The following is a 144179-nucleotide window of genomic DNA, read 5'->3' as shown; positions in this document are numbered from 1 at the left end:
CCTCACACATCTTTTGTTTTGGGTATTTTAGATATTATTGCATGCTGTCTGGTGCCGGGCCTGCTGTCGCCTGGTAGGGGAGTGGGCACGAGACAGACAGACAGACAGACAGGCAGGCAGGCAGGCAGACAGATACTGTAGATTGATAGACTGACTGATTCATAGACAGCAGCAGAAATCACCAACATGTGTTGTAATTAAAAATTAGGAAAAACCAACCAGGTGCTCACAGGAGATAAAAGCAGTAGAACTACAAAGTACTGTCAGTGCTTCTAGGATCAGCTGGAACAAGCACTGAAGAAACAGAGAGGAGATCCGAGCACTCAAAAATCAGGAGGAAGGAAAGTAAAACTAAAAAGCCTTTATTATAGCATAAGTTAAAACGCCAACATACCAGTTGGTCAAAATATGTGGCTGTTAATATGCTACAATAAAGGCTTTTTAGTTTTACTTTCTCTCCTCCTGTTTTTCGAGTGCTTGGATCTCCTCTCCGTTTCTTCATGTGTAGTAATTAGTCAGACCTGGACTGGGAATGGATCGGGTGAAATGTAAAAATCTTAACATGCGTATCTTGTTAAATACTGCTTCTTTGTCATTCATTCACAGATGTATTCACTCATTTCCCTCCTCGTCTCATTCACACAATGCTCTTTTCAGCACAGAAGATGACAATGTAATCTCGGTGGGCTGGATTCTAAATGCCTTATCCCTGCACAACAAAACCTCTGGGCGCTACTGTGTGTCTCCAGTGGCTTTAGTGGAGCTGTAATGCATATGGTAAGCCAATAGAAAACAATGGCGAACACAAGCCAGGCTGTAACAGCTTTTCATCTCCACATTATTGGTGTGAGACTGCTAATGAGAGCTGTGTTATGTGTGCTTGTAACCCCATCCATTTCATCCTTTATGAGCCCGTCAGGCACTCTGCCAGCACTCAGCTGTTTCAGGGGTCGTGAAGAGTTGTGGGGGGTGAGCTGAAGGAGTGGGGAGTCGGATGGAGTCTAAACTATAGGGAACTAGGGCATCAGGGAGAAAAGAGAAGAGATTCTCTTTCTGCACATGGTGATGGATTTCTTTTTCTTTTACTTTACTCTTTTCTTTTGTATTTCATCACCCATTTAGCTGTGTAGAGATGAGAGGGAGGGAAAGGCCCCTGTGTTGGGACGTAGGGAATCTAATCTTAAGGTTGAGGGGGTGGAATTAATATACATTAGAAACAAGGGAATGGAAGTGGAAAACAAAGAAAGTTAATTGTCTGATGACCTTGTTTGCCTTTATTTCACTTGTGTGGGGAAAGTGTTTAAAGACAGAGTGGGTGCCGCTTACTTTTTTAGACCTTAGTGGGGCCTCAAAATGTTGCTGTGTCAGTGTCTGTGTGTGTGTGCGCGTGCGTGCGTGCGCAGAATTCAGTTCTGCATTTGATGTGTTTTTTAATGACCCAGTCATAAAAACAATTATTTTGGAGGAATGATGACAGATACAGTTAGAGTGAAAAAATAAATGAATATATGTAATAAATATGTGAACAAGTGTGTGATGAAAGACTATACATCCGGTCCCCCCCCCATACACACACACACACCCAAACACACAAACAAGTTGGCTCTAAGATCGTACTGATGGTAAATACACTATAGTGCCTTTCTCCAAAGTGCTTTAGAGTGTGCATTACATTCACACACAGACATTAGAGGAACCATTCAAGACACCAACCTGCTCACCAGGAGCAGTTAGGGGTTCAGTGCTTTGCTCAAGGACACTTCGACTCGCAGCCAGTAGGAGTTTGTACCTTTGGATTCCAAGACGGCTGCTCCACTGCCTGAGCCACTGCTGTCCCTCAATAAATTGGTGTATAATGGGGTGTATGTCGTCAATAATTATGGAATACTGTATCATAATAATCACAATATGATTAATATACAGTATATTCAATATATCACTATATATAAAAAACAATATCCATTAGAATATCAAGTAGAATTTTAGAACAGTCCTATGTGAAATTAAATTGAGAAGATCATTGAAGAAGATATAACAACGTGGCATTATGTCAAGGAAGATTGGTCATTATTAGGGCTGAATTTCTGATTCCATCTTATACATTCATTTCTCATAAATTCATTTATGAGATGATATTTATCGTGACATGAGACCTAGGACCAATATTTGTTTCTGGCAATTATCTTCAATCAATCTGACAAAGCCTTGAAGTACCATCCTCTTTGAATGTGTACATTCCTTGAGGAACGTACACTACTTAAAATTAAAATTTTCTAATAGGACTAGATGTGATCAGGTGAAATCAAGCCTGGTTCCATAATCCAAAACTCTATAGTGAGAGACAGCGAGAGAGAGAGAGACAGGGAGAGAGAGCGGGGGAAGAGAGAGAGAGGGATAGAGCGAGAGAGAGAAAGAGTGAGACACAGAGAGAGAGAGAGAGAGAGAGTGCACACGACGCACGTGTGTGTGTGTGTGTGTGTGTGTGTGTGTGTGTGTGTGTGTGTGTGTGTGTGTGTGTGTGTGTGTGTGTGTGTGTGAGAGAGAAAGCGTGCGTGTGTGTGTGTGTGTGTGTGTGTGAGATGTACTTAAGGTAAGTACAGTACATCATTGAGTTTAGAGGCCGAGTAGAGTTTTAGGGTTATGTTTATAGGTGATCGGAGTCCTCATGGTTCATTATTGAAGGAGGCCCATTTTAGCAGCATATCCAAGAAGTACCTCATGTTCTATATCTATTTTCAGTTCCTGACTATGAGAACAAATTCTAAGATTTTAAACACTTAAACCCATGGTTGACCGGAGGAGTCCCTTAGGGCTCTGTACTACTGACTTTTCTGTTTTCGCTCTACATTAAATATCTTCGGAGAAAAATCGACAAGCTCACAATGCATCACAACGTGACGCAGTGTGAGCTTATAGATCTGCTACTGTATATTCCCCACAACACGGATACTGGGGTAAGTGGTTAAGGGAGGGTTGAAATTCTCAGAGACTTCACGGTGATTTCTAGAACCATGTTGGTTCATTTTTACCCAAAAAATGAATAGTTGGTTAAATACATAATAATTATCAATTATTGATCAGCACATCGGCAAGGACTCGAGGGAGTGCGGTGCCCGCCGGCGAGTCGTTCGGATATGGGGTTGTCCAGAATGGCTGCTCCAACCGATATGCACATATATGGGCACTATGACTCAGACATATCGGTCGGATCGGCGGTGCGACGTAGGTGTGAGTGCAGCGTAGGGTCCCGAACCTCTAGTTTAAAGTAAATAAAAAAATTAAAAAAATAAAAAACATTTCCCCCCCCAAAAATTGACAAAATAGTGCTTAAGTGGTGAACTGCAACATTCTATTAGAATGAAATATGACTTCACGTTAAGATGTGACAGCTAACAGCATTCATTTTTTAAACACTGTACAGTACATCGACTCTCATAAGACTGCTGTTCTGTTCATCTTTTTTTTAGCAAAGCCGTGGTTTGCAAACTAGAGATGGTATCAAACACACAGAAGAAGATGCAGAAAGAGTCATTCATATTTCATAAGCAGAGCCCTATGCGTATCCCCCCCTCCTCCTACCTTTAACGTTCACTTATTAAATTCGCAGCTGTCAAAGCATAGCTCAAAGCCATACGCAGGCACGCACACGCACGAATGTACGCACACACACACACACACGAATGTATGCGCGCGCACGCTAACACCCTGTTTCTATTCCCTGCCTGAGACAGGTACTCTGAGCTTAAACTCATTACTTTAGACAAGGTTTTTAATGGAGGCTGGAGCCAAGCTCACCAAGACAACAGAAATGACCATGAGAGAGAGAGAGAGAGAGTAAGAGAGAGCGTAAGAGAGAGAGAGAGAGAGAGAGAGAGAGAGAGAGAGAGAGAGAGAGAGAGAGAGAGAGAGAGAGAGAGAGAGAGAGAGAGAGAGAGAGAGAGAGAGAGAGAGAGAGACAAAGAGTGAGAGATATAGAAAGTCAGGGAGGGACAGAAAGAAGAAATGAAAGAGAGAAGGGAAAGACAGACAGACAGAGCTGACTACTGTACAGAGAGAGAGAGAGAGAGAGAGAGAGAGAGAGAGAGAGAGAGAGAGAGAGAGAGAGAGAGAGAGAGAGAGAGAGAGAGAGAGAGTGCAATACAGAGTAAGGCTAAAAAGCATCTTTATTATTAATTCACACCACGCCCTACCCTTACCTGACCATAAAGCGGGTTCAAGTGAGGTAGACAAGCAGTGAGACATTGGAACACGATGGCGAGCTGGGGGAGAAAAGAACCCACACAGTGCAAGTGCTCCCATCAGATACCTTCTCCTCCAGCTCCGTCTCCATTTTGTAAACTCCGTCCCTGTAAATCAGACGTTTGGCTGAGTGGGCATCGGTGTTAAATCCTGCAGCTGCTTCCCCACTGGGACTCATTGACTTGGCTCCGACGCCTTGGGGTGTCATAATGACAATATTGCACCAGCAAAGCGCTAAATGACAGTGAGTTCAGAGACACAGCGATCATGGTGGCAAAGATGCGTCAATCAATGAGCGATCGATATGACCCTGCCAGGTAATCACAAAGTGCGGTGATTAACAACAACCGATCGATTGCCATTAACCCCTGCCTAGACGAGTTAAGCAGACAGTCACGGTCAGTCTGTGAGATAAACGTCTGATATTGTGAGACACACTTTAATATGCCCCATTTTCTCTATGTCTATAGGCAGAACGCTTTAGAGACCTATGAGTCAGCATGAGTGTGTTTAAGCCACTCAATCCGGGAACGCATCTCTGTCATTTTAGATTTATTTGGCTATTCAAAAATAGCAGATATACAAGCTCATAAAACGGCACCGAGTGCCATGCTACGAGCTTGTAGATCTGCTATTTATTTATTTTTAAATCGATGTGCAAATCTATGAATACATATTCTACAAATGTCTTCTAAATCCTAACCGTTTTTTGAAAAAACTTATTTTGCTTTTGTCAAGGACCCCCAAAATGATATGTATTTCACCGTGGACCCCCATCTCAAAATGTGTTGTTCCAGGGACCCCCAGAAGCACAAATCGGAGCTAAAATGCCTTAAAACATATATATTCAAAGATTTGCACACATTTTAAACATTTTTCAAGAATTGCAGATCTACAAGCTCACTCGTGCCGAGCTTGTATATGTACTATTTTTGAATAGCCAAAGACATCTAAAATGACACAGATGCGCTCCCGGTCTTAAAGGGTTAAGCCGTTGTCTGCTGTGTACAGTATAGGCACTTCAGATGCATCATTTGCATGACTGAACTAGAAATGCACTCAGATGATGCGACACCTGCCCATGCTGTGTATAAAACATATGGCAAGACTTTTAACTTACGCTTAACCGTATGCTCAAACATTTAAAAAAAAGTATAAAATCATGTGGGATCCCAGGATCCACAGGGGAACGGTGTGGCTCCAACATGGCCAGCCTGTCAGTCATCTATGACATTGGTTCTCAAAGTGGGGTCCGGGTCCTTGGGGCGGTTCCAGGGGGTCCCAAGCAAAAATAGATAATAAAAGCGTCAAAATCATGTTAACCCCTTTATCCATATTTTATACTTTGGCTATTCAAAAATAGCAGATCTACAAGCTCATAGCACGGCACAGAGTGCTGCGCTACAAGCTTATAGATCTGCTATTTTTTTTTAATTTTGAAAAAGTGTGCAAATCTTTAAATATTTTTTTAAAAGGCAAACATTTTTAACACAAATCTTTGCTCCTGGGGTTCCCTGGCACAACATATTTTCAGGTGGGGGTCCGCAGCCACATACTGTACATATCAATTTGGGGGTCCTTGGCACGAAAAGGTTTGAGAACCACTGATCTATGACATTCACGTTCTCAAAAAATGTCAAGGACCCCAAATAGTTTGAAAATATTTTGTGCCAGGGATCCCAAATGAGTTGATTTGTTATTTTATTTGTATTTCCAAATTATTCCAAATTGTTTCACAATTTTACAAGATTTTCCCATGGGGTTCCCAGACACCATTTTGAGAACCACTGATCTATGACATTATATATGATGTATGACTCCAAATTTGGGCAAGCTGCAGTCTGAACAGATCACTTTAATTCCTACTGTATCTAGCCTACAGTACTTATATAGACAGACAGATATATAGCTTATATAGATCTGCTATTCTCCCCATAATACGGGTGCTGGGGTTTAAGTGATTAAGGGAGGGTTGAGATTCTCAGAGACTTTACGGTGATTTCTAGCACCAGTTGGTTAATTTTTACCTAAAAAACTAAACAAATAGTTGGTTAAATACATAATTGATGCTTGCTTTTCCAAACTATTCTCTGGCCGGGGCAGAATGTCCATGTACATTTAACAATCACTTTAATGTTTGAATCTATTGAATTCTTACAGCATATATTTAGAGTTGTAAAAACCATGGCGTCTTAATGCCAACATTTTGACTGTTGCCTGTGTGGTCCCTACACCAAATCTCTTCACCAAAATAGCACATCTATAAGCCCACAGCGTGTCGCATAGGGATACTAGAGTAACATCTGGTTACATATTTTCCCAAAAATATATATATATGTGAAAAGAAATAGTTGAGGTAATTATGTGGCATACTGGCAGTGTGGACAAGAAATGTGTCACTGATCAGTCCAGCGGTTTGAGAGATAGTTCTGGAAACACACACACACACACACACACACACACACACACACACACACACACACACACGCACACGCACACATGCACGCACACACACACACACACACACACAGCCACATCATAAAGACTAAATAGTGCAGGTCCTGACTCTTAACACCAACTCATCTTTCAAGTTTGAAAATTGCATTAAAACTGTCAAGAGTTCTTCCTCAGACATACAAACAAACAGCTGCGTGTGGGTGTACAGTAACAGAACACACGTAACACGTCGGGTGTACATCTGTGAAAGAATATGTTCTGTGAATTTCATTTGTTATCCTCCCGGAAACGCAGTTGTTCTATACATCTTATTTAGTTATTCACTTACAGTATATTGTTTGAGTCATATTGCAAGATCATTTTACTGTTACTCATATTGCATCACATTACACAATTCATATTAAAGGGGGTGTCATTTTGTTTTTGTTAAAATAAGTCCAATCTGGGGGAGAGAACTCACACAGGATACAGGATAAACAACTGAAATAAAAAAGATATTGAGCAGATACAATTGGAACTGGAACACTATAAAAATGTAAGCTGATATAAATGTGTTCTCTCTACTGACTGGATGAAATTGGTGTCTCACCTGAAAGGAAAGAGTAGGCCCTACAGTTTGTAATGGACTGATCTGAAAAAAACCTTGATTGATACTTTGCCGTATGACAGAGCATAAATTCAGCATTACATTTCACTACTCTGTGTCGCTGATTGAAAATAACAGATGAAATCTGCTATTTTAGATGAGCGCCACTGTTGTGAAACGGAATATAAATTAGGCTTATCGCGAGGAACAACAGGATACAGTGATGAATGTTTTCCTAAGTCCATGTCCAAGAACGTACTGTTTATCCCTGGGAAACGTTAGTCAAACCTCTCCCTCAGTGGGAGAGTTGGTGTGTAGTTTCTCTCTATAACCCCCGAACATGCCGAATGAAAATCGTTTTTTGACAGATAATTAGACGCGCGCGCGCGCACACACACACGCACACACACGCGCGCACACACACACACACACACACACACACACACACACACACACACACACACACACACACACACACACACACACACACACACACACACACACACACACACACACACACACACACACACACACACACACAGCATTTATCTTATAATGCATGCCATGAGGTCTTCCAACAACTGTCAGTGTGCTAGATGTGACACAAGCAGATGCAGAACAGTCCTGTCAAATGATTTGAGTGTAGTCCTCTACCGTTGACAAACAGCCAGTGGTATATGCTGCTTTGGGGTCAGATAAGTTTTACACAGATCCCCTGAAGCGAGAAGATTCGCCTATCTTTTCAAACGAAAACTTTGCCAATCAGTGGTTTATACTTGACAATGTTGGCACCAGTGCCTGCCGAAGAGCAGTGTGAATTGTTAGCATTAATCAGACACCATGTGCACAATATCATCAGCATTTGCTGTATTTAATTACATGTGTTTCACCACTTAATGTAAGCCTTATTACAAAATGTCTTAAAATAGCCGATTTACAAGCTCACAATGTTTCACATCATGAGCATTGTGAGCTTTTTGAAAAGCTTGTTTTTTTAATAGATCACATCATGATGCTTTGAGAGGTTAGAAATGTGTGGAAAATATAGTATTCCTTAAAATGACTAAATGCCTAAAACAGACACCACCAAGGTTAGTGTGGTTCAGTAATCTCACGTCCCCTACTTTTGAAAGCAGTACTACATTGTTCCAGCAGAGGGTGTTAGTGTAAGTGACTGTGTTTGGGGCCTCAGTAAAATAGGTCAGAGAAGTCCCAGGCTCTCTCTCTCTTTCTCTCTCTCTCTCTCTCTCTCTCTCACACACACCTGGATGCACCCTGTGCCTGTTTCCTATTTGCTTACTTTAAACCCAGTAGCACAATAACACTCCTTCCTCTCTGTATCCTCCTCTTCCTCACCCCTTCCTTTCCTTCCCCTTCATAACCTCTAAACCACACACACACACACACACACACACACACACACACACACACACACACACACACACACCCGCACACCCTATCCCCCTGGACAACTCCCCTCTCTCGCTTACACTCCATTTTCCTCCTCGTTCTCCTCGACGTCCTCCTCCTCCTCCTCCTCTAGTCTAGTCTCCTCTCCTCTCTCCCGGCCCCTCCTGCTTTTATTGCTCAGCTCAGCACAACTCCCAAACTTCAGCCATCACAGAACTCTGACAAATATTCTACACGACGAAGCACTCTAACTCACTGCTTACTTTGCTAGCACGCTAACCTTGAGTTTGTGAAGGATGCATAAGGTAGGGCGAGCAATAGAGGTGTGTGTGTGTGTGTGTGTGTGTGTGTGTGTGTGTGTTTCTGCTTACCTGTGTGTGTGTGTGTGTGTGTGTGTGTGTGTGTGTGTGTGTGTGTGTGTGTGTGTGTGTGTGTGTGTGTGTGTGTGTGTGTGTGTGTGTGTGTGTGTGTGTGTGTGTGTGTGTGTGTTTTCATTGAATGCAGATCAATATCACTGCAAGGTCACTTTAAAATTCAATTAATAAGAAAGTGGACAAGAGAACATCCCAAACCCCCCCCCCCCCCGACACCACCTCATCACCCCTGGAGGGGGAAGCCCCCTCCATGACCTCATACCAGGACACACACACAGCTGAGGAAACATATACTGTAGGAGAATGGCGGGGAATTCATTAAAAAATACCTTTATTATCCATCACAAAATGAAAATTAATGAAATTAATGTCTGCCAAACGGCATGTTTTATTAACGGGCAAAGAGCAAGCCAGCATAAGCATATTGTGTCTTACGACACCATCTGTGTGTATTTTTCTTTGTATGTGCGTGCGTGTGTGTGCACACGTGTGCTTGTCTCTCTGTGTGTGTGTGTGTGTGCGCACTAGGCGAGCCTGTGTGTGTGTGTGTATGTGACTCCATTCAGTATGCACCACAGAGTGACACCTTAAGGTCAGGTTAAGAACAGAGAAGATGAATGGAGTGTTATATTATGTCTTCATAGTTACTGAACGCCTCGTTAAGTTTTACCGCTGTTGAAAGACCTGTATGTTTACGTTCTACTGTACTTCTCCGAGCACACAAAGGCTGCATTCAAATATGCATGTCGAGTCTTAATATTTAAACCAGCCTGGAGGTGAAGGCAGCTCACTCCAACACAACAAACGACACACTTGGCTGCCTCCCATCGAAAGTCACACTGCACACAGACACATACACACACACACAGGCACGCACGCACACTCGCACGCACGCAAGCACACAAACACAAACTTGACCCACAACCAAACTGACCCGCAACACTCTTTATAAATTATATTACCGTGTACAATTAGTAACAAGTAATTAGAAACAAGAATAATTTGCACGCTCTGGCTTACTCTGAACCAGAGTGAAATCCTCAGTGTTCATTTATCCATTTAACTCTGAGATTGTACAAGTGGAACGTTAAATGGACACTGAGGATTTCACTGTGCAGATGAATGCATAAAATGCGTGTCACATATGGAAGCAGTGCTTTTCTTAGCTGCGCGGGGGGGGCTACGGGGGGCAGCGCCAGGCTGCTATGTAAAGGCTACAGGGGCAGTGCCAGGCTAGTGGACGACAGGGATGTGTGACGCTGGCTTGTTTGTAGCGGAGCGTGGACGTGGTGGAGTGGCAGAGAGAGGGAATGTGACCCACAGAGACCTGGGCGATCCAAGCGTTAATTACCGTCTGCTAATTACGAGAGAGACGCATCATTAAGCAGTGTGAGCCGCCGGAGGGCTTGAGGACTCCCTGTCTCTCCCTCTCCTTCTTTTCTCTGCCTCCTTCTCTCTTCCTGACCCCGATCCTCTGTCCCAATTAGCAGTGCCCTGCTCTTTCTATCCGTCTCTCTCTCTCTCTCCCTCCATCCTTCTCTCTCGGTCTCTGTCTCTTTCTCCATCTCTCGGTCTCTTTCTCTCTCTGTCTCCATCCCTCTCTTTCTCTCTCAGTCTCCCTCTCATTTAACACAAATCTAAACTAATTTAACACAAATCTAAAACTGCTCGCTCTCTCTCTCTCTCTCTCTCTCTCTCTCTCTCTCTCTCTCTCTCTCTCTCTCTCTCTCTCTCTCTCTCTCTCTCTCTCTCTCTCTCTCTCTCTCTCTCTCTCTCTCTCTCCAGTGAGTTTCCATCAGCACTGGCTGCAGCCGCTGTCTAAACAGACATTAAGCACACAGAAGCTGTGTTGGTTGGACGCGCTGTGGGCCGTGGAGCCCACACCTCCTCAAACACACATGACCATTAGAGGAGACAGCGCTAAAGAGGCCATGTGGCCACCTCTTTCCTCTTTACACAATGACTAATGCAGCGTCACAAGCTGTCAGCCATGCCTCGCTGAATCTCTCCCTCTCTCTCTCTCTCGCACGCACGCACGCACGCACGCACGCACACACACACACACACACACACACACACACACACACACACACACACACACACACACACACACACACACACACACACACACACACACACACACACTCCCTCTCTCAATCACTCTCTCTGTATCTCATAGTCTTGCTCTCCCGTCTCTCTCTCCGTCTTTCTGATTCTCATACTATTCTGTTTCTTCGTCCCTCTGCTGTCTGTCTATATATTCCACTCTGTCTCTCTTTTACACCAACTCATTCCTTCTTTCAGTCCAAGTTGATTTTCCGTCACGACTTTTGAGCAATAGCGCGCGCACACACACACACACACACACACACACACACACACACACAGACACAGACACACACACACACACACACACACACACACACACACACACACACACACACACACACACATACACACACACACACACACACACACACACACACACACACACAGTGTTTTAAACCAACTTACTGTACACAGTACACACACAGACACTTTAGAAGAAACTGTCTTTTTAAGGAAGAGATGCAGTAAATGACAGGTTTGACTGTTATGAAATACTTTCCACTAGTCATTCTCTCCTCTCCTCTCCCCTCCCCTCCCCTCTCCTCTCCTCTCCTCCTTCTTAGATCTTAAGATGTGTGTTTCCTCTTAGACCCATGGGGTTTGAGGTGGGCCAGGATCAGCTGTTATGGGGTCAGTTCTGAACCTTCTGCCAGCCAGACCATCTGGAGGTCCATGGCCAGCGGGGTCTTGGGACATGGCACCACCATGAGGCAGGGAAGGGAGGGAGTGAACGAGAGAAGGAGGAATAGAGGAGGGAAGGAGATACGAGGGAGTGAAGGATGAAGAGCGTCAAAGACAGCATGAAGTTGCAGCTCTCGGAGAGTGAAGCCTGATCTATTTTCTTGCCAGCACTGGTTTAATTTTTGAAAGAAAACTATTTTGGCGATTGAGTGCATGCAGGTGCATGGGAAGACATCTTTAAGGAGCGGAGCTACTTGCTCTTTTCGTTTTCTCTCTGCCTCTCATTCATGCATGCATGCATGCACGCACGCACAGCCACACGCACACACACGGTGTAGCCTTGCATCAGCTGATGCCCTTGGTGCTGGGGGTATAAGCAGAGTGTCTCAGGGGGTACTGTACATGACTGTTAGAAGTTTGGGAACCACTGCTATAGAGTGTTTGTTCAGTAACAGGGGTCTCCCTGTCTCTACAGCTCTTTAGTAAGTATTTAGTAGTATGGAAAATACAATTTTTATTTGATCCAAAAAGGATAAAAATGTTTTTAATTTTTAATTAAACTCATACAGGATACTGGATAAGCAAGTGAAATTGGTGATGAAACAAAAAAGTGGTGATGAAAAAAAAATTGCAGACAAACAAACGTAACTGGAACATTATAAAATTAAAACTGATCAACGATCTTTGTGTTTTTTCTCTCTCCTTATCGGATAAAGTTTGTATCCTGGATTCCTGACCTGAAAATGTATTTTCTGTTTCACAAATAAGAAGCAATTTAAAATCTGGTTTAAATCATGTAACCTAACCCCAGGCTGGGTATGTGTAACCTGTGACATATCATCTTCATCATAGACATGGCAGAGGAAGTAATGTGGTTGTACAATTGAATGGCATAGCAATATGTGTTAAATACATTTTCCTTGTAGCTGCTATCATAGACATAAATACAGTATGCCACTTTGGCCACTGAAGAAATATGCCTGAGTCGTACGTGCGTGCCAAAAGTTGTATGCTTGCTGCCAGTAGGCCACAGAAGTACCTCCACTAATATAGTTCACACATGGTTTATACTTTTTGAAATATTTAACTAAAATGTTATAATGGCAGTCAATGGGGCTCTGATTGGGCTGAAACCTAAATTTGGAGTCATAAATACGGCAGGCACTCGGGTGGGGGGCAAGTCCCTGCTCACCACGGTTGTGCGTCGAGCATCTACACAAACACAATAGGCCCATGGTGTTCAGGGGAGGGAAGCCGCGCAGGGAGGGTGATATTAGTCATTGCACAAACTATGGGGGTAAAAAGGTGTAATTTTTTTTGGCTACTCTAAATTTAGAAAAAAAAAATTAAGAAAAAATTGCTTTGTCATAGATGACGGTTTCTATGTGGATGCTGAGATCCACATAATTTCCTAGTTAATTCATTCTTCACGTGGTTTTCAACTGACATTTATGGCAAGCATAGGTTTGTGCTAACGTGACTGTAAACACTGCAGACTCACTCCAGCACCGGTCAGACAAGGCTGAATTATTGTTTTATGAAGATCATGAATATAATGCCTATCCGCATCCAACTCTTAATTACAACAGGAAATCATATCAGACTTCTAGAAAAGGAAACCAGACACCCATTCATTACTCCAGCAGAGTTAAGCCTGATTTATTCTTCGGCATGTGCCCGTCGGAAATACCCGATCTTCAAGCTCACAACACAAGTTGAGAGCTTGTAGATAAGGTCTTTTTGGCATGCGACGCCGTCGTACAACGGAGTATAAATCGATCATTAGGAATGCGTGTCATGGAAATGCATTAAGTTAATGTAGATGTGACTGAGACTGACCTGTCACTCAGTGGCAGTCCTTGACCCTGGTTGGCTGACGAAGGCCCTCTGGGGCTGGACTCCCACAGTTGTCCCAGGCTGGTCAGACAGCTGGCTGTCACCGTTCCTCTCATCAACGTCTCAGAACCATTACAACAGGACGGCAGCTAGAAGATCAAGAGAATGACATTCAGAGATGAAGTGTTCAGCTAAACAGCAATCATAAACTCTCAAGAGAGGAGAGGCAACTTTTTTGGGCAGACATGAGTCTGTGTGTGCACCCCTGTGTGTGCACCCCTGTGTGTGTGTGTGTGTGTGTGTGTGTGTGAATACAAGGGCATGATCAGATTGCTCATTACCTAACTAGCATATGCTGATACAGATTGCTTTTTTAATGGGGTTGTTGTTTTTTGGTCTTTGTGTATGTCAAAATGTGTGTACCTGTGTTTATGTGTAATTACAGCATGTGTGTGTGAGAGAGAGAGAGAGAGAGAGACACACACACACACACACACACACACACACACAAAGTGTAGTAAAGCTGCAATCCATAACTTTTTGGGGGTGAATAAAACATTATGGGATAATGTCGATGAGCAGGTCATTGTTGCGAAATAAACCCCGACAGGGGGATTGGAGGGTAGTGGAGGTGCTAAGCAACATTTGACTTCAAGTCATGATGCAAAGGTCCCCTTTGGTATGGAAGTACCTTAGGGCCATAGGAAAAGAATTATCCAAAGAGACGAGTTAGATCACCCTTCTTTTTTTTTTTATAGGCGTTTTTAAAAATGGCCGCCGACAATTAACCACTATTACACCAGACCCCATATCTTTGCTTCTGTTAGAGCTATAATAATAATATTGGTGTCAAAGTGTACATTTTTGGGGTCAAGGAATTCAATTAAATAGGTTTCAATGCAAAAAAACGAATACTTCATTAATTGCCATGACAGCGGGGGGTAAAATATGCAAACTTCATTAAAAAAATACGTTTTAACAGGGTAACTTAACCCCACCCCCTCTAAAACTTGTATTTACTTTTCCCTTTGTCATGGAAGTACCATAGGGCCATAGGAAAAAAAATATCCAAAGAGACAAGTTTGATCACCCTTCATTTTCTTTATATAGGCGTTTAAAAAAAAAGGCTGACGACAATTAACCACTATTATATCAGACCCCATATCTTTGCTTCTGTTAGAGCTATAGTAATAATATTGGTGTCTAATTGTACATTTTGGGGGTTGAGGAATTCAATTAAATAGGTTTCAATGTAAAATACCCAATGCTTTACTAATTGCCATGACAGCGGGGGGTAAAATATGTAAATTTCATTTGAAGAATACGTTTTAACAGGGTAACTTACCCCCCCTCCTCTAAAACTTTGATTTACTTTTCCCTTTGGTATAGAAGTACCTTAGAGCACTAAGAAAGAAATGATCCAGAGAGACAAATAAGATCACTCTTCATTTCTGAAATATATGGGTTTTTAAAAATGGCCACCACCATTTGAAGTGATACAGCAGAACCCATATTTACTTCTGTTAAAGCTATAATGGTAAACATTTTTAGGGTCAAGGAATCCAATGAATTAGGTTTCAAGGCAAAACAAATGCCCAATCATTTTCTTACTACCATGACAATGGGGTTGTTGTGGTAATTTGAGTCTTGCACTTGCAAATAACCAGTTCTGGCAAGTCCCTTGAAATAATTGAAATTGAAGCCATTCATCAAAGGGCAAAAGGAAGAGGGGGCTTGACTCATCATTTACAGCCTTTTCCAAATATCGCTCATAAGCCTTCATCACAAGTACAGAACAGCTACAGACACCTGATGCATGTACCAGGTTCTGCAGATGTGGTCAACACCAATGAAAGACTGAGCTTTGCCACTAGTTGAATTACCACTATTGGTGAGAGCTGTAGTCCATCCACTGCCATTCATCCAGCCTGTCTCCAGACACACTCCAGAGCATCTTTTTTGGCAAGTGTGAATAGGGGTTGATCAGCTAACATGACTGGTGTCTGACCTGGATTTAGGTAGTTGATTGCTTGAAGGAGGACATTCATTGCATGCCAAGCCAAGCCATAGTGGGACTGGTAGGAGACTCTGTGAACAGTGACAGTATGTATGATCTGGATGGGGGGGCTGAACAAGGCTCTGCAATGCTTGCATAATATGCACCCCATGAGATCTATTCTTCATCCTCAAGGTTGTCTTTCCCCACAAGGTGTCGGTGACTCTCTCCAACCACTGGCAGCCTTCTTCAAGTATGTTGCTGAGAGGACAAGAGGCTGGCTGGGGACGACTGTTTGTATTAAGGGCAGGAACATCAGTTTGGAGTGAAACATCCAGATCCATTGTTGTGTAGAAAGCTGGAAAGGATTGTACATGCTTCTTCCCCATCTTAGCTGGAACTAGGATGTTAGTGAGATTGGCTGTTTGTTGGTCATCTGACGGGAAGTGCTGCTGAATGCTTATGCATGTCCCGTGGAGGGCTGATTTTGCTGTTGTTGACGATGGGTTGAGGTCAATGTTGTCAAAACCACCATTAGTGAAGACACCCTTAACTGCCTGAGGTGGGACCACCACACCAATCTGCTCCCACTGATTGATCACTGTACTCAATGTTTTCAAGCAATCACATGATACACCATACCTCGCTTATGCATGGTATCCACCTGGTGTTTACTGCCAGTATGCAGGTGCAGATTCATTGCCAGATACAGTGAAGCTGTGGTTCCCTTTCTCTTATGTGACAACTAACACTACGGACATTTCTTGGATCTGCATTTCACAGAGTTGTAAATGATTTGCTGCCCAATTGATGTAGCAACCTGGCACTTCTCTGGTTCAGGGGCTGGCTGGTCAATACCTTATCCATCCAGAAGCATCTTTAGGAACAATTGCAGCAGGGGAGGGATTGAATCAGGAGGCTGTGAAGGAACCTGTAAATTATTGTTTCATCGGAAGATATTCTTCCCGGAGGATTTTAGCTGCTCTGAAGATGATGGAGACATCAGTAAATGTGTTGCTTTTCATGCCAACAACAGCTTTCAGGTCATCATCAAACAACATAACAGGGACCAGCCACGATCTAGTCGCACAGATCTGATGTCAATATCCTCTCGAAGGCGTGTGGTGTTACATTTAATTATAATTGATTGACTCAAACAATTCATTGAGGACATGTGCTCTGATGACCTGTGTTGCCTTATTTTCTGTTGTGTCACAACGGCGGTTTCTGCTTTTCTATAGAGCCTAGTCAGGCATGCACGATGATGCACTGCCTCCATAGCTACCATGTCACCAGCAGCTTGTTTAGCTAACAGACACTTGTCACCCAGCACCTGAGCACATTATTTCACTTTTCGATCCAATCCCAGGGTGGAAGCCGTCCTTAGTTCCTTTCTGTTGCCAACTTCACCACAGAAGAAACACGGTGTGGTTTATTCACATGAGGATGATGATGAGCATGAGAGTATAGCCTGTGCAGTGAACTTGCCACCACCATTCATGCACTGTGTTTTTACTGGGCTCACAGACTCTTCATGTCTTCTTCTTGCTCTGTCGACTCTGTCCAATAATGGCACAGTTAACATAAAAAACATTCTGTATTCAATGAGAAAGTAATACAAACCTCAAATTGAACCTCAAAGTGTCTCAGATTTTCTGTCACCTCTGATTTAATCAAATTGTCGCAGTCCCTTGTGCAGAATTTATGTTTTGTGGCAGCAACAGGTGTAACTCTCAGGTGATAGCAGTCAGACATATACACTTACAGTCAGACAGACGCTAATCTCTCAAGACAGATTCAGAGCTCTGCAGCTGAATCTGTCGGGAGCTCCTGATACAACGTGTATAGTTAGGAATGTTAGGAATGTAAACAAAGACACGTAGACCGGAAGTGGAGGGCTGAGGGCGGACCTAATGGCCACCATCCTGTTATCCACATTCTATTGGGCGGTCCCCCCCAGAGTCAAATCTTAAGGAAAAGAATAGCAGAGGGTGCTGTTTTTTCCTTTTTTTGACTGGGTTCCTAGATTGGACAGACTCACATAAAGCATATGGCATGTGCATAAGAGGTTGTACTTCTTAAAGTTTTTTTAATAGGGGGAACATTTTAATGTCACTTATTTTGTTGATGAAATGTGCATATTTTACCCCCATTGTGAGGGTAATGAGAAAACTATTGGGTTTTTTAGTCTTGGAACCTATGTAATTGTATTCCTTGGCTCCAGAAATGTACACTTTGACACCAATATTATCATCATAGCCCTAACAGAAGCAAAGATATGGGCTATGCTGTATTGCTGTAAATGGTGGCGGCCATTTTTTAAAACACAAATACTTTAGAAATTACGTCTTATCTAGTTTGTGTCTTTGGATAATTTATTTCCTATTCCCCTAAGGTACTTCCATGCCAAAGGGAAAACTAAATTAAAGTTTTAGAGGGGAAATAAATGGAAAGTTACCCGTTATTTACGTATTTTTCTAATAAAATGTGCATATTTTACCCCTGTTTTCAATGGCAATAAGAAAATTATTGGTTTTTTTGCCTGGAAACCTATTGAATTGGATTATTTGACCCCAAAAATGTACACTTTGACACCAATAATATTATTATAGCTTTAACAGAAGCAAAGATATTGGTTCTGCTGTATTGCTGTAAATGGTGGCGGCCATTTTTTAAAACGTGTATATTTCAGAAATGAAGGGTGATCTAACTCGTCTCTTTGCATAAATGGTTTCCTATTGCCCTAAGGTACTTCCATGCCAAAGGGGAAACTAAATTAAGGTTTTAGAGTGGGGAAAAATGGAAAGTTACCCTGTTAAAACAACATTTTCCAATTAAATTAGCATATTTTAGCCCCGTTTTCATGGCATTGAGAAAATGATTTATTTATTTTTGCCTTGAAACCTATTGAATTGGATTACTTGACCCCAAAAATGTACACTTTGACACCAATAGTATTGTTATAGCTTTAACAGAAGCAAAGATATTGTTTTTGCTGTATTGCTGTAAATGGTGGCGGCCATTTTTAAAAACATGTATATTTCAGAAATGAAGGGTGATCTAACTCGTCTCTTTGGATAAATGTTTTCCTATGGCCCTAAGGTACTTCCATACCAAAGGGGACCTTTGCATCATGACTTGAAGTCAACGGCATATTTTTGGGTCCTAACACCTCCACTAGGGGTCTGTATCACTTTATTGCGATCTAATGACCGCCGGCACGGCGGCACCATTCATTATCCCTATAATTACACGACGGCTATTTAATAAAGCAATTCATAAATTGACACAAAATGTAATGAAACTATTTCATTGATTTGAAAAATGATTGCTTACGGTAAATAACTATAATAGTCCATTAGATTATGCCAAGTGCATCCAGCGCTACAGGTCGGCTCACCAAAGTCCAGTGGTTTATCAAATAGGCCTATCAATATTCTGGTACACCATGCCTATTTGTCGCTTCGAATGTTTTCAAAACATTCTTTAGAGTAGCTTCTCTGTAAAATGACATCGTGTGTTTGTTTACATGGCTGCCTGCCTGTCTTGTTGAATACGGCAAATTACGGCAAACACTCGGATTGATTGATTAATTTCATTCAGCTGCATTGACTATGCAGCGGTCTGAGAGTGAGACTGTAATTGATAGCAGCAGTGGTGGAAAGTAACTAAGTACATTTACTCAAGTTAAGTACTGTGCTTACTGTGATATCGTAACTGTGCTGATATCTAGAATAATCACTCCAGTATTTCAGGTCACTGTGTGTTTATTTACTTAAAGAAATAGGCCACATGAACCGGCTCAGGTAAAACAACATCCTGGGTAAAATAGACTCAACTGCGCATGTCATAATAACTTCTGACCAGAGTCAACATCTGATGCCCTCCTCCGGACTGGAGTGATACAACAGCTTATCAATTATTCCCAAGATATCACACTTACAATACAATAGTAAAATGTTTAGGTACTTTTACTTTACTGGAGTATTTCCAATTTTCAATACTTAACTTTTCCACATACTGTACATCTCAGAGGCAAATATTATACTCCACTACAATTGTTTGACAACTTTAGTTACAGTTATTTTGTAGATTTTGATTATAATTACAAAACATATATTAACCACTTCAGCCCTATTTCGGCCATTTGAAAATAGATCTACAAGCTCACAATGCCTTGTATTGTGAGCTTGTAGATCGGCTATTTTCAAACGATTTTTATACATTTTATATTGAAAAGTTGTGAAATGGGACATTCTGCATTATGAGTACTTTTGGTACTTTAAGTACATTTTGTTACCAATACTTTTGTACTTTTACTCAAGTCAATTTTGAATTCCGGACTTTTACTTGTAACAGGGTATTTCTACATTGCAGTATTGATACTTTTACTTAAGTAAAAAATAAAAATGTGAGTACTTTTTCCACCACTGCTGAGACTTTTATTGACTGCGGGGACATTATTGAAAAATTACAGACTGCTGAATGCAGTGAGCCTGATTATGTAGGCTAATAATGCAATAGGCAAATATAACTATTAACTAACACAACTTATTTTATTTTTATTTTTTTCAGGTGTGTTAGATGGACACAGACACACACACCTGCCCTCTGCAGTGCTCTAAACTGAAAGTGACTGGAGTCTTTCTCATTTCTCTCCAAAAGCCCTTGAATATGATTAAGGATTACTGTGATTATGGTAAGCTCACATTTTATATAACACACACCATAAGAAATAATATAAATAAAAATGTCGTGATACAGAATGCACAACGATACATATCGTCACGTTTTATTATCGCGATATATCGCGAGCGATATTTCGGCACACCCCTATGCTCTTCTGTTGAAAAATGTATATCCTACTACTACTACTACTACTACTGGTTGACAAGTGGTATTGCATGAAGCTCAAAATGCAATTTATCAAAATGCTATTTGTCCATGCCCATACAGGCTTTCTGTAGGCTATCAGCAAGCAGTAGAAATGTTGATGCTTGCGCAAGGGAACAGGGTTTGAATCCCGGGTAGGACAGAACAACATTACGGATTGCAGCTTTAAGCTGTAAGAAACAGAACTTTATTTATTTATTCATTTTTAAAGATATTCATCCATCCATCCATCCTCCGTCTTTTGCTCATGTAAACAAATGCACAGATGTACAATACATTGTATGAATTAATTGAACGTATATTACCCACATCTTCAGGTAGGCCTACACTTTGCAGGCTTTTGATTGATTGATTGATTGAATACTTTATTTAGAAATTTGCAGAGAAAAAAGCACATGGAAGTACAGTTCACAATACAAGGTCAACTAAATAGGATTGAAAAAGCCCAGAAAAGCCGCAATGGCTTGTTTCAAATGGGGTCCTCACATACTCAATTCATGGGCTTTGGCTGCATTAACTATACTACAGTATGTGATTGATTTTAAAATTGCAAAATGTAGGCTAAAACGGGTCAAGTCATGATAAAAAAAGTGTGCTCACCAACCATCTCTGCAGCATTAATGCCAAAATGATTACACCAGAAAGCAATCATTAAATCATTATGTCACATCTATCCCCTCCATTTGTCCTCCGCATTGGATTCATCCTCTCAATAGCCATCTCTGCCTCTCTGTGATGTCCTGTGTGTGTGTGTGTGTGTGTGTGTGTGTGTGTGTGTGTGTGTGTGTGTGTGTGTGTGTGTGTGTGTGTGTGTGTGTGTGTGTGTGTGTGTGTGTGTGTGTGTGTGTGTGTGTGGGTGGGTGGGTGTGGGTGTGTGTGTGTGTGTGGTGTCAGCATTTTATCAGGAATCATTCGGACGTGAGGAGGAAGGGCAAGGCTCACCTTTGCCATGGCTGACATTTTAATTTGTCAGCCATGTTGTGTGTAAGGGCACCGTTGGCCTTCCTGTTTCCGTCAATAGCACGTCAATGCATCAGAACAATCGCCACGGGGCAGCGGCGGCTTTCTGGGCTCAATACCATTGATATGTCTCGATTAAGGCTTCACCGCTGCAACTGTAGAGCTGGCCTGCCTGGAACTGGACGTGACAGAGGAGAGGAGAGGAGAGGAGAGGAGAGGAGATGAGAGGAGAGGAGAGGAGAGGAGAGGAGAGGATTCTAGTCATCTAAATCTACAGTTGATTTTGTCGACCAAAAAAATATTTTGGTAGGCCTTGATAGCCTCGCAATGGCTGATTTTGCACTTGGTTGCATGCTGAAAATAGCTAATCTAGATCTGCTATTTTCAGAGCGTAACACCTGAGCGCAACCAAACATAAAATGACTTGTATTTTAGTTCTACTGGATCTCTCTGAATTGTTTATATATTTAGTCTTAGTTTTAGTCATCATGACGAAATTAACACTGGGACACAGGACACAGCACACAGGACAGGTCAGGATCTGTGATGAGATGACATGAGATAATATGAAATGAGATGCTAATAATGAAGCCATCCAGAGAATTTGAATAGTTTACCAAAGAAAAGGTTCAGGGATGTTTTCATTTTTCCAGAACGTTTGAATCCCATTTGACTAACAGCGTTTCACCCAGATGAACCATTCTGAAAACACTGTTCAGAAAGGTAAGGGGGGGAAGGGTTTTTTTTTGATATAGGCCCTAGATTAGGATATTATTAGAACACATAATTGATCACTAGATCTGCAATAAAAAAGATAAATTAGTGGAAGCAACTGTTTTACAGATGTGCACATCTCCTACATGATCAAAACAGGTAACATAATTAATCACTATTTGATAATTAATGAATTAATTAATAGTACTAATTCTAGGCCTACTTAATTTCTTTGAAAATGATTTCCTATAATGACATGCCCAAAATAAGAAAGTTTGAAAGTGGCTGTCGCCAAGCAAGCTCTCATTCACAATGCTGTCCCCAGTCGAACCGTGTGTCTCGGTTCTCAACTTGATGCATCTTCTGATGCTTTTAACAAACCTAAAGATCACACATTAAGCACTGCTATGTGTCACAGACACACTTTCATGTGAGAGAGCGATACGCAGCATTATTAATGAAAACAACGTGAAATGTAAGCTTCCACTCGTCTCAGTTAGTTGTGTTGACAAGCATGCACCTATAAAACCATGGTGCTACTGCATAACAGCTCTATGACTATGAGGCGACTGGATCGCCACAAAAGTTCTCTCTCTCTCTATATATATATATATATATCTCCGTTATATCTCCGTTATACATATATAGTGTATTATCCCATGCTGGGAGAGTCATTAAGCTTTGACAGCGGCGTCCGTCAGCGTTGCAGAGACACCTCTCCCAGACGTCAATACAGGTTTGGCACACCTTGCCCTGCAGTGCCCTCTGAGACCCAGCCACTGTCCTGCATGTCAGCAGAAACAGAAGCCGCTGTCCCTGAAACTCTCCCTCTCTCTCTCTCCAAAGCCCTCCATCCATCCTTCCCTCTTTCCAGCCCTTCCATCTATCCCTCCATCCTTCTCTTGCTCAGTCCAGAAGTCCCAGGGGCGGCAGGTCAATCCTAATTGTATGCTAATCAGGGCATCGCACACATCTCTCTAAGTGCTGACAATCGATGGGTGACATCAAGGTATCGTAGCCAATGCAAAAGAGAGCCTCTGGAGTAAACAGGCAGGACAGCAAGGGGATGTAACAGAAGTGCACATCAAGCAGTCTGACCTTCTCTTTCTTTATGCTTTCATTTAAACGCCATCGTACGACGGTGTCGCATGAGAAAATAGATGGTCTATAAGCTCATACAGTACAGCATGCTGAATCTATGGAAGAAGGATGCTGCAAGGTACAGTACAGTCAATGCAGTGTGAGCTTATACCGTAGATCGGCTGTTTTCTCACGCGATAGCCTCCTCAAGTTAAACCGGTTTTAAGTAGTCAATTTCTGATTTCAGCATTCACAGTTTCTTTGCCAGTATACAACTTTAATTCTATGGCAATAAGTCGATTATGCATTTACAGTATTTTTATTGCTGTTAACTGCTCCTCAGAGGGATATTTCACCACAGCAGAGAGGAATGGAGTTGAACTTGGCCTCGGCCCGAGACTATCTATCCTGCCTACCACACCGACAACAGATGCCCTTTTAAAGCCACTCTTATCAATATGCTATTTCTCATTGTCCATATAATGGCTATATGCTATGATATGACAGCACCGAGAATGAATGATATGACACAGCCAAGGTCTAACAGCCAATCCACTATCTCTCCATTTAGCACCCACTTTGTGCTCTCCCATACACTATAGGCTTATTACAATAACTCCCATACATACAGCTACATTCAATTTAAAACGCAACAGAGGTGAACATGACAGTCCTAAACGAATGAAACATGGATAAGCAGAGATGACAAGCAAATTAATAAATCCTTCAATGTGAGATGTCAATTTGTAATTCTTTTATGTGTGTCTGAGCATATGTGTATGTTCGCTTGTAACTGTGCATGCATTCCTGCCTAAGCTGAGAATGTGCATATACTCCATGTTCAGTGTGTGTGTGTATGTGTGTGTGTGTGTGTGTGTGTGTGTGTGTGTGTGTGTGTGTGTGTGTGTGTGTGTGTGTGTGTGTGTGTGTGTGTGTGTGTGTGTGTGTGTGTGTGTGTGTGTGTGTGTGTGTGTGTGTGTGTGAGAGAGAGAGAGAGAGAGAGAGAGAGAGTGCGTGCATGTGTGCGCTATGCAGTGTGACTATTGGTAAAATGGTTGTATGGAGCTAATGTGAAAGTGGTCTTGTTGGTGTAAACAATCTACACGCTCCTGTTTCCAGGGTCCTATGTATCCAGAATCCTTTGTGGGAACATGAAAAAGGGTCCTATGTTCCCCGGGTCTTATGTTCCCCAATTCTTACAAAAGCTCAGACTATGTTTCTATGGTTAAATGTTATTTCCAGGGTCGTATGCTCCCAGTTCTACATAACCACGGCCCCATCACAGTAATTTGTATTTATATATTTTTATATTTTTACATTACTTGACAACCAGGTAGGTATGCTGACAGTAAGGCCTTGAGGCTCATGAGGCGTGCTTGAGCTTATTAACCCATCAATGCATCCATGTCACGCTGCCTCCAAACTTAAGGAACTCCTCAAACCACAAACCTCCACTTGCAACCTCCACTCTGCTACACCAACCTTCTCCGCATCCCCATGACCAAGCTCTGTACCATGGGCTATCGCCCGGACCTTCTGCTCGGCCGCTCCTTGACTCTGGAATGGCCTCTTTGAACACCTGAGAGCACCGCAATCTATTGATGCTTTTAAAAGAGGTCTAAAGACCTACCTTTTTAATATAGCGTTTACTTTAGCTACACTTGTTTTTCTAAGGCGCTTTATGCCCTAACCTAACGTGATTCTTATGTTTTTTTGCTAAAAAAATTTTTTTAGTTTGTCAAGTTTTATACAAAGATTTTACCCTGATTAGTACTTTGAGATTTGTTTCAAATGTAAAGTGCATTATAAATAAAATTCATTATTAGTGTTATTATTATTATTGAGTGAGCTGTTAGATGAGTGATTGCCCGCTCCGAACAGCCGACGACGGCCTCACACATCGATAATCGCAGCGTCTGAGTTGGCAAGCTGTGGTGGATGGAATGGAATAGCTTCTATTATCACCCGTTTCTAAATTGTACTAAACAATGACATACAAGTTAGGCAGCAGCTAATGTTAGTGGCGCTAGCTAGCCAACTACATAATGTAAATACTGTAGGCTGGCTACAGCACAATAGGAGGGATAATATTGTGAGCTTACAGAATATTGAAATTGGACACTGGAAACATAATAACATATAGGTCTGAAACATGGCTCACCCACACTGGGCCTTCTCTCTGGTGTACACCATAACAATGATGTGATTTATTTTGTGGCGGTTTGGAAGTCATTGTATTCCCCCCAAAAACAACAACATAATACATAATGGTTATAATACAATAGGTAAAGATTTGGTGACAGAATGAAATCTGATTAAATTCTGATTAAAGGAGGTAACCTTAGAGCAAAGACAAAATAGATGAATACAAGTATACTGAATCCACATGAGCTCAACTCAACTCAATGTATTTGTACTGTATAACCTTTCTTCACTGATCCGGTCTCAAAGGGCTGTACAAGTCCACAAATAACAAAGCATACTTCATATGCTTGTAGAACACAAGAGGTGTCAACCATTTTCAACAAACATGTGAGGAAAATCCTGTGCATACATTTTTAATTACAAGTGTTGTTTTGAAAGTGAAATCTATTGTAGATGTACATACATATTAAGTGAATCACTATGATCCATCCAGCCATCCAGCCATCCATCCATCCACTCACTTGCTCGCTCGCACGCACGCACGCGCGCAGGCACACACAGTACACCAAGTATATCATGTATTGTACATATCCTACATACATACAAACAAACATACACACACACTGTACGTATAGCCCATAAGCATACTGTATATACAGTATACATACTGTACATACATACATACATACATACATACATACATACATACATACATACATACATACATACATACATACATACATACATACATACATACAGTACACATACATACATACATACATACATACTGTACATATTGTACACATGTGTATTTAAACCGATATCTTCTGCATGACTGTGTGTGAACACATTAAGCTCTCAGGAGGTAAGGAGGTCACAACAACATCAAACATTGACCTTGAGGAGCAGACTGCCTCTGCTCCACCAGATGACCTCTGTTCTCCTCTCTCCTCAGATAGCCTCTCTCCCCCTCTTCATCGACGTCTCCAAGGCACTCTCTCACACCCCCGCTCCTCCCGTCCACTTTCCCATTCCTCACACATCTCTTACCTCACACAATTATCTCCCAAATCCCTCCCCAGCTCCCCGGCCCGCCCCTTCTCCACCACCACCACCCTCTCTCTCAACACTCACCCCCTCCTTCTCCCACAGGTCACACCGCTCGGCCCCGCTCCCACCCCCCCTTTACACTGCTGATATCGGGGTCAGCGTAATGCTTAATTTATGCTCCGTCCTACGACAGTGTCGCACGGGTAAAAATAGCCAATCGACAAGCTCACTCCGCGTCGCGTCCGTGATGCGGTGTGAGCTTGTAGATCGGCTATTTTCGCCGCGTGACCCTGTCGTACGGTAAAGTATAAATGGGCCTTAATCCCACCACACATAATCTCTGCCTTAATCCTCTCAATCTCCTACGATTAAACACAAAAAGATGTCCGAACAAGAGCTGGAAAAATTACAGACATTGTGCAACAGATTTCAGACTATTCTGTTTAGGGAGAGGTGAGGATAAGAAGGCTGTTCATAGGTCACAAGACGGTAGATGATATTATCTAGAACTATAGGATAAATTCAAAGCTCCACTGACCTGAGCTGCTCTAGTGTAAACACTTTGCTTATATAATTATATAATACACGCCTGTATTAATCTCTTTAGGACTGTGCTAAAGGAGCCCATGTACCACAAGGGGAAACAAAGGGTTTGTTATTCTGATGTAATGGGATTGAATCTGTGGGTGCATGTCTGTATTCTGGCTGAGATGAATAAGGTTCTGCTGCAAGGTTAACAGTAAAGAGATCTTCACTGTCACTCACTGCCACTCTTTCAAATCTCAATCCCTGGAAACCCCACTCTGCTGGAAGGCAGGGCAGATCAACGCACTCTCTGTTCAATGCCTTTATCCATCTTCACATGAAAGACCTCCCTGGTTAAAAAAAAAAGAAAGCAACTCTGGGTGCAGGTGCACATATAAAACTAGAAAAGATCTCCGCCAGGCCCGGTTACCTACCCAGGTCTGCGTCAGTTGTGGGATGCAGCGGTCAAGAAAGCTGCAGGGGGAAATAGAGTTTTGTACGACAGATGGTGCAAACTTTGGAAGCCAAAACGTGAAGAGGTCTGTTATAGAGCCAACTTGAGGCCAATTTGAAAAATTGGGTTGGAGGTTGGCCTACTGAGGGTGTGCATGCAAAGTTTCATGCCGATCAGTCCAACAGTACCAGATATTCACTGTACACACATAGACAGACAGACAGACAGACAGACAGACAGACAGACAGACAGACAGACAGACAGACAGACAGACAGACAGACAGACAGACAAACTCATGGACGGACAGGGGCGAAAACATAATCTCCCGCCCACGTAATGATTTAAAAACAAAACAAAAAGCCACACTAGCAGCTCCTAGAGGCCATGCTGTTCCTTACACCCAACCAGACCAAAGTGGTTTGAACTGACCCACATTGCTATCCTTAAAGCCCCATGCTGTCACTAGTGGCACAACAAACTATTGGACTACACAGGGAATTGTGTTAATGCCTTACAGTGATCTTTTATCAGCCGAAACCAAATTATGCCATTCACAGCTGTACCATTTGTAGCTGTGCCGATAGGGCTGTCACGCCATGCCGAAAGGGATGTCACTCAACTCCAGCCAGTTGTCAAAGTGAGTGGCAGTTGTGATGTTCACCGTGGTTCCTCTTGCAAATACACTATAAAAAATATTATCCTTAAGTGTTTTGTGATTATTTAAATTAAGTACTGATTACATCTTGATATTATTGAACACAACATCCTACGCATTAAAGGATATGGTCTATAATATTAAATATATTAAAAAATCGAAATCTATATAACACTGAGCTTAACAGTACAGTAAACAAGGGCTGCACTCTGATATTCATCATTGAAATAATAAGCACAGGTTCTCACGACTCACGGCACCATTCTTTTTTTATAATAAACATGGCCTTTCGGTATTCAGATCTGATACGAGGCATTTGTCCAATAGCCTACATATAAAAAAATATATAAAACTTTCATGAAACTTTCAGAAAAATCTAAATATGTTGAAAGGTTTATAATGATGCCAAAAAAAATCATACCAGCCTGTATACCCAAGACGATTCTGTTCTGAAGAAATGTCGGACAAATTGGCAAGTTCAAAGTAAGCTCAAACTGGTAAGGATTAATGTCAAGCATGCTCTTTGATTTGCTCTTTGTCCTAATGGAGGAGAATAACAAGAAAGCTCTAAATAAGTCTGTCACTCTGAGTCTGACTCCAACTCTCTTGAATTAATGTATTTGCCATTGTTGCTTCAATGCTTTGTAAACATCATCCATGGAGTGACAGTCAGGTGGCTGGGTGTTTGGCTGTAGGGAACATGTAGTGACAGGAACCTGTGACGACCTCATGAGGAACAGGTGTAAATACTTTGATTGGGTTTTCAACATATTTATCAGAAGAAGGGTCTGCTATCACTATAATTAGTCAGAATATCATTCAGTCTGTACTTTAAAGTGGACGAAAATAAAGTATCATAATTAAAAGGCTAAGAAAGCACCTCTGGGTGGCTAGAGAAATTGCCATAAGATAACCAAAATCAGTAGGGGTCATCCTGCAATCTCTGTATTAGATTATGACTTCCTTGTGTGCAAAATTTACATTTCAGCCTGAGGATGGCAGCCTAAAAGAATAATACTCTGATTGTATTGAAGATATTGGTGACTGTCATGTGAGAATCATGCAGTAAACTTGCAGTAGTACTGCTCAATGGAAGATGTGTTCAAATGATGGGGGATCAACCGAAACAACCAAACAGACTGGTCAGATGTCTGATCGAGGACATCTAATGCTGGAAGGGACATCTGATCAGACATCAGGTCAGTGAAGTAATCTGGGAGTTTCCAAAACATTTGAGGAGGGTTCTCAAAAAAAGACACAAGAGTATAAATTTGGATGATGTGAGGAAAGTTCAGGGCCTTTTTTGTCTTGCACTGACTAATGGATTTCGCAACCTGTTCTTCCTTCTGGATATCGCAAGAAAAGGATATCACTTTTCTGTGTACTGAGTCTTCTCAGACCCGCTTCCTTTTACCATCCAGCCAAGGGATAGAAAGAAGTAGCAACTTCACCTTCCTGCCAGGAGCATGAATGCACACTGGTGTGGCTAGAGAAAAGGCCATGGTGTCACCAAGATAAGTGGGATCATCCTCTAGGTAGCATGAAGGTGCACCATGAATTCCATGGCAATCCAGCCAGTAGCTAATGTCTAATTTGGGAGTAAAGTATTGTATTGACAGACAGACAGAATGATAGACCAATCGGTCGACATTCCCATCCCAATAATAGAATAGAATAAAATGAAATAAAATGAATAAATAAATAAAATAAAATCCAATTCCAGTGAGGGAAAAAGAGAGGGGATATGAGAATTTGGGCCCTATTTTCGCCGGTGCCTTACCCATCATCCCCAAACTTCTTTGCCATTTTTTACTATTTCTAAAAACATTTTCAAATAGTTCAAATAGCCAGTCTAGATCGGCTAGTTGAACTATTTGAAAATGTTTTTAAAAATAGTAAAAAAAAAAGTCAAAGAAGTTTAGGGAAAATGGGTAAGGCACCTGCGAAAATAGGGCCCTTAGAGTAGTAAACTTTTTTGTTCCTAACGGTAATCACAGGGCCCCCCTCATGTGAGGGCCTTCTGTTGTCCCCCAGGTACAACCAAGGTCACACATGCGCCACTCACCTCTCTCACTCACTCTCACACAGAGCAGAGGGTGTCATCATGGTCACATCATCGGTGTGAAGGCGGGCTAATGGCAGAGGAGTGGCAGTGGGCCAGACCACATGGATCTGGACCTGCATGACGGGCTTCCCAGGCCATGTGATGTGCCCCTGTTAGCCACGCTAGGCTTCCTCCCTGACAGGGACAGGGCAGAACCGACCCGACAACGCCACTCCGGATCGATCCCACAAGGACAAAGCAAACTGCTTCTGTGTTGGAGTGGGGGTGGGGGGTGGTATAGAGGGAAATAACCCCAGTGATTGGCCCACTGGTGGCTTCCCAGACTACTGGAGAGGGAGGTGACCTTGTTTGTGTTGGTGGGATTCCAGAAACACAATAACACACACGTGCATGCGCACGCACGGCACGCACACACGCACTCAAACAAACTACACAATATGTTGACCGGCACAGTTGGTGGCCGATCACAGTGGACATTTGTCACGTCCCCTTTTATAAGGAAACATGAGCCAAAGGGGCCGATAATAAAACCATAAGACTTCCGCTTCTCTTATTTCACACACTTATGAGAATGTGATACCTCTGGAGTAGAACCTTCCTATAGGCTCAGCATTCTATGCACAGAGAGAGAGAGAGAGAGAGAGAGAGAGAGAGAGAGAGAGAGAGAGAGAGAGAATAAAGCCTCATTTATACTTGGTTTGCGCGCCGGTGTCGGGCATCTACAAGCTCACAACGCGGTGTACTGTGACGCCTTGTGAGCTTGTAGATCTGCTATTTTCAATGCGCGACACGATGCGCAACCAAGCATAAATCAGGCATTGTGGAGGGCGTAGTAGGAGCAGGGTGCATCTAAGTGCAGCGAAGAAGGAGTGTAGAGGAGGAGGAGGGGGAGGGGAGGGAGTGGAAGGGCGTAAACTGGAGGGAAGAACTCGAAAAGTGAGGAGGCATAGAGACTGGCGAGATGAGAGGAGAGGTTAAAAGAGTGGAAGAGAAGTCAGAGCAGAAGTAGGAAAGTCAGGAGAGTGAGAGAGAGAGAGAGAGAGAGAGAGAGAGAGAGAGAGAGAGAGAGAGAGAGAGAGAGAGAGGGAGGGAGGGAGGAAGAGAGAGAGAAAACAGCTGGCTTAGAGGAACGCAGTGAAGGAGCAGAGAAAAAAAACCTCTCATGTGAAGTCTGAGCTGCATAATTCATGCTCTGCTCTCTTTAGAAATGGCAGCTTCATCAAGACAGCACCGTTTGACTGGAGCGATGCAGTTGTATGTGTGTGAATGAGAGGAAGCTTGTAATTTTGCTGTACCTAAAGGTTGTTGTGGCACGATTGGTAGTGTGTGTGTGTGTGTGTGTGTGTGTGTGTGTGTGTGTGTGTGTGTGTGTGTGTGTGTGTGTGTGTGTGTGTGTGTGTGCGCGCCCGCACGTGCATGCACGTGTTTGTGTACTTTTGGGCCAGGGCTTTTGTGTGTGTGTACAGTATGTGTGTGTGTGTGTGTGTGTGTGTGTGTGTGTGTGTGTGTGTGTGTGTGTGGGTGTGGGTGTGTGTGTGTGTGTGTGTGTGTGTGTGTGTGTGTGTGTGTGTGTGTGTGTGTGTGTGTGGGTGTGTGTGTGTGTGTGTGTGTGTGTGTGTGTGTGTGTGTGTGTGTGTGTGTGTGTGTTTGTATGTGTGTGTGTGTGTGTGTATATCTCTACGTGTGGCTATATGTGTGTCTATGTGTGTGTCTATGTGCGTGCGTGCGTGCGTGCGTGCGTGCGTGCGTGCGTGCGTGCGTGCGTGCGTGCGTGCGTGCGTGCGTGCGTGCGTGCGTGCGTGCGTGCGCGTGTGTGTGTGTGTGCATATACATGCGTGTGTGTGTGTGTGTGTGTGTGTGTGTGTGTGTGTGTGTGTGTGTGTGTGTGTTCAACGGGAAGTGGAGCTGCATGCTTCACCTTGCTCTGCTCTTCACCCTCAGTCTCCCTGACTGCACTGTACAAGACCATTAGAGCTCCCAGAGGCCTAGGAGGAGGCTTGTCTCTGTGTGCCGCCTTTCATGTGTCAGTGAGTGGACTCAAAAGTATATCGTTGCCGTCGGGGGGAAATCTCATATGTTACTTTTCAGGATTCAAATAAAACAAATAGAAAAAATAGCAGATCTACAAGCTCAGAACCCATTGCACCTTGTAGATCGGCATTTGCTACTTTTGTGTGCCATTGTAGTATGACGAAGAAGCTTTAATTTACGAAAAAATATAAAAAGTAAAAAATATGGAGATAAGAGGTTCCTATCCGACAGCAACAATATGTGACGATGTGTGTGTGTGCATGAATGTGTGTGTGTGTGTGTGTGTGTGTGTGTGTGTGTGTGTGTGTGTGTGTGTGTGTGTGTGTGTGTGTGTGTGTGTGTGTGTGTGTGTGTTTACGTGCGCGTGCGCGTGTGTGTGTGTGTGTGTGTGTGTGTGTGTGTGTGTGTGTGTGTGTGTGTGTGTTTGAACAACAAAGACATTGAGCGCGTTCCTACAGTACATGTTACAGTTCTACCGCATGTCGTTGATGTCGGGCAGAAACCTTGTATCTCTGTTTTTACAACTTGTGTTGTTATTTTTGGGTAAATTAAAGCAGCACTATGTAACTTTTTAACAACTATATAGCATATTATGTCGCATAATGATAAAGTAAAATCTTTAAGCAATAGCAAACACCTTTCCATAAATGTATCAGGGGGTCCCTGCTGGGGCTTTACAGTGCTTTAGGGGGGGCAATGAGTTTCATCCGGGCATTCGAGCTCAGGTGTCGCACAGGTAGAAACGTCAAACGAGAAGATTTATCGACTGTTTGACCTGGGGCCGCCCGCCTCTTACATACAGTAAACAGTTTGAGGGGGATGGGGCTAGGTTTTTACTTTTACAGGGGCCCGTTTCAAATTGCAGTCTGCTTGCGATTGGCTGAATTCAGGAAGGGGACCGGCCCTACATTAACAATCTTCAATGGTAAGACGACTGACACATTATTGCAGTGGCAGTTTGTGTGTATAATGGGTAAGAATCTACAGTATAAAACGATACCTTTCATGGTCAATTTCAAGCCCACACAAATGTAATCAGGGAGGGTAAACAGCCATGCTAAAACATTGTAAGATGTTTTCGTGTCAGTGTAACAAGTGTCTTGCGTGGGGCGTAAGACATGGGTCCTATTTGTTACATGTGTACACTCTCAGAGTTAAAGGGGGTGTACAACAAGTGATGTTTTTTGTTTGTATCAGCTGAGAAGGTGCGGGGGGGGGGGGGCAGTGGTCGTAGGTGGTCGTTAGTCTGAGTTTGTCCCCCCCCACGTCTGTCTGTGTAAAACTCATGATCTTGCACTGTGTAGTGCACAAGCAGACAGGCACGGTCATGGAGCTTTTTACCAAAGCGTCAATCACTGCTAGTTCCTGCAAAGCCACGCCCATTCAGACTAAAGTCAAAGGTCACGTCACTTGCGCGACAGAGCAGGGACGCAGAGAATCTTGGGTAATGAAGGCAAAGACGTTGGCTGCCATGTTAGACTCCAAAGTGGCCACTGATATCCGAAACTACATAGTGCTACTTTGATACCCGACTTCCTCATACAAGAGTGTCACGCAAAAGAATTGCAGCTACATTTTAAAATGTGTGAAAGTGAGAGTGGTTATGTGTCTGTGGGTTTTATAAATATTGAACCAATGAAAAAGTAGTAACAACAGCTTGTGACTAAACAACTACATTGGATACAGGTTATTTTTTCCGTTTCTTCAAAAGTTACAGTTTTGGACATACAAGGTTATATAATCTGCAAACTCATGAAGCGTCATGATGCGATGTGTTGTGACGTGTTGCGAGTCGCAACACGTCACAACACATCGCATCATGACGCTTCATGAGTTTGTCGCAAGTTGCGACAAACAACACGTCGCAACTTGCGCCGTGCTGTGACTTGTTGCGACGTGTTGTGACTTTGTAGATCTGCTATTTTCCCTCTATATATATATATTTTACATTTCTTTAACATTTTTGGAAATCTTTGCCATGCCCAAAATAGGGAGGCCAGGTTCAAAGTGTATAAATTAACACCTAAGCCCAGCTTCAGTGGAGCTCATACAGGCTTATACTGTAGCATGCAGCACTGGCCTGATCAAAAGATCTGTGGCTCCCAGGAACACACATTTCATATTGTTTGACTTCTGGAACAGCATGCAGAGAACAAAGACCACCCGACAAACACAGAGATAACAAAACACCTGTCAGGGGGTCCCACCCACTCACCTCACATGCAAAATATGACAACATTGGTAAAGTTCTGAAAAACACCACTGACTCTAAAAGGGAGGGGATAACATTTAAACCCAGTTCAATGTATTTATTCATTCATTAAATCATTAAAGAATTGCATCAAAAGTGATCAAGTAAGTCAATCAAAGAACAAGATTTTTGGGCAGGAATTCCTCTTTTGTCAACAAAAGTGCTCTCAAGACTCTTGCTGGAGCCCTCATTCAATGCCATTTTGATTGTGCTTGCTTGCACCCCTTGGTTCTCCAACATCTCAATGTCACTATAATAATCTAAGCTTCAGACCTTCCAAAACAAGCTAATACGACTACTTCTCGGCCTTAAGCCCATGACCCCCTAATACCAACACACTTTGCTAATTTGGGATGGCTCAGCGTAGAAGACAGGGTTAAGCAAATATCACTGGGATTGGTATTTAAGATATATAGTCAAAGAGACATTGCCCTCAGTGCCCTCAATACCCTCATACATGTCAAACTACTTCTCCAAAGTGAGTGACACCCACAGCCACAACACTAGAGGGAGCAACCATGATCTGGTACCACCCAAATTCAGAACAAACATGGGAAAGTTCTCATTCTACTGCTCTGCCACTGTATTTATGTGTTCATTTTGTATTCTTTGTTGATAAATTTGATACATACGACCACAATGGAAACAAGTCCCCAGGACTTTTCTGTGTTATCCTTTTACTGTAGCTTTAATGTCTTACTGTACCTCGCACTGTTTACATTTCTGACTAATAAAGTATTCAATCAATCAATCAATTAATCAATCAATCAATCAATCAATACATTCATTAATTCATTAATTCTGTAGCCTACCTGTCTCTGTCAACAGGAATAATTAACAGGGAAAAAAGGCTGCTATCATCAGCATCAACATTTCTGTCATTTTACAGTACTTTCCACATTTCACACAAACAAGATATGACCCAGTCATATTATAACAGGTTGCTTATTTCTCTCACTAAACATGGCAACGTGTTTAGATCCCATATGGTTGCTTATTTCTCTCACTAAACATGGCAACGTTTTTATACCCCATATTCTGAGAGGACATTGAGCAACAGCGCCACTTACCATAGAGTTACATACAGTGGCCGAACACAGTATTGTGGGTCGTCTTTAGATCCCATATTCTGAGAGGACATTGAGCCCTGGACCAGCCAATGAGGAAAAAGTCAGGCAAAAGTCAGGACTAGCAAAGAAAGTCAGACTAGCGAGTGTAGATGTAGACCTAGAGGTTGAGGTGCTACAGTATAATATGGCATTGGTGCAGAACAAAGAACCAGTCAGTAATGGATCTTATAGTTTCTCTACTAGTTCTAATAGCACCTCTAACAGTATAGTACTTTTAAATTCGGGCCTCTAGAGTTCGACACCTACGTGTCACTGCCGATGTGACAGATATGGCCATATATGGAGATCTGTGTGTCTGTCAGTCCTTGTCCCTTTTATGGACATATATGGAGATCTCTGTATTTGTCAGTACTTGTCCCTTTTATTGCCATGTATGGAGATCCCTGATGTCATGAGTATATAGTTAAAGTGTTAACAGACTTTGGGTTTTGGACCGCCGCTGTGGGTCCGGGGACCTCCACGAATGGACCCCCAGTGAATGCTTCGTGGGGGTCCCCGGACCCCCATTTGGTCTTGTTTTCATAGACGTGACTACATTTCCCATGAACGCGGCTGCTGTAGGGACAGTGACTTCAGACCCGGAAGTGTAGCTCTTAAGACTTTTAAGTCAGAATTAATTCCATTTCCGCCAGAAACAGGCTGTATCAAATATGGATGAATATCATAAACGATGCAGAGCCACCCCCCTGACAAAAATGCCGGGGTGGTGTGTATATGTTTCGAACACAATTCTTATATGACGTGATCTAAGATTCTCCAATGGGGATATCATTTCAACACAAAAAAAAGCCACAAACCAGCGAGCGGAACAGCGCCCTCTAGCGGCAGTGACGTCAGACTTCGGTGCTCTATTAGAAATGCCTAATTCTAACCGTGAACCTGACTGCTAAAAGCCTTATCCCAATCCTTTACCTAACCCAACTTGAATCTTTAATAGTATCCCCCCCATGGGAACCAGAAAGATTTCCCCACGAGGTCCATTAAATTTCTCTTGGTTTTACATGTTCTCGTGGGGACTTCAACTTGTACCCCCCCCCCACACACACACACACACACACCCCCACACACACACACACACACACACACACACACAGGAAGGAAGGAAACAAAAGAAAGAAGAAAATAAAATACAGTGTCACTTACTGTAGGCTACTGAGAGGATGTTGGTTCAGTTATTCCCCTGGATTAGGGACTGTGAAAAGGTTTTTATTAGACTGGCCCTTTGAGGTTTGAACTCAACGTGGATTATTTATTTAGACCCTTGCCACTTCACTAGTCCCTACTGTACCTGCTTTCAAGCTGAACCACGGGTGCAATAAAGGTCACGGTATAACATAGGGCAGCAGTCCACTGGGTGAGCAAGGCTATGCAACACCCATAAAAATCAACTGAAGTCCACCACTAAACAAGCAGCTTTTTGATTCTCACTAATTATGAAATGGTTAAACATTCCACGCGTGTTTCGAGCTGAACTGCTGTACAAACGCAGAGCTTCCACCGAGCCTCAGATGGGGCTCGTCAATTAGTGCATCGGCCGTAGCGCGGCATGTTAATTCTCGGTAAAATATTCCTCCTCCAGCGCTAATTAGGTGCGATCCGTAGCGGAGCAGTGCCGTTCGCCAGGCGAGAGCAGCCTGTGCTGCACAGCACTCCCCCGGTATCGTTTGGCTGACCAAAGCAGCAGCGATAACAGGGAATTATTTTAATTAACCGGTGCCGCCTTCTGCGGCTAATGAGCCTAGTTAAAAAGATCCCGACATCTTGCTGCAGCGTGCGTGTTCTCGGCTCCAGATACCATGGATCATGCGCTCAAAAAACAAAACGTGTAGATAAATAAATTAATAGGTGAATAAATAACAAGAATACATGCATAAATAAACAAATATTTGTAATAAGCCACGCTTAATAGAACAGCCGGCCTCCCCAAAACTGATGCTGGCTCAGAATGGAAGGCCTCTACATTGACTGTGTGTGGTGTGTGTGTGTGTGTGTGTGTGTGTGTGTGTGTGTGTGTGTGTGTGTGTCAGACAGACAGACAGACAGACAGACAGACAGACAGACAGACAGACAGACAGACAGACAGAGACACAGAGACAGAGAGACAGAGACAGAGAGAGACAGAGATCCATAACTTTCAGGCAGTGAAAGCGTGTTGTATTGTTAAAGTGTACAACTGTTAGGCGTTGCCACCCTACCAGGAATCTTTTTGTCCTGATCAAAGAACAGGATGACAAATTTACAGTGTGACTGTAGGAGAGAGACGCTCTTCTCGCTCCTTCCCGTTGAGTCAGAGCGAGAAAAGAGGAGGCTTTGAAACCATGCCCAGTTTTCTGCACAGAGCAGCAGCAGAGCAGGAAAAAAGGAGTTGGCCCTCACTGTGGTTATTACTCTTCAGTTGTGTAACAGTGACATTTGCCCTAGTCTGAAACACATTCATCTCTACCACCAAGCCACCTGCATCCTCACCGCAGAAAGAACTGCTGGCTATGGATATCTCATCTTTACCTATACAAAAATATCACAGTCACATACAGGTGACATCCTCTTTAATACCAGAAAATCTACTGCAAATCAGGTGGCGAGGAAGGGACACTGTGCTTGCAAAGTCTCACTAACAACACAGATTTATAGTATGACCCTATAACTGTGTGTCTGCACGCCTCAGTGTCTATATAGTATGTGCACATTCAGAGCTGACAGCGTATGATCTAATGGTGTGACTTTGTAATCCAGTATAACAAGGGCTGGGGCCATGGCGCTCTAAAAGCTGACACAGTAACCAGGGCACCAGAATCGCACTGACATTGTAATCACCATAAGAAAACAAGCTTAGAGAAGCTGACATAGAGCAAACACAGGTTAGCTAACACAGTGTGAGCTACCCATTATCTAACCCCAAAGAGAGAGGCCCTGGCTTACAGCTGTAACCAACACGGGCTCTTATTACCATTAGCTACATGGGAGCTGAACTTTGAAATAGTCACATTCATCATTAGAGCTCACTTCTCCAGTCTTATGCTAATACACAATAGGCTGCACAGTAAAATACAATGTGTGAGAGTTAAATTAGTTCTCAGTAGAGCTCTCAGATTTAATATATATATATATATATATATATATATATATATATAGAGAGAGAGAGAGAGAGAGAGAGAGAGAGAGAGAGAGAGAGAGAGAGAGAGAGAGAGAGAGAGAGAGAGAGAGAGAGATCTTTTTTTTCTTTTTACAGTGATCTACGCTTTTCTGTACATTGCATACTATAGCCGGATTTATTCTTAGTTTCTCTAGCAGATCTACAAGCGCACAACACATCGCACGGCAACGCGCTGTGAGTTTGTAGATCGGCTCTTTTCAGTGCGTGCCACAATATGCAACCAAAGTATGAATCAGGCACATCACTCTTCAGCCTCTCATCTAAAAGCAGGGTAGGCTGGCGGTAGCAGTAGTCAAGGTCATTTGATGAGAGCTGGAGGTGTATGTGATGTGAATTCACTCACAGGATTGATTCCTCCTGTACGTCCTAATGATCAAACCCGGGTGGATTTAGAGGATAGTCAAGCCCCCTTAATGAGAGTGAGAAGGATACCGGTGCACAGGGAAATGAGATACAGTAGGTACACACAGATACAGTAAAGAGACCACTTCTCTGTTTGAACTTCAGCTCATCTTCAGAGATGGGCAGAGCGCTTACTTTCTTTCTTTCTCTAACTGGTAGGCTACACTTTTTGGGAAGCTTGCTCTCTCTAAGGAATTTTCTCTTTTTAAAAAGGTTTTGGTAAACGGTATCTATGGCTGTAAACTGTAAGATGAAGAGCAAGCTTTATTGGCATCAGATGAGAAACCTACAGTATATTGCCTAGGCAGTGCAGAAGACACACTCTTTAGCAAATATTTAGCAATACATTATGCAATAATATGCAAATATCAACTTCAAAATCAGTTTAATAAAAATCAAATCACGTGGATCTCGGGATCCACATGGGAACAGCATGGCTCCAACATGGATCTCAGACTTCATGTGACCACCCTTTGAGCATCTATGACATCAGTCGTCTATATATGACTGTACAGTATGAGTCCAATTTGGGCAGGTTTCAGCCCAATCAGAGCCCTGTTGACTTGTTCCATTATGAGTTAAAGTCTGAAAAAAGTATAAACCATTATTTGGGGAAAAATACTGGAGGTACTTCTGTGGCCTACTGGCAGTGTGCGTATACAAAGTCCTCTCTCTTAGTCAGCTAGTCTCTCGCAGAGCCATGCCGTATAAAACAATTTTGGAAGACGGTTGGATAGCACTATTACTTAGCCTGGCAAAGTAAAGAGGAATAGATGCCCTGGTTGCTCGGCTGTTACCAACAATAAGCCACTGTGGCCTACTTTACTTACTTCCTTAGCCTCTGGCAAAATCTGCCGTACCTCTTAATTCACTATTATTAGTCTGGCTAAATCAGTGTCACCTCTTAATTTACCTTTTCAATCACCATTACTTATCCTGGCAAAATCTGTGTCACCTATTAATTCAGGCCATAAAATATATATTTTACAGACCATAATATGCTGTTGTTATTTCACCTGTATACCCATTTAGTCTTTAAGAGTATTTAGCTTGTTTTCTTTAATGAATCTAACATATACATTTATGAAACAACGCAAAGTTGATTGCTTATTAGAATGAATAAAGACCTAAGCAAGAGGCTAAAGATGAGGAGTAATTTGAATATTTGGATGGAGGGTGAACAGAAAAAGAAAGTGGAATGAAAGTCCAGAGTAAAAGAGTAACAGAAATCAATCTTCAAACTTGAAAAGAAAAAAAAGAAGGAGGGCAACAAGATTGAGGTCTGTGGTATTTCCTGGGTCGGCACCCCCATAAATCAGGCTTCTCTGGACCAGGGGCCGCGAGGGGACAGGTTCCAAGCACGAAACTCATTTTAGATTTAAACACATCTTTCATTGTAATGATTGAGCAAGTGGACGTGTGTGTGTGACAGTACAACACTGCACTAATGAGATCCCAAACGAGCATCAAGCAACACTGGAATTAGCGCCCTAAACCCCAGACCCTCGGCCGTATACCCACCCACCATCTCCCCTGCCCCTCCTCCACCTGTTCCCTAATTCTCCTAACCCTTCCGGTGGCTTTATTAAAAACTGGACGTGAGGCAGAGTTGAAAAATGAGCTGAACTCAAGCTTGGCTTTGATGGACGCGGTACGGCTTGGTAGTGTGGAGGAATGAATGACCTATGAAATGCAGCCTGGTCTTTAAACACAATAGAACTGTGTTGCTGTTGTTCACATGTTGACTCAGTTGGTGGGTCTAAATACACACAAACAGTGTGTGCCTGATTTATTCATAGTTGTGCAAGGGTGTTGCACGGCAGCCGGGCGCAAGTAAGGATAAACCAGGCATAATGTACACATGCACAGACATACACATACAGTACTCACACCTGCACATTGACATTTACATAACAGACAAAGGTTGAATCCGTTTTTTGTTTTGTTTTTCTTGAATTTCAGCCTAGTTTTCATTGGTTTTTAAAGTGGTAGTTTTAGTTTATGTTTAGTTTTTGTTTTTGTTTTTTTAAGCTTAGTTTTACATTAGCTTTTATTAGTTTTAGTGTTTTTTTTATTGTAATATTGGGTATTTGTCAGGGGCAAGATTTAAAAAGGTCAGAAAAAGTACTGTGTATAAAAATAAAACAAAGTAAAATTGAAGATTTCATATCCACCCAAAACTACTGTATGAAATAGATTGACAGAGATGAAAACAAAGGACATTTTCTTTATGAATTTAGTTTTGTAAACACAGTGCCATTTATGTTAGTTATCGTTCCTTTGTAAAGATTTCTAATTCTAGTTTTTGTTATTTTAGCTTTAGTTAACTATAATAACCTTCCAACAGACACGTTTGAATGAACACATTTTTATTTGCATACTACAAAAAAGGCCTGAGTCGCAACGACGGGTAACCACACACACACACACACACACACACAAAATAATTCTTGGTATTATGAAAAAGATACATGTTAAATTAGGCAAATCAACACGATCTCCTAGTGGCTGCAGCCAACTCACACAGTGGGCCTACCAGATGACAGCACTGGGGAGGAGTAAAGCAAACACACTGCCGACTTCTATCAAAGGGCCCCTGCTGCCTCGGACTGGTTTTAATGAGGAATTAGCACTAAGAGATAAACAAACAAACTGTGAGTTTTTTTTTACCATTCAGTCTCGTCTCATCGCGCTGCCATCGCCCCCCTGCCCATCAAAGACCCAAACACAACTGAGCAATGGGGGTTTTCTTCAGTCACATAAAGCCACAGTAATGCGTTCTCATTGGCTCGCTGCAAGCCTGTGTTTTTGGTCTTTTTCCTATTGATGTTTTCTTTAAAGGTGTACAATGCTTTGTGTGTTTGACTGACTATTAGTCGTGGCCCACGGAACAGCAGGGAGGAGGATGTGTGTCTTGTCATTAAGGTGCTTTGCTGGGTCATTAGCTGCAGAGCAGAACTGCAGCTCTGAGGGGAATGGAGCACATGAAGACGACACACACACACACACACACACACACACACACACACACACACACACACACACACACACACACACACACACACACACACACACACACACACACACACACACACACACACACACACACACACAATATACAGTAAGCGTGGGCGGGTCAGCACTAAGTTCTGCCATGGCCTTAACAAATGATTAAAGCTAGTGGTGACAGAAAGAATCTCACACGAACACACACACACACACACACACACGCTGGTGCCAAAATACACAGAGGACGCGTCAACAGCTTTTGATCATGTTTTCAGGACACAGTGTGTTCACAGAAACAGCATCAGTCATGGTGTCAGAACAGATACAGCACAACACATTAACATACTGTATTTAACTTAAAACATACATACATCTGGACTCCTCTCTCTCTCACACGTGCTCTCTCTCTCCCATTTTCTCTCTCTCTCTCTCTCTCTCTCTCTCTCTCTCTCTCTCTCTCTCTCTCTCTCTCTCTCTCTCTCTCTCTCTCTCTCTCTCTCTCTCTCTCTCTCTCTCTCTCTCTCTCTCTCTCTCTCTCTCTCTCTCTTCTTGTCTCTTCCTCTCTCATTAGTGTCCCTGCACCCCTTGGAGCGTAGGAACGGCAGAGAGGGCCTGCGGCAAAGTGACCTTCTGGGGATGGAAAAAGGCCGGGGGAATTCTCCGACTACACTGATCTCCACTAACTTAAGTCTAAAGCTCAGACAAAACTCTGATCTGATGCAGCCGTCGGTGATTGACAGGGGAGATGGAGTGAATTCTAAGTACCGACCTATGCGATGGCGCTCATTCCACTGTAGAGTGATGTCTGTTGATGGCTGTCGGAAAATGCATCACAGCGAGAGAGATCTGACAGAGGTGAAAACAGACCTTAAGTTTGATTAAAGAGGGTCAAAGTGGATACTCCCGGTCAAATATTTCACAACTAGCCTAGTCAAATTTGTACTCGAGTACTTTCTTTTAAAAATACTTAAGTATTCAAAAGTACATTATTTTAGGAATACAAAAAGGTAGTTTTCTTGTCAATGCATTGCTGTATTAAATGTTTATATTTTCCAGAAATACTTTTTTTCTTTTAAATAGGAAGGAAAATAGCAGCGTTGTGAGCTTGTAGATCTGCTGTTTTCACTATAGGGCTTAACTGGTTAGTTCATATGTATGTACTAGATCTATCCTTCCTTGAAATGTAGTGGAATCAAAAGTACAAGATTTGCCTTTGAAATGTGGTGGAGTTGAGTCATAAAGATCCAGAAATACTTAATACTCAAGTAAAGTACAGATACTCAGAAAATATACCTAAGGAGTACTCAATATAAAGTACTTTGTTACTTTCTACCTCTGTACATTGGGAACAAAAAAATGCTTCAAATTCCTAGTTAAAGTTAACCTAAAAAAATGAACTCTTGAAAATAAACAAATTCACTGAAGCCTTGACTCTGCACATTGTTTTTTTCCTTCATTCTCACCACTGCAGCTATATCAGATTGCGTGGCTGTAGCTCTGGGCGACACTTGAGAGACCTCAGTGGCCCGGAATTAACGGCAGATCCTATGACTTGTCAGCTCCACTGCGCACCTCTCTACTCAGCATGTCCAATAACATCCTGTTCACTCATTTTAACAGACTCTGCCACATCCACTTTGAGCTATTGGCAGGGCATTTGTTTGTAATGTCTGTAGACAGACAGACAGACAGACAGACAGACAGATCTTGTCAAATCCTTGTGTTGGTCAGGCGCGGAAATCCCAGGGGGGACGGGGGGGGTTTGTCCCCACCTTGCTTCAGATTGGACACCCCAAAGTCATTTGGAATAATAAAAATAAATGTTAAAATAATTAATTTTCCATCAAGCTAAAGACCCCTTAACAGACGACGTCACACTGATAAGAACCAGTATGCGCGCGCAGGCCGGCACCAAATTCCGGCACCATTCTGTCAGGTTTCTCTAGGACGCGCCTCAATAGCCAACACACAAGAGGAGGTTGAATGAACTGAAACCAGCGCACCCCGAAACAATATGTTGGGAATTGAGTGCATGAAACAATCACCTGTGCGTCCAGTCTCAATGTTGGTAAACAAGTAATTGGTCTATGTTATCTTCCGTTTGCATCAGTTCGACAAATGCTTTTATTTTGACATAGCCAGCCACGAGGAGTTGTGGATCGTGGAAGGTCAAACCATTAATAGCATTTTCATGAGCGCTTATAGGCTACTGTATTGACACAATATAACGTGCACCTGTAATAGAAAGAAAGAAAAAGTGTAAACAAACAAAACACATTTTTAACACAATACTGATCATAGTGCTGTCAAAAAAAGTCTATGAAGCTATCTATAAAATCTATGAAAACGTTTAATCTGCAACACAATGTTTATTACAATTATGTAGTGGGGGGGGTCCCTGATTTATCTAAACTAAGGGGTCCTTGGCTTGAAAAACATTGAAGACCCCTGATTTAAGATGTTCCACTGGTTCGACCGGTCCTGTAGACCAGTGGTTCTCAACCTGTGGGTCGGGACCCCCAGGGGGGTCCCCAGATGACAGTAAAGTGACAATGTAAGGACTTTTAAGACAAACACAATGAAGAAATTAAATGAAAGAAATACTTGCATCAAGTAATCAACAAACTATACAATAAAAACTGGTCAAACAAGTGCTTATTGGGGTGGGGTGGTCCCCAGTTCAAACATGATTATTTTGGGGGGGTCGCAGCCTGTAAAGGTTGAGAACCACTGTTGTAAACCCGGGTGGAAATGCAGTACAGAAACATCCAGCATGGACCTTTACTTGGCATAGCGCCATGCAAAGCCTAAAGGACTAATGATGCTCACACCAAGAAGTGTCCTGTGACAAACTGCCTGACAGAAATGATGGATATTAATCTGAATAACAGTGTGGTCTATCTCACTGGTTCTCAACGTGGGGTCCGGGGGCCCCCTGGGTGTCCTTGAGGGCGTTCCACGGGTCCCCCAGCTAAAAGATTGATAGTTAGGAAGGAAGCGAAAATGGACCCTTGGTGGGTGTGTGTAACCAAATGAATTGGTTCCACTTCCATGTTGTACAATTTCCCTTGAGTTAAAGATACTGAAGATCAGTATAGATTGGGGGTCCCAGAGACAAAAATAATTTCAAACTGGATATTAAAAAGGTAAAGAATGACTGCTAGGGGTCCTTGATGGGGTTCCTGGGAGTCCCCAGCAAATTATTTTATAGCATCAGTTTAACCACTTTAACCCTATTTTATACTTTGGCTATTAAAAAATAGCTGTTAAAAAAAGGGGGGGGGAAATTAGAACATTCTAAATCTAAAATTTGGAATCATTTTAATGTTCACACAAATCTTCTCTTATGGGGGTCACTGGCACAAAAATATGTTTCCAGTCCATGGCAAAATGAAATTGTAGGGGTCCTTGACATGAAAAGGCTTGAGAACCGCTGTATACAGTATAGCTTTGTGAGTGTGCGTCTGCATAGCAAGATCCTTAGTGTTCATTTAAATTTAAATGAACACTGAGAATTTTATGGTATGTTAAGGGGGGGGGGGGGGGGGGGTCCGCTTGATGTCTTCATCCTGTTCTCTGGCAGGGTGGGAGTGGGGGGTGGGAAGGGTAAGCACTAAGCAGGTGTTTACACGTCTCAGTGCTCCCCTAGGAGGGTGCCAGCACACTGTAAAAGTGAGTGTGAATTGAACTCCGAGAGTGTACAAATGGAAGTAAATTGAACCAAATGGACCCTGACCGACCTTATGGTCCATTTGGTTCCATTTTGTTACACTCTCCGAGTTACAAATGTCACTGAGGATTCGACGGTGTACTCACTATACAGTCTTAATCACTGTGTCCCATGTCATTACACACTGGATTGTGCACACGCCTCATGCACGTGGTCACAACCTCATGAATACGCACGCACGCACGCACGCACGCACACACAGAGTATGTCCATTCATTCCTTTTTACCACCTCTCTCTCTCTCTCACTCTCTCAAACACACGCATGAACCCACTCACAAACACGCACATAACACATGCACGCACGTACACAAATAAGCACACACACACACACACACACACACACACACACACACACACACACACAGAGCATGTTCATCTCTCTCTCTCTCTCTCTCTCACAAGCGTATAGGAGCACCCCTAACTTCCCATAGGGAAGGAGGGCTAATCCGACAGTGATCTAGAGGCTCTGCACAGAAACCCCCAACACACACAAATGTCATCCGTCTAGACTCCAGTGTGTGTGTGTGTGTGTGTGTGTGTGTGTGTGTGTGTGTGTGTGTGTGTGTGTGTGTGTGTGTGTGTGTGTGTGTGTTTGTTTGTGTGTGTGCTCGCGCAAATGGTAAATGGTGCCTTTATATACGCCTTTGGCTTTACCGAAAGTGCTTTACAATATGCATTACATTCACCCACACCCACACACACACACCGATGGCAGAGGAAAACCTGCAAGGCACCAACCTTGCCCATTGGGAGCAGTTAGGGGCGTAAGTGTCTTGCTCAAGGACAATTCGGCACTAACCCAGGGGGAGCTAGGGGATCGAACCAGGAACCTTTCATTCCCAAGCGACCACCGAGCCACTGCCACCCCTGTGTGTGTGTGTGTGTGTGTGTGTGTGTGTGTGTGTGTGTGTGTGTGCACACGTGTTTGTGAATGAAATATTTCCCACCGCAGAGTGATTATCTCCAGTATATCATAGACGTCGGGTGGAAACCTTGTAGGTCCAAAACCATTACTTTTCAGGAAACGGAATGACAGAAAAACAAATCACACACTCATTTGTCCTCTTGCTCAACAGCAAAACATCTGGAAAAACTAAACAGACACTGTTTTGCCCTCTTGCTCAACATGCATAATTGTGTAAACATTCTAAAGGTCATTACTGCAATCTTACATCAGGCATGCTTCTCGAAAAGCTCTCAAAATCAACAAAAAAAACATGTTCCTCACAGGGAAGTCCTAGGCACAATTAATATAACATGATAATGTTATGATGAACTGTGCACAATATACGTGAATGATTGTGATTAACTGTAATTCATAGAGATTAATAGAAATTTTGAGATACAAGGTTTCCGGATTCAATATCATAGGTGTCATTCATTTCTAATGCCTCCACGCACCTTCTCATGTCACCCAGTTATGTAGAATGACAGACATGTAATAACATGTTTCTAACACATCAGGGAAAAGACACCCGCAACTGATGAGTATGTGTGTGTGTCGCGCGTGCGTGTCTCTGTGGCTCATTATTTTTCACTCTCTCCCTGTGTGTGTATGCATATGAGTGTGTGTGTGTGTGTGTGTGTGTGTGTGTGTGTGTGTGTGTGTGTGTGTGTGTGTGTGTGTATGCATATGAGTGTGTGTGTGTGTGTGTGTGTGTGTGTGTGTGTGTGTGTGTGTGTGTGTGTGTGTGTGTGTGTGTGTGTGTGTGTGTGTGTGTGTGTGTATATGCATGTTTGTGTGTGCTATTCTTGTGCGATGACAGACAAAAAGAACTGACATAATAGGATAAGAGATGATAGAAAAGAAAAATGAAGCGAAAGAGAATAACTTAGCTGTCCGGAGGAAACCTCACATGTCGAAAACTGTTACTTTCCAGAAGATGGAAGAAAGTACCTGTGTTCCAATGGATCCAATGTAGATAAAATAAAACCACTTTGACTTAAAAATATATATAAATACATAAAAATTGCAGCTCTACAAGCTCACAACACGTCTCATCATCCCGACACGTGGTGAGCTTGTAGCTATTTTTGACATTTTTGTGTGACACTGTAGTAATACGACGTAGGGCATAAATCTATGTAAAAACATAAAATAAGTTGAAACATGGAGTTACGGGGTTTCTTTCCCAACAGCAACAATAACAGAAATAGACAGAGGTAATGGAGAAACTCAGAGGCACGAAGAGAGACAGAGAGCAGAATGGCGTGATGGAGACGGATTTCAGGAGGAATGAAGCGCATGGATGGATGGAAGTAAACAGTTTTGCTTTCTCCTGGGAAGGAGACTGTTCATCCCACACATAACGAAAGATGAAGGAGAACAAATGTTCCTGGGCCCACAAGTCACAGAACGCAGACCGGTGCCTGGTGCAGCAGGCAGCACGGCTTCATCTGCTTCCACCGAGATTCTATTGTTAGACCGCAATTCCCATAAGACATCGCGGGGAAGGGAAGAAGGGGGGGGGGGGGGGGCGGGAATAAGCAAGCTCAACCTTTAGAAATAAGTCTCCTCTGACTAAGGCAAACCATCAAAAGGTTGTGGAGGGCCAATGTGTTAAAGTAAGACGTCTAGCGTTGTGCTGAAACACACAGACATGATAATAATGATGCAGACATACTATAGGCCAGTGATTCTCAACCTGTGGGCCGGTAACCACTGGTGGGCCACGAGGGTATTGCAAGTGGGTCCCCCAGATAAGATAGAGGTACTTTGTTAGTTTCATTGATCTAAGGTGGAACACAATCGATCGATTGGTCATTGAAAGAAACATGCTCTGAAAGTGCACGCAGAGCCCACCCATCTGACCATTTAACACGGCTAATAGGCTGCAAAAAGTTAAAGCTTTCATGATTTTCAAGTGGGCCCTGATCCAAAAAAGGTTGAGAACCACTGCTGTAGGCATCACTATATACTTAACTTATCTGTACAATAATTAGCAAAAATACCTGATCACAACGTTGTGACCGAGTAGATCAGAAATCTTTGCTTCCTTTTGACAAATTATGTTTTTTTTTTAAAACTTGCTCAAATAGGCCATCAGGGGTTAAACTGGCTAACATGCATTATTAATACAAAATGTTAAATTGTGATATTATATCAAACATAAATATTACAATACATGAGTAAATTGTATAATATGCAATACTTGCCAATTATGATTCATCTCTTGGAAAACAGCAAATATTCCACTTAGAACATAGTTGTCCCGAGAGAGTCAAATTGCACTTAATGTGCCAATATAGCAGTCATTAATACTTCAGTTTAGAACATACTTAAACTGAATACAGAAAGTATCAAAACAAGCTTTGTTTGGTCCAGTAGCTCAAACAGAATGATGTTATGAAATCAACGCAACATCATTTCTGGAAGAAATCAGTGTTTTACCTACTTCCTTCCCATCAGCCAATGAGAGCCGGCCACTCCACATTCCTCTCACCTGTCCTTCATGAACTATCCTTGTAATAAGCCAATCACCAATCATCGTCTTCAGCAATAGTGGAAGAAGTAGGCTACTCAGATATTTTACTTAAGTAAAAGTAGCAATACCACAATTATCTAAAAGGCCTGTGTTAAAAATGTTACGAGTAAAAGTACAAAAGTATTGGCATCAAAATATACATACCAAAAGTAAAAGTACTAAATCTTTTGAAAATAGCAGATCTACAAGCTCACAACACATTGCGAAATAATTTCAGTGGAGTAAAAGTACAATATTTGTCTTTGAGATGTATGGAGTAGAAGTATAGACAATTGGAAATACTCCAGTAAAGTAAAAGTACCTCAAAATTGTCATTAAGTACAGTACTTGAGTAAATGTACTTAGTTAATTATCACCATTGGTCTTCAGTCCCTTACCCCTGTTTTCCCTTCCATTGTGAGTTGCTAGCATCCCCTCACAGTTCCATCTGTAACTAACTCTTTCCTTTGACTTTTGTTGCTGAACTCTATTTTCCCCTTGGCTACATTTTGCGCTTCAGCTTGGACCTACTAAAATAAACTGTTTGCCTGCACTTGCATCCTGCCTACTGAGGGTGTCATTAAAATAGGAGACAATAATTACACATAATTTAAATTCAGAACAATATGTTGAACTAAAATAGGCCGTCCTGGAGAAGACCATGGCATTCTAATTTGCAGGTTAAACATCCTTTATTAACAAAGAACGCAGGTTTGCCTTGTGACAGTCTTCATCGGGTATCACATTGAGAGATACAGTATGCATACTATTTCAGATTGTGATTGATTTCTTCTAAAAGGCAGCATGTATACAGTGCAGAGTTGGTATCAAGTATTCATAAAGCGAAATCAAATCGAATGGATTGATAGTACCGTATGTCGTTACGAAAACCCTTTAGGGTCTAGGTTTGGGTTTGTAAGGATGGAAAACAGGTTGTTGAACAAAGGTGTGCAAATAATGGAGGCGAAACAATGGTTTGAGCAAAAGGTGCTATGTGCTTTTACTCCTCAAGCAGTATTATTTACAATATGTACAATTCAGCATGCACAGGGCATGAGGTTTTAACCAAAACAAAAGTAAGCCACTACCAGGGGACTCGGGTGTTGCCAAAATAACAAACAAAACAGCTAGGGAACAAAAGACAGCTTAACTACCCAACTAAATCATTAGTATAAAACAAAAGACTGCCTATAATGACCAGTGTCAAAATACAGAGGTGGCAAACACCCCTTACCTAGTGTGCTTAACACTGTTCTTCCTACGTGATGGCTATGTATAGAGGCCTCTGTCTTTCCTGTCCCAAGGCAGCGGCATACACAAAGCAAGTTTAACTGTAGAACACTTTCTAAGGTGCTAAGGTTAGCTCTGGGAATTAGATGCTTTCAGGTGGAATGCTGGCGAGAGACTGAGCTGTGGTGGAACCCAGCATTTTATAGGAAGCAGATGGTGGTGATTGGATGAGGGTGGGGCCAGGTAACAGTTTGATTGACAGCTGATGGGTTGGTGACTTCAGGCCTGTAGTGAGTGACAGAGGGGAGAGATAGACAGGACAAAACCACAGTAGCAACCATAGTGGAACGTAACACGCCCACCAACAACGAACTTACACTAAGTTTGTTCTGACCGTAGATAGATATATCTATGTCTATAGATCTATATATATATATATATATATATATATATAAACTTACCAAAAAAAACGTACACTTATGCACGTGACAACGCATCGGCCAGAACATTCTCTACGCCCTTCTTATGCTTCATTTCTAGGTTATAGTTTTGGATAATGAGGGCCCACCTCATTAACCGCTGGTTCTGATTGTACATTCTGGCCAGGAAAACCAATGGGTTGTGGTCAGTGTATACTACCACCGGTACAGAGCTCGACCCAACATACACTTCAAAATGTTGCAATGCCAACAATAAGGCCAGCGCTTCCTTCTCAATAGTGGAATAATTAAACTGCCGCTTAGTAAACTTTCTAGAGAAGAAACAGACGGGGTGATCAATTCCATCAGCACTTTCTTGAAGCAATACAGCCCCAGCCCCCAAGTCACTTGCATCTACCTCTATTTTGAAGGGCAGGGCAAAGTCTGGGGCAGCGAGAATAGGAGCACTGCATAGTAACGCTTCGGCCGTTTCGAAGGCATGCTGACACTCCGAGGACCAGACAAACTGTCTAGTAGCACTAAGCAAGCTGGTTAAAGGAGCCATAACTGAGGAAAGGTTATGATGCGTTTTGAGGATCACTATAGACCAATTATTTGTTTACTAACATTGAGACTGGACGCACAGGTGATTGTTTCACGCAATCAATTCTCAACCTGTTGTTTCGGGGTGCGCTGGTTTCAGCACACCCCAACCCCCTCTTGTGTGTTGGCTAGTGAGGCGCGTCCTAGCGAGACCTGATAGAATGGGTTTCATTAAGAGCATACTGGTTGCACGCATACTGGTTCTTATCAGTGTGACGTCGTCTGTTAAGGGGTCTATACTGAATTGGGATATTGCTTGTTGCACACACAGGTCTGCTGTTTACTTATGGCGTTACGGGCAGTGGGAAGACATGCACCATGACTGGGTACCCTGGCAGGGCCGGCCGCTGCCATAAGAAACATAAGCGGTCGCTTCGGGCCAAAACATTTTTTTTTTAATTTTTACTTTCATATTGTAATGATGTCATGCATCTCCTATCCAAAAACTAGCGTTATTATTTTAGTATGCAATGAAAAATGACAATGATTTTATAATGGGGGTGTTTGGGGGGGCACCAAAAAAAATCTTGCTCAGGGCCACGAAAATCCTAGGGCCGGCCCTGTACCCTGGGGAAGGTGGACTACTTCCTTGTGTCCTAGACATGCTGTTCAACAGCATTGGTCCCTTGCAGGTTCACAGTTAACGTAGCTTCCCTCAACCTGTCAAACACCATTCTGAGGATGTGGATGTGTTCTGACCAGGTGTCTGTATAGATGACCAAGTCATCCAAGTAAGCATTACAGTGGGGAATACCAGATAACACCATGTTAACTAGCCTCTGAAAAGTGGCAGGAGCATTTCGCATGCCAAAAGCTAACACATCATACTGCAGGAAATCATCGGGAGTGACAAACGCAGATATCTCTGAGGCACGGGCTGTTAGGGGGACCTGCCAATAACCTTTCAGCAGATCAAGTTTGCTCACAAACTGAGCTGAGCCAACATTATCAATACAGTCCTCCATCCATGGGAGGGGATAGGAGTCTGGTACTGTGACTGCATTGACCTTGCGAAAGTCAGTGCAGAACCTAGGAGTACCATCAGATTTTGGCACCAACAAGCAAGGTGAACTCCAAGGACTGGAACTCTGTCTTGCTAGACCATTACTTAAAAGATACTGTACTTCCTTCTTCATGGCTGCCCGCTTGGTGGCTGTCGAATGGGTGTAGGATTACTCACAACTATGTCATGCTCTATTACTGAGGTGCGAGTAGGGGTGTCATTAAAGAGCATTGAATACTCTGTAATTAACTGAGTAACATTCGCACGTTGTTCTACGGGCAAGTGGGCAAGATGGGAAGACAGGTCTGCCAATATCTCTGAATTAGCCAGCCTGGCACACTGCTGAGGTGCATATCTAAGCTTAAGACCATCATCATCCGGAGCAGTGTTAAACACGGTGGAAACTGAAGCTACAGCTGAAACAAGTGGAACATCACTCAGCTGGATCTGGAGCTCTGGCATGGTACAACTTGAGCATATTGATGTGGCAAACACGGGTGCTGCGCCTGCGTTCGGGAGTAGAGATAACATAATCGGTGTCACTCAACTTCTCCACCACCGAGTAAGGACCTGAGAAGCGAGCGGACAATGCAGAACCTGGAATAGGCAGTAAGACCAACACTTGATCTCCAACACAAAAGGATCGTGCAACAGCACTCCTATCATAGCGCTTCTTCATAGTACTCTGGGAGGTGGCAAGTGATTCTTTAGCTAGAGCGCAAGCCCTACTTAAGCACTCTAAACTGGCTCACATATTTCAATATGTTCGTAGTCTTAGTGAATTTGTCAGGAGACAGGATTTGCTCTTTCAGAACCTGAAGTGGACCTCGCACTGTGTGACCAAAAAACAGCTCTGAGGGGCTGAAGCCCAATGACTCCTGAACAGCCTCTCGTAGTGCCAGCAAGGCAAAAGGCACACCCTCATCCCAAGCACTACCCACTTCCAGACAATGTTTCCTCAGCACTGACTTGAATGTCTGATGCCAACGTTCTAGTGCCCCTTGTGACTCAGGGTGGTAGGCGGAAGAGACTCTGTGCTCAATTCCGAGAGACCCTAGAACTTGTTTGAACACACGGGACAGGAAATTAGTACCTTGGTACTAATTTCCTGTCCCGTGTGTAGAGAAAAACTTTGTCATGGCCTTAATAACTGCTTTCGCAGTAATAGTGCGAAGAGGAATAGCCTCGGGAAATCGGGTGGCCGTACACATTAGAGTCAGGAGATACTGATTTCCAGTACGGGACTTAGGTAGTGGTCCAACACAATCCACTATGACGTGACTGAAAGGTTCGCCCATTACTGGGATAGGACAGAGAGGAGCTGCGGGGATGGTTTGGTTAGGTTTACCTGTTATCTGACAGATATGACAAGTTTTGCAAAACTGGGCAACAGAGGTCCTCAACTTAGGCCAGAAGAAATGTTTCAACACCTTGTTGTAAGTTTTTGTGATTCCTAAGTGGCCAGACCAAGGGGTCTCGTGTGCCAGTGACAGCACTTGGTGGCGAAAGGGGGTAGGCACAACCACCTGTGTCACCACACCCCAATCCATGCCGGCTGCAGCAGGCAACGACCATCTCCTCATTAGCAAGTCATCTTCAACAAAGTAAGCTATTGGCTTACCCTTGGCAGCCACAGGAGAAATAGCCAAGTTGAAGCAATGGTCTAGAGAGGGATCGGTTTTCTGTGCAGCAACTATCTGTTTACGAGAAACTGGGAGCTTAATGGAAGGCATATGTACTGACTTGTCACATTTTACCTTTGCCTGAACAGTTGGACCTTGGGGAGGAACATCAGTAGAAAGCGGAGTGGCTAAGATGGAGTCTGACAAGTCAACAGGCTCACCCCACTTGTGTTTCTGTGCACGTGTAAGCACACAGGCAGGGAAGATAACTGGACCGGTTTCTGAGCCACATGGCATAGCCTGTGCCTCAGGGTGCTCAGTAACCTCTAACACTGGATATACCTTGTCACCAGCAATGTCGTTACCCATTATTAGGTCTATACCAGGAACAGGCAACACAGGGCGCACAGCTACTTTAAAACAGCCAGACACCAGTTTTGTGTCAAGGAGCACATGGTGTAGTGGAACCTTAATGAAACTCATATAAATTCCCTGAGTGATACTGTATGATCCAGAAAACGATGCATCTGACAGAGGCAACACATCGGTCAACAGGAATGACTGGTCTGCCCCAGTGTCTCTCAACACGAATTGCCTTTCTAGTACTGGATTCTCCAACCAAAGACACCATGCCCTCAAAGGTGAATGGCTTGAAACCATCACTGTAATTACGAACAGGGCTGTTGGGGGCCTGCTGCTCAGGAACTGTCCTGACAAAACCCATAGCTTTTGGATTAGCAGGTCTGGTGGAACCACCATTCTTCCTTTTCAACTGAAAACAATCCTTCGCAACATGACCCTTAGTGTGGCAATAATAACATTCTCTCTCCTCCTTAGTGCGCACAGGAGAGGTGCGACTATCTGGGCGTGCACCAGACGCAGAAGGACTCTTAGCACGAGGTTTCCCAAACACATCCTTATGGGTTAACATGTACTCATCAGCAAACACTGCTGCGTCAGCAACCAGAGAGACCTTTTCGTTAAGATGGACCACACATCGTTCCGGAACACATTTCTTAAACTCCTCTAGCAGGACTAGCTGTCTGATGGTTGCAAAATCATTAACGTTACAAGCAGCACACCACTTATCGAACAGGACTCCCTTCTCCCTGGCATACTAAAAGTATCAGTGGAACTTTTCCTAAAGCTTCTAAACTTTTGCCTGTATGCCTCAGGCACCAGTTCGTATGCACGGAGAACGGCAGTCTTACATATCTCATAATCGAGGCTGTCGGCAAGAGGCAAGGAGGCCATTACATGTTGTGCTCTACCAGTTAGTTTACACTGGAGTAAGGTGGTCCAATTTTGCTTTGGCCAATTTAGCACGCTAGCAAGACGCTCAAAGGTCGTGAAAAATTCATCTACCTCCGACTCCCGAAAGGGAGGGAGTTCTATGTGTTTGAACAAATTTGATTTACCTGGTGGTGCTGTAGAGGTAGTGGGTGTACCGATATTGGCAGTAGTGGCAGGCACTGCCCCGATTGAAGAAAGAACAGGAGCGGGGGAGATGATTGCTGCCACTGTTTGTGACGGGCTAGACTCAAGGTCCATTTTACGCAGCCTGATGGCCGTCTCCAGCTGGAATTCCAGCTCGAGCCTGCGTATTGCGAGCTTGTGCTCGTGCTCAGCCCTCTCCTTTCTATCCTCCCGCTCACTGTTCATGTGGGCCAGACGCATCTTAAGCCTCGCACTATCCAATGACCCTGTTGAGGTCGGTGAGAATGCCATGGGGTCCCCCTTCGGCGAGGCAGCTGGTGACCCCCCCGTCTCCACAGTTTCAGGGAGGGCTGCACCACCCGGCCCTGCCTCCGGAGAACGCACCAAGACACCCTTGTCCACTAAATGGTCCAGCACCACTGGTTTAATCTCTCTTTTAAGAGACAGGCTACTGATTGGTATGCCAAAATGTTCGGCTATCAAAATCAAATCTGATTTCCAACATAGGTCGAAAGCTTTGAGCGTAGGACTGGCCACAAAATGTTTCAAATAGAAACCAGAAGCCATAGTGCTACAAGTAGTCACTACATTTTCAAAATGCAATGCCACTCCTGCAGTGTAATACCAGTACTTTTAAATAGTTATTTATTTGCACCTCTAGTGTTCAACAATCCCGGACGAGCCCCCAATTATGTTACGAAAACCCTTTAGGGTTAGGGTTTGGGTTTGTAACAAGGATGGAAAACAGGTTGTTGAACAAAGGTGTGCAAATAATGGAGGCGAAACAATGGTTTGAGCAAAAGGTGCTATGTGCTTTTACTCCTCAAGCAGTATTATTTACAATATGTACAATTCAGCATGCACAGGGCATGAGGTTTTAACCAAAACAAAAGTAAGCCACTACCAGGGGACTCGGGTGTTGCCAAAACAACAAAACAGCTAGGGAACAAAAGACAGCTTAACTACCTAACTAAATCATTAGTATAAAACAAAAGACTGCCTACCTAACTACACTAACAATGACCAGTGTCAAAATACATAGGTGGCAAACACCCCTACCTAGTGTGCTTAACAATGTTCTTCCTACGTGATGGCTACGTATAGAGGCCTCTGTCTTTCCTGTCCCAAGGCAGCTGCATACACAAAGCAAGTTTAACTGTAGAACACTTTCTAAGGTGCTAAGGTTAGCTCTGGGAATTAGATGCTTTCAGGTGGAATGCTGGTGAGAGACTGAGCTGTGGTGGAACCCAGCCTTTTATAGGCAGCAGATGGTGGTGATTGGATGAGGGTGGGGCCAGGTAACAGTTTGATTGACAGCTGATGGGTTGGTGGCTTCAGGCCTGTAGTGAGTGACAGAGGGGAGAGATAGACAGGACAAAACCACAGTAGCAACCATAGTGGAACGTAACAGTTGTTATGAAGACTTTAAGTCAGTGTGTTGTGTGTGTCTGTGTGTGTCCTCAGTTCAACCACTGTCAAGACGTTTTCATGTCAGTCATATCTGCTGCACATCAAGGACAGAACAGATGAAATCCCATTTTCTTTTTTAAGAAACAGACTGAAAAAATAAACACGCACAAGCACGCATGCATGCACGCACACACACGCATGCACACACGCACACAAATGTACAGACCCAAGCAAGCACACGCATATACACAGTACATGAAAGGTCTACTTGAACCTGACCTTGATGGGGACATGAAAGCCCAAATCTTCACCAAAACAAACCTTGAATAGCGTTTCTCTGTGAGTATACAGTAGCTACAGTATAGAAGCTTGTGGACTGGAGCGTTGAGATGCTCATCAAATATGAATGATATCACTCTCCCTTGACGGCCTAAAACTGTGCCATTAAAAGTAAAGGGGATGATGCAATAAGTCGTTCCGGGTGAGAGGTCATTAGAACTGCATGCTGTGGAGGAATGGAATAAGGAACATTGACAGATTTGGGATTTGGGTGGGGTGAAAGAACTCTACTTTAAAAGCCTTGCTATATGGAATCAATAAGTGAAACCCTTTTTTCCTTGTTATGAAATGTTAAAGATTGTACATTTGTACATTTCTGAAAGAACGTCAATATTGTATATTTTGCTATAATATGTACCTGATTCTATTGTATATTGTTTTGTATGATTGTATTGTTTGTGTGATGGAACCCAGGAACAATAGCCATGCTCATGCAAGTTAGTGCTAATGGGGATCCATATACTGTAAAGGAAATGATTTATCACGACACGCTGTGAGTTTGTAGAGCTGCTATTTTCATGGCACAACCACGCCATCGTACGACAAAGTATAAATTAAAACTGCGCTAGGCAACTTTCCTTCCTTCTACCCCGGATTTGACCACGGTTTCCTGTGCAAGTCCTGAAATGTTTACCATTGAGCTAATAGAGCCTGCATGCTTGACCAGGGGATAAATTGAATCTTGACCATTGGGTAAAAATTCAGTCAGATCCTGCATGACCTTTGACACGATCAAAATGTCTCAATAGAAGAGCGGGGAGACAAAATACAACCACCCCAATTGTGTAAGTTATATTGTAACATACTCTAGTCTACCATACAGATTGGACACAATTTTACTCATTTAAAAAAATGTACATAGTGCCGCTTTAGCAAAAGAGAGGCAGAGAACAAAAGTGTATATACTGTATATGTTTCTACCAAAATTATAGGCACCGTAGTGAGTAGCCTATCTTCCGGAAAAAGTTTCTCAAATCTTCAATATGACAGAGAAACTTGGTAGAATAATGATGTTTTTCAAACTTTAACTCAGTTAACCATGTCTCTGAGACGACACGAGATGAGATGAGAAAAAAACTTCAACAAGATGAATGTGTGAAGACACGTTCATCGGCACTTTGGTGTTGATGAGAAGAAACCCCAAAATTGGTATTTCTCTGCGATAACAATGCAACACCAATGCAAAAGCCAATGAGGAGGAATCAAGGAAATCGTCAAGCCTCAACTAGGCTATCATCTCTGACTCAGTCTTTGTAAGTCGAAATAAGGATGGAATAATGTCATAAATACATTGGACTCTGTTCATTGATTGGACAACAGATACTGAAGCATCATTTTTGTACAAGTATTTCCAAGAGTCTGCGCTAAATGCTGGGATGGGCTAACCAGAGTCCATCACCCCTGTGTGACACTGAGAGGATGTGACATCACCCCTGTGTGACACTGAGAGGATGCGACTCAGGGGAACAAGAACAAGAACAGATATGAGAAAAGAACAGAACAAACAGACTTTACAGCGACAAGAAAGAGAGACATTGTGGCAGGAGAATTCAACATTTGTGAGAAGGAAAAAAAGGCAAATTTATGTTCCTTCGTACGACAGTGTCATTACGCACCTAAAATAGGCGACCTACAAGCCGACGGCGCGTCGCTTGTACGTCGGCTATTTTCAGTGTGCGACGCCGGTGTACAACAAAGTATAAATCAGGCTTAAAAGTGGACATGGTGAAGGAGACGGGATGCAAGAGAGAAAGGAAAGAAAAAGGCAGCAATGCAAGAATTAAGCCCCGCTGGCCTGTGGTCTTGGTTTCTCCTTGTAGTTGCTCAGGTCTCAGAACAAACACATTGATCGTGTTTACATTAACAGGGAAGTGGGGAGCGGCCGTGCCGCAGTCCCAGGATCAGTACAGACAGGAGAGCTAATCCCTGGCCAGACCTCCACCTACTGCCTGCCTCATTCCCACCGTGAACCGAGAAGGGAGGTACACCTCCTCACCCCGTCCACCCCACCCCACCCCGGCACCCCGCCCCCTCCCGGCTCCTTCACCTCCTCACACGCACCCCTGCATGCCCCCCCCCCCGCCCCACCCCCTTTCACCTCCACACTGTGGGAAAAAAACAAAGAAACCTCACAAAGTGCAGCATATAATACAACAACAAGCACACACATAATTATAGGTAATAACACACACAGTTACATGTGGGTGAGAGCCCATATGGACGGGACGCACACCTGCATGTGTGTGTATATACAGTATATATATATACACACACACACACACACACACACACACACACACACACACACACACACACACACACACACACACACACACACACACACACACACACACACACAGTGCACACACATCCACCCACTATGCAGACCTCTACGAGTCATGACCCCTACAGAGAGACATGAAAAGCATGAAGAGATTCATTGTTCTCTGTCTGAGTCTAACAAAAAATAAATAAAAAAAAGATCTCAGCCAGCGGGACAAGGGAGGATTTGAAACATGTCAAGCCTTTGTGCTATGCTGAGGTCACTCTTCTGCGTGCCCACTAGCATTATTGCATATTTATCTAATGATAATTAGTAGTGCCAGACGCCCCATTACAGCCCATCAACGGTGGCACGGGGTCACATGTGTGTGGGTGAATGTTTATATAAGAGTTGTAATGGTTTCTTGGTGAGGGTGAAGATAATACAGTGACAACAAACAACAGTTAGGTCCAGTAAAGGTCCTGATGGAGAGAGAGAGAGGGGGGCAATCATATGACAGCACTATAATATGGTATAAAGATACAAAACACACAAAAACACACAAATTAGATGAAATCTAAATCAAATGGTGTGTGGAGGTTGGGTGCCACCTCCACACACCAACTCACAGACGCACAATAGAAATATTTTTCCCTGAGGACCTGATATCCATTTCCCCTACATTTCCGAGCTTGACCCGTGACCTGTTGGGGTAGGAAAGACACAAGCCTCATTACCCAGGCTCCTCTCCGGCATTGTGGGGTCTCCTTTACCCGGGCTCCTCTCCAGTGTGGGGTCTCGTTCATCCCAGAGGAAGGACAGAAATAACCAAAGACCAGTGCTGCCGAGCTCCCTGATCAAGTGATGGAAACACAACACTGTCATCCATGCAGGGCACAATAGTTTTCAATCTCAACACATCACAACATCACAGCAGTATTTTCATTCATAATTCAAACTGTTTAGATGTGTGATCACTCTCTACTGGCACGGAGACTCTAATGTGATATCATTAACGACTGACCAGGTTGATGCTCACTTTACAATAATGTCTAACATTATAAACAATATAATGGAATGACGGGAGTGGAATGTGACATGACGTGATGTACTGTGACATAACTCAACGCAACGCAACGCAACGCAACGCAACGCAACGCAACGCAACGCAACGTATCATAGCGTAACCTTTTTTCATGAGGTACTTACTGAGTTTTCTTTTTATATGATATGAACATTAAAGTCATTATAGCATATCATAACATACAAAATACTACAACATATTGTCCTGGTGGCTCAGTGTGTGACAGGACACCAACCGGGTAGTTGCAAACATTGTTTTGATTTGTTGACCAGAAACGTGTTCCTCTGTTTTTTCACACTTTAGAAAAGTGTATATATTGTTGATGCATTGTTGAATTATGTATGATATGTGGAACGTTACTGTTATTTTAAAAATGAAATGGATATTACAGTAGCATATTAGCAAACCAGGCTGTTTAGGTTTAATACCGTATCAATTAAGCATGAATCTTAACGTATGTTCATTAAAGCTATCTCATATAATCTTTTTAGACTGTTAAGGTGAAAACACAATGGCCAGTACATACATAATTGTTCATTGTTCACAGTGGTGAACCCGATAGTACCACACAGATTGATTAATAAACCATATTACCACATGTAAGATAGATTAATAAATGGAGCTCACAGGTGACACAAAGGGTCAGCATGGCGGAAGAGGCTCTGGGTGGGACGAGGGCGAGGTTGAATGGACCAATCGATTGGAGGAAAAGCTTGTATTGATTCAGCTGGATTTATCCCCCCCAATGTCAACAACCAGCGTCAGTGTGAGGAAGAGACTGTGCCCTCTCTGCCCTGAGAGCATGGGGGTAAATCTCATTCTGTCCTCTGCAGCTCCGTTAATGAAGGATAAAATGTTGTGAGTAGGCTGCTGAAAGACTGTTAACAAACCCTTCTGGTGAATGGACTGTTAATCTTTTATCCCATCCCCACCCCCACTGACCTGACTTTAATTTGCTCTTAAGGCTGAAATAAGAAATACTTTGGATAATAACAGTGAATGAAATGACCCCTTGTAAAAGATTTTAAAGGATCCCCATTAGTTTATGCTATAATAATAATAATACATACGATTTATATAGCGCTTTTCTAGGTACTCAAAGTTGCTTTACAGACAAAATAAAAACATATATGGCAGTCAGCTAGACTTACTGGGGTCCACAACTGACATACAATACAAAACACTGTTAATAATAAACATAATTAAATAGCATTAATATACATTACAATTGCAACACTAACTTTGATATGAAAGATCTCTGTTAAAATCTCTGTTAACTATGAGCTAGTTTGAGATGCACACAGTGGACCCTTTTAGACTATTTTCATGAAGAATGGATGAAGAAAGGCCGTTTACCCTTCAACTTGTAGCTTTCAGTGCACTGATCAAGCTGCGCTGATCAAAGTCAGATCTTCCTAAATTCCCTCTTTGCTTAAGAGCCACGAGGGTGCCTTGTGTTTGAACTGTGCAGGGTGATTTGGAGGGTTTAACTCTAGCTAAAGGACACAGCCTTAACCACATTATGAGTTTCACTATAGGTCTGTGCCAGTGGTTCCCAAACATCTTCATGTCAAACTGTATTAAGCCGCAGACCCCCATCTGAAAATATTTTGTGCAGGGACTTCCATAACAGAAGATTTGTGTTAACAAGATTTGTGTTTCTAAATATTCAAACTTTTTAAAAAAAAGTGAAGAGAAGAGTGAGTGAGTGAATGAGCGAGCGAGTGAGTGAGTCACATACAAACTGACTAACTGACTGGCTGGCTGGCTGACTGACCACGTCACTCTGAATCAGACATAACCATAAACAAACCCGATACGCCCATATATAGGCAGGACCATGGCCACGTCACTCTGAATCAGACATAACCATAAACAAACCCGATATGCCCATATATAGGCAATGTCACTATGTCTCAGACATAACCATAAACAAATCTGATACTGACAGATACAGAGATCTCCATATACAGTATGGGCATAGAAGGGACACAGGTAGACAGACAGGGCGGGCGGGCCGGCGGACCACATCGTCACGCTCATGTTACTACAGTATGACTCAGCGATAAGTGTAGATCTCTAGTTGCTGAAAATAGCCGATCTACAAGCTCACAGCTCATCGCTATTTACGCTGAATGTTCACCCCAGAATTGAGAAGCTACACTGTAGGTTCATTTTTTCCAGTCATGCGGCTGTCTAGTCCGGTGGTTCCTAAACACTGGCTCGGGACCCATTTGTGGGTCGTGAACACATTTTTATGGGTCGTCAGTTAATACCTACATGATACAGATCTACAAGCTCACAACGCGTCGCATCGCGTTATAGATGTGATATTTTCACATCTATAACTAGTTTGGTCCCAGGCAGCCATCAAATTTCTCTTTTGGGCCTCGAGGTAAAAAGATTGGGAACCGTCAGACATTACATCCAACTGAAAATTGTCGGTGTGTTTCGCTGACGAATATTGTTTTTTTTCACGTTTCGCTGTGACACATTTTACGGTTGAACATGCAGCTCTTTTTGTACGGATGACACGGAACAAAGTATTATATTAGCCTTTAGAGAGCAGAGGGAGCGGTGTGAAAGGCACCTCTAGAGAGACCTGCATCGATCACCGGATCACATGAGGACGTACTCAGTCCTCAGTTTCAGTCAGGCACAGGAGAAAAGAGGCCATTCTCCCACTCTCTCTCTCTCTCTCTCTCTCTCACGCACGCACGCACGCACGCACGCACGCACGCACGCACGCACGCACGCACGCACGCACGCACGCACGCACGCACGCACGCACGCACGCACACACACACACACACACACACACACACACACACACACACACACACACACACACACCACAGTACAGTAGATTAGTGTGTGTCCTGCTGGCTCAGTGTGTGACAGGACACCAACTGGGCCAACCGCCCATCCTGTTGGATCTCAGACCAATCAGCCCTGCTATCCCACTTCCAAACTGACTCATATGCAGTACAAACCTCACAGGTGTTATGTATGGTTGCTGTCGGGTGGAAACCTTGCATAGTAATGTCCAAAACTGTTACTTTTCAGGAAATGGAAAAAAAGAGCCTTTGTTCTGATGGATCCAACATAGTAATTATTTACTCATAAGCTCTTGTTAGTACTTTTCATTGGGTCAGTGTTTATAAACTGCACAGAAACACTTTCACTTTAAAAAGTTTCAAAAAAATATGCAGTATAAAGTAAACGTCACAGTGTTATATCTGCTGACCAACACAATACTTCTGGTTCTTTAACCGCGCTATCCACTAACACTCCCAACAAGGGAGGCCAGTCTACACTAAAATCCTGTATTCATTCAACCATTATTATTTATTTTTTTTGCACTCTCAGACCACATGAGACCCTTACAGGTCCATTTGGGCCCAATTTTACACTCTCAGATTACATGAGACCCGCAAGGCTACATTTTTGGGTAAATTATTAAAGTAACAACTCATGAATGAGAGGCAGAAAGAGCTAAATGAATACACAGGAGAACATGGATGCAGGAGAATAGCCTCTGAGATGTTAATAACTGATTTGGGTTGATATTAACATTGGTGGACAGTAACAAAGTACATTGCTCGAGTACCTATATACTTTACTTGAGTATTTGTATGTTTGGATACTTGTGACTTATGTCCACCTCTACGTATAATAACAGTATTCTAAGGCATTGGTTCTCAAAGTGGGGTCTGGGGACCTCCAGGGGTCCTTGGGGGGGGGTACCAGGGGGTCCCCAGCATAATTAGTTAATAAAGTGTCACAAATCACAATCATTTTAATCACTTTATCCATATTTTATACTTTGGCGATTCAAAAATATCGAAAATGTGTGCAAATCTTTAAAAAGAAACATTTAAAAAGTCAAACATTTTGAACTTAAATCTTTGCTTCTGGGGGGTCCCTGGCACTACATATTTTCAGGTGGGGGTCCGTGGCACGTAAAAGTTTGAGAACCACTGTTCTAAGATTGGCATGGGATATCACTTCAAGCACTAGCCATGTTTTGTATGGAGAATTTACTGTAGTTTGCTGCCTTCAGGAAGGAGATACGGTGTTCCAGCATACATAAAGTCAGACTGAAGAGGTCCTTTGTCAGTCAACTTTGAGGGTTAATCGGGAGTTTGACCAGGGGTAGGCTGAGCGGTTGACTCTTGTCTTTAGGTTTTTTATGTACGTAATTTAGTTTTTGTTTTCTGTGCTATGTCAAATGTGTGTATATGTGTTGCATACATGCATGGCTGCTGGGTCACAAGACAAATTTCCGTGTGAGCTGACAATAAAGTATTATCGTATATTGATAACTGTTTTAAGTAAGTAAGTAGCCTTGGGGACCAACGGTTCCCGAGCCATGTGGCCCATAGGGCGGGAGACCTCATGTCCAGGTACACCCCCTGGACATGACGCTAGTATGTCACAGGGACTCAATCCAAACCTTGATGCTGAGTGCCAATCAGGGAGGCATTTGGTCCCATTTGTATAGTCCTTGGCATGACCCGGCCAAGGATTGAACCCATGGCCTCCACATTTCAGGGTGGACACATTAAACATTAAACAATGGGTAAAAATAACAGTTTTGTTGTGATATTAATAACTCTTTTTGGCTAAAAGGATTACGTGGGTGGGAGGGTTTCAGGGTCACCACAGGGTCATTGGCAGTGAGCATGGCGGGCAAACACCTGATGTAAGTGAAAAGAGCATCACTCCCTAGGTAGGCCCACTAACTAGGGGTTGCTAGGAAACCATGCCCTGTGTGTGTGTGTGTGTGTGTGTGTGTGTGTGTGTGTGTGTGTGTGTGCGTGCGTGCGTGCGTGCGTGCGTGCGTGCGTGCGTGCGTGCGTGCGTGCGTGCGTGCGTGCGTGCTTGCGTGCGTGCGTGTGTGTGTGCGTATACGTATTACCTTTACAGTGGTGGAGTACTCCAATACTGCAATGTAAGAAATACTGTTACTAGTAAATGTACGGTATTCAAAATTTACTTGAGTAAAAGTACAAGTATTGGCATCAAAATATACTTAAAGTAACAAAAGCAAAAGTACTCATTATGCAGAATGTCCCGTTTTACAAGTTATCATATGTCTAAAATGTATACAATCTTTAAATCTTTTGAAAATAGCAAAAGTTTAAATAGGGCTGAAGTGGTTAATGCATGTTCTGTAATGATAATCAAAATCTAAAGTAACTAGTAATTATAATTAATTATAATTCAAATAATTACAGTGAAGTAAAAGTACAATATTGGTCTCTGAGATGTGGTGGAGTAGAAGTAAAAGTATTGAAAATTGGAAATACTCCAGTAAAGTAAAAGTACCTCAACATTTTACTTACAGTAAGTACAGTACTTCAGAATCAGAATCAGGGTAATTGTACTCAGTTACTTTCCACCACTGTACCTTTATGTGTCTATACTTGTATGACCAGCCATCGTCTGGCGGCCCCAGGTGGTTATGTGATCGGGCAGCTAGGCTTTTGAGTGCTCATTTGTCTAAAAGTGACAGGCTGTCCAGGGTTTGACCACTAGACTTATTAACCCAAATAAGAACATTGTGGATGAAAGACACAATGTGAAGCCCACTGTGCAACTTTAAGCATTGATGATCCAGAGGGATTGGATTTAACAGCCTCCTGCTTGATTTATACTTAATTGTACGACCGAGTCGTACACCAAAAATCACATCGCATCATGACATGTTGTGCACTTGTAGATTGCCTATTTTTGGTGCACTGTTTCCGTAGGTATGTTGACATCTTATATATTAAAACTGGCTTCTGGGTGGACGGTGGGTTGGGTGGTAAACGTACAGTAGCATCCGGATTTGATTGGCCAACAAAGGTCACAAACATGAAATCCGGATTTGATGGGCCAAGCTTTGCGTGATGTAATGCTCTGATCAGCGTTTTAAAATGATGATAGCTTGTTCAGTCACTGAACTTGATTCCATTGCTTTACAGAGACGTACTTAACAAATATAATTTCAGTCACTGGAATTTTAATGATAAAGACAAAAAATATGCCTTGTTGCCACTGAACAGAAAAGCATACTGTAAGTGTGAAAACTAACCAACTGAAACAACTAAAACCCCAAATGATGCTCCAATATCCAATATATTCGGGATTATTTCAAATATTGGATTGTGTTCACTGGGGGATAGGTTATCTAACCACTTAAACCATGTATACTTTGTTGACCAGGGTCCCCCAGGGCTCTATATTAGGTGCTGCACCTTTTTTCCCTCATCATATATCTGATCATGCACCAATTGTTTGGGGCCTTCCCAAGGTTCGAAACTGATTTATGCAAGAGTGTGACTCAAGCACAAGTTGACTTTTGCATCACCACTTGAGCAAACAGAGAGGGGGGGGGGGGGGGGGGGCGAGAGAGCGAGAGAGAGAGAGAGAGAGAGAGAGAGAGCGAGAGAGAGAGAGAGAGTGAGAGAGAGAGTGAGAGAGAGAGCGAGAGAGAGAGAGAGAGAGAGAGAGAGAGAGAGAGAGAGAGAGAGAGAGATGAGCACTGTCCTGAACCTTGTCCAAACTCTGCAGGCTGCCACGATGAAGGGTATATTTTTTATCAAGGTCTGCCAGCCCGGCTACTCCGACAGTCCTGCCCTCTGCCAAAATACAAATGCAGACTGAGAGAGAGAGAGAGAGAGAGAGAGAGAGAGAGAGAGAGAGAGAGAGAGAGAGAGAGAGAGAGAGAGAGAGCATCATGGCATGGGTTTATGTCACTTACTTATGCTCAGCATTTCAAACAAGTGTTAAGGCACTGTGAGGTCCCTCAGATGGCCAATGGATTCAGAGGCCATATTTATGAGGGCAGATAATGTTTTAAATGTTTTAAACTATTTGCATGGTTATCACTGCAAATCATAACTAGCATCTAAGTAAGCCTTGGGAACCAACAGCTCCAGATCCATGTGGCCCATAGGTCAGGAACCGATCTCCTATTTCCGTAGCATGAGGCAGCTTGATATTCCTGGACATGATGCTAGTATGTCACAGAGACGTACCCCCAATCCAACCCTTGATGCTGAGTGCCAAGCAGGGAGGCAGTGGGTACCATTTTTTTTATCATATTTGGTATGACTCGGCAATTGAACCCCAAACTTCCAATCTCAGGGTGGACACTATAACCACAATGCCACTGAGATGGTATCTCTTTTGATATACAGTAGCACAGTCAAATGTCTACAATGCAGAGTTAAATTGACACTGAGGATTTTGCTGTGTGGGATTAGGATATATAATGCAGCAATTCTCTGTCTTCCTGCACAATCATGTATGAGTCTATTAGCTAGCACAGGGTGTTCTATTGTTATTGATGTTCTTGTTTAGGTTGGCATAATGTAATTCCAAAATACAATATCACTCATTCATCATGTTCAGGCCTGACATTTCTATCAGGCTATTGATGCACATTCAAGTAAATTTAGTGAAGTGTAAATCCATTTAACCCTATCCTGTGCTGTAACACATTCTTGCTATTTTCACACGAGTTTCAAGTAGTCGCTTTGTGTAATGCCATACAGCTACATTAACTTTGGTTAACAGCTACAATAAAATGTCATTAATTTAAATGCATGCCCTGAGGTTAATGCCAAAATGCCCTGAGCTGCACTGTTCACACACGTGATTATTAGGCCTACCCAACTACAAAAAAAGAAAGGAATATTAAGGGTTTAATCATAATAAGTCACATTTGAAGTGTGATGGACACATTATAAATCTGACCATCCCTTAGATCAGCAACGTGCCTGTGCTTCAAAGCGCTGAGACCAAACTAGTGAGAGGAGAAACACATGGGGCTTTCTGGTGCAAGGGAAGCTAACCAATGCTAATTCACTTGAAGGCCTTTAAAGTTTAATATCGAGCCGAAAATGTAGGCTACTACGGTATTTTTTGACAGATGTTCCAACTGTGAAGACTGCCACATTGTTTGCGTTTCATCTCTGACTCAAAGGCTGATGGGTAAATTCAGTGTCCCGATTCTCTCTGTTCCTCTGCTGTGGCAATTAAAGGCATGTTATTCAGTATGTTATATAAAGGCCTCCTTAGTAAATACAGTGCTTTTGTGATACGTTATTGATACCTGGGGAGTAAATTCCTCTTTTCACCTGCCCCATATGAAGAGAGAAGAGATGCTCTTTAAACCCCTCATCGCTACAAGAAGAGTTAAGGTCCCAAATACTGTACATGAATAGAGACAGGAGGCACGACAAGGACAAACTATCGATCCACTCTGGGATGTACTGTCAGTTCTTAACACTAGGTTCATAGTTTCTTCCAAATCATACCTCCCACTCTCTCTCTCTCTCTCTCTCTCTCTCTCTCTCTCTCTCTCTCTCACACACACACACACACACACACACACACACACACACACACACACACACACACACACACACACACACACACACACACACACACACACACACACACACACACACACACACACACACACACACACACACACACGCCCACACACACACACACACACACACACACACACACACACACACACACACACACACACACACACACACACACACACACACACACACACACACACGCATGTTGTTTCAGTACCATGTACAGCACATGGGCCAGAGGTTGCGACACCCCCAGGGGGTTCCAGGGGGTCCCCAGCTAAATTAGTTAACGTAACATCAAAATCAGTTTAACCTCTTTAACCCTTTATACTGTACATTGGCTATTTGAAAATAGCTGATCTACAAGCTCACAACGCATGATTCAGTGCCATGGACAGCACACCGAGACATGTGTCCCATACAGGGATCTGAGGTTTACATATCCAAAAGATTTGCTTAAAATAAAGAAAGAAAAGCTACCTTTAAAGCATAAGCCTAAAGTTTATGGTTTCCACAATTACAGAGACTGTGATTCATCATCTAAACAATATCTATCCAAGAGTAGATTACATAGTTCTATTAGAGAGCTGTATTTTCTAAAATAGAAAGCTTCCCCAAGACAGCTAACCGAGAGAACTCCATGAACTTGGCATTTATCCGTGAACGGATGCCTACCTGGTGTGACATACCATGACACAGCAAGAGGAGTTAGGTCCCACTGCAGAGAAGCTGCCGTTCTACCTGCAAGTAAAATGGATGACATTTGGGTCAAAATACAAGGAAGACTCATTTTGAAGGGATCTCATGTCTCAAGGTACTGACTGGGAGATGCTTTCTTTGTCAATTAAGAGAGCATGTGGTGACAGCTCGGGAATCCTCTTCCATTCTCTGTGCTTCTCCTGTTAGCATTGTCAGTTCACTGACATATAGGGACCCTGAGAGGTCATGACACGCAGGACTAGAGGTGGGCGGTATTGTTGACCTGCACGTCCCATTCCTTGGATAATTTCATGAGGAAATTAGTTTAACTGGCTCTTTAGTTCAATCCCTACTGTATATTGAACGAGAACAGTACAGCCATAATGTTATTTAACACCTTAGCTAAAACGCATGTTTGAAGTGTAAAGTTAGGTTTACAGACACAAAGATTAACAACATAAACCCCATCCGTATTCTGGGGAAACTTTTGCAGGGGAAAAAAGGCAGATCGACAAGCTCACAGAGATTGACATGCTGTGAGCTTGTCAATTGGCAAAGGCCCTAGAATAGAGCCCTGAGGGACTCTGCATGGTCAGCCACCTTTGGGGTTTAAGTGGTTAACTATCTATTCACCAAGGTTTTTTTATTTTATTTTATTTTATCTGAATAATCTTGCTGCTGCTGGACGTCGAAGCCAGATCACCGTTTGGACTGGTCCTTTAAGTCAGTGGTTCTCAACCGTTTCAGGCCGTGACCCCCCAAAAATAATCACATTTGAACTGGGGACCCCCCCACCCTGATAAACATTTGGAATGTAGGAGTTGAGGCATTACATTTAGTTTGATTCGGTCCACAGATACATATTGTGAAAATAGCAGATCTACAAGCTCACAACGCCTCACAACGCGAGGTGTTGTGAGCTTGTAGATTGGCTATTTTTTTTACAATATTTGCCTCTTTCTAATATTATTTGACAATTTGGCCAATGTTGGACCAGTGTTGGACCCCGACCCACAGGTTGAGAACCACTGCTTTAAGCAGAGTGGGGACCCAACCAGGGCGTACGGATCGGCCCGATGGGGAACAGTTTGGTGCCGGGGATCAGTGAGCAAGAACGGAGGGGAAGTTGCACCGCCCCGGTTCAGCAGGCAGCATGCAAGCAGATAAAAGCTCAGATAGTGATTGAAAGTGATGGTAAAAGGATTTAGCCTGGGCATTAACTGAGAGAGAGAGAGAGCGAGAGAGAGAGAGAGAGAGAGAGAGAGAGAGAGAGAGAGAGAGAGAGAGAGAGAGAGAGAGAGCGTATTTGAGAAAAACAGAGGGTGGGGAGAGAGAGAGGAGTGAGATTTTCCATAAAGCTTTTTTTTTTTCTGCCCTTGAGCATCCAGGATAAACCCGAGCTTGTAAAGTAGGAGGGGAAGAAGAAGGGCGGAGGGACACGAGCCCTTCCTCAAAGTCAATATTTTTATACTTTTGACTACTCACTGATGCTGGAATTCACCCGTTTCACATCTAGGAGGACATCGTCCACCCTGCCGCCATCCACGGTGTAATAAAAAAGTAAGCGGCAGGAGGCTAAACAAACAGCGATCCGGCAGTCAGATAACGGAACTACGGTAGGCTACACCCGTGGATGAACGAAGGGATTTGTTGTGGAGAGGGACGGTCAGATCACGGGACATGCATTAAAGTGCTCTTCTTCTCCCCGAGTGAATATTATAAGTAAGTGAATTTATCTCATAATATTAAGAAATACCAGCAAATCTCTTTGAAGTAACATTATACCGATGAAGCCTATCAGTGAGTTCTAAATGGTAGTTCAATGGTGTTGCCGTTTCAGCACCACGGACAGCGGCACATCAGTGAGTTGTGGAATATTTGGACCGCCTCTAATGTCATTCGAGTTGTTAAACACTTTACTCTGCGATTACACCAAACGAATAATACATCGGATCGCATCTAAACGATAGTCCTCGGTCGCCTGCACTACAGAATAAATTGACAGACACACCCCTACGAGTGTCAATGCAGTGAGTTGATGGAATAACTATAGCGGCCTGGACAAAGTCTTATTGAGTCCACATGAACAGGGACCTGTGATTGATTGATTGATTTTTGATTGAATACTTTATTAACAGTTTTTTTTTTAAAGAAAAAAAAGTACAGTTCTATACAAGTCCACAGGGCGACAACTTGACTCAGTTAGTATGGTGACTTATGCACACTTGTGCTCAACCACTTTCAGCTATAGAGGGTATCAATTCTCCAGAACACCCGGCTCCAGCAGCACACGTGTTTAGTTTTTACGCAAAGGGTTATCACCTACAAAGGACAGCATTACTCAGTCACTATAGGATACCGTGCCATTATTTTACACGGCAGTAAGTCTCGAAAGTAGGCTAACTCTAGTAACTATTGAAAGTTAACATTAGCCTACCGAAGGGATTATTAACAAAGTAGCTAGGACCACAATGGAAACAAGCCCCTGTAGGGCTTTTTTGTGTTATCCTTTTAACAATCATTGTAAAATCGTACCACTGTAGGATACTATTTGCAAACTGTTAATAAAGTATTCAATCAATCAATCAATCGATCAATCAATCAAAAAACCCTGGGATACTCACGAGTGCATTTGTGTAGGCTTAATGGGACAGATAAATAGATGATTGACTTGATGAGTTGTCATTTATGGTTGGCAGTGTCGGTGAAAACGTGGGGCTATATATGGATTGCAATGAGAAATTAGCTTCAAACGGTAAACTGTGAAATATGCTGCTGTATAAAACTTTAGTTTGGATGGTGTCACATTTCGTATATTATGTTTAAATGATAAAAAACACAACCACCCACGTGCATCTTTTTACTATACCAACTTCTGTCTTGTTTATAAATATCACAAATGTATATCTGAATTTGCACAAATTACGCACGCGACCAATTAGAATACATACATTGCACCTGCTACACGCCTCACATCACCACTCAGTTACAATAATTGAATCACCAAATGAATAAGCATAGACTTAACATTAAATCCTTTATGATTCTTACACCTTAACTTTTCCCACACGTCTCCCCCAGGACAATCAAACAACCGTTCAATGGAGAAACCTGGAGAGGAAACCTCTGCATCATCGTCATCGTCCTCCACGGGCAGCTTCACTCGCTGTCTGCCAGAGACATGGATCCCTTCTAACAACTAAAACATCCAGTTCTACACCACTATGGTTAAAGCAGACCCAAACCAACTCCAAATCAGCAGTCAAATCCCTAAAGTGTTTTGCTCTTTGGAAGCCGTAAAAAGTTGTAAATAAGCACCTTTTGATAGATAAGTATTTTTTTATTATTATTATTTAGGGAGTGTGTGCCATCAGGTTACCTGCTACTCTATGTTCACTGGAGTGGAAGCATCCATCCACCAGTATGTTGAAGTTACAATCCTTATGATCACCACCCGCGGTCCATGCGCTTCACCTCACTTCTGAGTACCGTGGCCCCCTCGCCCATCGCCGGACCCCTGCACTCCATCATCCACTCCTCCGCCGGCCATGCTCCTTCAGGCCGTGCTGTTGCTGCATGGCGTGGCCCTCACGCTAGGCCAGTACGAACTGTGCAAGTCCCTGGTGAGCACGGATGAGGGCTCGGTGTGGGAGCACTACGCCTGTCAGCCGAAACCCGCGTCTATGAAAGACTACATGCGGATCAAAGTGGATCCGCCGGGGATCACCTGTGGAGACCCTCCCGAGAGGTTCTGCACCCTGGTGAGGTTTTTACATTCTTGATTTCATTACAGAATTGATTGTGAGAAAGTTCATCTAGCGTAACAATATATATTTTAGGCCTGTTAGGGCTATCAACTTTACTTTAACTGTAATAAAGTGCCATTTATTGCAGCATTATTATTATTATTATTATTATCATTATTGTTGTTGTTGTTTTTATTATTATTATTATTACCATTATCATCATAAAAAAATCATAAAGGAATTTTTACACTCATAGTGACCTTACATGTGACAGTGAGTATGAACAATCCATATTATGCAACATGATGAAGTTTATCATGTTGCCCAGTTAGGCTGAATAAGAACATCATTACCTCATAGAGGTGCCTGGTTTCATGGTCTACAAAAAGGGATGACACTGGTGAAATGACTTGGCATGCCTGGACCTCCCTGGGAGAGGTCCGGAGGTGTTGTTTACACTGGTATGGAGTTGGCAGACTCTTATCATCCGGTTTGATTGGGTTTTCGAGAGGATTTCAAATTTCGTCTGATAAACGGCAAGTGGGAAAGAGAAGACCTTTTTGTCCAAGGGCATTCAGAGGGCAAAAGGGTGGAGAACTGAAATAAGTATCTGATCTGTATGCACGATTTAATGCATACGCCCATAGGCTAGTTACCATTTTGGGTAATGTAGATTTAAATTAAAGAGGAGCTATAAAATCACTGTACTTTCAAAAGGACCGCAATTAAAGATATCCTGCTCCTTTTCCCAAAGTTTATTTTTACCGGAGTATGCTAGAAGAGTGGACTTACTGTGAGAGACACAACCAGGCTGATAATGTTTGACAGTCTGCAGCTCTGGGTGTAGTTTGTATTCTTAATGGCTTGTTTATTTAATCCAAGTAATTAAAGTGGTTGGTAGTTGTTGGAGCTGTCTGAAAATTCTAAGGTGCGTGAGAAAAAGTCTGAGTTAACAATATGTCAGTATTTCTTTGCAATTACTGATTTGTTATCTGTGAATAATATTTACAAACTTCCACTTTAAATCTGCTTGTGTGTGTTTGTGTGTGTGTGTGTGTGTGTGTGTGTGTGTGTGTGTGTGTGTGTGTGTGTGTGTGTGTGCGCATACGCACGCGCGCACGCTCGCACATGCACACAAACACACACGCATGCGCATGTGCAAGCGCATGCGCACACACACACACACACACACACACACACACACACACACACACACACACACACACACACACACACACAAGCAGTATACTGTACACACTACAACGTCATACACAGAGAGATGCCTCCCATCCTTCTTCTCATTGAGACTAATAAAAGTGGCAGGAGTCATTTGACATCAGGAGGAGAGGATATTGTGCTCCTTGGATACCTAATGGTTAATGATTTGTTTAATGCAGAAGTAGCGGAAACCACTGACGTCTTGAGAAAGCCTCTCCAATGACTAATGACTCTTTAGAGGAGAGAAGGATGGAGGGAGGGAAAGAGGGAGAAGTGAAGAGACACTTGCTGCCATAACATATTGACGTCTGCCCTCTAATGGCACTGGCCTGGAAAGTTCTACAACTATGTTTCTGAGCAAGCAATGATGAAATATTGATGGGATCCTTAATGGGCTTCCTTACAAGGGGTTTGCCAGCGACGCCATGTCCGTAGGCTCCCAGAATGTTCTCCTATGATGGAGAGAGAGAGAGAGAGAGAGAGAGAGAGAGAGAGAGAGAGAGGGTGGGTCAGGAAGCAACGGTGGTCTTAGTCAGCACTTCCACACCGGACAGGATCTTTACAGTATTTTTTGTTCTGGTTCACTTCAGATCACCCAAGGTTGTGGGGATTGAACCGGGAAACGTGGTGGACCAGCTGGAACTGCTGTGAGATTGTTGTGAGATCGCAGGTCATTCAAGTATCCAATAGACATGAATAGATTTGAGTCATGGTGCTCTGGGAGATCACAGAATCAGAAAAGTAGGTTGAATTAGGATTTCATATTTCACGAGTCAAGAACCACACCATTGAGAACAGTTACGTTTCTCCCTTTTCATCCCTCAAGTAATATTTGTTGAATAGCTTTGTGAGAGGATAAATAAATAGATAACTGCACAATTATATTACTTTCGGATTTTACTAGGCTATACAAAAAAAGAACAGAAAAATCTAAACCCTTTATTTAATTTTATTTGTCGTTCCACAACAATCCTTGGTGCAATTATTATGATTTTTTTTAAATCAAATATTAGAACAATGTTTCCTGTAGGGAGTCAAATGATTATAACAATTTCTATGGTGTAATGTTAAATCAGTTCCCTTGCAAATACTGTAGGATTACTTCACCTGGACTGTTGTAGGGAATTTAGCCCATTGTATCTCTTCCTCCTTTTCTCTTCTATCTTGGACCGTCTAACTCAGTATCAGTTGGGGTTATTGGTATACATATCATTTATTTTCTGAAAAGCAGCATTTATTTCCCCCTCCTCTCACCTCTGGATTTGGCAGCTTTACAGAAAAGCCGGTTTTGTATCTAATTGGTGTACATTTACATTCACTCATTCAGCAATCCCACAAGTCAAGGGAAAGTCAGGGCACCGAAAAAAGACTGCATTACCCAATGCGCAGAGCTGCTCATCCTTAATAAGTCTTGAGACACACTGCGGAAGGTGCTGAATATTTTCCCCCTCTCTCGCCCAATAACTGTTACAGTATGTTCCTGAAAAAAACTATGGGCAAATTCGACATTTGGGGCGTTCTGATGTTGAAACACGGCTTTCCCTGGTTTGCATTGGTTTAGTTTGGTCCCTCTGTCTCCTTAGGGATCCATTTCTTATTCTCTATTTATCTCCCTTGTTCCTGGGGAATGCAGCAGTCCTTCTCTTCAGCCAAACAGGCCAGCATGTTGGCTTATTTCAACATGACAGAACCCTACGCTCCAGTTTGAGGACGACGCCACTGTTGCTAGTTTTCTGTATTAGGAGCCTCAGTAGCTGGTTAGTGGCTTCTCTGAAGTGCAGCTACATGGTCCCAGCTAGCTCTGGGGGAGATGGAGAATGAGAGTGTGTGTGTGTGTGTGTGTGTGTGTGTGTGTGTGTGTGTGTGTGTGTGTGTGTGTGTGTGTGTGTGTGTGTGTGTGTGTGTGTGTGTGTGTGTGTGTGTGCGTGCGTGTGCGTGTGCGTGCGTACGTGTGCGTGTGTATGTGTGTGTTTGTTGCGGACAGGGGTGGCTAATGATGAGGGAGAGGTGAGGAGGATCCCAGCTTAGCTAAGCAGAAAGATGAAATCAGACCAGTGTTGCTCAGTAGTATACACACACACACACGCGCACGCGCACGCGCACGCGCGCACACACACACACACACACACACACACACACACACACACACACACACACACACACACACAGTCTGTACAAGAATGCCGCATTCAAAAAGACCTTGGTCTATTGTTGTTTGTGTCAGTTGTTTTTGGTTTTGAACCAAAACCTTCAATCACCAACTCCCTTGGGTCCAGGTTAAGGAGTAGTCCTGTGGATATTGGCTGCAGGCAGGTATACGTGTGCAGAAATGCACCACATAAAAAAAGACATTCACAGGGAAGAGTGCCATGTGTTAACGCACGGTACTGTATGTGTACCAAATGTAAGTAAGACAAAATCACATCCTCCCGCTCCACAACAGATCTGCCCAGTTTAGACGGTAGAAATCAGCCAGCTCTAAAAATAGACATGAGAGAGGAGAGAGGAGAGGAGAGGAGAGGAGAGGAGAGGAGAGAGAGAGAGAGAGAGAGAGAGAGAGAGAGAGAGAGAGAGAGAGAGAGAGAGAGAGAGAGAGAGAGAGAGAGAGAGAGAGAGGAGCCGCGCAGCAGCGGAAGAGGAGCTTGCTGGAAGGAGAGGAAGATGGCAGCTGGTAGCTGTGAATCAGTGGATGAGTGCTTCCCAGACTGGGCCTGTATCCATGCTGCCTACTGACCTGCCCCCGCCAGGCTTGACCAGCCTGCCCTCCCCCAGTAGCGGGCTAGCCGAGGCCATGGACAAGGGCCATCCATGCCCAGTGGTGGCCCATCCCTGATGCACCTCCCTGGGGTAAAAGCTAGCCCAGGTATCCAGTATCCTAATAATAATACACCCTTGGAGGTGAATTTAGGCACAGCATGAGTAGGGACGGGAGCGCAGGGCATAATTAAAGAAGAGAACGCAGAGAAAATGTGAGCAAGAGAAAGAGCTACGTATATACACAGTAAAAAAAATACTCAGTGCTAATATATCCATTTGTAACTCTAAGAGTTAAATGAACACCCAGGATTTTACTGTGAATGAGAGTCAGTGTGTGAAGAACAGAGAAGGTGGGGGGAAGCAATGATATCATAGCTTGGTTTCTTCTTGGGCAGGGAGCTTTAGGGCGTGTTGGCAGTATAGTAGGACAGTTCTAAGTGAGACTTATCCCTGACTGAGGTGATACTAAGTAGGATTGGCCACAAGACCTCAGACAGCCTCAGGTGAACTCACGTGACAGCCAAGCCACCTCCCTGGATGACAGCTGTCACCTCTCAGGGCCTGGCATGGACAACACTTAACAGTGTCACAGCCAAATCAACTGATGAATCAAATAATGTTATCTGATTCATCAGTACTCGTTGCCTAGGCCTTCAGCTAATGCACTTGGCTGTAACATTTCAAGACTCACTTGTCAGGGTCGGTATGGTGTGTGTGTGTGTGTGTGTGTGGGCCTAACCTGTCTCTCGTAGCATCGCTTGCAACCAGGCTGTGACTTTCGCTCTTTCGTTCTCCTACGAACGCTGACCTCTGGCTCCGAAGCACTGCCGTCTGTGCTTTTGTTACAGGTTCAGTTTATTGGTAAACTTTGAGCTTTTAGATGTTTTTTCGGCGAAGATATTTGGTATATAGGGAAAGAAGGAAGGGGCCTGGTATAGAACCCGCTCAACAAAGTGCGTGCGTGCGTGCGTGCGTGCATACTGTATGCATGAGTGTACATACTGTACAGTACAGTATTCTCAAAACTCAGGGGATCTATAAAATGTAAACCTATTGGGATAGGAGATGTAGAACTTCTTGTCCATAATTATGTATCTATGAGCATCTGTGGGAGAGAGAGAGAGAGAGAGAGAGAGAGAGAGAGAGAGAGAGAGAGAGAGATGTGTGTGTGTGTGTGTGTGTGTGTGTGTGTGTGTGTGTGTGTGTGTGTGTGTGCGTGTTCGTACGTACGTGTGTGCGCGCGTGCGTACTTGCGCGCATGTGTCAATTTGACATTTTCCAGACCCAAATATTCGAAATGCTTTAGTTCGTTTATGGTCCATAGGGAAGCTGTATGATGTGCTTAAAAATTGTAAGGATTTCCTGCATTGTCATGCGTAACATCAATGTATGTCGCTCCCTACAGTACCGCCACATACAGTATAATGTGTCGTGCCCTACTGGTAATCTGAGCAGGAGGCTGAGCTGTGTCCAGATCCTTCTGTTCTGTCCTGTAGCAGTAGATATGCATTACATACTGTACGCTCGCATGCTTTTTAGCAGACTTTAGACATACAGGACAAAGGGTGGAACACACTAGTATTGTGGAGGCGTCGACCGTGGTGAAGAAATCAAGTTTAAAGGAAAAGCACTCGTAGCCAATCTTAAATGTATTAAAAGTTATTTGAACTACTTTTCCTTTAAAGCAGACATTTAAAATGTGTGTGTGTGTGTGTGTGTGTGTGTGTGTGTGTGTGTGTGTGTGTGTGTGTGTGTGTGTGTGTGTGTGTGTGTGTGTGTGTGTGTGTGTGTGTGTGTGTGTGCGAGCGCACTTGCATGTGTGTACAGTATGTGCACATGTATACTTGCACAGTAAAAGTAGAGGATTCTTGGGTCCGATATGGAGTAATCAATAGTTCTACTTCACAGTCCTGCCATGTGGAAAAAAGCTCTCTTTAGCAGGAGTTTTGTCCACTGCCATTGCAGCATTAAATAAACTGCCTCGCTGACACTGTTATGTGCTAGGAAGTATGGATGTACTTATGGAGATTATATGTACAGTATGTTGCTGTGTTTTACATACTACTGTTCATGTCTGTTTGTTTCTGTGATGAACGGGCTCTGAAGACAAATCTCCCTCTGGGACAATAAAGTAAAAACTAAGGATTCAAACAATTATAATAACTAGACCATACCCGGTCGGCGCAGCGCATCCGTGGGGGGATATGCGCACATGATCTGGCAACCCGGGAGGCAGTTCGTCCCATAGCTGGGCAGCCCCGTAACCATGGCGACAGTGTTTGACACAAAAACACTAATAAGAAGCTGAGATTTGATGAAATTGAAAAACGGGCTTCACAGTTGTGTTCAGATGGTAATGGTCAATGGCTGTGTGCAAAATCAGAGCAATTGGTCCAGCCAGTGAGGAGAACCGGGTATCTTCACTCACGTACTCACCACCACTACAGAGGTTACTAGAATTATAGTATGATACTGAATGATATCGATATATTGGCCGATATGTGATGGAGGCAGGATATTTTATAGTTTAACAATAAACTCTATTGTTAAATACATTATGTGCAAAATGTCATCAGTGCACTGAACAGTACTTCATTGGGAATGTATTAATTATAAATAACTATAAATAAACATATAAAGCATATTTCTATGCATTGTGTTTTGTAAAGAAGTATGCATATTGGACAACATATACGCTGATGCCGATATATCGGTGATAGGCCCGATTGATTAGTCAGGCTCTAAGTAAAATCTAACAGTAATATATGTATAATGTCCCATAATGTCCCACAGAGTGTATTAATGGACATCTCCAGTATGATGGGAAAACTGATTAACGTTTTGAGTGAAAAAGCAATATCCCTTCCTTTCCCCCTCTGTCGCCTTTTTTTTAATGGGAGGGTCATTTCATTTGATGCCTCTTCAAAATAAATTGTGTTCTCTGACGGTATCTACCTTTATTCCCCTTGCTGGCAATACAACCGCCAAACTTCCTGTTGAAGTGGAAAGAGAAAAAAAAGATCACAGAGGGTCAGCTGAGTGATGATTGTAGGACAATATTTGAGACGTGATCATAAAAGTTGGGAAGAGATCGAGACAAAGAGAAAGGAACACAATAGGCCTATGCAGAATACACAGGGATTTGCTGATAATTCATTCAGTACTTTCAGCTTGCAAAGTGATACTGTGATGTCTGCAAACTGGTTTCTGACCATTTGTCAGCCAGATTAAAGGCTTCACTGGCTGTTTTGTCCAGATTGCATATATTTGACAATCGCCTATGAATTTTGCAGATAACACAAAAATGTACCTCTCCATAACTTGGATGTAAAAGGATGTAAAAAAGCTTTTGTCTTTGAGGATCTTTCTATTGAGTGTTTAAACAGTGTTTAAAGTTTCATTGTTTTCTTTCAAGTCACAGAGAGAGGAAACAGGATGTCTCAGACACTGAGCCTTTAAAGGTTCTAAGACATTCATTTTCACTTTTTTTTTATTTTTTATGTTTTTTGGGGGGTTTTATGACCTCAATTACACCCCAAAAAACTGAACTTTGAACATTCAGTGGATTTTCTGTGGTCTGGGGTTTTCTGAATAATTAGGCTGAAAAGTAATCTGTGATTGCCCCTTGGAGAGTGAAGTCACAGGCCATTAATCCCGCCCACTCTCCTCCTCGCCCCTCCCCTATCCTTTCCTTTGGGGGGGGGCGGAGCAGAGGCGATGATTGACAGGCAAAATCCCTCAACAGCGACACCCGCAGGCAAAGGTTTCTTTTTTCATTGCAGTTGAGAAGGCTTTAGAAATGTGAGAGAAAAACACCTGCAATGGCTAACTGGAGTGGAATTTTCAGTTAAAACTTATTATACACGTTTGAAGGACCATGACAAAGACTTTTAATGTGTTGTAAAACTGAATGTCATGAAACCTTTAACCACTTAACCACAAACAAAATCTTAAATTATAAAAAAAAAAATGAAATATTTTAGAAGAAACAAAATCTATTTTGCCTATAATGAAAACAACTTTAACCCATTAAAACCAGGAAAGCATCTGTGTCATTTTAGATTGTTGTGTTGGCTATTCAAAAATAGTAGATATACAAGCTAACTGCGCGCCACTTAGTGCCACGCTGCAAGCTTGCACATCTGCTATTTTTGAACATCTTTGAAACATTTTGAAAGTGTGAGAACTACTGATCTAGAAGGCATTTGTAGAATCGGCCTCAGGTCTTAATGGGTTAAAAAATAACAATCAAACAAACAAACAAACAAACAAAATGAAAGAACTCACCGCTCTTTCGCGGTGAGGCGTGTTGCAGCCATGGCGTTGTGGTGCCACGGCGCCCGTTGTTGTGGAGACAAGATCCCAGCGAGGATAATTGCTAGAGGGGCTTAGTGGTGTGGGCCACCTGCCGTAGCAGTTGGACGGGATCTGTTCATGTCCGTGTTTGTGTGCGCATGTGAGAGTGTGTGAATGTGTGTGTGTGTGTGTCTGTATACTGACCTAAATATGTGAGACAGGGCAGAGAAGTGACAGAAGACAGAAGAGTGGACATACTGTACAGTTCAGGGGTGTAAATAGTATGATGCTGCAAGATAGCATACCTACCATATTGTCTATCACTGAACTACTCCATCCTGAGGGCTCAGAGAGGTCATAGTAGACTTAATGAAGAGAATCATGCTGCGTTTAGCCCCAACCCAACAGAGGAATAATTGCACAAAGTTAAAGAAAACATGCAAATTCCATAATATACTGCTGCATGGATCCCCCCCCCCCCTACACACACACACGCACGCACGCACGCACGCACGCACGCACGCACGCACGCACGCACACACACACACACACACACACACACACACACACACACACGCACACACACACACACACACGCACACACTCCATGGGAGCTACAGTATCTAGGACCATGTGATCATTTTCAATAGGATTTGTATGTCAGAGGTCACCCCTGGAACAACGGTGTACTAATCCTGTCCCTTGTGTGTGAACGGGTGGCTGGTCTGAGAGGTCAAAGGTCAGGGGGGCTGCACTAATGGAGGAGACACCAAGCGGCGGGTCTTCTAGAGGAGCCGCTTCTGGATTAACTACTTAATCCCAGTGGGGTTTAAGTAGTTAGTAACTACGTACATTTACTCAAGTACTGTACTTAAGTACAATGTTGAGGTACTTTCACTTTACTGGAGTAATTCCAATTGTCTATACTTTTACTTCTGCTCCACTACATCTCAGAGGAAAATATTGTACTTTTACTGCACTACAATTATTTGAAAACTTTAGTTACTAGTTACTTTGCAGATATAAATTATTACATTATAAAACATACATTAATCACTTTAGCCTTATTTTATACCTAGGCTATTTGAAAATAGACGATCTACAAGCTCACAACGCGTCGCATCGCGTTGTGAGCAGTTCGTCAAACAACAAAGTATATACAGGCTTAAGTGGTTACAAGTATTCTCTGTCTGTCCACAGTCTCCGTTAGCATTTCCTAGTGACAGTTGTTTATACAGTAAGTGTTGTATATTATCATCATAAGTTGTTTGCTCTGACAGTCAGGGAAGTCACTGGCAGAGATAATTGGGTTCTCAGACAGGGTACCGTCTGCCTGGTGGATGTGGGGGGTGGGTCGGGGTGGGAGGGTCATCAGTTGTTGTTGGGACAAAGACATTGTATTTTTACCGTGTAATGTCGTCGTATCTTCCCACGCCTTGTGATTCCCTATAGTACCTCAGTGCTATACAGCTTTCCTCAGCACCGGCGCAGCGTTTGCTTATGTTTGGAGTTTTCCCACCCTGCGGTGTCACCATAAATCAGATGATTTATAATCTTAGCCTCCCAGGATTGTAACTTTTGCTTTTGTTATCAGGCCACTAGAGTGGTTTTGACTGACTGCTCACTTTACCATGATACACTCCGATGACTTTATTCAAAAGGCAGAAATGCCTGCATATACTGCTTCTTGGCAATAAAGATGAGAAAGTGAAAGTTTCCAACGAAGGTATGAGATATGATCTATGCCAGCAAAAGGCATCAATATCATGCACTACTGCTTTAGTGTTATAGCCTACACTACAAAAAGTTTAAAGGACCCAGGTCTTTCATAATGACAAGGATAACTTGTCATTATGAATGACTGAGACCCTTAGGTAAGTGTTAGGTGTTAAATAAAAACTTACTAGTTCTGAAAAATAATATCCCACCATTATCTATGGCATACACAATTCAATACATTTGAAATATTATAGCTATATGTAATGAAAATATATTGCACAATGCATCGATGCATGTCACAGTGCTTGCTCCAGGGTGCAATACGTTAGTCCGACAGCGCATTCCTCCGACAGCGCATGCCTCCGACGTTTCCAATACTAACCCTATACCAAACCCGCACCCTAACCCTAACCGCACGCGGATGCCACATAGTCGGAGAAACGGGATGTCGGATTATCGTATGCCTCCCGCTTATACTGCCCTGCCAAGGTAAAGAGCAGTAACTACGAAATCAAAAATCACTGAAAAATGGGTTTAAAAGTGATTCAACTGGTCAGCCAAATGAGATATCGGCATATAAGTGATATTACACTAATTGTGCATCTGTTCTTGAGGTAATGGTTTATCCCCCAAAATCACAAAGGCTATTTTGACCTTTGGGATACACAAATAAGTCAGCGTGTCCAAAAACGTAGTTACTGCTCTTTACCTTGGCAGGGCAGTATAGGCCATGCTTACGCATTTAAAACAGTATGCAGTATATCTCTTGTTTTAATTTTAATTTCTTTATGCACACACTGCAATTTAACTCAAAAAGGAGGGGGAAATGACTAAAGTCAAATGCACTACAGCTATTGTTTAAAAACTAAATTCACACTACACCACACCTAGCCTGGTAAACCGTCCCGGTTGCGTGAATTCACATTATCATGTCTTCTGCAGAAGACACATGATAATATTAATTCACGACTGGGATGGTTTACCAGGCTAGACTACACACAGGCCTCACAAAGCTCTTTCTGTTTGTGTGAGGTAGATCTCTCCACAGTATAAGCATGTGGGGGAGATTTCACATTATTGTCAGCCAGAGCATGACCATTTGGCTTAATTTGTTTCCCTTTTAGGAACTTTGAGAACTGGTCACCATTAAATTAATTTGTTTGTGGGGAAACAAACTGAAGTCTGCTACAAAAGCTGGTGGCAAACTCTGTGTGTGTTTGTTCTGCAGACTGTGCGTCAACTGGCTGATAAGCAGTCACACCCAATTAGGTCCATGCACAATAGGTGTGTAGTCACACCCAGCTCTGAGTCTAATTAGTTTGACTCAGGCCAGGTGTTTAAATCAGCCTTCGCCCACTCTACAATCAGGTATTTGAATGTAACTTGTTTTGTGTGGATACAATTTTATTTTGTCCAATCTTTATGGTGGAGTATATTTATACACTATAACATATACCATTTTGGTGGTTGTATTTGATCTCCCTGCTGACACAATAGTGTTTTTTTGACCTGAAGGTCAAAATAAAATTTCTCCCGTATAAGCAAGCAGGCAGGCTCCATTAGCTCAGTGGTAAACAGGTTAGCACTTGCGCAGGAGATCGGGGTTCAAATTGGGGATAGAACAGGAAAGTTACATAGTGCAGCTTTAAAAGTCCAACACTTCTTTGACTGATACAAGAGTCTCACTATGAGGAGGCTTTGTTTCCTTTGTGGGACAGGTGTGTTAGGAGACATCAGATTCGATTCATGTTGATTCCATATCTGGGTCACAGGAAGATGAAATGAAGTCATACAGGGTAGGAAAGGGTAAAGTGGGGTTAGTTAGAGTGAGTGCTGCCTATGCAAAGGCTGGTATAGAAATTATAAAAGGAAATTTGATCTGAAGAGGAAGGATCCTTGATTGCTCTGAAGTGTGGAGAGACCTAACAATTCTGGATCTTGGCAGGAATGATCTTTAACAGCTCTGGATGTATAGATTGGGAGGCGACCTGGGTACTGGAAATAGGGTGGTTGCTGCTGAAAGAATTGTGGGTACACTGAAGGGGGAGAGGAGGGGTTTGTTTATTACTCACCACAAAATAAGAAAAATATATACGTTAACACTTGTTTAGTAAAGTACAGTTTTTCAAACTGAAACTATGTACATACATCTGCTGATGCCTCTGGACACATCTTGAAAAAACAGTGATGTTTTTTCCTCCTTTGAGTGCATTATAAGTTGTTTTCCAAACTGAAAGAACTCAACTCAAAGCTTATTAGACTACATAATATTTCTTATTTCTATTTTATTATATCAAATAATGTGCATTATTTCAAAAGTGACACCAACATGGTCTATTTGAATTGTGTTCTTTGCTGTTCCTGTCATCACGAACTCCCCCACTGATCTCTCACTGCTCTGTGTCCCTCCGTCTTGTAGGAGAACCCGTACCTGTGCAGTGACGAATGTGATGCCTCGAACCCGGATCTGGCCCATCCACCTCAGAACATGCAGGATCGTGAACGCAGTGGTCTAATCACCTATTGGCAGACAGTCACATGGAGACGCTACCCTGAGCCCCTTTTGGCCAACATCTCCCTGGCCTGGAACAAGAGCCTGGAGCTCACAGATGACATCCAGATTACCTTTGAATACGGCCGTCCTACTCACATGGTGTTAGACAAATCCATGGACCACGGACGCTCTTGGCAGCCCTACCAGTACTTCGCTGACGACTGTCAAGATGCCTTCGCCATGCCACCCAAGCGCGTCAGTGACCTGACACCCGCCAACATCACACGGGTCATCTGCACTGAGCAGTACTCCAAGTGGGTAGGCTCCAAGAACGAAAAGCATGTGAAGTTTGAGGTGCGAGCGCGTTTTGCTGTGTTCGCTGGGCCTCGCCTGCTGAACATGGACAGCCTGTACACTCGCATGGAGAGCATGAAGGGCCTGAGGGACTTCTTCACCTTCACCAACCTGAGGCTGAGGCTTCTCAAGCCTGCCCTAGGAGGCACCTATGTCCAGAGAGACAACCTGCTCAAGTACTTCTATGCCATCTCCAACATCGAGGTACCTTCAAGGTGAGGGATCTTGACTTTTTTTTTTGTTTAGTTTACAATTTTACTAAAATAATAATTTACTTTAAAGAAAGAAAGAAAGAAAGAAAGAAAGAAAGAAAGAAAGAAATATCCAGTATGCAGTTTTTTTATTAACAATATACCAGTATCAAATGTAAAACCTTCACAGATTTGTTTTTGTTGTTTTATTTTTATACAGACTAGACATTCCAATGACTTCTTTCTATTGATAAAGACAGTAAAGCTAAATGGGAGGCAGCTGAAACACAATTTCCAAAGGGATTATGGAGACAGCAGTGGGGATCATCTCATAACATTACCACATATTGCTCTGCCTTAAATTCATAATAATTACATGTCAAAAATTCCTGCACTCTCCACTACCACCTCTTCCCAACATTGTTACACTTTTGGATAGATTTTCAGTAAATTCAGATGTGAATTTATTCCCCAGGCAAATTTCTGTCTGAGCTCACTTTGAATTTAGTACCCTTTTCCTGAAAAAAAAATCATATCTTGTCATGTTCGATTGACAGAATACATGAGCAAGGGACACATCGATCATAAAGTTTTGATTACGACAGTGAATAATTAAATGGTCTTTCTTTCTTTCTACATTGGGTGTTGACACCGAATTTGTTGTGGTATACGGCAGATCTGTCAAAAGAATCATTCACTAGTAAAGACCACACCATCAAACATAATCAAGTTGGGTTGTATTTATTGGATCTGAAAACAGCATGGATTGATTGAGCAATGGAGGAATGGGGGGATGTGCGATATTAATGAGGGGATGTGAAGTTAGAGGCATGGCAGGCGAGTGGGATGAGGGGATGGAGGGTCCGGGGGTAGTTGGTGGTTCCGGGGGGGAATGAACCCTGAGTATTTGGCTTTGGGGTCCGTAGAGCTGAGTGGTGCTGGTTTACGCCTGAAGACCCCAAAAAGTGGTGTTCTGTGCTGTCACGGTAACAGGACGTGGGCGATGTCAGGCCATTGGAACGAATGTAGACGGACTTGGCAGAGTGGCGTTGTAACGTGCCGAACCGGGACTGCCGCGAAACAAGCGCAAACCGGGTCGCTGATGAGACGTGTGAAAGTGGGTGGCCACAGGATGAAACGGGACTGTATGGTCAGTGTTTGATCTCGCACGCGAACGCTGGATACTGGCGATGTCATCGCTGGAGTACAAACTGGCACCTGGTGTTGTGGGCTGAAGGAGGAGAAATGTTGGGTTTCTGATATGTGGTACGTAATTAACTATTATTTAATCGGCCGACGGAGCAACACGTTGGTGAGTCTGGGCTTGTGTGCGCCCTGCGTCCATGCGAGAAACAGATCGAAATGACAGATGGCGATGGTCATGGCTCATGTATAAATACAACCCTTGATTAGCTTGGTGGGAGGAGATAAGGGAGGAGCTGTCCCAAGCAGGTGAGCGGAGGAGTTGATATAAGCCAGATTGGAGGCAATTACATGGGGGAGGAGATTGTTATCTGATGTTCTCTTCCCTCCTGAACTTGCGTTGTACCAACTGCATTTACTCCACAAAAAATATGAGATTATTTTCATTCAGATTTCTAAATACAGTAGGTCATATGTTCAGTTCTGAAAGATTACTTACTGTATACGGTATGTTGTTGAAATTCACTTCACCTGGCTTTCTCATCATTTTGACAGTCAGTGTCAGAGCTGTACGTGATTACTGTCCCATTTACACACACACACACACACACACACACACACACACACACACACACACACACACACACACACACACACACACACACACACACACACACGCTCATATCCAGCCTAATCCGAGGTCACTCACAATGACCCTATCTCTCTCACCATGGATCCTACGCTGGCTGTCATTGGCCGGTGAGCGCAATGATTAACGACACAAACAGACGGCCTCGGTGGTCTAACGTTAACTGCGATCCACATTCTGCGGGGGGAGCTGGGAACCCTTACATGGCAACTTTGTGACAGTGAAGGATGGTTGGGCCGTCACGCGCCTGCTTAGCATCAACAAGCCATCTCTCCTACCTTTCAGAATTGTTATTCCAATCAATACGGCAGGGTGACATTTGAATGGTATTTAACACCCTCGTTGGGTTTGCGTACGTGTGCGCGTGTGTGTGTGTGTGTGTGTGTGTGTGTGTGTGTGTGTGTGTGTGTGCGTGCGTGCGTGCGTGCGTGTGTACGAGTACGTGTGTGTGTGTGTGTGTGTGTGTGTTTTCCGTGTGTGCGTTGGGGGTTGGGGAAAGTGAAAACATGTAAGCGGTTCAGAGGTGTAAGTTGATGTGGGCGTCTGCCTGTGGATAGGGGGTATGGGGGTGTTTGATGAGGTCCTGAGTGTATGCTGACACAGCACACAACACACGCACACGCACACGCGCGCACACACACGCACACACACACACACACACACACACACACACACACACACACACACACACACACACACACACACACACACACACACACACACACACACACACACACACACAGCTCTCTGGCACTGGGGATAGGACCTGGAGGTATTGATCACAGGAACTTTTCAGGCTCAGCACGGAATCAGAGAGAGAGAGTGAGGGGGGAGGGGGAGAGAGAGAAAGTGGGGAAGAGATTGATAGAGAGAGAGAGAGAGAGAGAGAGAGAGAGAGAGAGAGAGAGAGAGAGAGAGGGAGAGAGATGGTGGAGGTGAAATTGTTCACAGCTATGCTAGAACAACCTCCAAAACCAATAACTTTAACGATCGGCAGGACACATGTTGTCTTTATTGCGTCGTTCAGTAATCACAACAACAGTTTTATAATTTCACTGGAAAGCCCAGTTGTGCTACAATACTCGACACAGTTGCCTCATCCCGTACCAAATTTATGGTGAGCCGTCAAACGTCAACTTTCAGATTTATACACTTGCATCATGTTTTTCATCTCTTTGTCTCTTTCCCATCCTGAAAGCTATGCGGATGGCAGCTGGTGACAGTATCTTTATGTGCTGGATTTGGTATCAGAGGGCCCAAATATAGCCTTGTGGAGATGACTGAGGCCAGTCCATCTTCCTCCCTTGCTGCCCACACCTCCCGTAACATAATCACTAATCAATAAGTTATTCTGGGCAGCCAGCAGGGGTATTGGGTGATGGTGGTGGGGGGTCCTCAACAGTACAGTACAATCATGTGTGTCTGATGCTTACGGTTGCAAAATTGATTTTGGGGGCCAGACGATTAGTCAATGTTCCCTGGACAAAAGGCTAAGCTATTTCATCTCATCTCATCTGCCCTTAGTAACATATTGGGATTTCCAATGCTTAAAATTTGAATAATGAATATTCCGCTCCACTGGTGCTCCGGCGGGGATGGCACAGTAAAATGGGTTTTATATGATCAAGACCGAGAGGCAGTGTACTGCAGGTCACCACGGTAATGAGATAGGCTGCCGTTATCGATGGGAAGAGGGTTGTTGTCACTTCCTGGCTGTATCGTATGTCCCCAGGTCTCCAGCGATGGCTCTCTGGCTGAACCCAGTTAAAAGTAATGATTATTAGTTAACTAAACATTGGCGTGGGTTGATTCTGGATGCAGACCGAAGAACAAGCCCCATTCCTTTTAAACCAACACAGGATGGACCCTCTTTGTGCTGTGTCTCTTTGATCTGACGCTGCATTGTCAGAATGACTGGCTGTGCAATAAAGAGCTGGCGCAGGTATGCGGGAAGCCAGGTACTCAGGGCCGAATAGTGCTGTTTTATCAATAAATACGTAACGTGAGAGGCCATTAAGTGCAAACGCAGGCAAGTGATGTTTGACAGGAGGAGGGTGGTAAATTTAGATTTGTGGACGTGCTGAAATCACTCAGCAAACTGGATCTCACACAGGTTGAGGGGGGTCATGTTGGGTGGAGGATGGTTGGAGGTATAGCAGAGATATAAAGGAGAAGAGAAGGTCAAAGAAGAGGTGATGGAAGCAAGGTCAAATGCAATAGAGTCGATAGAATAGTATTATAGTGTATGATTCAGCATCACTCACCACTCGTTGCAAAGTTCTACCAAGGTTAACCGTAATGAGCTGCAGTATAGACCCAAAATATAAACTCAAGCCAAGGTATTTTTTGGTCTGAGAGCCTTTAGGCTTAGTTTACACTCATTTGATGTGATATAGCCTACTCATACTGACTGCAGGGTAGGATTTGCTGGAACGGATGGGGGGGAAATCAATGCCTCTGCTTCTGATATGCCCCTCTGGCCATGCTGAATGTGTTATCCCTGCTTCTGGTCAGACTGAAGTAAATACATGCATGGGGGGGGGGGGGGGGGGGGGTCTAGACTGTCTGATATGTTTGATATTATCACAATTAAACAATAAAATAATAAAATAATTTGTATTAACCCTGGTCTCTCTGTTTTGGGCAAATTGTCAGAATTTCTAAAATATATCTCTCTCTCTCCCTATATATATATATATATATATATACGCTATATACTGTATAAGATAAGAAAATATAAGAAAATAGCTGATCCACAAGCTCACAATGCATCACGATGGGACACGTTGTGAGCTTGTAGATCGGCTATTTTCGCTATGTCGTACGAAGAAGTCTATAGGGCTTGAGCGGTTAAGAAAATCTTGCCCCCCCCCACCTGTTTTTCTTTAAAAAAAAAAAAAAAAAAAAATTTGAACCGGACTGCTTGCACGTATCCCTCACAGCACAGGTCATGTGAAAGCCATTGCCAAGGATTAAACAAAGAGTTGCAATGCTTCAACTGTAGGCCATCACTTACATCGGTGAAATCAGATTGAGCAGGAAGCTTCAGTCGTACAGTAAGTGGTCATCTCAGATTCAGCCTCGTTCCATCTTCCTTGATCTCCTTTGCACCATTTGTCTGCTGTCGTCGTCCCTGAGAACGTTGCATGGAACGCAATGCAGCGGGTCATGGCCCGCCTGTTGTCCCGTTGCGCACTGCAAAATCCTGAATCTGAATCTAACCCTGACAATGTAAAAATGTACCCGTAAGACTAATTTTTTACGCTCTCAAGGTTAGATGAATACTCTGGATTTTTGCAGTGTGGATTAGGAGAGGGGTCATGGATTGGGGCTTTCTAATGGAATAAGCGGCAGGTCGTAGAGCGGGTCTTTATAATGGAATAAACGCTACGGCTGTAAGCTCAGGAAGAGCCACCTAAGTGGATTAGGGCCAAGATGGAGGGAAGGAGACAGAGTGGGGCGAGGAAGATGAAGCTTGCATTAGTCTTCGTCCTCAGTGGTAATGACTAGCATCAGGTCCTTTCACTGCCTTCAACTGCTCCTTCTGATCAGATTGGCTGGTGGGGTCAAGTTTAGACCGTCTATTATCAGTTAGCTGTGTGAAAGGGTGAAGATACCTGAACACTGTTTAAAGATGACAGACAGACAAACAGACAAAATATGTGGAAAGGTAAAATAATTGAAATACAATAAAATATGTGAAAGACAATATAAAGATGACTTGACCAGGCCCTCTGCACCTGGGCTAGTCAGTTGTGCATAATGTATAAGAAGATGTTAATAGAGCGAGGCATAGGTATCGTGTGCATTCTTTTACAGATAGAAATATAAATATATCATAACACTGACCTGGCTTTCTGTACTTTAACTGACCTTTTACTTACTTTACTTTCATCATGTATTGGACTGAACAAGGCATTCAAATACAGTACAGTATAGTACAATTATGAAAGCAATGTAACATTGCTTTGGTTAACATAGGGTATGAACCATTGGCAGATATAAATATGCATAAATATCATGTAGCCTACAAAAATCAACAGAACTGTGGATCAATGTGTACATATGCACTGTATATAGTTAATATAATTAACTATATAATTAAATATATATCTATATATGTAGTAGGTATATTATGCACAGAGAATCAGCAGTCATGTGCATCAACCAATATGTACAGTTGCTGTTTTACTGATCTGGCAAAATCTGCTATGACTGGTAGTAAAATCATTGTGTTCATAATACAGATTCTAGAATTCCATCAGAAACATCATCTGCTACTTCCCCAAACAAACCAGCATGGTTAAACCGCATCAAGTGTTTCATTTAGACAGTACTGCATTTTTGAGAAGGGGGACAAGCTAAAAAATACGTTCATTAGCTAGCGGCTCTTCCTTTCCACTTTCGACTGTGCGTGCCGAGCCATGCATGCATGCATACTTCCTGTGTGTGCATTAAGATATGCATAATATCTACTGCTAGCACAAATGGAAAGTAGCTTGCAGTGTAGAGGAGTGCTAAGAGAATGCTATTATACTGAATGTCTATCGCTACAAAAATGGCAGCATGAAATCACATGTATTTTTAAATTTCTTATACAATACATAAGAATCTAGAAAAAGTGCTCCTAGGAGCACGGGTCTCCGCCAGGTCAGGTAGGTTATAGTGGCCTCCTGGTGGCACTATATTAGGCCAATATGAAAAGGGTGCCATTTGTTCTTAGGCCTTTCACGGCAATCGGACACTGCATTCATGATTTGAGGCATTTTGTTTTGCTAAATTAGACCTGCTGGTGGTGCTATAACAAGCCAATGTGAAAAGGCTGCCATTTCTTCCTCGGCCTGGTGGGAATATGAGTGCAAAATTTCACGGATATTGCATGCTGCGTTCATGATTTGAGGCATTTTGTTCAAAACGAACCAATCCTGCAAACTTTGGAAGGCAATCTTAGCCAATCTGGATGGAATATGGTAGCATCATTGTTGAATATTTTCATGAAACTCCAGAATTCCTCACTTGTATCCTCATGTGGTGTAATCTTAGTGGCCGTGTCACTGAGTGAACCTTCAGGCTTAAGATGTGAAAACAAAAGGTGACAGAGAGTCGGGAACTAGACTGATGCAGGAGATGTGTTTGGAACACAGATATTGATTTTCTGTCCTAAACATTTGTTTTGCAATTTTTCAAACTGTTAAATATACACTTAATTTGAAAAGGGTTGTGGAAGTTTATTAAAGCAATCCCTGAACTGCATAATTATGCAGCAAAGTTGGAAAAAGTTAAGCTGCACGCACGCACACTTTGTTTAATTGCCCCCCCCCCCAAAAACACGCACGCACGCACGCACGCACGCACGCACGCACGCACGCACGCACGCACGCACGCACGCACGCACGCACGCACGCACGCACACACACACACACACACACACACACACACACACACACACACACACACACACACACACACACACACACACACACACACACACACACACACACTAATCTTTGCTGCTTTTGTCAAAAAACACCATGGCAAAGAACTGGTTAGGAAGTATTTATATGAATAATCATAGTAATAGGACGGACAATCTTTATGTATAGTAATTTCCAGGTGAATTTTGGCATACTAGAGGTTCGGTCCTCACACCTACGTCGCACTGCCGATTCGACCGATATGTCTGAGTCATTGTGTCGGGGGCTTTGTCAGAGTACCTGTTGTACCTGTCTGTTTGTGTCCCTTTTGTGCCCATATACTGTATGGAGATCTCAGTATCTGTCTGTCTACCTGTGTCCCTTTTATACCTATATATGGAGATGTCTGTCAGCGGTTCTGGACAACTGGATAAAATTATCCATATATAGGCTGTATATGGACATGGAGTCCTTGCCGATGTGCGCGCTGAGTTTGAAGTGGGTCGGTCCCATATATGTACGTCACCATATATGGGCATAGTGGTCGGATCTGTGGCTCAAGACAATCGGATCTCCATATATGCCTATATGGGCGTATCGGGTTTGTTTATGGTTATGTCTGAGTCATAGTGACATGCCTACTGTATATATGGGAGCATCAGTTTTGTTTATGGTTATGTCTGAGTCAGAGTGACGTGGCTGTGGTCCGCCCGCCGGCCGGCCGGCCCACCCTCCCCCATTAGCCAATTTTAATATAGGATTTTAATATAGGATAGTAACATCACTGGGTGTCCATGTTTAGCAGAGGACTCGGTCAGGACACAAGTGATGTGATATACAACCCAGTCACAACTTAGACTTAAACTTCATCATGAATGGCTACGTCATTTGACTTTTTGTAGGTGTAACTAGGTAAGAATAAGGTGAGGGGGATAGAAGGGGGGGAGACAAAGATTGAATCTTGGTTTATTGACATGAGACTACAGTAATACTTGACAGTGGCACCTCTGATGTTTATCTTCATAAAATGTATAATATCAATTTTACATTATTTACTGTGTCTACTGTCTTGTGGTAGAATACATCCAGACTCGCATCCTCAAGTGTAAAAATTGTGGCTTTGGAGATCCAAATGTGAGAGGTATCGTTTTTGTGTCCAGAGTCAGACCTGTTACATAATGTATTCTTAATCCTACTGTGAAATGGGTGATAAAAATTCACAGGAAACAATTACAGCTCGGTAGAGCACAGACCTCTGCCAAGGTAGTACAAATGTGTTCTGAAATCGGTCAATATTTTACTCATATTTTTACAGAGACAAACGATTTAACAGCAGTTAAGTTGCTGAGGAAAATATGACATGACTGGCAGCAGTAATGTTTTGCCTTTAATCATTTGGATTTAACATGCCTTGTAGTAGTCATAATCTAATAATGAACCACAATGAATCCATTTTCATTTTTAACAGTAGTTCACATCACTATACTTTTTTAAAAGATCCACAAAAACTCTATAGGCTATTTAGCTGAAGCTTTATTCATATACTGTACTGATGTGTTCAGAACAATATAGCAAACTGCCTGTAATGATTTTGACAGCAAGCAACTATAATTTCAAAACAAACAGCAGCCATTTTGATATGAAAATAGTAGCATAAACATAGGTGTTACCAATACTAATTAAGGTTCCGTTCCATTCAGGTCAAACAGAGTCTCTGCTCACTGGAAACACTTCTACACTAAATCGAATAGAGCCCATTGGTAACACATCTACCCTACTATTTCATGGCGATATGGCTGCAAAACACAAAACAGGGTCAGTTGTCAAGCAATCCCTGCTGAGAAAACAAATACAAGTAACTAGGATAACGACTATCATACCTGACACTTGAACAACACACAACATCTCTCTGTAAACAACATACTGTACCATACTGTAACATCTATTCAAATAACATACAGCAACTAGCATCGATCTAATACTCCACAAACAGGAAGTGCAGACTCAAAGATATATAAGTAGGCTTAAGTGCTAGGAGGTGAGTGTCCAGACTGCAGTGGGAGACGGGATATGAGTCTGCAGTCCTGAATAACGGGGAGGTCAAAGGTCATTCCACAGCTTGGGAGCCAGGAGGAGTAAAGTCTAGGATGCTTGGAGTGTTGATACATTTCTACATGTTCGACAAGGGTGTTATAGGGAATGGAGGAATAGACAACCTGTGTTTGCTTATCATAGTGTGTGTAATGGCATATGGTACAGTATATCACGCTGATAAATGTATGTAATAAATGAAAGAAGCCAAATCATTAACAAGTTAATTAGCTAACTACTTAAATAAATGCACGTTATTGTTTTAAGTTCAGCATTTAGCTTAATTTAATCATCAGACCAAAGATTTGGGATTTTAAAATGCTATGCTTGTTTTAATATACAAAATGTCTAATTTGGCTGTAATTATAGTAGTTATTGACAGTATTTTTGCATTTTATTGTACACAAATTTGGAACCTTGTGTAGGCTGTAGGGTGCTGCGTTACTGGTCGTGGTATTATAGTGCTAATGTATGAGATACATTAAATAACACTTATCTATCGAAGTGACACAGTATTTAACAGCAGTTCAGACAGTACAAGCCCGCACATCACAGTTATTATTCTATTATTAGTCTAATTATTAATTAATTAATTGTTATTATAGCTCCTTATTAAATCTATTATATATAACTTACATATTATATATAAAATATTTTAGTAAACTGAAGTTAAACTTAAAAACTATGCCTATGCCCAGTGTTTGTTTTCCCTTTCTAAAGCAGAAATTGAATTCAATGAAATCTATATATTGAAATTGAAATATAGAACAACAATAACACCCTTCATCTGAGTTAGACTAGACAAACCCTTACAGTATGTCTGAATGATACAGAAGTCTACTACTGTATGACAGGAAAATGAAGCCTGAATGACGATGACAGAAAAGTGAGGAATCTCTCTGGTCCGTATAGGAGGCTTTTGCCTTTTCTCCTCCACTGGAGAATGAAGACAGATTTATACTTCGTTGTGCGACGGTGTCGTGCACCAAAAAATAGCCGATCTACAGTATCACAACGCGTCGCATCCGTGCCGCTTTGTGAGCTTGTAAGATCGACTATTGTTGCCACGGGATGCTGTGGTGAGATCGACTATTGTTGCCACGGGATGCTGTGGTGAAAATTAGGCAGGAGGGTTAACCAAAATACTTCTTCGTACTCCCCCCTCTCGCTCTTTTTTTCTTTTCTTTTTTTTTTAAAACTGCCAGTCTTCCGGGGTTCTTGATTATCAATGTAGTGTGACTTTGACTTTGGAAACTGTCACACTGGTCCTGAATTATGCCAAAGTTTTCTTTTGTGTCCTTTGCTGAGTGAAGGTGAGAGGATGGGAGGTATACGCCTGGATCAGGAGGAGAGAGGGAGAAAGAGGGAGGCAGATGATGGATTAACTTCTAGTTTCATGGGACCGGCTGGGGTGTGTGATTTTGTGATGAATGATGTTAGGTGTGATGCTCTGTAAATATTATTCTACAGTTCACATGGCTGCCACAGAGCAGAGCCTAACATTATCTCTCTCTTATTCCCCTCCCCTGATGAAAAGCACTTCCAGTCATTGTTGTGGTTCTCTTTCATTATGAACCTCTTTTTTCAGTTGAATAGTGGTATCTTTTCTCTCATGAATAAAATATCATGTTATAGAGCTTGATAAGACATCACAAGCGTGTGTTAACCACTATTCAAAAGTTTTCCGAAATAGCAGATGTGCAAGCTTTCAACGTGTCACACTGCGACGCGTTGTGGATTTTAGAACATTTGGGAAATCTTTGAAATTTTGTGAGAAAAAACAAAACCACATGAATGCATGAAAAGAGCATCCCGTCTCAGTCATAATCAGTGTCCCCTCCCACGACTTATTCAGACTCCGCCCCTCCAGAGTTATCCGCTTTGGAGACAGCCCCGACTAGGAAACGGATCACTTTTTAAATCATTCATGAGCACTCGTCGGAAAAGAAAGGCATGCAGAAAGCTACGGGACCGCAATGAGGAATGTGTCATTGTTTTGCTCTCATACGCGGTGATTTATGACACAATGGATGTAACTGATTTGATAATCACTGTATTTTCCCCAGAGGAGAAGAAAGCTAAAGTCAGCAATTTTTGCTTCTTTCTTTTATACTCCTTTTTCCCCCTTTCACAGATTTATTTTTGTTTCTTCTCCCCATCTTACCGTAGGATTCTTTCTCTCTCCTCCGCCCAACTCACTTCCCTGTCCCATAAATAGCCTTTTAAATTCATAAATACAATAAAGAATTCTTCCTGGTGGTGCCGGCACTGAGCCTCACCCACCCAGCATCTGGCGAGAAGGGAATCTCTTGAAGCTTTAAAGCTGAAATGCATGCTGGGAATTGAAAGCGGGCGAACATGAGGTGGAGGGAGGGGTGTCCTTGGAAGGATGGTTTGTTCTCTGTCAGCTACATTAATTAGCATAACATTATTACAGAATCGGTGAGTTCAAACGTACGCAAGAAGCTTCACCGCGGGCCTGTCATTGTCATCACTAACATGTAGACATAAGACAGGTCTGGATGAAGAACTCGTCAACAGGAGAGTGAATGCGAGGAATGGGGGTGTGTGGGGGTGTGTGTGGGGGGGGGGGGGGCTGGGGGCAGACACAAGCCTCCCCATGAGAACATTCAGAGCTACTGCTTTGTTTTGTTTTCTATCAAGTTGTGAATGACAGAGAACATCATTTTACATTCTACACCATGGTTGTTGGTCTCGTGCAGAGTGGTGTAAAGAGAGTGGCAACAACGGAAGTCCAAATTACTTGATCGTCACGTCACTCCTATAGACATGCGTCAGCCCTCTGGTGGGCCATTTAAATGCATTAGAGAGAGAACTGAGATTTTTTGTGATTAGTGGTAAATTCTATTCACGATTTACAACACTTAAATACTTATAGCACACAGACATGTAGTTACATCAATGTCTTAAAAAGACCCCAAAAAGTCGCTCACATTTTGAGTGTGAACAGCTAATGTTACCTGCCTTGTTAACACATGTTTATTGCTTTAAACGTCTCGTGACATCTAACAGCATTGCAGAACCAATGCAAATACCAACTCAGGATTGGTTTCCAAAGGGTGCGTTCGGATAGCACTGAGCGCACTGGCCAATACAAACTAATACGTGATATTATTATTATTTATTTACTTTATCCCTGGAACCTCAAGCTACACTGTAACATCCTCAGTGTTAATTTAACTCTGAGAATGTACAAATGGACACATGAGTCCATGTGGTTCCTTGCTATGAATCATTTAGCTGGGGACCCCCTGGAACCCCCTTGGTCCCTGGACCCTACGTTGAGAACTAGGCTACAGTGTTACATGGTACCATAGATGTGCTACCAGCAAATCAATCATGAAAATCTGATTTTAGAATCTATTTTAGGTCATTTATGAAGCTTATTAGATAGACTATCATAATTAATATGTTGTGGTTGAGCTCGGAGCTCAAGTAAACATCTCTCTCACACTCACTGTAGGTGTTTTGTGTATGAAAGCCCCTCTTGTTTTAGTCCTTGTGCTAATTGTCTCTCTAACAGTGCTATTGCTCCTCTCCTACCCCTTCACCTGCTCCTCCACTCTTCTCCACTCTTATCCCCTCCCCTCCTCTCCTCTCCTCTCCTCTCCTCTCTTCTCTTTTCTCTTTTCCTCCTTTCCTCTCCACGCTTCTCTTTTCCTCTCCTCTCCTCTCCTCTCCTCTCATCTCCTGGCCTGGGGTAGCTCTCTGCTTGCTATGACTAATGATGTTCTTTCAGTCTCAAGGTTTTGGGAGGATAATTATATTAACCCCTGTCCCCTAGCTGATCCCAGCTCAGCTTTTCTTCCCCAGGCAAACTCCCCTCTGTGGCCTCGATGGAATTATACACAAATACACACACAATGGGGATACAGGCGGGCGCATGCCCGTGCGTCATGGTTGCACACCGACGTGCATGCTCATGTTCACGTGCAAGTGTGTAGTGCATGTGACTCTGTGGAATTTGGGTGAATGGGTGGGATGTTTATATTTGAGAGAGAGAGAGAGAGAGAGAGAGAGAGAGAGAGAGAGAGGATAGAGGTAGAAATGTTGTAATTATATTTGTGTGAGGTAGTATGTGTATGAATATGAGCCTCCAGGTTTGTAAATTCATAATACAAAACCTTTACACATTTGTGGCTCCATCTGAGCACAGTTAAAGTTTCATCTCCTGAAGGGAAACTTCACCCATTTTTAACCTGAATCCCATTGCTCTGATGTGAGGAGATAATAGATATAATAGGCTAGTGTGGGGAAAAAATACCATTTGTCTTCTATGTATTTCTCCACAATATGTTGACAGTGCGAAACGATGATGTCAAACACGTCATTTCGCATCATTGGGTGCACATCAGAACAATGGGATTTGGGTCTAAAATCTATGAAGTTTACCTTTAAGTTTATTGAGCAGCCATTATGTCTTTAGGGCAGGGCTTGTACCTGGTCTGCTCTTTTTTCCCTCTACACCAAACCTCTTTGCCAAAATAGCCGATCTACAAGCTCACAACGCCCCCCAGCGTGAGGCGTTGTGAGCTAGACCGGCTAATGTTCCCCTCAGAAAAGGTATGCTAGGGTTCAAGTGGTTTGCTTTTTAGGGGAAGAACCCATGTATGCTCAGTTGTTCACAGTGTAGTGGGTCTACATGCACGCACACACGCACACACACACACGCACGCACGCACGCACGCACGCACACACTCACACACACACAAAGCCCCAGCGCCAGTGTGCAGAACGACTCCTGCCAAGTTGATCATGTCACTCCAGGGGGCTTAGGGACACTGAACAATGAGGAAGACCTCCTACCAAAACTCCTTCATCCCACAGTTTCTGTGCTGTGCTGTGCTCCCATCATTTCTTAATTCCTACTCTCCTTATTCTCCTCCTCCTCGTCTATAACTAGACAAAATATTTTAGTTAACTGAAATAAAAAACAAAAAAACAATGCTTTACAAAAAAAACGAACTGAAACTACAGTATACAGTGTTTTTGCAAACGAAATAAAACAAACTAAAATCATATATTAATATGTCCTTATAGTTTTAGTCTTTGTCAAAAATAGTGATCTACAAGCTCACAATGTGTCACATCGTGGCACATTGCTATTTTTCTGACTTTTTGTGTGTGCGCATGCGCGTGTGTGTGTGTGTGTGTGTGTGTGTGTGTGTGTGTGTGTGTGTGTGCGTGTGTGTCACTAATAAAAAAACAATGAAAAATGCAAAACTACAATAGCCCTGGTAATAAGCATGAGGTGCTTTTTCCATGTGGATCAGGATGAGGTGTGTGTTGTTGCAGGTGACATACCTTGGTGTTCATTAAAAGTCAGTCGGCAGCAGGAAGGAGGACTCACACTGCAGGGAAAACACACTAATATCCACACACAACTGTCTCACAGTGATCTGAAGATGGAATGAGAGTGGATGGAAGAGAGAGAGAGAGAGAGAGAGAGAGAGAGAGAGAGAGAGAGAGAGAGAGACAGACAGACAGACAGACAGACAGACAGACAGACAGACAGACAGACAGACAGACAGGCGGGGGCGGGGGCAGACACATAGAGGAGGAGGGAGAGAGATGTTAGGCTGTCTAAAGATAAACGCTGTCAGCTGTACTATAATGACATGAATAATACACTGCTGGCATGTGATAGACACCTACCTGCTTCAACGTATACTTCTCTCTCTCTCTATCTCTACCCCTCTCTCTCTCTCTCTCTCTGTGTCTGTCTCTCTATAACATAAACATACCATCATACATGCATGCATGCACACGCACGCATAAACCCGCTCCATTATTTACTTATTACGTGCTACTATAGTATAGACAGTAATACATACTATACTGTAAACAGTAATACATATTATAGTATATATTCGTATGTAGACACTAATACTAGAGAGTAAAGTACTACTAGTGAGTAATACTATGGAGAGTAATACATACTATATTAAACTATAGAGTATAGAGAGTGATACATACTATACTATGGAGAGTAATACATATACTATATTATACCATAGAGTAATACATAGTATACTATAGAGAGTCTATAGAGAGTAATACATACTATATTATAGATAGTAATGCATACTATATTATACTATAGAGAGTAATACAAACAATATTATACTATAGAGAGTAATACAAAAAGTATAGCATGTAATTAGGGACCCTAATCAGACCAAAGTCAGCAACTCTGACTCTCATGACTGAGCACTACGGACATACAGTAACTACAGTGTAAAAAGCTCATTTAACTCAGAGTGTACAAATATAACCAAATGGGCCCTTCAGGGTCCATTTGGTTACATTTTTACACTCTCCAAGAGTTTCAAATGGGTGAATGAACACTGAGGATTTTACTGTGTACACTGTAAAATGGAGATTTTACTGTGTAGGCATGTAATAGTCATTTACTGTATCCCATGTGTATACTTTACTCAGGTACGCTCAAGTGCGAGCTTGCTCATGCACGTGCGCACACACATGCACGCACACACACACACACACACACACACACACACACACACACACACACACACACACACACACACACACACACACACACACACACACACACACACACACACACACACACACACACACACACACACACACACACACCTCTGCTCCTCCTCCTTTACCTCGCCTTCTTGTGTTTCTTTCTCCTCTTCTCTTCATTCCTCTCTCTCTCTCTCTCTCCCTCCTTTCAAAGTGAATGTTCAAACGTCTGTGTGCACAAACAGATTGAGAAACACATTGTTTCAGTCAAAATATACAACATTTATATAATTAATCATCCCAATACACACACGAGACACAGACACAAGCACATACATTACAAAGACAGTCAAGGTCATTCCAGCATTTTGAATAATTTTGCACGTCTTGTGACTCGACACTTTGCTTCTTCTAGCTAAAAGTATGTCATGTTACCCCCTCATATGTGTATGTGTGTGTGTGTGTGTGTGTTTGTGTGTGTGTGTGTGTGTGTGTGTATTGTGTTCAAGAGAATGGGAGGTTTGCTTCAAACACAGAGCCTGTCAGGATGCTCCCCTGCTCCCCTAGATGCTCCCTTAGAAGCGTTATCCCATTTAGATGACTTCTGCAATATGTCCAAAGAAAGAGAAAAACTGTAAACAAGAGACAGACAGACAGACAGACAGACAGACAGACAGACAGACAGGTAAATAGATAGATAGATATTACTTTCATAGTCGTTTGTGACTCTTTTCAGACTTAACAGACAATTATGCTTGGCTTGAATGATTGGTTAAAAAAAAAAAGGTCACCATACTTGACAGGATGTAGTGACATTTTTGATTGATGATTATCGATTGAGACAGTGAGATCACAGTCACATTGAAATGTGTGAAGAGAGACTACTGTTTTTATGAATGGGCTCACTATCATTCCAAGTCACCATATCACTGGAGGGAGGTCATTTATAGATTACCTTCTTAACCCAGAAGAGAGGGAGAGACAGAGTCAGAGAGAGTGAGAGTGAGGGTGAGAGTGAGAGAGAGAGAGAGAGAGAGAGAGGGGAAGGGGAAGGTGGAAATAGAGGGAAAAACAGGTGAAAATCAGCGAGGTGGAGAGAGGGATCGTTTGAAGAGACTCACACACACACCCCGCTCCGGGAGACTGCACTCCAGGAAAATCGATCCTCTCCCTTCAGAGAAAGAAATTTATGAAGCTGGAACATAAACGCAGTCATGTCCAATTAGCTGCTCTGAATTTATGAGGCGAGTGAGGGGGAGGAAGTGGGAGGCGACGTGGTGATAAAGACTTCAGCAGAAGCCAATAAGGCGTGCTGCTGATCAATGATAGCGCTCCACGCGGCGCCCAGTCCTCGCCTGGTCGTTATTGGCTGCACAGCGGCTGTAGTGTGTGATGTCGCTGTGCTGGAGGCTGCTCAGGACCACATGGCCTTGGCTGTGGCATTCTCCTGACCGTGCTACTATGCACTATAGAGGCGCTACAGTAAATCTAAATAATTGATTTAATTTATTATGATTTTTTTTTCGCGGTTTTAATACAATAATTTAGATTTTCAAAAGTAGTGAAAATAGCAGATCTACAGCTCAGAGATTGTGGATCGGCTATTTTTGCATGACACCTTTTCTACGAAGTATAAAGTAATGCTTAAGTGGGTAATCAAACTAATCAATTTAGTTGATTGGGGATTTTCATTTTCACACGCTTCTCGATTATTTGATTGATCGAAAAAGTAATCGATAGAATACTCACGAAGAAAATGATTGATAGTTGTAGCCCTACAGTACTCTACCACTACTGTTGCAATTACAGTATGAACGCATTCGATGCTTTGGGCAAAAAAAATGGACAAGGAAATACTAATAACATCCAGCTGGGAAACTATGAACAACGTGACCACAGGCCATTTTGTGCAAACTTTTTGTATGAGTCACGCGTCTGCTCAGGGTTTGAGCGTAAACAGTTTCCCCCTCTCTGAACGAACCGTCGATGCGCATCCCCCAAAAGATGCTTTCTCCGCTATCGCTCTGGCAACTTGTGAAGCTGCCTTGTTTATTACACGCATGGCGGGAGTGTTTGAAGGTGCTGGCGTGAAGGGAGATGAGTTGTATCACGTGTACCGAGCGGTGCTTCTTCTCAGTGACGGCTGATCGAACAGGAGAGAACAGGAGGACGATCTCCAGCTGGTTGTGGAGTCTGCATTGATGCAGACTGTCATCGCAGGTTAGAGCGTGTCAATGCGGGCTCTTCCTCCCTCTCTCCAGTGTTCACCCTGTGTAGACGGAGAGAGGCACACAGACTGTCAGGGCTTTGATATAATCCCCCCCCCCCCCCCCCCGGCTCCTACCAGTTGTCCTGACTAGTGTATGTCCCATAGCACCGACCCCGTCCTCTTCTACTGACTCTCACGCTCTGCAACCCACCACCTCCCTGCATTCATCCATGAGCGCTGATGCATGATGGGTAGCGAGAGCCGAAGGGGCAGGACTGTAGATGGGAGGTTACACCTAAGCGCTATATAATTCATTGTAACATGAATAGCAACAAATTGCATTGTGACACGCTATATGGTTGCAAATCTGTAATTTTTTCTATTTTTAAAAACGTAGATTTTTTTAATATACATTTACAGTATATATTTTGAAATGTTTGACATTTTTCGTAAATGTTTGCCTCTATGCTATAGGCCTATGCTTTGGCATGTTCAAATTATGGAAGCCAGGTTGAAAGTGGTTGTAAAGGCTAATTTAAACTTTGGCACGCGACACAAAGCAATGTGGGGTTGTCTTCTTCTTCTTTTTTGGTTGAAGATCTGTTTATTTTCGGCACTCGCGTGACAAAGTATAAATTGTGCTTTAAGGGTGAATCGGGGAACCAGAGAGAGGGGAAAGGAAATGATTTGGCAGTACAGATGGAAGTAATAGGAGATTCAGCAGTCACTGTGGATAAAAAGGCAGAGTGAAAGGGAGAAATATAGTGGGAGGAGAACACAAAACATAAAGTGAAAGAGAGGGAGTGATGGTAGGGTCCCTGGAGAGGGAGGAGAGGAATCGGCGTTGACTACAGTAAAGAGACAGATAGATAAAGTCCCATTAACTGCTGCTTCCAGCTGCTTCCTCAGTCTTTGCCACCACATGACTTCGCCTTGATGTTTGTTTATCTTTCTTCTTATTTATTCCCCTAATTGCTGCATCTCTCCGCTGTCTAAAACAGGCATTTCTCCTATCATTAAACACACTGCCTTTCTGAGACAGACTGCAGGAGCAACGGACAAAGTGAGACACTCAGTGAGATTACTGCACAAGATGGGAAAGATATACAGACGCACTGACAATTATTACGTCTATTAGATAAACTAACGGATAGTTTGTGGGATGCAAGCGGACAAGCGTTGCATGTAGCAATGTAGGTAGTACAAATGACATTACAAGTAATCAAGTTTGTACTAGACTAATGCTACATTTGTACAGTCTAAATATCCTATATTATGCCAATATAATCTAATGCTATGTCAGCCGACTGACTGATAAACGGAAGTACAGTATTGATCCTCGTCGGGCCTGCGGAGCTATTAATGGACAGGGGAATGCATTTTGAATCACTTATTCTCCCCTTTCTCATTCCATCCTCCTCCTTTACCTCCCCATCTTGTCTTTCTTTCTCGTCTTGTCTTCATTCCTCTCTCTCGCTCTCGCTCTCTCTCTCTCTCTCTCCCCCTCTCTGTGAGTGAATAGTTACTGTAGGGATGTGATGGATCCATCTGTCCTGTCTTAAGAGCTGGTACTGCCACTTTGATGACTTTGCAGTGAAGGTAGACATCTTGCACATTAACATATGATTGTGCCCATGTATTATTTGTGTGCAGAGGGATTGCAGAGAGGTACAGGGAGACATCCCAGTGATAGCTGTCATCCAAGGGAGAGAGAGAGAGCGAGGAAGAGAGAGAGAGAGAGAGAGAGAGAGAGAGATAGAGAGGGGGAGAGGGAGAGGGAGAGAGAAGCAGCACTTGAAAAGTCTGAGTGTCACAATCATTCATGTGGAAGGAGTACAAGGTTAGAGGTACGCTGGTATTTCTCTTCTGTACCATGTGGCAGGAGTCATGAAAGCAGGTCAAGGGGATGTGAGTGTCCGCAAAGAGGTTTTCTTTACTCTCGCTTACCTGTAAAACTGCACAGTAAAATCCTCAGTGTTGAAACTGCTACACTTTTATGCCCTGCCCAGGACTCGAACCTGGGTCTACCGCACGGGAGACCAAACTTCTATTGCTGTTGGCCAGGGGAGATATTGCGCTTATGAGCTTCAGGCAGTGCTGCTTGTCAACCGATAGTGTAGTGTCCTACCCGACACTAGAATCTATTATTTCTCAATGGAAGATAACTGCAGATGTACAAGTTATATTTTTATCAACATACTCTACCATACCGATTGGTTAAAATAACCCTTTATTCATTCAAATAAGTTATGGGTTGATAAATTACCACAAAGAATTTTAGGTGTGACCTAATGTCTAACTTCTCTAAGGTCTCTGTACGATTAACAGTAAATAATACCCTTCCGTACAATTACAAAAACTCTGTGTGTGTGTTTGATATTAGTCGCTGGGCGTTAGGGATATTTTCATGCAAATCAGTCTAAAAGCACCACATTTGGCCCAGATGGAGCTCAGGGCATGCTCTAATGATTTAGTGAGTGTGCCCGAGCTGGCAATCGCCGGGGTCACCATGGTGACCAAATCAAATATGGCCGCCACCCGAAAAAGGTTTTGTTATAACCTTTGAACCAGTTGAGCTACAAATGCAAACTTTGGTGTCTATTTTTAATCTTTTTTGACCACTTTAGAGACATTGCTTATCTTTACAATTGGACGCATCTGGATCTGGATTTTTTCTTTTGTTCAAAGAATATTCAAACATTTCAAAAATAGCAGATATGCTGTTTTCACTGTTAGTCATATGACAATATAGGGCTTAAAGGAGAATTCCGGAGTAGGTTTTTCCCATCTTAATCTGCTTGTTATTATATCCCAAAATGAGTGGTTCAGGTGAATAGTTGATACTTCATAGTGGTAGAATGCTCACCACACTGTTTGTGTACCACTAGAGCCGCCGTAGTGTTTATATTCTTGCTTTCTTTGTAGTTACGGGTGAAATCTCGTTTCGTGTGGTTGTGTGCCTCCTGCCCCGCCCCGTCTGTTTTCCTTTTACAGTAGTTTTGAGCACTTCTATAGCTTCATTCAGTCTACAAACTTTTTCAACGGTGTAACAGCCTTTGCTTTTGCAGACAGAGTATATCAATAATGGCAGAAAATTATGAAGATATTGATGAAATTTCAGAAGGCCTTGATTGCGGTAGTGAGCCGTAACATTATGTTTAACTGACCTCCAGGTTTTGCAGTGGATACACCGTAAACCGTGGGGAAAAAAGGTTTTAATATAATAATGAGCCTGTAATAAATGAATGCTCAGGATTGTGCTGTGTTGTATATGTAGATATTTGGAATTCACTATAAGTTTACTCTAAAGGTCTTTACACACTGGGGGCGTGATGAATAAACAATCTGAAAATGCATCAGCAAATATTTTTGCATCAAACTATGTTGATGTCTCATTCATACAGGTTGAAAGACTCTGACCTCTAATGACATTCCTACTGTAGGGTGGGGTTCGTTGTGCTGTTTTTCGCTGTGAGCACTTTCACTTCTCATGCTTTTGCACTGACCAAATGGACACTATTTTGGATCGCCATTGCACTGTTAATTTTTTTATTTTATTTTTTGCTGAGATACGGTGAGACACTTATGAAGCACTGACACTGGACACTGGACACTTTATTTGTTTTTACCTCCGTTTACCATTGCTCTGTATTGTTGATGCTTCTTATTTTCTTTCTTATTTTACCTTGTATTGCTGTACACAACAGTACTTATATTTACTCTTTACCTGTAACTTTGTAACCTTAACTGCTGTCCCACCTCGGGGGCAACTGATTTCCCCCTGTGGTATAATAAAGGTATCTATCTATCAATCTTTTCTATAAATTAATATATAAATTAATGTCAATGTAAATATAGTACATGCTGTTATGTCTACAACACAATATAGGCAGTGATAGAATAAAGGTTGTGTTTCTGTGCAAACATTAAGCATAGAATAAACAGTGTGGCTCTGTAGAAACATTATGGAAGGGAGGAGGGATAATAAACTGCAACCAATATAGTGGAGGTTGCGACGTTGTTACGTTGACCATTGTGTATACTCACTTCTAATGTGTGCATCAATGAAGGTTTAGTGTTGTCATAAATACAACATTTTCAATCGGCTATATTTATTCTGAATATTTGAAATGGTTTCAATGGTCTCTGCCTAGAGAAATATCTCCACAGTGACAAGCATGCATGTGTGCTCAAGCAAACAGCCCCTATAAAAGTTTCATCTACCCTACCCTTTTCTCTTGTCCCTGCCTATAGACTAGGGGCACTACACTTACAGTGACGCACTCACAACGACGCTTACCGGTAGTCTGGCTGTCCCACACTGGTTCGTTGTCCAATCAGAGCCTTACTAAAGACGTATATGTATGTATGTGTATGCGTGCATATCAGGTGTTTATGCATGTCTTTGATGAGGCGTTCAGTGGAGTGAGTTCTGGTCTGAAAACTAGATTTTGGTTGCAAAGCTCTATATTCATGCTTTAGATATAATGTAGATTGCAGGAAAGGGATAAGTTTCAAAAACACATAAACCAAACAAAACGGTTCTTGCGGGAGTGGGTTCACTTGGACAACAGCATTCCTATTCTCGGAGGGGGGACATTCACCAAAATAGCAGATCCGCTATTTTTGACGACGCGATTTGGTGTAGGCCTACACGGAAAAAAAACGGTCCAAGTACAGTTGTAAGTCCGTTTCACCAAGACTAGAGGGTTTAAGTGGTTAATAAGTGTAGATCCCGTGTATGGCCATGTTTCCACTTTGTAGGTGGGCTTTACAGAAGTTGAGAAGAAGGGATGAAACGCTCTGATACTTCCTCTGCTGTCAGTCACTCAGTGCTGCCGTCAGTCACTCCGCCTCCCACTCCGCTTCTCTGATCTGCTGTCTGTCATTGCTGCTCAGACAAATGCATCTCTCACACACACACACACACACACACACACGCACACACGCACACACGCACACGCGCGCACGCACGCACACACGCACACACACACACGCACACACACGCACACACACGCACACCCTTTCCTTTTATAGAGAGATGTTCAATTACCCAGTTAGTGGTGTGGTCATCTGGTGTCCTTCAGAAAGCATCTCCAGACAGAGTGTCGTCTGTAGATGGATCCTCTCTGGGTACGTCATCCTGTCAACCTGCTCAGGTGTTCAGAGAGTGTCGACAAGCTCACAACAATGCATTGCAATGAGACAGATCGCTCGCCGTAACAGCCTTTAGTTCTCTGTGAGGCTCAATACATTCGCTCATTGTTACTGTATGTATGCTGAATGTAAAATGTCTGTAACCGCTTTCAACCGGGAATCCCTATTTTGGGCATGTCATAATAAGCAAACATTTTCGAGGAAAAGGCCAACAATTTCTAAACTTCAAAAAAGCACGTCCCCAAAATATTACATTTTTGCATATATTATTTTTAATGTCATCACATCGCAACACATCGTGAGCATTTAGATCGACTATTTTTCTATTTTGTCGTGACGAAGTATATAGAACTTAATCACCAATCATTAGAAAGGATATTTTGTGACAGCCTGTAGAGATGGGGACAGGAGAAGGAGAGAGAGGAAGAGAGTAAGAGAGAGAGACCAGATGAGTGTGAAGAGGAAGATTGAGGTAGTCGTTTTGCGGGCGTACACGGCCATTCTTTGAATATTTAATGCAGACGGATAGATGTTCACTCCAGTGGAACAAACTGGATTGGAATCCAGTCGCTCATCTGGAAAAGGCTGGAATTTAAAGTCATAGATGGCGAATGTCCCTAAGATACTCATTTACTTTTCATCAAAACTTGACCTCCTGCCCACCTGGGTCCTGCCCACTGCTAATACACATGCACACACACATGCTGCAAGCACGCACAAACGTACACATGCACGATTGTACGCATGCACGCTCACTTGCACGCGCACGCATGTTAATTGTGTGATTTTGGACTTTACCTTTGATTACATGCTTTTCCTCATTTCTTAGCTCCTAACATTAACTCTCACTGCTATATTCCTAACCTTAAAGGGCAAGACCACTTTGGTAGAGGTTTGGATTGAGTAGTTACCTTGCCATGATGTAACTCAAAGGTGGAAAAGAAAATAATTGCTTGAGTGATTAGAAATTGATCATTCAAAATATGCTCCTCATTGACTTACATTTTATGCTGAAACAGCTCTCAAAGTCACTCTTTTAGCACATAAACAAACGCAAAGTTGATTCAGACAATATAGAGGAACTTCAAATAGTAAAATCATTTTTATAAAAAAAAAAAGTACTGGGTTTTGTGATGTTCTATATTATCTCAATCAACTTTGTTTGCGTTTGTTTATGTGCTAAAAGAGTGACTTTGACAGCTGTTTCAGCGTACAATGTAAGTCAATGAGGAGCATATTTTGAATTATCAATTTCCAATCAATGGAGCATTATTTTTGATTTCTTGTCCACCTTTGGAGTTACATCATGGCAAGGTAACTACACAACCCAAACCTCTACCAAAGTGATCACCAACTTCCCTCAGCTTTTGTGATGGAGGCATAAAAACAGACAGATGACCCCTAAATGTCTTACTGTACACGAGAGTTCGAACACAAAGGACATTGTGGTTCTGCTTCTTCCTGCACTGAAATCTTACCGGGGCTCTAAATCTATATGCTGCTGTCCTCAGAGGACCCTGATGGTGTTGTTTTCCCTGGTCAAGAAGAGAGAAATGTGCACTCTCACTCGCTGTTTAGCATGTCCTGCACTCACACACAATACTACTCATGAACACAGGGACTTTTGGCCCAACCCTATGTTTTATATAGGCTACAGTATGTTCACACCGGCAGCCTAAATCTGATGGTTTGAATTGCAATTGAAATCTACTGGTTTGTACTTTGTCAAAATGATTGCACATCTACTCGCTCACAACACGAGTGACACTGTCGTGTATTAGTAAAGCATTACTCACGCCTATGTTGTTACATCCTCACTACAGCAACCAATGCAGACTGCTCCTATCTGATCACTTGCAAATAACAGTGTGGACGGTTACGCCTGAAGATCAGATTTGAGTAACAAATCGGATTTGCCTGCTGCAGTCTGAACAGAGCCGTATAGGTTCTACAAACAGCCCTGCACTAAGTCAGATGGATCTGTTAAAGCTGTGCTAGTCTCCAGTTACCTTCATCTTCTGAGCTCCTTTCAGAACCTCTATTGATGTCTTGTCTGCAATGCCGGCCCAAGGTTTTTGGGGGCTCTAAAGAAAAAGCCTATATGGGGTCCTCTGTTTCGGTCAAACACTACCCCAAAGCCTCAGCCAGCTAGATTGGCTCCATTAGAAATACTGTTTAATAAATAAAAAAATGTTGCACACATTTCTAAAATGTGTCACAATATTAACCACTTAAACTCTATTTGATACTTTCAAACATTGTTCTAAATAGTGAAAAGAGACGATCTACAGTACATTTGTTTTTGTTTTATTATTGAAAAAATTTTAACATTTTTTAAACATTTTGCCCATAATAACATGCTCAAAATAGGGACGCCAGGTTGAAATTGGTTTAAAAGGTAGATCACGAAGTACAGAATATAGGGCTTAAGTGGTTAAGAAAATGTCCTCACTCCTGTCTTTTTAACAAATCGAACCTCGACAGTATATATTGTGAGTTTTACTATTCAAAGCATTTCAGATTCATATTGTTCTGACTGCGTCTCCAGCTGCCAGAGTCTTTCTCAAAGAAGTTCACATAGCGTGTCATCTTAGAATTTTTGAGATGTCATGAGTTCATGGTGGGTAGTTTAAGCTTTCCCGTATTTCAGTTGCTTCTCTCGTTTATGAAACTGATTCATAAAGTGCCAGCTGCTTCACCACTTAGACTTAACTTCAGCGGAGCCTCCTAAAACTGCCTCTGCTCTGACGTGACTCGAATGTTGATGCATACATCAACAGCCATAGCTGAATGGGTAGAGAAGCCTTCTGGGAATCAAAATCTGGGAATCAGAAAGTCCCCAGTTCACCCTCAGGCCTGCTTAGGCTACCTACCGACCAGTCTATATGTCAAAGTGTCCCTCAGCAAGACACTTAAACCCCAACTGGTCCCTGGCTGCTATATTAATAGCACCCACTGCTCATTATAGCTAAGATTGGTAAATGTAGAGGACACATTCACGTACTGTACGTACACGATTTGATGGGCTTGGTTAAGCAAAGGTTGAAGCTTATTGTTGTCACTTGCCAGCTCATAACTAAACTAAAGAATATCTCTGCATTGGAGAGTTCATTATTTATTACCTCATACTAGAGCCCGATCAATATATCAGTCTGGTGGAAATTTCAGCCTTTAACTACCATATTTTTGGCATGTCATTACAGGTGAACATTTTCAAAAATGTCCAAAATAGCTGTCAAAGGGCTTAGTTTGGTTAAAATAAAAATACATTTCAGATTATTTCAGTGTTTCTCAAAAAATGTTGGGCCAGTGCCCCCTTTATAATATCCAGGTCCATTACTGCCCCCCACACTCATTAAAACATTTATTGTGTATTGTGTTGCTTATATCATTTTGAAAACATCTCATCGATTTCCAAATATCAGATTTTACATTAAACTGGACTGTTAGTATGTGATTATCATTTATTATGTAATTATTACCCTACTCGATTAAAATAAATCTGGATCAAAACATCGGTAATCGATGGTCTAGGACTCTCCAAAATTGGAATCAGCATCGGACCCAACAATCTGGCATCGGTAGAGCTCTACCTCGGTTCCCAACCTGGGATCTGGGCCCCTCTCAGGGGGGTGCTAAAATCACAGGAGGTAGTCAATGTTGCACAAAATCATAACTACTTCCATCCACTGTCTGCCTGTATGTTCTCAATGTGATATCAACTTGTCTAACCTGCCAAACATGTGCGCGTGTGCCACATGTCGGGGGGTCTCAGCTTCTGTCAGATGTAGAGGGGCGCAACTTTTTTTCTTTTTTTTTTAAGGAAAAAAGCTTGGGTACCACTGCTCTACCTCATACTATAAGCTAACTCGCATTTAATTTGAGTGCTCATATCATGAGTCATGACATGAAGTTTCAAGTTTCAATTCACACCTGCCTTGTGTCACGTTCACTTGCCTGTTGCATCGATCAATGGAGCTATTAATATTGTCACTTTTTATATTACATCATAAATATCCAGGCCAGTGTACTTTGCTCAATCTTCCATCAATCTGATGCATAAAGTTTGTGAATGAGTTTGTTTTCTCCAATTGTCCCAATAGGATTACAAATCTTAAATTATGTTCTTATTGTCACTTCTGGGAGACTATTCGCTAGCATAGGCAACATATTTTTGCTGAGCTGATGCTTGGCTTGTGCAACTTTGTCCTGCAGGGCTTGATTATTTAGTCTGAGCTGTGAACATCTTTCTTGTAAGCTTTTTTTGTTCACCTGCATTCTCACCGGTCTGCGCTGTATACTTCAGGTTTTCCTCATTAGTCATGTTCTCAGCACAATAATAAAATACATTTAGAGATACTAAATACGCACATACTGTCATTGATTGCATTGACCAGAGACTATTCATTTGTTCATCAGCCATCATGTTACAGCCTTCTGCTCTTTCCTGTCCTGTTCAAATGTGGCCATGCCCCTGCATGGCGTTATAGTATATATTCTTATCAGTTACTGTCTCCTCCTATCCCCAATTACAATCATTCCAACTGTGCCTACAGTTTTTGTTGCGCACCGGGACTCACAGCTATGCATACGTTTAACATAAATTTATTTTCCAGGGATGGAAATCCGGAAAATACAAGCCGATCTGCACATAGGCTAATGTGTCTGTGCTGTACACAATGCAAGATCCTATGTGCTTATACTGCATACCTATTCCACTGACATGCTCACCATAAAATCTCACAACACAAGCACAACACAAGTGTTCAGCTTAATTCTTCTTGCTTAAAGACCGTAGAGTCACCAAAAGTGCCTGTGACCATCATTTGTAAACATCTATTAACCTATCAATACATTACGGTTTATAATGTCAATGAATGTCATAAAAAGGTATAATTGAAGAATAAAGTAAGATTTTAAGCAAAATAAATTAAGGAAATAGCATGACAAACATCTCAGTGATACATTTGACACATTTGTATGACATTTAAAAAAAGTTTCATATTAGTGGAGCTGAGTACATCCAACTAAGATAGATATTCTTTATAGGTAATTGGTGTGGTTGCCCATAGGTAACCATAGTATAGTGACTGCACAAGTGCACGTATTATATCTTATAACTTATTACTGCAGAATTTTGATTTACTACTTCTGCAGTTTTGTTGACACACCAGTCATGTAAAATCTTAATCAGAAATCATGTGCTTGTACTTTGTTAAGCAATATGTTTTATATAGTTTAATTGATATAAATATAGCCTATTAGTATATATTGCACTAGCGCTACATGTTCTATTCAGAAAAAAATTACAACACAAAAGTTGAACCGTTTGTTGCAGAAACATTACTCTTTTTTGGAAGAATTTTCGCCAAATTAGGTAGACATGATAATCGAGAGTCATGTGACGATGAGCATCAAACAGCTTTATGATATTCCATAATGTATTAATGTTTGATTGTAATTTGCTTCCAAAGAAGGAGGAGCCTGTTCTAAAATGGCATATATCATGGATGCAATGTCCAATCAACAAAATTAGAATCACATGTTGAGGGGCACATATAGAGTGCACCACCAAAAGCACTTCTGACCATAGGGAGTGCCACACATGTGAAAAGTTGAACCGCATGTATTCATAAGGTTAAGCCATAAGTTGAACCGTATGAATCCCATGGATTCCTTGGTTCATGGCTGCAACTCAAGTTGGGGCAGTAACCGCCCTTCGCAATTTCTAAAAAAAAATGTTATAAAATGCATATTAAGTCCCACGGACAGACCCGTTTGTGTCGGTGAATGCAATTATAATGCATGTGTGACAGTGTGCAGTGGGTGATGAGGAAGTGACCCAAAGGTTAACGACCGTGTGTATGTGTGTGTGTGTGTGTGTGTGTGTGTGTGTGTGTGTGTGTGTGTGTGTGTGTGTGTGTGTGTGTGTGTGTGTGTGTGTGTGTGTGTGTGTGTGTGTGTGTGTGTGTTTCTATCCTACCTGTAGATGTAAGTGTAACCTCCATGCGTCACAGTGCCTGCCCCAGGATGGGAACCTCCAGTGCCAGTGTGAACACAACACCACAGGTCAGGACTGCCAGCGCTGTAAGAAGGGCTTCAAGGCCAAGTCTTGGAAGGCCGGTTCCTACCTGCCGACACCCAATGGATCACCAAATACCTGTATGTATATGAGACATACTGTATACTGTAAAAAAAGTTAATTTAATTCTGAGAGTGTTGAACATTTTTTACAAGATACATGTATAACATAAGTCCAATGTTTACCATGCTTTAGTGGCAGCTAAGTGGCTGCATCAAACATTAACCTCCACTGTAATAAGATTTTATTACGCGGCTATTTAGTCATATAGATTGCATGGAAGTGTTTTTAGGCTGAAGAAATACATTGCTGAATTAAGGGTAAAGGAAAGTACTGATATATCTTCAAGATTATCTATGTTTTATCATAGTACTTGATTTGAGTAAAGGCATGTTTGGATTTAGGTATTGGTGAACTGAGCTATTAACACCATAATGAATGCATCGCTTTAATTAATGAATGCCTTACGTTCTATGGTTCTGAATAACAAATAGAGCGAGCTATGTGAGTTTTGAGTCTTCAACTCATTGCAGATCAGATCAGAATTGTAGAGAGTGCGTGGGGGGAAATCCTCTTGGAGAATGTAGCCATCTAGCTACTGTAGCAATGATGAAATAATAATCTAGGGCAGCCCCACCCTTCATTTCTTCCTTCAAACAGACACAGTCACGCATAAACCATACACACAAACGCACCACGCTCGCACTCTTGCACACACACACGCACGCACGCACACACACACACACACACACACACACACACACACACACACACACACACACACACACACGCACGCATGCACGACAGGGCTTAATGTTTTCTTAGGTCAGCACAAGAACTGTCAGGACTTCATTCATACTATTTTTAGTAACCTAGATCTTAGGGCTAATTTATGCTTCGACTAAAACATGTCCTACTGTATGACATGTTGCTCAACAAAAAGGAATCATGTATTTTCAACTGAAAATAGTGTCAACGCGGCGTGCATTGCGAATAAATTAGGCTACAACCACCCGTACAGCCTGCCATCAGTACACCCTTTTATATTCCCAAATCATCCTGGTGGGATTTTTAAATGATCATGCCTGCAGCTGCTTTTGCAATTTAAATGCATGACCAAAATGTCTGTGGCTCAGTGAAAGCACAAACTTTACAAGTTCCATCATGCATTGCACGTTACGCTAACTGCTTAAGCTAGTGTGTGAAAACACTCAAAGTGGGGTCCGGGGACCCCCAGAGGTACTTAAGAGGGTTCCAGGGGATCCCCAGGAAAATTACTCAATATAGCATCAAAATCATTTTAACCATTTTAACCACTTTAACCCTATTTTATAAGCTTTACGATACGTTTTGTATAATTTTAACTACTCACATTTTCTCCATGCTTTGTTAACTGAACAAAGCATGGAGAGCACAGACTGGGTGATAATTACTAAGTAGCATCCTTTATTTTGGAGAACAGCTTCCAAGCATTTCTCTACCTCCTGAGTCTGTGGAACAAGGTGGGGGAAAGTCTGTAGGCAAAATGAGTGAAGCAAAGAGACGTTTTAATCTTTGATTTTCTTCTCCTTCTCTTCTCTTCCCTTCCAGGTGCAATCGCTGGTTCCCCCTCCGGTTCCAGTAAGTAAAACTAACCCCCCCAAAGCACGCGCGCGCGCGCACACACACACACACACACACACACACACACACACACACACACACACACACACACACACACACACACACACACACACACACACACACACACACACACACACACACACACACACACACACACACACACACACACACACACACACACTTATACTTTTGAGGACAGCAAATTTGTTCTTGTCATTTGAAACCTTAACTATAAAGCCTGAGGTGGTAGATGTACGATCTCTCAATGCAGCGTGATGCGTTGATGACATTTCAGTGTGTGACACCGGTGCACAACTAAGTATACAGTAAATCAAACATAACTCTAACCCTAACCCTAACCTCTATATGGCAAATCCTAACCCTAATCCGAGCCTGAATATATTCCTAATTGTAAGCCTCTAAAAATATATATTTTAACCATAAAACATCCATTGACCAGGAACATTTCTCAAACTCTCCTACACTATGCCCTCACAAGTATAGCAAAACAAGCACACGCACACACGCGCACACACACACACACACACACACACACACACACACACACACACACACACACACACACACACACACCAGTATTTTGTGTACCCTCCACCACTCCATGTGTGATGTTCAAGCAGCTCTCCAGTCAGTCGTCTCTCCATTTCCTCTCAACATTGCAGCTTGGATTCTGTCTGCTTCATTATTAATTATTAATAGACCTATCCATGTCCTTTCATCACAACCACACTAACCTGCTCAGGAGGAGTTCCTCTGCAGTTCTGCCGTTCTTATCTAGCCTAAAGAGTGAGAGTGAGTGTGCTGGAGACTGGAGAGATGGATGGAAAGAAGTGGATGAGAAGAACCAGGAGACTTGTTGGGGGGGGGGGGGGGCGTTGGTGGTGGTGGGTGGAACAGTAAAGGGAGGGAGAGGACTGAGAAGAAAAAACAAGAGAGAGAGAGAGAGAGAGAGAGAGAGAGAGAGCGAGAAAAGAGAGATGGTTGAACGTGTTAGAATGTTGTAATGCAAGCGTGATTCCGGGTGAGGAGCTCCGAGAGGCAGGAATAAAAGGGAATTTGATTATGGATTCCCTCTGTGGATAGTGGAGCTGCTAAGAGAAAAATCGTTCACTTTGTGATGCAAGCATGAAATTTGGTACATTTACTCTTCAAACCCCACTCTTTTCAAAAATACCGCTGGCCACGCAAAATTCCAAAATGGCGGCCCACAAATCCAAGATGTCTGTCCAAAAGTTAGGTGTTTCCTTTATAACTCGAAATGTATTGATTTTAAGCACCATAAATGTATTAAAGTTGAATATAAATTTGGGCATTGCGGATATTTTGGTACTAAGTACATGTCTGTATCTATTACGGTTCTTGAGGTACAGCATATAGGTACTTTTACAGACTCAGGAGAGTAAGAAATGTGTAACATTGATTGTTAATAAGTGAATATGGTGATATTTGGTGTTATTTTCATAACCTGTTATTTTCAGTAGGGTTATAACATACAATTCTAAATCCAAGATGGCTGCCGTTAACTTGAAGTAATCATATCTTAGCAACTATGATACTTTTTTTTTGGCGTGCATATGTTTTTTGGTCTATGAATCCAATGGGGCCATTGCAGTACAGAATTTAGACGTTGATAAAAGTGGATATTTTGGTACCTAGTGCATGTCTATATTATTGCGGTTCTTGAGATACAGCTTATAGGTTCTTTTACGGAACCGGGAGAGCATAAAAAAGAGGTTTGAGTTACACCTCACAGTTGCAACTGCACAGAGCTGTACACATGAGACCCCGTTTATAGCACTTGCACCCTGCCACGACAGCCACATTTACAGCCACATTTGGTAAGCTGTTCGCACGTCTTGGCTATTGGAGAGTTGGCTGTCCAGAAGACCTGCCATTCCTCACCAACCTTCTGCCATCCCCAGTCTGCAGGGTCCTCTACTCCTGGCTGACACTGGGTTGCCTGGGCCCACACACAACCAGCCTGGTAGGCAGTACGCCTGGTGTGTTGGAGCAAAGCTGCTCTGGTTGGTGGGATTGACTCATAAGGCCTCTGCTTTCTGGCAAACATGTCAAACCTGGCCTCATCCACAGTAGCAGCTGTACTGGATCTGTCATATATTAGGATGACAAACCTCTCCAGAATCTGTAGGTCACAATCCTCCACTGTGGGAAATACCCAGTTTGGAGAATACAGGCGAGACCTCTGGGCATATGTCCCATGTCTGCCAAGCAGTTTTCTTGCCTTTGTTGCGGAAGGCTGACACAGTGTCACATCCTGTAAAGGCATGAAAGAATAGCATGCCTTTGACCTTCTCCTGGCCAACAAAATGAAATAGGTCATGCACACTGATCCAGCGCAGGCTCTGACCTTGTCCAAATGCAACCCACATCTGCTGTAGTCCAGCCTCTTGAAGAGCAGCGAAGACACTTAGTGCTAAGATGAGAACATCTGTGTCATTTGCCTTGATCAGGATGGATTGGCTACCATGTTCTGCAGCATGTTTGGCGTGCACAAAGATGCAGCTATCAGCTTCCTCATGAGAGCATTTATCCAGTCCATCAAGACCAGTTTCATGCGTGCTGAGGACAGCAGGTCCCTTTGTGACAATCACAATATTTGGAACGAACATTTGTGCAACCTTGTTGGCAAGAAAGTGATACAACTTGTGCCTCAGGAAGTTATGCCAGTTAGATGGCATAGTGTTCTTATTTGTCACCTTGCGTCTTCCTCCATGGCCACGTTTGGACCTGGTTTCAGCTTTAAGACTCGATGGGCTGTGCACATCAAAGACCAGATGTGTCATTGTGTACTTGCTGCTGTACATGTATATCACTGGTAGGAAGTCAAGAGCTGCATAGTCCTCAAATGTCTTGGATATTTTTGGTGGCAGGGCATGGACCAAAGCTGACCCATCTACAATGAGAACATCTGCCTCAGGTTCTTTGTCAACTGGTGGGACATAAGTCTCAAGGATAGAGGACAGCTGAGACTTCTGGCAAGAGTACCAGTCTTCCACCCTTGCTCAACGCAGCAGGAAAGGACTGGTTCTCATGCTGATCTCCCGCAGGTCACATACTCGGCTCTGACAGGAGATGAAAAGCTTTGAGAACAGCTGACAGTCCTCCTTGAGAAGCTTCTGCTTTGAGGGTTCAGCAGAAGAGGAATTCTGTCTGAAGAAGTCAGCTTTGTTTTTCTTGATTGGCTCATAGAAGAAGGATGGATCGTCTTCCAGTGCCTTACAACTAGGTTCAGTTATTATCGGTTAACCTACACCTAGCCCGATCATTTTTCCAATGCCATTTAAGTCCCGTGTGATCTGTACACCATCCGGGTAACTTAAGCCCTTTGCTCGGCTCTCCCGCACTGGCACACCCTTTCGATTCAGGTGCGGCTATCTAACTATATCTACTAACTACCAACTATGTTTTACTAGCTAATGGATATGGGGCAGTCAGACAGCATTTGGGACACTAAACTAAACTATACTATTACAACTACAAGGCTAATAAAACATTAATCTAAATCAGCCGACACTGAACCCCATGCTGAGTTACACAGCAGTGATGTCACCAGTGTGCCCTGGTTGTGTGCTGACATTCACTCTATTGCATTTGTAAGATTTTAGTAATGTCTAAATTCTGTACTGCAATGGCCCCATTTGAACACATAGACCAAAATGTGCCACATGTGCACACCAAAAAGAAAGTTTCATAGTTGTTAAGAGTTGTTAAGTTGTTTTAGTTTTTGATTTAGAATTTTATGTTACAGCACTACTGAAAACAGGTTATAAAAATAACATTTTCATTTTGGCATATTTACTTAACAACAATCAGTGTTACAAATGTATTGCTCTCCCGAGTCTGTAAAAGTACCTATATGGTGTATCTCAAGAACCGTAATAGATACATACATGTACTTGGTACCAAAATATCCGCAATGCCCAAATTTATATTCACCTTTAATACATTTATGGTGCTTAAAATCAATACATTTCGAGTTATAAAGGAAAAACCTAACTTTTGGACGGACATCTTGGATTTGTGGGCCGCCATTTTGGAATTTTGCGTGGCCAGCGGTATTTTTGAAAAGAGTGGGGTTTGAAGAGTAAATGTACCAAATTTCATGCTTGCATCACAAAGTGAACGATTCTTGCTATATTCTGCAGTTAGCTGCTGCACTAGGAGCAGCTCTCAGCCTCAGAGCTGTTAGACAGAAACGATCGGCAAAGTGGCATCTTCAGCCCCTGACAGCACTGGGCTCTCCTCCACTGGTCCTCCACTGCTGTGCGGATGCATGGACAGACTGAACACTGTGACTACTCCACTGCACAAGGGCTGTCCTCTCAGAGAGCCTGTCTTCAATTAGATCAGTGATTCTCAACCTTTCTGATGTCAAGGATCCGATGTTTGATATGCATTGCATTAGGCCACGGACACCCATTTGACACAATCTTTTATCTCTGGGACCCCATTAAGGGAGCACCGGTGGGTGGGCGGGCGGGCGGGCGGGCCGACCACGTCGTCAGGCTCATGTCACTATGCCATAACCATATAAGGAGTTCCCAATGCAGCTACGCCCAAATATGGAGTTTGTTGTCTAACCTCGATGTGTCGTCATGGCATTAGGCGCAAACAAATCAGTCAGCTCCACATACTCTATGGGCACAAAAGCAAGCATGCCCATATATGGGCATATACTGATGACATCAGAGATCTCCATAAATGGACATATTGGTTGGATCGTGCAGTGCGACTTAGGTTTGAAGGCCCGAACTGTAGATGAGTGGCCCGAACCTCTAGTACTGTACAATCCTCAGCGTTCATTTGAACCCTGAGAGTGTACAAATGGACCTGTAGGTGTCCATTTTGTTCCAGTTTTACACACAAACCATAAACCCTTATGGTTCTGTAACTCAGAGTGTAAAAAATCAATTTGGTTCCAAAAGATCAATCATTTAGTCCGGGGGCCCTTGAGGTCCCCGGACTAAATGACGTCACATGGCCAACCTCAGCTGTAGATGATAGATATTGCTATAGCTCACTTGGTACATATTAGTATAGTTAGTGTGTGGTGTGCCAACTGGCTGATACATATTTAAGTGTCATATGATTGATATTCTGTCCTTTTTGTGTGTGTTAATACTTACTCAATCTAGCGACAACTTCTTCCAGTCCAACCACAACTGTCAGCTTCATCATCTCTGAGGCTGATTCTGATGGTGAAACAGAAATTGAAATTGAAAGTGCCTCAGTAGCCGTCACTGCCGTCTCAGAATCTGAATGGGTCACAGCTGTTTCCTGGGACATCTTTGGAAGGCCTCAGCAAGGTGCACAGTAGGAGGAAAGAACATGTAGATTTTGTGTAGATGTAGTCTCCTATAGCCAGCACGATGGGAGATCTCCGCCTATACTGATATGTCTAAATCGGTGGTTCTCAAACTTTTTCATTTCAAGGACCCCCATAACTCTGAGAGTGTACAAATGGAATCAAATGGACCCTTACGGTTCCATTTGGTTCCCCTTCAAGGAACCCTGAGGGTCCCTGGACCCCACTTTGAGAACTACTGATCTAAATCCAAGGTAGTTGATCAAACTGTGTGGAAGCAATTTAGACATAAAAAAAACTAAACAATGCAGAGGGTGATCCTTCATATTGGGACGGTGATATGATTGGCTTTCAAAGCAGTAGGTGTAGGTTTGTTTGCAGCCGTTCTTACCGCTGTTGTAGTCGACTACACTGAATTTAGGCGTCACCACCAGTTGTATTGGCAGGTGGAGATCTCCACTCATCTGACAACGCAAGACTAGTGTAGAGATACAGTAGAGTGTGTGCGTGTGTGCGTGTGCGTGTGCGTGTGTGTGTGTGTGTAGTAGTAGCAGAGTGGGTCAGAGCCTCTGCATGATGATCAAAAAGCTTATATAACATCTCCCCCGGCCAAGGGAGGAATTCCCCTTTAGGCTTTGTGGTTAAGATGTTGGCTTTCCACGATCCCTAGTGGTTAATATGTTGGCTTTCCACGCGGGAGACCCGGGTTTGAATCCCAGGCGTTTGTGTGTGTGTGTGTGTGTGTGTGTGTGTGTGTGTGTGTGTGTGTGTGTGTGTGTGTGTGTGTGTGTGTGTGTGTGTGTGTGTGTGTGTGTGTGTGTGTGTGTGTGTGTGTGTGTGTGTGTGTGTGTGTGTGTGTGTGTGTGTGTGTGTGTGTGTGTGTGTGTGTGTGTGTGTGCGCGCGTGTGCGTGTGTGTGTGTGCGTGTGTGTCTTGCATATGCTGCATCTATGAAGTTGTGTGAAGCCTTAAAATGTTCTGAAGTCGCTGTCCATCTCTGAGACATTAATAACAGATGTGAGTTGTTGCTGTTGGAGAGGCCTGAGCATAAAACTATAGACAGTCAGACTTTATTTGTTCTGACTGACTGACTTTTAAGCAACCGTGGAGCAGACACGAACACATTCTGTCAGCCGCTTGAACGTAAAGTGGTCCTCAAATCCCGCTCACCCTCATGCTAAATTTAAACCTGCCATCTTAGCAGGCATTGGACCTCTCATGTTCCACCGGAAAGCCACTTAGAAGGTGGGAGGAGCTGTTGGTTCTGCTCCACTGTGATGCCACCCGACAAGCTGCTGTCCACTCTTTTTTTTGCAGAATGTCCATTAAGTGCCCTTCTTGAACAGTGCAGCACTTTTTGTGGGGGGAGGCTGACCTCAGGAGACTACTCAGATCATCCACTGATTACCATGACATTTGGAAGGGCAGATGACCATGTTTCTTATTAACCATCCATTTAAGCCTGACACCGTCATGATGAAAAAAGCCAAAATGCAAGCTCACAACGTGACGCATTGTGGCGCGTTGTAAGCTTGTATCTGCTATTTTCGCTGTGCAATGCCGGCGCACAATGTGTATAAATTAAGCATAGGCCTAGGCTATTTTTGAGAACTTTCACCTACAGTATATAACAACATGTCTACAATATGGCCACCAGGGTTAATGTTGTTATAGGATGGGATGCGCTCATGCATTCATCTCGCCTTGACCAAGCCGCAATCATTTACAATGGCAGAGACTAATTTATACTTCACTGTACGCCCGTGTCACTTGCAGAATTTATTCTGGGCCTCCGTCAACCAAAACACGTGCACTGTGTCATAAATGAGCCTTTAAGAGAACATCTCTGATAGACTGTGGCTCAGTTTTTCTTTTTTTTAAAGATATTTTTTTGACTTTTTCTGCCTTTATTGATAGTATATAGTAGATAGACAGGAAATGGGGAGAGAGAGACGGGGGGTGACGGGATCGGGATTCGAACTTGACACGCTCTGCGGTGCCCGGACTTCAAGGCCAGCGGGCCTGTGTGGCTCAGTTTTTACCATTTTTATTGCATTACTAGAGACAACATTCTAACTAATTGACATATTTGCTAAAGCACTTTAATATACCAGTTCAGTGAAAGACTGTTACTACCTGTATGATAAAGTATGTTCTAGGCTAGGGTTTAATAGGATTTCTTTTTGGTTTCATGTTTACAGTAGTGTGTTTAGCTTAGACCTGACCCCGATGTGAGAGAACTCTCATTATTTCATGTGTTGTGTAGTGTGTGCGTGAGCGTGCACAATAAATCTACAAACACACAAATGCACGCAAGCATTCATTTGTGTGTTTGTAGATTTATTGTTGGCATATGGTGTAGCTCAGTGAAACGCATAAATCATCTTCATCCTCTCCTCATCCTCCCGGGGATCCGAGGTCTGAGGTCTCACTCTCACAGAGGCGCGCGCACGCACGCACGCACGCACGCACACACGCACACACGCACACACGCACACACACACACACACACACACACACACACACACACACACACACACACACACACACACACACACACACACCCCTCCACAGGTATCTTACATGCTGTGTCTTAAGGTCCCATCACAGCGTGATGGATCAGACTAAATCATTGGCTAACATGAAGGTCCTATATTGGAATCACATAAACTTTGTCAATTACTTTATTATTACTGTCATCCTCTCAAATTCATAACATCATTCACACTCCATGAGCTCCACTTTAATCTAGCTATATTTAAGCATTGTGGGTATTTTCTACACCTGCTGTTAAGAATCTGTAGGCTGCGCAGAAGCAATGTTAAGACAACGAGGACTCATTTGAACTTTGTTATATGAAAGTGGAGCAACATATCACGTGACATAGCATTAATTAGACTTAAGACTCAGGGTGGATTGTTGGCATTTATATGGGTATGAGCATGGGTATGGGGCGGCCGTAGCTGAATTGGTATAGAGGCCATCCGGGAATCACCCCCCTGGCCGCCCAGTCTATGTGCCGAAGTGATCCTGAGCAAACACTTAACCCTTAACTGCTCCCTGGGTGCTGTATGAATAGAACCCTCTGTTCCTAATAGTTAGGATGGGTAAATGCAGAGGACACATTTCACGCATGTGCAAATATATACTGTGACAAAGAATACCCCAAAGGAGTATGATTGGACACATTTTCAAATCTCATTATCTTCTCTTGCAATCAATTTAGGAATGAAAAGACGTCTCCATGCCATGTTTTGATATTCAGTGTGGGGGTTGCCATGTTGTTTACTCTTGGATTAATGGTGATTAATGATGAGGTCATTACTGTAGAAAGTGCTGCCTCAGCAAACTCTTTAAATAGAGCATGAGAGCATATTGTAGTCACATTGTCGTGTAGTTCACTGAGCATGCTCAGATGAGGATTAGTGATCCCCTGGCGAGAGACTCTGATCCACACACAGAGCCCTCTGCCTATTGGTCAGATGGTCATCTGGGCAGTTGGGGAGGCGGGGATGGGTGGGCAGAGAACCCAAATCCTAAATCCCCACGATACGCCCCTCTGTCCAGCCATCATGACCCCAATCTGACCGTCACCTCTGTCCTCATCCAAAATCTAATCCCGCCGAGTCTTTGTAGGTCGAATGGGATTAGACCCTGACCCCTAGAAGCACTGCACACAATGACAAATAGACAGAGCTGTGTATGTTCATGCAAGTCCCTCATCATCACACATAATGCATGTCTAATAACATGATATTATATTTTCACAAACAATTTTGAAAATGTTTGTACATTTTCAACATCCCAAAATAGGGACACCAGAATGAAAGTGGTTTAGTCTGACTGTGTTTTTTTTTAAATATCTAACCAATGAAAGGTATTAACGAAGAGCTTGTGACTAAATAAGAACTATTGGAACGCAGGTTATTTCTATCATTTTGGACATACAAGACACCATCATAATGACAAAGTATAACATAGGGTTTAAGCTCAGATAGTGTAAAAAAGGACCAGAAGGGACGCTTACGGGACTCTTAGAGGTCCATTTGTGTGCATTTCATCCTCATTCCACTCTGTTGCTTGTCATAAATACTGAACGGAATGGATCATGTCTGGAAAATCATGTGAACCATTAACGCCATGCATGCCTGTCACTCAGCCCAGCATCATTAGGTGTTCTGGCAAACGTTAACTGTCCCTGAATCACAATGACATCATTAGAGCCGAGCTAAATCACTGTCTAGCGCTCTAGTAATATCTAGTAATAGATGACAGGAATGCCGAGACTGACAGGTGGTATTAAATGTTATTGTTATCATTGATTTTGCCTACATTAATGCAAGAGAGAAATTATCTCATTATATGCAAATGCATTTGGTTATGAAACACCAAAGGTGTGTGTGTGTGTGTGTGTGTGTGTGTGTGTGTGTGTGTGTGTGTGTGTGTGTGTGTGTGTGTGTGTGTGTGTGTGTGTGTGTGTGTGTGTGTGTGTGTGTGTGTGCGCGCGCGCACGTGCGTGAGAGAGAGAGAGAGAGAGAGAAAGAGAGAGAGATAGAGAGAGAGAGAGAAATAAAAATAAATAGTCTCAAGTTTCAAATGTGGTCTTGCACCTGAAAGTTTAGTTGAACTGGGTGTGTGTCTGTAAGTAGGCCAACACTGTATGCTTGCTTGTGTGAGTTTGTGTTACAGTTCATCTATGAATTAATCTATGCATACAGGCACGTGTCACAACATTATGCAATAAGTGACTGTTTGCTTGTGAATGATGGGTCACAACCATGCTAAGACCCTCCCCCCTGTCCTTCATAGAGTCCACTAGCTTCATCAGCTCAACTCCTACGATAAGAGGTTCAGAGTTCACCTCTCTATCTCCTCGACCTCTTGATGGTACTTCAGGTAGGCTCTAATAAGCATAGTGGTAATAGTAGTAGTCGTAGTAGTAGTAGTAGTCATTAGCAAAAAATATTATACTAGTGTCTAGCACTGTATATCAAAAGCTATGAGGCTAATCATTATAGCACTAGCACTAGTCTGTGGCTAGCTTCATAAAGTAGATACATATGCACTTGCACACACAACAGCATAACACTTGCTGTTACTGTAGTTCAGCAAGTTTAAAATAAGAATATTAAAACTGTCAGATTCTGTAATTTCCATTTGTAACTCTTTCAACAAAAGTGACAACTTTAATTGCCATTGTATTGGGCTAAATCCTAATTGTGTTGTTTGTTTTACAGCACTGAGAGGGTTATGAAACAGCTTTTGACTTTTTGCCTATCTCAGCAGTGTGAAATCACACTTTCCTTGTGTGCTCTCACATCGTGTATATAAACGCAGATGCATGTGTGTGTGAGCGTGTGCTATGTTATAGAAATCTAGGCTTTCTTTGGATAAACAATCTGAGGCAGCATCTCTTATGCTAATGCTTTAGACTACTCATTGCTCATTGTATTCACACTCTCTGTCTTCAAGAGCCTTTCTCTACAACTGACACCAGAGACATCAGCTCTCTACCACCAGAGACTGCTGTTACTGAGACCACAACCCCATTAAATGAGATTCTCTCCACTCCCACCACCATCATTGTGTTGGATATTTCTTTGGAATCTATGACACTTCCTGTTACAACAGATTCTCTGCCCCCTTTCACATCCAATCCATTAGAGGAGGAAAGGCTTTTAATAAAACCAGTGCCAACAGAGGAATTCACACTTCCAGACCCATTCACCCAAGAGTCAGATCTAATCCAACCCATCACACAGCAGTCCACACCTCTTGAGCCTGTCACTGAACAATTGGAACCATCCCCACCAATCACTGAAGATTCTGATCCATCTGAACAAATCACTGAAGATTCTGAACCGTCCACACCAATTACTGAAGATTCTGAACAGTCTCCACCAATCACTGAAGATTCTGAATCAAATGAACCAATCACTGAGGATTCTGAATCAAATGAACCAATCACTGAGGATTCTGAACCATCCTCACCAATCACTGAGGATTCTGAACCATCCTCACCAATCACTGAAGATTCTGAACGGTCTCCACCAATCACTGATGATTCTGAACTCTCTCCACCAATCACTGAAGTTTCTGAACCACCTCCACCAATCACTGAAGATTCTGAACCAAATGAACCAATCACTGAAGATTCTGAACCAATCACTGAAGATTCTGAACCAATCACTGAAGATTCTGAACCAATTACTGAAAATTCTGAACTGTCTCCACCAATCACTGAAGTTTCGGTACCACCTCCACCCATCACTGAAGACTCTGAACCAAATGAACCAATCACTGAAAATGCTGAACTGTCTCCACCAATCACTGGAAATTCTGCACCAATTGAACCAATCACTGAAGATTCTGCACCAATTGAACCAATCACTGAAGATTCTGAACTAATTGAACCAATCACTGAAGATTCTGAACCATCTCCGCCAATCACTGAAGATTCTGAACCATCTGCACCAATCACTGAAGATTCTGAACCATCTCCGCCAATCACTGAAGATTCTGAACCATCTGCACCAATCACTGAAGATTCGGAACCACCTCCACCAATCACTGAAAATTCTGAACCAAATGAACCTATCGATGAAAAGTCTGAACTGTCTCCACCAATCACTGAAGATGCTGAACCAAATGAACCAATCAATGAAAAGTCTGAACTGTCTCCACCAATAACTGAAGATTCTGAACCATCTGCCACAATCACTGAAGACTCTGGACCATCTCCACCAATCACTGAAGATTCTGAACCAAATGCACCAATCAATGAAAAGTCTGAACTGTCTCCACCAATCACTGAAGACTCAAAACCATCTGCACCAATCACTGAAGATTCTGAACCATCTGCACCAATTACTAAAGATTCTGAACCATCTGCACCAATCACTGAAGATTCTGAACCAAATGAACCAACCAATGAAAAGTCTGAGCTGTCTCTACCAATCACTGAAGATTCTGAACCAAATGCACCAATCAATGAAAAGTCTGAACTGTCTCCAACAATCACTGAAGACTCTAAACCATCTGCACCAATCACTGAAGATTCTGAACCATCTGCACCAATTACTAAAGATTCTGAACCATCCCCACCAATCACTGAAGATTCTGAACTGTCTGCACCAATCACTGAAGATTCTGAACCATCCCCACCAATCACTGAAGATTCTGAACCATCTCCACCAATCACTGAAGACTCTGAACCATCTGCACCAATTACTAAAGATTCTGAACCATCCCCACCAATCACTGAAGATTCTGAACTGTCTGCACGAATCACTGAAGATTCTGAACCATCCCCACCAATCACTGAAGATTCTGAACCATCTCCACCAATCACTGAAGATTCTGAACCGTCTGCACCAATCACTGAAGGTTCTGAACCATCTGCACCAATTACTAAAGATTCTGAACCGTCCCCACCAAACACTGAATATTCTGAAATGTCCCCACCAATCATTGAAGATGCTGAACCGTCTCCACCAATCAATGAAAATTCTGAACCGTCCGCAAAAATCATTGAAACATCTGAATTGCCATTACCTAAAACAGAAGTGTCAGCCTTTCTAGTTCTGACTGAGCGCCCTCCCACCATTCCAACCCTGGTTAAAACAGAGTCTTCAGAACCCAAGCCTATCGACAGAAAAGGTAAGCCACGCCCCTAGCTCTAGATAACAGTCAACATAGAGCAGTAGCCCTTAGAAAATAGAATAATCCAATTCAAACTCTAGCAATGCATATTATTTATCATTTTCAGTTATCTTTATGGATCTTATGGCGTGGCTCGCTCCATAAAATTGTCAATTTTTGGAGGCAAACCCGCATAACAATGCTGTTATACTATACATCCTGCCATAATGTTACATTACACAACATAATATCAGATGTCAGGGCTGTTCATTCAATTTAGATAATGACACAGAAATCCAGTTAATGTAGGGGAGAGGGAGATAGTGGACTGAGGAGAAAGGGGAGGGGTAGATGGGTGTTAGCAGTGGAAGGCTGGGGTAGTGGAGGTCCTAAATGACTTGATGTGATTTCTGTACGGTTCAGAGACATGTGCTCCCTGTGGAGCCACTGGCACCGGAACCGAGTGAAACAGAGACAGAAGGAGGTAATGTGAGAAAGAGACAAAATTAGGAGTAGGCCAAAAACAAATTCCCCCATTTACCTTGTCAGACTATGCAAGATAATGATGACATGATGTGTGTCTATGGGGGGTATTGTAGAATACTTTACAGAGAGAGACGATGAGCAGATATGATATTAGAGTAGGTGCATTACCTACAAACATTTATGGTGGAACTGGAAGTACAAATTGGAACACATTTATGTTTTCCATTGTGTACACATAATAACCCATTGCTACACTAGGTGTTGGTTGACAAAATAATGTTTTTGGTTAAAATTATGGGCATTTGTTGTTGCTAATCTCTGGCAACCATGTTATAAAAGCAATACACTTGAGGCTGTGAGATATTATTATAATTCGTTACTGTCCGGCAGGAACCAGCTAACTCCATTTTTCCGCTTTTGCATTTTTTTCCATAAATCAGTGCCATTGAACACCCTTTACGTCTGTGTGTTGGTAAAAAAAATATTGAACCAATGAAAAGTATTAAAAAGTGCTTCTGACAAAACCAGCTAACTCCATTGGATCCTCAAACTTTCTGCTAAACCAGCTAACTCCAGCAAAGGGGGGTGGAGTTAGCTGGTTTTGCTGACTCCAGGCTCCACTCCTTTTTGACCTCCAACCTCATTGTGAGCTTGGAGGTCCATTCAGCTGTTCTTATCAATGATGAACAAAACCTCCTAACTCCATTTTTGTTTTGTTTTTTTATTTCCTGAAAAATTAACATTTTGGAGTTAGCTGGTTCCTGCCGGACAGCAGAGATATATCATATTATATTATTATATCTAATAAGATAATCTTTTAAGTCTCTCTGCTTCACATCATCCCAACAACACCCATAGCCGTGGTATAATTATGATGTACCACGGCCTCTTGTATTATTGACTAAATCTAATGTAAATACATATTAACACATTCAATACGAATCAAACGGCAAAACAATTTTTGATTTTTTAGATGAAGTCAAGCTTTCCAAATGCATGCACGCACGTGTGTGCGCGCACACACACACACACACACACACACACACACACACACACACACACACACACACACACACACACACACACACACACACACACACACACACACACACACACACACACACACACACACACACACACACACGCACACACGCACGCACACACAGACAGACATGCACGCACGGACACAGACATGCGCGCATGTGCACATACTGTACACACACCCCTCTCACCTCACATACCTCCTCGAACAAGAACAGTGCAAGAGGGGAACCCGAGCGGTCTGTCTGCCAGTGTCTGGTGTCAGACACTACAAGTTGAGCTGATTGAGATTAATGCCAGGAGCAGTGTGAATCTCTCTCACCCCCAAGGCAGTGTGGGTAACGGAGATTAAATGCATTTATGCTCTCTGCTGTGCTACATCAGCCTGTGAAACACCCTGGATTCAGAGCTGTGCTCTCCCCAAAGAGAGATTGTCCGCTAGCATGTGTGTGTGTGTGTGTGTGTGTGTGTGTGTGTGTGTGTGTGTGTGTGTGTGTGTGTGTGTGTGTGTGCGCGTGTGCGTGAGCATGTGACAGAGTGAGGCCAGAGTCAGACGTGAGTGGATGTAGGCGGGGTTACTTTGCTGCGACGTAATAATGGCATGATGCCAGTCGTGTGAAATGGTCCAGGGATCTGTGAGAACAGCTGTTGGCATCCTGTCTCACTGGAGCCCAGGGGATGAGGGGAGAACCAGTGGGCGGGAGATAGCCTGAGGGGAGGGGGGGCTCCGCAGGGGGGCAAGATGCTAGCAGCATGACCCTCTGTGAAGAACAACCGGAGACACACACAGCCGACGCACAAACACCTCAAGGGGAAAGCGTACAGATACACCCACACACTAGAGTGGTCCCCAATGAACTGTTAATCATTAGTCCCTCAACGACATACACGTTACGGTCGGCTTATGAGATTGATTCACCCGTGTTTTTCCACATAATCTTCACAGCTGACTCAGATGTTTTAATTGAGGTCTAATTGCATCGCAGTGAATGGCACACAGTAGTAGAGTAGAAAAATGAATATAACAAAGCCAGTTTCTCTAGTTTTTTCTCCACTGCCTGAACTAGTTTCGCAGCCGTCTCATGATGCACAATATAGCCCCGGAATCTGAAGCAAAGGATCATGGGAATGGCATAAAGCCCTCTGGGAAAGTGGAACAAACAGAGAAAAAGAGGGGCGGCGGTGGGGTTGGGGGAGCTGGGATGGGGGCTGAGAAAGAGACAATGAAGAATGTAATACAAACTGAATGTATGTGAAAGTTATGTCTAGTTAGTTAGTTTGGGAGTCTTTGTGTGTTGGAAAAGTAGCAAAGAAAACTTCAAATCCCAGCATACTGAGCTAATCCCATGTGATGATATCTTTTCAACTCAGTATCGATCTTGCAATGAATATAGAATATACATATATTGAGACAAATAAGTCTCCTTTCCCTGCTTTTTATAATAACTTCAAAATAAACAAATGATATTGAATGGTTTAGAATATTGGAAAAAGAATGCTATAAGTGAGAAACCAGAATAAAGGCTCATTTATACTTTCTTGAACGGCCGTGTTGTTCAGTACAACAAAAATGAAGCATTTTTGACTGAAGAAAAAAGTGTAAAACTTTTAATTTAGCCATTGCATTGGATAAAAACTCCAGGAAGCAGATGTGCATCTACAGCAAAGCGTACAGTGATGAAGATGTTTCTCAATCCTCTCATAGCTCAGCCAAGGTCAGTCCAAGGTTAATGCTTAATTTTACATCAAAATCTGTACTCGTCGTACAATGATGTCGTGCTCCAAAAATAGCCGTTCTACAAGCTCACCACGCATTGCAGAAGCGATGCGTGGTGAGCTTGTAGATCGGCTATTTTCGGTGTGCCGACACTGTCATACGGCAAAGTATTAATCAGGCTTTAGGCTCCCCTGTGGCTGTGAGCCACTATCAGATGAAGACAGGGAGAAAGAGACTGAAATAATGTATCAGTGAAGTTTACACAGAACAAATGACAAATAATCTCAGATTATATTCTGTAAACCTCAGTGAAGGGGCTATAAGAACCACAGCACAAAAAAAAACAGTTTTGTAATTACTGTCACTAAATGTGTGACCCAGAAAGAATGAAGAGAGGAGGAGCAATTGAAAAGGTATCTGATTCATATGAAGTGTTATGATTTTATATGAACATTTGACAAGTTAAAGATACAGTAGATATAACTTTACACCACTAGGTGGAAGCCGGCAGCCAAGAGCAAAAGGTCATTGTGCATCATGCACAGTGATTTTAAAGCTTATTCCTTTTTGGAACCAGGCCTAATTGGGGTCAAAGTCAGGCCATTTCAAATTGTGAGCCCTATGTTCCCCATCCATACTGCCTGAATCATCCATCCAGCTGACAGATGCAACTTGCAAGGCCATGGATAAGATATACTGTAACTCTAAGCTGAAATTTTGTCAGCAAAAATTACATGCTGCTTCAAGTTGTTTTTCTGTTTTCCCTGTAAAAAAAACAAAACAATATAGATCTAAAGTGTCTGGCAATGTGCTAGCTAGTGTCATCTGTCAGTCTACCTCTGATGCTGTTTCATTCAGAATCCGATTGTTTGATAAGATGGATGAATGGGTTAGAGAGATAATTGGGGGATATCAAAGACAGGACAGTAGAAATTAGATCTAACGACATGATCTCTAGCGTCCCTTTTCTGGGGCAGAATTCTGGCAAGAATAGCAAATTTACTAGCTATTCTCTAGATCTATTATACCAGCCAGATCACTGTCTTAGAACAGATCTACAAGCTGTTTGTTTTGGAGGACTCAAAGGATTTGGTATAGAGGGGAAAAAGTAAGGGGCCTTGTATAGACCTAGTGTCCTATCTATGGTATGTAAATATTTTTTCTATTTTTTTCTATTCTATTTAGGACAAACTTTTACCTCATCGGTCCGCTTTTGGAAAGTGCCGACGACAACTGCAATGTCGGTCATGTGCTTCATAGCTAACTTATGTTTTATATCTTACGTCACTAGTGTCTAGTCCAATCTAAAATTACACAATACGACACTGTTTCTCAACGTCTGGTTCGGGAGCCCACCAGGGGTCCAAATGGACCCTTACGGGTCTGTAACTCTGGAAGTGTACAAATGGAACAATTTTTTAAAATATATATATATATTGGGACCCCAATCTATACACTGTAAAATGGAGGGTCCATTTGGTGGCCCCGAACCCGACGTTGAGAACCAGTACCGTGCTAATACAGAAGCATTTCTGAGTGCTTGCTCTTCTGTGGTGCTCCAAGATATTCAGATGGGTCGTGTGACCACACAGCCTCACGGGAGGAAGAAAGTGAAGGAGGAAGATGAGGATGATGAAGACAAGAAGGAGATAGAAAAAAGGAAAGGTAGAATTAGAACATACTGTTTTCTTTTTAGTTAGTTCTTTAGTACAGAGATTCTCAACTCTTTCACATCAGGGCCCAAAATGCTCCCCTTGGTCATTAAGTGATTCCCTTAATCTCATAGCCACTTTCAACCTCAGATCCCTATTTTGGACATATTATAGGCAACATTTTTCATTTTCAAATAGGCAATCTACAACCCCATATATGCGTTGCATTGTGAGCTTGTAGACCATATTTGTGCTATTTTTTAAAATATGAAAATGGGATTTAAGTGGTGAATATCAGGCAACACAATGTTCCTTTGATTATCCTGTTCACCAACAGTGTGGGAACACCTTTTGGGTCCTGATAAAATAGTTAAGGATAATTTTCATTGAATGGATCGATTGTAGCTTGCACATCCCTTTGGTTAGACCCGATTTCCTTCGACAGTGTCGCTCACCGGAACAAACCGATTTTCAACAAAAACATGTGTAGAAAATCAGTTACTGTTCTACGATGTAAACAAGTAGCATAAATTGGTCTTTAGAGTCCAGTAAAACTCCCCTCCATCTAGCCAACCTTCCCCCTTATACAGTAGCAGATTAGAGCTGACCTCCCCATAGCAGTGATAGTTGCCCAGAGGCTATACTGTACTCTTACTGTATGCCGTGTCCCTGCTCCAGCTGTGTGACTGAGCACAGTGCCGCAGGTGCAGGTAGATGAATGTTGAACGCTGATTCTTAAACAAAGATTCCTTCCTCTCCCAAAGGGCTTCTGAAACTCTTGATCTCAGGAGAGCCCCAGGCCGAACAGTTGTTTGGCATCCTATACAAAAAATTTGAAGGTAAGAGGCCGAAAAACAAGCAGGCCAGGGACTGAAGAGACACGTTCAGATCATCTGATTTACAGGGCTTAGATCAGTGGATTCAAAAACCCTCTCTGGCATTTATGAAACGTGTGGATGCCACTCTCCTGAATGGTAGATCTATAGAAGAAAGGACTTGGAGAAATTCCTCTTATACATTTTCTGTTTTTCCATTATGTTTTGTTTTTTCTCTGCATCTGTCTGACCCTTGTCATTCTGCTTGTTTGTTTGTATAATTCATCACAATCAAGGTAAGTAACCACACATCAATTTATGTTTGTATGCTACATGATACATGATTATACAAACTGTTGTTCATCATACAAATGGCAGCTCTGACATTTATGTTAATTCGTTTTGGAAAGATGTTTGTCAATTATGCATTTAATGACTGCATCCATACCTCTCCCAGGTTGTCTCTCGTAATATACCGTAACTGTCTTTCATTGTTATCAATTAACTAGCGATAAATACTCCTAAGGTAGCATCTTGACTGTTTGCGCTAATCTGAGGAACAATGTCCCATTGCCTCTCTTGTCTGTGGAGTAATTGGCCATTTATATTTAATTAGGCAAGTCTCTCCCCCCCTGCTAACAGGGTTCCTTCAGTGCTGAGAGCAGCATTTTATGGTGCTTCCTTTAAACCAACCCATTAATATTTCAGCTGGCATCATCAACCAAACAATAATAAAATAATAATGTGACGGCTGATTAAACAGCTAAACTCCGACTTTTTAATGTGCATTTAAATGTGTATTTGCATAAACATGCCCGGTAAACGCCTCTTTAGAGGACAGTGATGCCTTGAAGCACGACTTCTAAAGCTTAATAAAACCTTAATTAGGTACCACGATGATCTGAACGAGAAATGTAGAGCAAACCGCCCAACACACACACACACACACACACACACACACACACACACACACACACACACACACACACACACACACACACACACACACACACACACACACACACACACACACACACACACACACCTACCTCTTGACTCACTCTGAGAGTGTACAAATGTAACCAAATGTCTCCTCATGGGTCCATCTGTACACTCTCAGAGTAAACGTAATACTGAGGATTTTACTGTATAAGCATAATTTTAATGATGTCATACATCATAATGGTATTCCACCCCTTTTCATGGTATCACATTAAGCATAATTGTATACATCGAATTTGGAGGATAAAAAAATTCCATGAGGCATGTTGAAAAGCTTTCCTAAAATGTGTTTAGATCACCGTTTATTACCGTTTATCATTAGAGTGTTTTACAGTGTTTTATTCATTAAAAGCAACATTGTCGACTGTTGCAAAGGGAGAATTTAGGGTGATTAGTATGGAGAATGGATTGAAGAAACATTCAGGGAATTAGTGTTACAATGTTACACAAATGTTACAGTGTAACACAGGTGTAACGATGTTAGCCTATAGTGTTACAGTTACAACAGTGTTACAGTGTAACACCACTAGTGTTACACTGTTAGTTACACCAACAAGTATCTTCAGCTTTTATAGCATGACATCTCCACATAACTAAAACCCATAAGTTTCATGTCCTACACAAGATTTGAACCTACAGGTTACCTGTGTGGGAAACCAAACTTCTGCTGCTCTTCCAAATGGAATCCCTGCTTGAACACTTAACTGAAATACTTTGGGATCAATGAAGTCTATCTATCGTATAAACTTTAGGCAGTACTACTTGACAACCAGCAGGTGTCCTACCCGACACCAGTGTCTAAATCTCTCTAAAATAAGTTCCGGATTGCAGCTTAAAAAGCACTTACAAGAACGCACACGCGCACGCGCACACACACACACACACACACACACACACACACACACACACACACACACACACACACACACACACACACACACACACACACACACACACACACACACACACACACACACACACACACACACACACACACACACACACACAGAGTGGAATTCCCGTCAGCATAGCACAGTAAAACATAGTCAGCAGTCTTGTTGTTGTAATGGAGGGGGAGTTGGTTTTAAGTGGTCACTGTCTATTGAACTATTAGTGAGCGAACAAAATAGCAGTAAAAGGCAATATCCTTTGATTGTACATAATCATGCTCTAACACACAATAAAATCTGCAGCATTGATTTAACTCTCTCTCTCTGGGCCCTTATTTGTCAGTTCTTAGTTGGGAGTTCATTTAATGCTCCAGATTTGACTGTGCACTGACATAAAACGCTGACATAAAACAAAGCTTCTGAACCATTCCTGTGTATAATTACTCTACAATACTCCTAGATGTATAATCATTCTTGATTACTAAGGAATAACAAACAACTATGTCTATTTAGTCAAATCCTCAGTCATAACATTGTTATGTACAGTAGATGAATAAGGAAAAGAAGGATTCCATATGGGCTTTTTAAAGTATCACTTTTCCACAGAATAAATATTCTGAGAATTAAATAATTTTGTGAGATCCAAAATGTTTGTTTTTGTTTAGCCTACCTCTGTAAGCTGATGGTTACAACATTGCAAACTGCATAATCGCCGCCTGACAGATGTGAATGAGGGAAATAAGGAACCTTATGGTGTTGAGAGTGCGACATCTAGAGGCTGAACGTAGTCTATTGCACCTTTAACCAATTGATCCCCAGCCTCCACCTTCTGGGGGGAACATTAGCCAAAAATAGCAGATCTACAAGCTCACAGTGCACCTCGACAATGGCCTGCGTTGTCAGGCAACAGTTTGTTTGTGTCCGACATCAGTGCATGTTGTCCAGCGACCGACCGTGACATCAGCTGTGGTGGCTTATCCAAGGGGCTTGAGGTGCTGAAGCACAGGGCACCAACCTGGGGGGGGGCGTGAAGAAAAATGAAAAATGGCGAAGCACTACAAAATTGTAGTTGACAAAACAGTCCCGTGGTGCACCGAAACGGGACCGCGCCCCCCCGTTGACAAAGCGGTGCTGGGGGGCACCGAACCGGGTCCAAGCACCAGGCACCGCGAAGGGTTAATCCGCCCCTGGACATCAGTGCATGTTACATTTTCGGAAGGCGTCTCTGCGGTCTGAGGTCCACCGACCGACCGACGCACTCTCTAGCTTGTGAGCTTATAGATCGGAATTTGTGTTGAAGAGATTTCGTGTAGACGCGGGAAAAAAGTGGTCCAACTACAGTTGTTGTAACCCGGGTCAGTTCTTTGCTAAGAATAGAGGGTTTAAGTGGTTGAATGAATACTGAGGAGTTGACTGTGAATGTACTCTTTTCTCTCCTTCCAGACTGTGAGTGTTATGGTCACTCCAACCGTTGCAGCTACATCGAATACCTGAACATTGTGACGTGTGTCAGTTGTAAGCACAACACCAGAGGTCAGAACTGCCAGCACTGCAGACTGGGGTACTTCCGCAACGCCTCTGCTGAACTGGATGACGAGGGCGTCTGCACAGGTCAGTGTGGACGGGGTGTGCAGGGACATTTTCTTTTTTAACCACTTGAACCCCAGCAGCATCCATATTCTGGGGGGAACAATTGCTAAAAATTGCAGTCGAAGTACAGATTCAACTCCAGTTTATTAAGTCTAAGAGAGTTTAAGTGGTTAATATCAATGCATTTTCTGTATTAACAATTTGACATTTTCCCAAACAATTCCTAGATTTTCAGGAAACTTTAAATAATAGTGAAAATAGCAGTTCTAGCTTGGAGATCGACCTTTTGGGCCTCTTTGTAAAACTAGAGAAGGTTACAATACTATCCTTATTATAGCAGTTTAATAAAATGATGTGTGTACTCAGCGGATAATGATTCTCAATGAGCGCGCAGCAGCGTATAGGCTGCATGTAGCTTCATAGGTCATACATTTTCCATATGTACGAGAGCGGCATGTCTCGGTAGGAGGTCATTCTTCCTGCATTTGCTGCGGAGCTAAAATCTGGTGTTGATTGGGATCCATCTGTAGGTGGACTGTGGGGGGTTGGAGGGTAAACTTGCACGGTTGGAGGACAAAGAGGACCAGGCCTTGGAGTCAGCACAAATGAGGCCCCACACAGTAAAATCCTCAGTGTTAATTGATCCATTTGTAACTCCCAGAATGTACTAAGAGTTCAAATTAACTCTAAGGATTTTACAGTGCATTAGTTTACAGTATGCGCCTGCACAGTTGCACACCATGCAGGGGGGAAAAAAGAACATATCACGCCAGCACCTCTGGCGCACAAACCTTCACAAACAATGAATTCTCACTCACTCACTCGCCATACTCATTCTCACTTCATCATTATGGTGACGCTTGGTCAGGTACCTTCCGCATCCGATGCTGACACAGAGGGCACGCTTTCACGTGCCATATTGTCAAGGACAGATCAAAACCGATTCCCACCTCGGTGGGGATCGGTATGCAAACTGGACGGGGCTGAGTCGGCAGATGCGGGGCTTCGCACCACTCAGCGCGGGCACTCGCATGTGTCAAGCGAGTGCTTGGCACTCTGAGAGCGTTTACTTGGCTGTGACCTCGCCCGGGCACGCCTCACAGGGCCTATGATAGTTTCATGTGCACATTCCATTGTCACGATTGCCCTGAATGTTGAAAAGTGACGCTAAAGGGGTACCCAGTGCATTGACCCAGTGATGCCAAGGGGATCCTGACCAAGCGTTAGTATGTGACGAGTTGGGAGTGGGAATATGTTGAACAGACATGAACACTTGCATATACGTATATAGGTGACCTGTTATAGCCCTACATTATATGCATACTTTCGTGTCGAATGACAAATAGCTGTAAATAGCCGATCTATCTACACCTCACAATGTGTCAAATCGATTTTTTTTCTAAATAAGTTTGACATTTTTGTCAAATCTTTTGACGATAGGGACAGGTTCAAAGTGGTTAAGCAAATAAATACCGGTACATACACCCACACATCGATTTGTCCCTTTTTCCATGCAGAGTGTAACTGTAACCAGTTGGGTTCTGTCCACGACCGATGCAACGGTACCGGATACTGCCAGTGTAAAGACGGTGCTACTGGACCTAAGTGTGATGACTGTCTGTCTGGATACTACTGGAAACAAGGATGTTACCGTAAGTATTGTATGTGTGTATGCTGAGGAAGAGTGTGTGTGTGTGTGCGTGCGTGCGTGCGTGCGTGCGTGCGTGCGTGCGTGCGTGCGTGCGTGCGTGCGTGCGTGCGTGCGTGCGTGCGTGCGTGCGCGTATTTAAGTTGTGAGGGCCAAATGTCCCCACAATTACAGTAGAATTTGATAAACAGATATGTGACAAAAGCTTTCCCTGGTCCTCACAAAGGAAAAGGTTTTTTACTTTTGGCTTACAATAAGGAAAAGGTTCAGGTTGTGGTTAGGATTTGGAGAGAGAGAGTGACACCCGGCTAAATATCGGATCACAGGAAGAGGGGATGCAAAGATAAAATAGTATTATGGCCTTCCAGAGCCATTGCCGGAGTACTGTGCTACTTAATCCATGCATATCTCAATATTCCCTTTAGTCCTCAGGGGAATGGATCATGTAGCTCATTAGTAGCATCAGCTGCTCCTTTAATTGATGACTGTGTCGCACCTTAACCCCATTACTGAGATCCTACCTACCACTAACATCTACCATCCAGTCAGGGACCTGTGTGTCAAATACACATTCTTATTAAAACGCACACACCAACACTTACACCTACATGTGTGCACGTGTGCACACATGTGAGTGTGTGTGTGTGTGTGTGTGTGTGTGTGTGTGTGCGCACACACACACGTGCGTGCATGCATTTGGAAAGCATCCTTATTTATTGCAGTGCAGGGCCTATGTGTTAACTATTAATAACATGAGGCTTGACATCTTAGTCTAAATGCAGTAATGCAAAAAGACCTTGTTATCCTTTGAGTAACAATGGTGCTGTAGTTATTTTAGGTATGTCTCCTCATGCTACCCCCTCCCCGCAAACACACACACAACCAAGCACAGACACAGACACCGTTTCTCAGTGTTTTTAGGTCAAGTTTCTTGTACAGTGTAACTACCTCTTTGTTTTCCCTAATGACTTTTATAGCTTTTTAATGACGTTATTCATTCATATAAAGATTACCTAAACACATTATACAAATTATATTATGAGGTGTACGTTCCTCAAAAACAATGATTTTTACCTTGACCTAGAGAAAGTGCATGCTCAAGAAAAACAGACAGGGAAAAAGATTGCGGTAACAAAAAGGCAGGTGTTGCCTGTTATTGTCCCTGAGGCAAAGCTGGGAGAATTTATCTTGCCTCTTTCACTTCTTCTGTCTTCCTTTTTCTACCAGGTTCTTTTTGCCCTGAATTCTGCTCCTCTCACTGTATCTCCGTTTCCCTTCACGCTGTTTCTTAATTTGATGCTCTGTATCTTCTGTTTCTCTTCACACTGTGTCTTACTATGCCCCTGTATCTAGGGCTGTCACGAATGATCATGACATTTTACTTGACAATTAATTTTATCATGCAAATAATTGTGATTAATGATTTAATTGTGTGTTTCCATTGAACATTGGCACATACAAATTACATTTCTGTTTGCCTTTTAGGCTTCGTAAACACGGGGCAGATATGACAAATAACTTAAATATACATGGACATGACTGACAAGGACGACACCACTAATCAAAATAATATAAAATAATCAAAAAGGCCCAAATGTAATAGTTGTATACGCACAATTAGTAAAAAAATGTTTTTTTTTAAAGATTGTGGAAATAGGCTATTCCCACTATTTTTTTTAAATTAGGCGATTATGTAACAATTGTGACAGGCCAGTCTGTATCTTCTATCTATTTCCCTACACACTGTTTCTTACTATGCACCTCTGTATCTTCTGTGTTTGGTTCTCTATGCACCTGTCACTTCTTCGTGTCACCTGCCATTCAGTGTCATTCTGTCTGTTTTCCTGTCTTCTTCATTCCCCAACTCTTCTCTGCCCTTCTTTTGGCCCCGTCCACTATTTGGATATTATTTCCCTTCCTCAACTTCTCTCTCCATCTCCTATAAAAGTCAGGGCCGCCAGGGGGCGCCAGGAGGGCTAATTGGAAAGGATAGAACTTTTTTTTTTGTATATTTAAATTAAAATCCTATTAATACGATTGTGAGACTTTCAACCGGGCGTCCCCAAGTTGGCCATCTTAGCTATTTTCTTTTTTAATATTTTTAAAGCAATTTCACAGTAGGGGGGCAAAACCAGATGCTATGGCTATTTGGGGGTCCTTGACAAGTTTGTGAACCCCTGTCCTATATGTCTACTTTTCTCTCTCCCCACAGCTAACAATTGTGACGAGGAGCTGCTCCTGTGCCAGAACGGAGGAACCTGCTACCAGAACCAGAAGTGCATCTGCCCTCCGGAGTTTAAGGGGGTGCTTTGCCAAGACCCTCGCTGCGAAAGGGGCAAGACCTGCAGCACTGCACCTTTCCTCCGCCTCTCTGCGACCACCCTGCTGCTCTGCTTTCTGCTGTCCCGCCTCCTGACCACATTAACTTCACACTAAGCTGCCACCACCCCGTGACAGAGGGGGTGGTGTGTGTGTGTGTGTGTTTGTGTGTCATATGTCTGTGGATTTTAAGTGAAGGGTGACCCTGCACGGGGAGGGACATCATAGTCAACGGGGGCCCCTATCAACACTTTGCAACACACATACATTCGCACGAGTGCACACAGACATACGCACATGCACGCACATATGCGCATTGACATCTGATCTATACTAAGTTGCGCACTGGCGTCTGGCACCGGAAATAGTCGATCTATAAACTTAAAACGTGCTTGTAGATCGGCTATTTTCGGTGCGAGACACGGCGCGCGACCGAGTATAAATCAGACAGTATTCACACACTCACACACAC

At 42.7% G+C, this 144179-nt stretch overlaps 1 protein-coding gene across 1 annotated transcript; it reads left to right on the top strand.

Moving 5' to 3' along the window:
- Positions 1-73446: 73446 nt before the first annotated feature.
- On the top strand, positions 73447-143958 carry ntng2b (netrin g2b; the record flags this gene model as incomplete). The annotated part of the gene is made up of 7 exons (XM_084046684.1): positions 73447-73659; positions 86054-86697; positions 115845-116017; positions 117528-117557; positions 139594-139761; positions 141258-141392; positions 143601-143958. 7 exons carry the CDS (start codon positions 73447-73449, stop codon positions 143822-143824), a joined length of 1587 nt encoding a protein of 528 aa, XP_083902810.1. The 3' UTR covers positions 143825-143958.
- Between the last annotated feature and the right edge of the window lie 221 nt (positions 143959-144179).

This window comes from Gymnoscopelus microlampas (genome assembly GCF_963454915.1).
Source record: "Gymnoscopelus microlampas genome assembly, chromosome: 21".
NCBI classification, from domain to species: Eukaryota; Metazoa; Chordata; class Actinopteri; order Myctophiformes; family Myctophidae; genus Gymnoscopelus; species Gymnoscopelus microlampas.
The sequence above is the reverse complement of the archived record's forward strand: the minus strand, read 5'-3'. Positions and strand labels throughout refer to the sequence as shown.